The following is a 108,390-nucleotide window of genomic DNA, read 5'->3' on the forward strand; positions in this document are numbered from 1 at the left end:
CGTCATGTGTGCCCAGTGAACCACCTTGAATTATATCAGGCTGAGCTTGGCACATGATGAAGACGTTTGACTTTGCTCAGAGCATCTTCCCACAACCCGCCTCTACCTTCCCTCCCAGCTCATCTTCCCATTACGCTTTAGTTCACCTATCTGAGTTTCCTCCTCTTAACTTTCTGATCATCACTGTGTTAGTGCACTTGAATAATGTATTTTGTTTTATATCCTTTTTGATGTTATCATCATATCTCAAAAACAATTGCTTTAGATTGAGCAAGACCAACAGGGTGTGATATACGTTTGTACACTGATGGTAACTGTAATCCTTTCAGTACTTCAACTAAACTGCAGTTCTATTTAAATTTGTTGTTCTGTGTTTCCTCATTTTGAATTCTGCTCCTTCTGTTGGTATGCAGTTCATACCAATAATCATTCTCGCACTGCCTGACAATTGAAGAAAGAGGTGACAGTGGAAAAAACAACAAGAATAAATGTGAAGTGATGTGTTGGGTATGCTGGGTCTGCGAGCTCTGCGTTTACCATAGCAGTGAGAGAGACAGGCTTCACTTGGAGAAATGCAACTCTATTTATTAACTCTTATAATTAAACATGCTTTAACTGTGGGTTGACACTATGCTGAGTTGACTGGAGACCTGAGGCTAACCTGACCAGACTATCTTACTACCACATGGTGGATGTTCATGTTGTTGCTCACAGGCTCTGGCTGTCTCAGAGGCTGCATCCCAAGAGAGCGGGAAAACTAGTGCCCTCTGGCTTTATAGTGGCCTTGTCCTGTCTGGTGATTGGCTGCTGTGTTCTGTGTGTTCATTGGTCATCCTGTGTGTCAATCAATGTCTGTCTGTGTACCATCATATACTTGTGTATATATTATGACATGAAGAACTGAAAAGATCAGAATAAGAATTGCAGGGCGGTATTTACAGGCCGCATTGCACCCGGCGAGGATCCATGTGGGCGTGTTGGATCGTGGGAGAGGCCTAAATTGGGAACCATGCCGGGCGGCGAGCGGTTTGTGAGCCAACCTGCCCATTCACATTGATCCAGATCCCGCCCAAACGCAGCGAGAATCCAATAATAACCAATTAGGTCAATCTCCTCTCATTAACGAGCTGGTCACCCAATCTAATGTCTTCCTGCGATCTAACTGGCTCCCATATAGGTCATGCAGGCGCTGATTAATACTGGTCCAGACAAATCTGGACCAGACGTCATGGCAGCTGAGGGGATCTCCCATACCATTGGAGCCCCAGGGTGATTTGGAACTGGGCAGGGTGGCCCCTGTCATTTCCCCTGGTACCTAGATATCTTGGCACTGCCAGGCTGACATCTTGGCGCTTCCACTCTAGCATTGCCAGGTTGGCAGAAACACTGTCAGGGTGGCAGTGCAATGGTGCCTGGATGGCGCTGTCAAGGGTCAAAGCCTGAGGGGGGTCCAATGCCATGAAAAGAGGGATGAGAGGGATATGAAGGATGGTGGGTGCAAGGCGGGTATGAAGTGGTCTCCAGAGAAATGGGGATTCCTGGAAGGGGGGAATGGAAAGGCCCTCAGCGACGGGAGGGGGGGGGGGTGGTGGAATACCCATGTGTGTGTGGGGTGACATTGCCTGTCGTTGGGGGGTGTGGGAGCTCTCAACTTCACTTAATGATCGGGGCACCCTTTCAAAATGGTGGCCCAATCTCTGAGGAGCTGGTCTGGCCAGTGAGTTCAACTTGCTAGTGATGGAAAAAATTTGAAGTGTGGGCTTGCCCAGGGAGAAATTCCCCAAGGCCTGAAAAAGTGACAAAAAGTGTGGTTAGATAGCGGTGGGGAACCCACCGACAGAACTGGGGAGGAACTCCCAGCCAAACCCGTCTGAAATTACACTTTGTAACTTTTCGTTAGATCGCGCCCACAACCTGTTCTCAAAATATTAAAAATTAGTTTGTACAAGTTTATCCTGTTGGAATTTAATTATCCTTTTTTACCTCTGGGAAAGGTGAGTCAGGTGCATTCAAAATCTCTGGCTCCTCAAGGTTCAAAGGATATTACGTTGAAAAATCTCAAATTGCTGAGGAAGGGAGTTCGGAATCAACAGCACAGTATCAGTCAACTGTTGCAATATGGGATGTGACTGTGGTGCCAAATGTTGTTTCAGTTGAACTGTATGGGAGAAGTCTCTGTCCAAAGCATCAGCATTCCTCTCCTTCAGTGCAAATTCACAAAGTAGTGGTTAGAAATGTTGTACACCTCAGACCTGTACTACTTTAGAAGTTCAGCAACCCATCTATAAGGAAGTTATGATGAACTTTTATAAAATATGGGTTTGGCCTAACTAGTAGTGTTCGATTCCGGGCTCTGCATTTCAGGAAGGATGTGAAAGCTTCAGGGAGGATACAGAAAAGATTTACTCGAATGGTTCTGGAGGAAACAATCAGCTACGCAGATAGATTGGATGAGCTGGGACTGTTCTCCTTTTAGAAGATATTGAAAGGGTATTTGATAGATCCATTCAAAATCATGAGGGTCGATAGAAACTGTTTCCATTGGAGGAAGAGTCGAGAATCAGAGGACGTTGATTTAAGTGATTGGCAAACAAACCAACGACAACATGTGGAAATGCTTTCTTATGCAGAGTGGTTAGTCTGGAATGCACTGTGTAAAATGTCTGGAGGCAGATTAAATCATGGCTTTCAAAAGGGAAAGAAATATAGGGCTACAGGGAAAGGATGGGGCACGAGGACGGACATGGGTTTGATGGGCTGAATGGTCTGCCTCTGAATTGTAACCTATGAGTACTAATGACAGATTCTGGCTAATGCTGCTATAGCTGCCTGTTTTAAAGGATTGTTTTAATTGCAGGGAACTTGAAGGTGATTGGACTTATACTACCTTGATGAGCTACTTCCCACCTTTTTCTATGGGTAAGTACAAGTTGCCATACTTCTGGTTCGTTGCTAGAAAAATCATTTAGATTTATTCATGTTTCTGTCATTGCTTCTCCTTGAACAATTTTTTTAATCGGCCTGACCAAAAAACCTGCTTGATAAAAATGCTTTGGAATTGGTTGCTGGTTGATGCATAATTAGGGCAGGATGCCTCGCCACACGATTTTCTTCCTCACTTCCGACAAAGAAGCATTATGCCTTATCCAGATGGGATAGCTGAGATTGGAAACAGATACATGGGAGAATTGCCAGTGAGGACCGAATGTTACGTAGACCAAACAGAAAAGCCCAATAGTCCTAATAGTTTTATCATCTATTAATACAAGAGCACTCATACATATTAAACAAAAATCTGCAAAGTAAGCACATTTGAGAGAATATGTTAGATGTTGTTAGAACCCGGTGACAGACATCAAATCATTAAAGTTTGTGAGAACAGACACAGTGTACTAGGCATAGGGCCAGATGGTCAGGGTACCATGTGTGGGTTCTGTAAAACACCGACATCCAGGATTTCCAACAAAGGTAGTTTATTCCTAAGCTCAACAGCTACATATAGTACTGCCTGAGGTCCCGACTCAACCACTCCTGCCACAAGACCTCTTATGTAGCTGCAGCATCATGTTCTCACATGACCACTTGGTCTACATCTTTTTCATTTAGTTGGGACTCCCAATGGCATGGGATGTGACACCATAGGAAACTATGTACAGGCCGTTGTGTGACATGCATTAAAACAAACAGACAATGCGTAACTATTTAATATATATATTATATATTATATAGAGGTATATATTTAGACTGTAGTAACTGGTGCTTAGCCCATCCTGTCTCTCTCCTCCCCCCCCTTTCTATTGGAAAGAAAGCAGAACTTCAAAATCAGTTCTAGGCAAAGTGGTAACACAGTCCTAGAAACTTGTGTTCGGCCAGCTCAGGTGCCATCACAGGTTGGTGATGTTGTAATCTTTCTGTGAGCAACATGAGATGTTTCATCTGTGTGTTCATCAAGTGCAGGATTCACTGCGTTGGCCTCTGTACGGGTCTGCATGTCCGCTGATGCATGGGCTGATGCCATAGGCCCATGGCTGAAGTGGTGAGTTATCAGTTGGTGCTGGTTCTGCCACTTGGAGAAGGTGACAGCGATTGCATACATAATGGGAACTGTCAGGTTGCAGGACATTAGTGTGTATGACCGCCAACTGGTTATGGCCATGTGTGGTCTGAATCCTGACTGACATGGTGTTAGAGGGCTGAGTCTATGGGCATTTTGATCATAGTGTATTTTCGTATTCAATGTGCATTGCAGGAGAGCTTCATCCACGTTGGTTTCAAGTTTAGGCTGCATCAGAGCCTTGCCAGCAGGAATCATGATCCTGGTGCACCTGGAAAAACATTGTTGTGCTGAAAAGGGCAGGTCCTGGCATGGTAGATTTCGCAGGCTAAACTGCAGAATAGTAGTCTGTACAATCCTGTGCATTTTTCTCGAGAAGATGCTTGGCTGAACGAACCACCCGTTCAGCAAACCATTGGACTGTGAATATAGGGGGCTGCTCGTGATATTCTCAAAGTCCCATGTGCATGCAAAGTTGCAAAATTCAATGGAGACGAATTGGTGAGCTTTGTCCATCATGAGTTTTTGTGTAATGCTGTGTGTGGCAAAGTGCCTCTTAACCATGGTGTTTACGATTTTACGTGTCATGTTTGGCAGGTAGTCGCGTTTAAACCACCTGGAATATGTTTACCATTCACGCAAAGATGTTGGTAGCTGTGAATGATCAGGGGACGTGTAGAGGCAAACAGGTTTGCTTGATGCGGCTTGAATGCATTGCACGATGCGCATCTGGAGGTTTCTCTTTCCATGTACATGGAGGGCCAGCACAGCAATTCTTTGGCTCTGTATCTGGTTACTTCCACTCAGAGTGCCTTTGGTGCAGTTGTTGTGTGTAGTACCTCTGCAGGGATTGGTGATATGCCTATGGGCTTTTTTCATAGTTGGATGAGTGAACCTCCAACCAGCAAATGGCGGTGCAGACACACCATGCGGTTCTCCAGACCAAGGTCATGTGACCTGGGACGCAGATATAAAGAGAGGCACACCCGGCAGTCCAGAGAAGGAGAGAGTAATAAGACGTCCATATAATTGGTCAGGTGCTAGGTGTAAGTTCCAGAGGAGTAGCAAGGACTCGATGATAACGTGCTCTGTATCAGATTGCCCATCCTACCACGAGACACAATAAAATTATCCTGGTTTGTGGACATATCAAAGTGTTTGGTGAGTTACTTCATAAAGTACAAGGGACCAAACACACAACAGAGCGAGTAGGGATGATGAATGGCTGGCCATGCAGTGTTAGTCCATTTTGTACGGTGATAGAATCATAAAAATCCCTACAGTGCAGAGGAGGCCATTCGGCACATCGAGTCTGCAACGGCCCTTACTCCAATAGAGGCACCCTACCTAGGCCCATCCCCCACTTCCAACCCCATAACCCCACATAATTTATGGGCAATTTAGCATAGCCCAGTTCATCTAACCTGCACATCTTTGGATTGTGGGAGGAAACCGGAAGCACCCGGAGGAGGACCCACGCAGACACAGGGAGAACATGCAACTCCACACAGGACAGTCACCAAGGTCAGAATTGAACCTGGGACACCTGGCGCTGTTTGAGGCAGCATTGCTAACCATTGTGCCACCGTGCTGCCCCATGATCAGTTCATCTCTAATGACAAAAATCTGCGGAGCTCATAGGGAAACTCCCTTGAGGATTCTGGGCACTCCCTCAAGATGACATTGTACAACTGCCTGCATGTGATGTTTGCCTGTAAGTTACTTAAGTTACTGAATTCAACAAGAGGACAACACCTCTATTGCCATAATGTCTATGTCTCCTCATGATCCGTCTGATCTGTGGTGGATAAGAAGCTCTGGAGAAGGCATCAGCCAAGTACAACTCCTTGTTACGTTTATAGACAACGATGAAGGTTGTAGCATTGCTACTTTAGCATCTGCATTGCAGCCATGCAAATACAGTGTGGAGTGGCTTCTTTAAGATCCCTATGAGCTGGTGATCTGTTTCAGGAGTTGCAGTCTGACCATTAACTTAGTCATGAAATTTCTGATAAGCAAAGACTAAAGCAAGAAGTTCCTTTTTGATCTGTGCATAGCGAGTGTCAGTGAGGGCCCTTGAAGCAAAGATTATTTTTCTGCCATTCTGGTTGCAGACTACACCAAGTCCGTGCTGGAAGGTGTCTGCTGATATGAGAACGGGTGCTCAACGGTCAAACTATTGTAACCGGCACAATAGAGGTCGTGGGCAGCACAGTAGCACAGTGGTCCCTGGTTCGATTCCCTGCTTGGGTCACTGTGCGGAGTCTGCATGTTCTATCTGTTTCTCCGGGTGCTCCGGTTTCCTCCCACCAGTCCAAAAGATGTGCTGTTAGGTGAATTCGACATTCTGAATTCTCCCTCTGTGTACCCGAACAGGCGGCGGAATATGGCGACTCCGGGCTTTTCACAGTAACTTCATTGCAGTGTTAATGTAAGCCTACTTGCGACAATTAAAAAAAAATTTAAAACCCGCATGGGCTCCATCAATTCCTCCTCCCTCGGCACTGCACGACTGCACTGTAAATTCTATAATTCTACATTCCAAAGATGTGCAGGTTAGGTGGATTGGTCATGCTAAATTTCCCCTAAATTGGATTACGCAGATAGGGTGGGAGATTGGGCCTAGGTAGGATGCTCTTTCAGAGGGTCGGTGCAGACTCGATGGACCAATGGCCTCCTTCTGCACTAAAAGGGACTGACGATAAAGGGATAATGGCAGTTGTAGACAATTAAAGTGGTCTGAATTAAATATGCAGGCATAATCTGAGTAATAGGTGCAGATAGCAACCAACTCAAATCTGATGATAGAACAAAAGAAAGCATTGCCTTTGAAACCAAAAGACTTAGCTGCAGCCAATACCTGAAAAATGGAGTTGTGAGGAAGGATTAATGACCTTGAACATAATTTAAACCTTTGAAATGATGAAGCAGTGGTTCTTGTGAGAAAAATAATTACACAAACTCATTCTGAGTAGGAAGACAAAAAACATAAAGAATTTAAAACTATTCATGAAGCGATTGAAAAGAGTGTCAAGACCTTTTATCTGATCACCTGACAAAACCTTAACAAAGCTCTTCTAGTTGCTAAAGAGGATTTTACTTGGCAAAGAATGAATTGCTTGTACAAAAGTAGACAGTCTTCCCGGGAAAAAAAGTTTCAATCATGGAAAAAAACTTAAAGTAAAAGTAATCCTGCATTAAACGGGAGGAGGATGTGTGGCTGGTTGAGGACTTTCTTTACAGACTTGGACATTAAAAAAACCTGCAGACATGTAAAAAAAACGAAGATCAGGAGTTAAAATCTGCACAGGGTGTTTGTCAATATCCTGACAACAATGTACATCATTAATTGTCTGGGGTTCAAAGAGAACAAAGGGTATTACTGAATCAGAGGGTAAGAAGCCTTACAATGAAGGATTCCTTCTTGGTTTACAATTCACACTTGCCACTACCAGAATACCCAAAGGTTTATCAGAAATCAGCAATGTTGTTCTTGACAAAGTTTTTTTTAAAAAAATTTTTATTGAGTTTTCATATTTTATATTGAACAAATAACAAATTATTAGAGGGGAAAAAAAACACACAAAAATTAACATGTATATTTACAGGTAAGCATCTTCGTAATAATAACTGTGGCCTCCCCCCTTTAGCCGGCATACATATTTTACATTCCCCAATATGGCCGAGGCACATGATTATAGGCATTTATTTACAGTTTGATTTTGGGCCTTAGCTAGCCATCAAACCCATAACGAACCCGTAGCCCTCCCCCCCCCCCCCCCCCCCCCCCCCCCACCTCGGCTACCTTCCCCCGATTCCCGTCCATTTTCCCCTGATTCTTGGCCACCCGACTATTCTTCCTCTTGTACGTTGGCCACAAACAGGTCCCGGAACAATTGCATGAATGGCTCCCACGTTCTGTGGAAGCCGTCGTCTGACCCTCGGATGGCGAATTTGATTTTCTCCATTTGGAGAGATTCCGAGAGATCGGACAGCCAGTCTGCAGCTCTGGGCGGTGCTGCTCACCGCCAGCCAAACAGGATTCTACGGCGGGCAATCAGGGAAGCAAAGGCAAGGGCGTCTGCCCTCCTTCCCAAGAATAGATCTGGCTGGTCTGAAACCCCGAAGACCGCCACAATCGGGCATGGCTCCACCCTCACCCCCACCACTTTGGACATAGCCTCGAAGAAGGCTGTCCAGTACTCCACAAGTCTGGGGCAAGACCAGAACATGTGGGCGTGGTTGGCCGGGCCTCTTTGGCACCGTTCACATCTGTCCCCCACCTCCGGGAAGAACCTACTCATACGGTTTCTTGTTAAGTGGGCTCTATGTACCACTTTTAGTTGCGTCAGACTGAGCCTTGTGCATGTGGAGGTGGAGTTGACCCTATGCAGTGCTTCACTCCAGAGTCCCCACCCTATCTCAATCCCCAGGTCGTCCTCCCATTTCATTCTTGTTGCGTCCAGTACGGTGTCGTCCCTTTCTACCAGTCGGTCATACATGTCGCTACAGTTCCCTTTCTCTAGGATACTTGCGTCCAGTAGGTCTTCCAGTAGTGTCTGTCGTGGCGGTTGTGGGTACGTCCTTGTCTCCTTTCGTAGGAAGTTTTTGAGCTGCAGGTACCGTAGCTTGTTCCCCCCAGCTAGCCGAAATTTCCCTGTCAGTTCGTCCAGTGTTGTGATCCTGTCGTCCGTGTATAGGTCCCTGACTGTCAGTGTCCCCCCGTCCTGCCTCCACCTTTTGAAGGTGGCGTCAGTCAGTGCTGGTGTGAACCTATGGTTGTTGCAGATGGGAGCCTTGTCCGACATTTTGGTCAGGCCAAATTGCTGCCGCAGTTGGTTCCAGGATTGGAGGGTGGCTGTCACCACTGGGCTGCTGGAGTGTTTTTTGGGTGGGGATGGGAGTGCTGCTGTGCCGAGGGCCCGGAGGGAGGTCCCCATGCAGGAGGCCTCCTCCACACGCATCCACTCGGCTTCTGGCTCCTGGATCCATCCCCTTACTCGCTCGGCTGTTGCCGCCCAGTGGTAGAATTGTAGATTCGGGAGGGCTAGCCCCCCCAACTGGATTTTGTTTTTTGTAGGACCTTCTTTGGGATCCTAGCATTTTTGCCCCCCCATACGAACGCCATGATAAGTTTGTCCAGCACTTTGAAAAAGACCTTGGGGATGTAGATCGGAGTGGATCTAAACAGGAAGAGGAACCTGGGCAATACGTTCATTTTGATCGTCTGGACTCTCCCCGCGAGGGAGAGCGGGAGTGTATTCCATCTTTGCAGGTCCTTTTTTACTTCCTCCGTCAGGCTGGTGAGGTTCCATTTGTGGATCCCTTTCCAGTCATGGGCTATTTGGATCCCCAGGTAGCGGAATTTGTGTCGGGCTTGTTTGAACGGCAGCCCCTTTAGTGCTCTCCACCCCCCCCCCCCCCCCCCCCCCCCCCCCCCCCCCCCCCCCCCCTTGCGGGTGTATTGGGAAGATCTGCTCATGTTGAGTTTGTAGCCCAAGAAGGCTCCAAACTCTTTCAGGAGCGCGATGATTCCGTCCATGCTGCTTTGTGGGTCCAAGATGTAGAGGAGCAGATCATCTGCATAGAGTGAGACTCTGTGCTCTCTGCCTCCCCTTCGGATCCCCCTCCAATTTTTTGCTGCCCTGAGCGCGATTGCTAGCGGTTCGATTGCTAGTGCGAACAGCAGCGGGGACAGTGGGCATCCTTGTCTGGTGCCCCTGTGCAGCTGGAAGTATTGGGAGTTGGTATTGTTGGTCCGTACACTCGCCATGGGAGCGTTGTATAGGAGCTTTACCCAAGCGGTGAACCCTGTTCCAAGCCCCAACCGCTCCAGTACCTCTATGAGGTATTTCCATTCGACTCTGTCGAAGGCCTTTTCTGCGTCTAGGGAGATGATCACCTCTTGTGTTCTCTCCCCGGAGGGGGTCATTATCACGTTCAGCAGGCGCCTGATGTTCGAGGTAAGCTGTCTACCTTTGACGAAGCCCGTCTGGTCCTCTGTGACCACCTCAGGTACACAGTCTTCTAGCCTTTTGGCTAGGATTTTGGCCAGTATTTTGGCGTCTGCGTTCAGCAGAGATATGGGTCTGTATGACCCACATTCTGTTGGGTCTTTGTCTTTCTTAGGTATCAGCGAGATTGAGGCCTGTGCTAACGTGGGTGGCAGTGTGCCCCTGGCTAGCGAGTCTGTGAACATCTCCCACAGGTGCGGGGCCAGCGCTGTCGCGAATTTTTTGTAGAAGTCCGCCGGGAATCCGTCCGGTCCCGGCGCCTTCCCCGTCTGCATGGAGCTAATGCTGTCCATGATCTCTCCCAGTGCTAGTGGTGCTTCCAGGTCCCGTTTTCTGCCCTCCCCCACGACTGGAATGTCCAGTCCATCAAGGAACAAGTTCATCCCAGCCTTCCCCGTTGGGGGCTCTGAAGTGTACAGCTCTTGGTAGAAGGCCTTGAAGGTTTGTTAATCCTCTCTGGTTCTGTTTCCAACGTGCCTCTGGTACCCCTGATTTGCGCAATTTCTCTGGCGGCTGCCTGCTTTCTCAGCTGGTGTGCCAACAGGCGGCTGGCTTTGTCTCCGTGTTCGTACAGGGTCCCGCGCGCCTGGCGGAGTTGGTGCACTGCTTTCCTGGTGGAGAGCAGGTCAAAGTTCCTTTGTAGTTCTTTTCTCTCCACCAGGAGCTCTACGGTCGGGGCTTCGGAGTATTTACGGTCTACCTCCAGTATGGAGTCGACCAGCTTCTGCCAAGCCACCCTTTCCTCCCTATCTCTTTGCGCTTTGAAGGCAATGATTTCCCCTCTTAGTACGGCCTTAAGCGCTTCCCAGAACGTGGAGGATGAGACCTCCCCGTTTGGTTGTTGTTCTTGACAAAGTTAACCAGACACAACCACGGATACCATTTTCTAGCCAAGGACATAGAAAAGCTGATAAAACTACTCAAAATGAAAAAAGGGATTTCCCAAGAAGTGGAGCACTGAGGAAGAAGATGCTCCCTAGATTTTAGTGAAAGAGGAAGTAATTCAGACTCTTGAAGGGTTTAAAATTGATAATTGCTGATTTGCTGAACATTGCTGATTTATGGACGGCCCGGTGGCACAGTGGTTAATAATAATCTTTATTAGTGTCACAAGTAGGCTTGCATTAACATTGCAATTAAGTTACTGTGAAAATCCCCGAGTCACCATACTCTGGCGCATGTTCAGGTATACTGAGGGAGAAATTCAGCACCAGTTAGCACTGCCTCACAGCTCCAGGGACGCGAGTTCAATTCCGGCCTTGGGTGACTGTGTGGAGTTTGCACTTTGTCCCCGTGTCTGCGTGGGTTTTATCCGGATGGCTCCGGTTTCCTCCCACAGTCCAAAGATGTACAGGTTAGGTGGATTAGCCATGCTAAATTGCCCCTTAGTGTCCAAAGGGTTAGGTAGTATTACTGAGTTGCAGAAATATGTTGGAGGCATGGGCTTAAGTAGGGTGCTCTTTCCAAGGGCCGGTGCAGACTCTATGGGCCAAATGGCCTCCTTCTGTGCCGTAAATTCAATGATTCTCTAAGGAGGAGATATTAGGCTGCTGTACTTAAAGTTAGTAAGGTACCATGACCAAATGACATGGATCCAAGAATACTGACAACAGTGAGTGGAAATTGCGGAGGCACTAGCCATAATTTTCCAGTCTTCCGTTGACTCAGGGGTGTTGCCACAGGACTGGTGAATTGCAAATGTCACATCCTTGTTCAAAAAAGTCTGTAAAGATCTTGGCCGGGATTCTCCCCTACCCGGCGGGGCGGGGGGTCCCGGCATGTTGGAGTGGCGTGAACCACTCTGGCGTCGGGCCGCCCAAAGGTGCGGAATTCTCCCCACTTTTAGGGGCCAAGCCCTCACATTGAGGGGCTAGGCCGCGTGAACGGCCTTTGGCGCCATGCCAGCCGGGGCCGAAAGGACTTCGCGAGCCGGCGTAAGTCCGTGCATGCGCCGGAGCGTCAGCGGCTGCTGACGTCATACCGGCGCATGCACAGAGGAGAGGGGTCTCTTCCGCCTCCGCCATGGTGAAGACCATGGCGATGGCGGAAGAAAAAGAGTGCCCCCATAGCACAGGCCGCCCGCCGATCGGTGGGCCCCGATCGCGGGCCAGGCCACCGTGGGGGGCACCCCCGGGGTCAGACCCCCCCAGGAACCCGGAGCACGCCTACGCCGCCAATCCCACCGGTCAGGTAGGTGGTTTAATCCACGCCGGCGGGAGAGGCCTGTCAGCGGTGGAACTTCGGCCCATCGCAGGCCGGAGAATCACCGCGGGGGGCCTGCCGACCGGCACGTGGGGCCCGTCGACAGGCACAGCGCGATTCCCGCCCCCGCCGAATCTTGGGGGCGTAGAATTCGGGACACGGCAGGGCACAGGATTGACGCCAGTCCCGGACGATTCTCCGGCCCCCCCGGGGAAAGCACGGAGAGAAACATCCATTTATAGTTATTCCAAAATAACATTAAAAGACAAAAAAAACTTTGGATTAGATTTTGCAACACAGAAATAAGCATTTAAAAATGAAGTGGTAAACAATATAGAAGAATTTTTTCTTTCTTTTTTTTTAGGTTTTCCAATTAGGGGGCAATTTAGCGTGGCCAATCCACCTACTCTGCACATCTTTTGGGTTGTCGGCATGAGGCCCACTCATTCATGGGGAGAATGTGCAAACCACACGGACAGTGACCCGGGGCCAGGATCACATCTGGGTCCGCGGTGCTGTGAGGCAGCAGTGCTAACCACTGTGCCACCGTGCCATCCAAAATAGAAGAAAATATCTGCGAAAATGCAGAGGTTTTATTTAATACTGTTATCAGTTCTATTTGTATTAGGGGTTAATTTTACAACGTGAATCAGTTCCCATTTATCCATTCTTTATTTTCAGGAAACGATGTTTCTGATCCTGGCTTTAATGTAGACCAGAAACAGATTGAACTGCAGCTGGAACTCTGGTTAGTAATAAATGTTTATGTGAATCTGTATCTGTGGGTAAACCTTTACCTCCTCTTACCTTCTTTCACCTTCATAGATCATAGAATTTACAGTGCAGACGGAGGCCATTCGGCCCATTGAGTCTGCAGCGGCTCTTGGAAAGGACACCCTACCCAAGCCCACACCTCCACTCTAACCCCATAACCCAGTAACCTCACCCATACTAAGGGCAATTTTGGACACTAAGGACAATTTAGCATGGCCAATCCACCTAACCTGCACATCTTTGGACTGTGGGAGGAAACCGGAGCACCCGGAGGAAACCCACGCGCACATGGGGAGAACGTGCAGACTCCGCACAGACAGTGACCCAAGCCGGGAATCGAACCTGGGACCCTGGAGCTGTGTAGCAATTGTGCTAACCACTATGTTACCGTGCTGCCCAGTTATTTAGTTACTCCCAGTTATTTAGGATTTCTTTGTTATTTCCATCTGCTGCTGCTTCCCTAATGATTACTAGCATTTTTTTGATTCATCCATGAGCATTGGTGGCTGGACCAGCATTTATTGCCCATCCCTAATTGCCCTTGAACTGAGTGGCTTGCTAGGCTATTTCAGAGGACATCCACTTTGCTGTGGAGATGGAATCACATGTGTAGGAGCATTTCCAAGGACTGAGTATTGAGCTAGCTTTTACATGGGGTTTCTCCATCTTAGTTACAGCTCAGCTGAACACACAGACTGCAGACACATCAACTCCAGTTAAGACAGCTTTATTTTCCCAAGCTTGGTCCACCCCCGTGGGAGAGTGATCTGGATAGATGCCAAAATCACTCTACCTGGCAATGTACAGACACACCAATTATACAGTTTTCCAAAACTCAGTAGCCCACCCCAGGTGGACTTGATTCAATCCTTGGAGCTGTCAATTTTATATTGACCACTGAAATTTACTTTAAGCAACATGGTGACTGTGATCAGCTCATGAATTAACCCCATCCTGCTACCTGTTGTTTACTAGGATACTGTATCCATAATGAAGTTGTTTTTCTGCCATTCCCATCTTATTGCAGTCAGTTTCTGCCTACCTCATTGTTCATCAAGGGGCAGGATGCCAAAGTTGGTTTCTCTTTATACCATGGATTATCTAAAACAGGATTTTGGGGGCACTGATAAGAACTGTTTACTGAGCTGACTGTATTATTGCTGACCACACTACTTCTGTCTAATCCTGTTTGTCTCAAAAACAATGGCAAGTTAGCTAGCTTAAATCCCATCATGCATTGTGGCCACTGCTGGTAGCAAGAGTTTGAATGCGTATTACTGCTATGGCCTAAAAATACATGTTTAATGGTTAATAATGATTACTGGGTATACTTTATATGATTAATCTCAATCCTTAATAAACTAATTTATGTCAAACTATTCTAGTGTTATCCTAGCTATCTGGTTTTAAGGGGCCTCATCTCAGGACACCCCCCTTCACCAAGAAGTGCCAGACCAGTTAAGGATGGCAGATTTTCTTTCCCTAAAGGGCATGAGTAAACCAGATGGGTTTTGTTTCATGGTCATTATTAGACTTGTAATTCCAGATTTATGAACCCTTGCCCCAGACCATTACCCTGGGTCTCTGGATCTCTAGTCCACTACACCACTGCCCCGTCACGAGGGTGCTAGATTCCACAATGTTTAAGTGGAATGGGGAGGCGGGGGGTGTACAAAGACAATATGGAAGAGATTTTCTGTTCCCCTCCCCCTGCCGCAGTGTGATTCTTGGTGTGGTGAGAGGTGGCCCGCCATTGGCCGGCAGCGGGATTCCTCTGCTGTCAATGGAATTTACCATTTAATCCACCACCACCCTCCAATGCCAGGAAATCCTCAGCAGTAAACCCACTGGCAAGAAGGGCCAGAAAATTTAGCTTAAATAGGATAGTGTGAAAGCACAAGCTGCTTTGAGATTTGTAAACTAATCTGGTCAGCCGAACAATTCGCTATAATTGTACATTGGGGAAAGTAAAACTGTAATTCGGGTGTAAATTTCAAATTCTTTCAACGTTTTTTCTTTAGCCTCCAGGAATGTAGTACCGGGGTGTAACACTTCTCTCAAACATTACCCAGATTTTAAACCATATTCATTAGATGGCATTTTTGGAACAGATTGACATTTACTACTCAGTTCTTATGCCGATAGTTTAAAAAACATGATTTTAGCCTCACTGCTGCCTTGTGTTTCTACAGCTGAAGTGTTAAAATAATTAATACTCCTATTTTCACTTTAAGACTGGTCATATTTGCTCTGTTGTGACTGTGGCAATATTGTCTGTCACTTCCACCTTTCATGCCATGTTGTGTTTTTCCATAGGAGAGACAAATCACTGTATGCTTATCAGGCCCAAGCTGTTTGTATGACCAGACTGTTGCATGAGATTAAAACATTAAGAACTCAGGTATGATTCATTTATCAGCAGCCCAAATTATCCATAAAAAGAAACCTGCAGACAATGTCAATTTTATTTTCTAGATTTGTTCCCTTGCCTTATAATAGTGACTCACTCTGAGGAGCAGTTCCTTCAAAATGAAGTGCTCAAGCAACCATCATTTATATACGATTCCAGATGATTTGTAGCAACCATCAAATCACAGGCCAAGAGTCCTCCTTGATGTCCACACACCCAAACCTGCCAGTAAGGGGATTACTGGATAACTAGGAGGCCAATTCCAGCTGCTTTCTTTCTTATTCTTCCCTAAACACAAAACATTTTCGGCAGGAGAATTTATTGGGTGGGATTCTCCATCTCGCCACACCAGGGGCGGGATTCTCCCCTACCCTGCGGGGCGAACCAATCCGCACCTTCAAGGGCTAGGGTGGCGGGGTTGGCGCCCCGCTAGCCAGCGCCGAAGGGCCTCTGCCGGCCGGCGCGAGTTGGCGCATGCACAGGAGCGCCAGCGTGCGCTGGCGTATCCCAGTGCATGCGCAGGAGGGTTCTTCTCCGCGCCGGCCATGGTGGACCGTTACACCGGCCGGCGCAGAGGGAAAGAGTGCCCCCACGGCACAGGCCGATCACGGGCCAGGCCACTGTGGGGGCCCCCTCCGGGGCCAAATCCCCCCACGCCCCCTGCCCGAGGATTCCGCAGGCCGTCCACAGAGCCAGATCCCACCAGTACGGACCTGGTGTATTTTACATCAGCGGGACCCGCCAAAAACGAGTGGCCACTCGGCCCATCGTGGGCCGGAGATCGCCAGGGGGACCACTGCCAATGGCCCCCGACCGGCGCAATTCCTGCCCCCGCCAGAAAACCGGTGCCGGAGTATCCGGCAGCCGCCGTCAGGGCGGCGTGGCGGGATTCATGCGGCCCCCTGGTGATTCTCCGGCCCGGCGGGGGGAGGGGGTAGAATCCCTTCCCAGATTTCTGGTACAGCCCGCCCCTGGGATTCTACGTGTCGACAGCCGGCCAATGGGATTTCCCATTGTGGGCAGCCCCACGTCATCGGGAAATCGCCGGGCTGCCAGTGCAACGGAGAAACCCAACAGCGGAGAATCCATCGTGGACTTTCATGACAGCAAAACTGGCATCACACGAGGACCGATTCCACTACTGTTAAAAGGCTAGTACTGGCGCCACGCGGAACACAATAGAAACATAGAACAATACAGCACAGAACAGGCCCTTCGGCCCTCGATGTTGTGCCGAGCAATGATCACCCTACTCAAACCCATGTATCCACCCTATACCTGTAACCCAACAACCCCCCCCCCCCCCCCCTCCCTCCCTAACCTTACTTTTTAGGACACTACGGGCAATTTAGCATGGCCAATCCACCTAACCCGCACATCTTTGGACTGTGGGAGGAAACCGGAACACCCGGAGGAAACCCACGCACACACGGGGAGGACGTGCAGACTCCGCACAGACAATAGATTGTAATAAAAAGTGTGCATGTTGCACCGGGCCCATGATTGACGCTTGGGAGGCTGACAAGTAGCAGCCGCATATACACATTACAATCCTCATACACACTTATCCCAGCCAACAAGATGGCACTGGTTGTACTGGAGCACGCCCTTACAGCTGATGTGTCGGCTGGAGCCAGAGGACACCCAGGTGGGTGTCCTGGGGGGGACTCCCATACGACCCGTGGCCCTAAGTTCTGAGTGGCCTGTCAGCGGCCTGTGCAGCTGCATGGCTGCCTTGCCAGCTGCGACAATGGTGTTTCGAACCCACAGCACACAACCTGGCAACCCCAGTTACTCCCCTCGGTCCTGGCAGAAACCCCCGGCCAGCGGTACATCTATCAGAAAGCTATGGCGATGTTGGATACTCTCCGCACACCCTTTCCCTCAGCAGCTACATTGCGGATTTCACGATTTTTAAAAGCTCAAGTGAACTGCACCATCGGGAACTCAGCCCAACAGAGGAGGAGAATCACAGAGACCCCGGATAATACCGGCTCGGGCCCGCTAATGATATACAAATGGTGTCCACTGTACGTGCGTTCCGGTACGCACTGTACACCGTTGTTGAGGTGACAGAGAATCGTGATTTGCCGTCAAATTGGCATCCGCAGCAATTTTTGCGTCAGAACCTATTCTCTGCCCAATTGGCAGATTTTGGCATTGGCAAACGGAGAATCCTGCCCTTTATCTTTTGTCTGACTTGCACCTTCCAAATAATGTGACTCCCCTATTCTTCCTTTCAAAATGCACTACCTCGCAATTCCCTGTGTTGAACTTCATTTGCCAATTATTTGCCCATTGAACCTATTTATATATGTTTATTCTTTTCTACAGGTGACCTCACAAAAGGAACAGATTAGGGCATTGACCAGAGATTTGGAGAAAGCATGCAAGGCGAATTCGGAGATGGGTGCGTTTTGCTTTTTTCTTCCTATTGGAAGTGAGTTGTTACTTTGGAAAAGGAATTAGTGATTGAAAATCCTTTTGTCTGGGCAGCACAGTGGCGCCGTGGTTAGCATGGCATCGAGGTCCCAGGTTTGATCCCGGCTCTGGATCACTGTCCGTGTGGAGTTTGCACATTCTCCCCGTGCTTGTGTGGGTTTCGCCCCCACAACTCAAAGATATCCAGGGTAGGTGGATTGAAAAAATATTAATTGGGTACTCTAAATTTATTTTTAAAAAGTCCTTTTGCCTTATAATTATAATAATTCTTTAATGACTGAGGAAGCCAGCAATAGTGAAACATGGATATATTTTAACCTATGTACAATATTCTGTCCAAAAACTCTGGGCCCTGCTTAGGCCGGCTAAGTTTAATTCTAACGAGCCCCAGCTGGGTGTCCTCCACTCACTATCTTGGAAGCTTGTACTCCAAGTCCTATGGTTTTCCCCTGGTCCTCGTGGGCGTTATGACACTCCTTCCCCTCAAAGTCCGAAAGTTCCCCCTCTGCCTCCAACAGTGGGGCCTTCTGCGCCGCTTTGCCCAAGGCTGCGCTTCACCTTAGAATCATAGAATCCCTACAGTGTCGAAGGAGGCCATTTGGTCCATCGAGTCTACACTGACCCTTCGAAAAACTATCCAATCCCTCGCTCTATTCCTTCAATCCCACTCTAAGGGGTAATTTAACATGGCCAATCCACCTAAACTGCACACCTTTCGATTGTGGGAGTATCTCTCCACAATCGTAGTCTCCATTGGAACAACCAAAAACTCCGGGCCGTGCTTGGGCCGGCTTTTATGTTTAGTTCTAAGGAGCCCCAGCTAGATGGCCTCTGCCACCTACCTGGGAAGGTCATTCTCCATGAGTACCACAGGGAGATTGATAATGGTTTCTCGGTGGTCTTCGTGGATATCATTCTTTAATGCGTTTTACAATAATATTTGTTTATTGTATATGAATGTAAAATGCAAGACTCAAACCTGGAGGTGGTTTGAATTCAAACACTATTAAATTGGCAATATGTGTTGACTTCCTTCACTTGGTTTGGGATGGCCTAACTGCACAGCAGAACCAAGATTTATTTGGATTCAGATGCATCCACAATGTACATTGCAACCAGGATAATGATTTCCTTATTTAAAGTGGACACAAAATCTATGACTGGAATTTTACATCTGTGGGACTTTATGGTCCCACTGAAGTCAATGGACTTTTGAATGGCTTGCTGCATTTTAAGGCCCAGGCTCTGTCCCTGCCTCAATGGGGCTGTATAATTTCACCCTGTAGACCAGTCGAGTCCACCCCAAGACTGGAAATTCCTGCCCGAGATCAATGAATTCCAATGGCAGGCAAGGACCAGAAAATGCATCCTTTTACCTTGTACATCAGCCTCCAAACTGAACATATGTAAATGGGTGACAGAAAATGAACAAAAGTAATGGTGATAATAATAGACACAGGCGCGCTTTCAATAATTTCATACTAATGACTGTTAACTCTTCAGATTGCTGAAGATTGAAGCAATTGTTTTTTGCTCTTCTAGAAAAAATGTTCTTGGATTATAAACTGAAGAAAAACTTTGAACTTGTGGACATGAATTGCATAAACACAGGTTGGTAGGAGGTGGGTTTGAGAGGAAGGTGCACCAGGATGTGAGGTCAGAAGATCAGTACATAGATTGCATGCACATAGGAAGCAGATTTGACACATGAGTACATAGGAGACAGGTACAGATGAGGTAGGATAGAGACATGGGCTCATGAGGTTTATGTGTGTGACACATACACAGGAAACAAAGTTTAGCATAGGTATGCATGAGGTAGATAAATAAGACATACACACTGGGGGAAGTAAATGTAAAGAAAGTAGAGTCAATACATAGAGGGATCCACGAGGTAGATATTGATGCACTATCAATTACGACGAGACGAGAGTAGAGTGTAATCGAGGCTTTATTAAGCAGAGATGTGTAGCCTCCTGCAGCTGCTGCCAAAATGGCTGCAGCTCGGTGAGCACACACATTTATACTCCGCATACTGGGCGGAGCCAGCGGGCAGGGATCTACACCCGTACCTGTAGTACAGGAGCCTTACCGTATTACATCTCGTATGTGATATATACAACAGTGGTGACTACCACATTCACCCCCTGTTAAAAAAGAGTCCAGCGGGGGTGGTGGAAAACAATGTACATGCATTTTAAGGTAAACATTTTGGGGAACGTTCACAAATTCAGCCGATCGGGTGCCGTGATCCTCTGTTGTGAGCACCACAGTCCTGGTGGCGATGCAGCTGTCTGCTCGGTCACCGGTGACTCCGGGAGCGTGTAGACCTCATCTTCATCCCCGGGTGGGACCAAGGGGAGGACAGATCATCCTGTAGTGGGGGCTGTGGTGAGGTGCGCTGGGGGGAGGAAGGGTGGCGCAGGGCGAGGAGGGGGGGGGGGCGTTGGGGACCCAGCTGGTGCCAGGTCCCTGAGGGAGACTGTGACTTGGCAGCCGTAGTGGTTTGCACGGAGTAGCTGTACCCTCTCGACCAACAGGTCCGCCTTGTGGAGCCGCACGTGGTTGCGGAGGAGAACGGGTCCTGGAGCTGCCAGCCACATTGGGAGCAAAACCCCGGAGCTGGACTTCCTGGGGAAGGCAAGGAGACATTCATGCGTGGGTTGCATTAGTCACAGTGCAAAGTAGCGCTCGGATGGAGTGAAGGGCATCAGGGAGGACCTCCTGCCAGCGGGAGACCGAGAGATTTTTGGACTCTAGGGCCATCTGAATGGCCTTCCAGACCATTCCATTCTCCCGCTCCACCTGCCCGTTCCCCTGGGGGTTGTAGCTGGTCGTCCTGCTCGGGGCGATGCCCTTGCTGAGCAGGTACTGATGCAGCTCATCGCTCATAAATGAGGATCCCCGGTCACTGTGGATGTCGGCGAGGAAACCGAACAGGGCGAAGATGGTGTTGAGTGCTTTGATGATGGTGGCAGACGTCATATCGGGGCATGGCACGTCGAAGGAGAATCTGGAGTATTCGTCGACCACGTTAAGGAAGTACGTGTTTCGGTCGGTGGAGGGGAGGGGACCTTTGAAATCCACGCTGAGGCTTTCAAAGGGGCAGGAGGCCTTCACTAGATGCGCGTGGTCTGGCCGGCAGAAGTGCAGTTTGCACTCCGCGCAGACCTGGCAGTCTCTGGTGATAGCCCTGACCTCCTCAATGGAGTCGGGCAGATTGCGGGCCTTTATGAAGTGAAAGAACCGGGTGACCCCTGGGTGACAGAGAGCATCGTGTAGGGTCCGGAGTCGGTCCACTTGTGCGCTGGCACATGTACCCCGGGATAGGGCATCGGGGGGCTCGTTGAGCTTACCGGGGCGATACAAAATCTCGTAATTGTAGGTGAGCTCGATCCTCCACCTTAAGATTTCATCGTTTTTGATCTTGCCCCGCTGTGTGTTATTGAACATGAAGGCAACCGACCATTAGTCAGTGAGGAGAGTGAATCTCCTGCCGGCCAGGTAATGCCTCCAATGCCGCACAGCTTCTACGATGGCTTGGGCCTCTTTCTCGACGGAGGAGTGCTACATTTTGGAGGCATGGAGGGTTCGTGAAAAGAATGCCGTGGGCCTGACTGCCTGGTTGAGGGCGGCAGCCAGAGCGATGTCTGATCCATCGCTCTCGACTTGGAAGGGGAGCGTCTCGCCGACCGCGTGCATCGCGGCCTTGCCGATGTCGGCCTTGATACGGTTGAAGGCCTGGTGAGCCTAGGCCGTCAGGGGGAAAACAGCGGAGTGAATGAGTGGGCGGGCCTTGTCCGCATAGTTAGGGACCCACTGGGCGTAGTATGAGAAGAGCCCCAGGCATCGTTTCAGGGCCTTGGGGCAGTGGGGGAGGGGGAGTTCCATAAGGGGGTGCATGCGATCGGGGTCGAGCCCTATAACTCCATATTGCACCACATAGCCGAGGATGGCTAAGCGGTTGTTGCTGAACACACACTTCTCCTTGTTGCACGTTAGGTTGAGGAGTTTGGCGGTGTGGAGGAATTTGGAAAGGTTAGCGTCATGGTCCTGCTGGTCGTGGCCACAGATGGTGACGTTATCCAGGTACGGGAAGGTAGCCGCAGTCCGTACCAGTCAACCATTCGGTCTATCTTCTGTTGGAATGCACTATCAATTCCGACGAGACGAGAGTAGAGTGTAATCGAGGCTTTAGTAAGCAGAGATGTGTTGCCTCCTGTAGCTGCTGCTGAAATGGCTGCAGCTCGGTGAGCACACACAGTTATACTCCGCCTACTGGGTGGAGCCAGCAGGCAGGGATCTACCCCGTACCTGTAGTACAGGAGCCTTACCGTATTATGTCTCGTATGTGATATATACAATAGTGGTGACTACCACAGATATGTAGAAGGTAAAGTTAGGGCACATTTACAAGGAAGGTGGATACAGAATAAGCAGATATCTCCTCCCCCCCATCTTCTTTTCTTTGTCTCTTCTATCTGTGCTTTTCTTTTTCTTCCCTGACCTTCACCTGTTCTCCTGACTCCATTCAGCCTGTCTCCTACAATACTACCATTGTACCCATTCCTCCGTTCCAGTATAAAAGTTAGAATCTGTCATAACCGTTTTCCTAATTATTCTCAGTAATGCATAGCCCTTGATGGTGTCCACTGATGAACACCTACAAATTAAACCTAACTTTCCTGCATCTCTATTCTTTGTCCAGGTGGACATATGTGAATCACTCAATATATTCATTGTCAGGCCTGCTATTGCTTTTTCTCAAAGTTCCTGATATGAAAATAGAACATTAAAGAGAAATAATCAGCAAATCACTGAACAGCAAGCACATAAAGGCAGCAACTGCAGGGGAACAGAAGTGCAGAGGTCGGAAACAGTGGCCCAGATTTTAAAGCAAAAACAGAAAATACTGTATAATCTCAGAAAGTCTAACAGCATCTGTGGAGAGAGAACGGAGCCAACGTTTTGAGTCTGGATGACTCTTTGTCAAAGTATAGAAGCAGCACGGTGGCACAGTGGTTAGCACGTGCTCCCCGTGTCTGGAAGGGTTTCCTCCAAGCGTTCCAGTTTCCTCCCACAAGTCCCGAAAGGCATGCTTGTTAGATAATTTAGACATACTGAATTTTCCCTCCCTGTACCCGAACAGGTGCCAGAATGTGGCAACTAGGGGCTTTTCATAGTAACTTCATTGCAGTGTTAATGTAAACCTTCTTGTGACACAAAAGGGGCCTCACGGTAGCATGGTGGTTAGCATCAATGCTTCACAGCTCCAGGGTCCCAGGTTCGATTCCCGGCTGGGTCACTGTCTGTGTGGAGTCTGCACGTCCTCCCTGTATGTGCGTGGGTTTCCTCCGGGTGCTCCGGTTTCCTCCCACAGTCCAAAGATGTGCGGGTTAGGTGGATTGGCCATGCTAAATTGCCCATAGTGTAAGGTTAATGGGGGGATTGTTGGGTTACGGGTATACGGGTTACGTGGGTTTAAGTAGGGTGATCATTGCTCGGCACAACATCGAGGGCCGAAGGGCCTGTTCTGTGCTGTACTGTTCTATGTTCTATGTTCTATTATGGGGAGGCGAAAACCACAACATCGGCCTCCTTCCCCATCAAAACACTCGGAGCCTAAGACACTCCAAAAATAGCTACTCATGGAGACGGCGTGACCACCATAACCAACATTTGTGACAATACATCCGTAACACCCTCCCAGAACCCCACCAATTTTGGACAAGGCCAGAACATGTGGACATGATTCGCAGGTTCCCTGGCACATTGTGCACACTGATCAGCCACTTCTGGGAAGAATCGGCTCAGCCTTGCCAGAGTCGTACGTGCTCCATGCACAAGGTTAAGCTGAATAAGACAACGTCAAGCATACGATGAGGATGCATTAACCCCTCCCAAATCCAACCTCACACCATGCCTCCCAATTCCTCCTCCCATTTTTGCCGCATTGCCACCATCGAAACTTCCTCCTTCCTGGCCAACTCAGCGTACACATTGGAGATCTTGCCCTCCCCAATATCGGGCGCGATTCTCCGCTGCCCACGACGGGTCAGAGAATAGCGGGAGGGCCTTCCCGACATTTTTCCCGACCTCCCGCTAATCTTCCCCCCCCCCCCCCCCCCACGGCCGCCCCACGACACGAATCGCTGCTCGCCGTTTTTTACGGCGAACAGCGATTCTCCCCTGGCCGATGGGCCGAGTTCCCAGGCCTTTACGGCCGTTTTCACGAACGCAAACACACCTGCTCTCACCGTTCGTGAAAACGGCCGCAAAGTGCCGTTCCGGACAACCATGGCACCGATTGGCACGGCCGCACCACGGCCGTGCCAAGGGTGGCATGGGCCTGTGATCGGCGGGCACCGATCGCGGGCAGCGGGTCCGATACCCACGCACTCTTTGTTCCTCCGCCGCCCCGCAGGATCAGTCCACGGGGCGGCTGAGGGGCATGACGGCCCGCGCATGCGCGGGTTTGACGCATATGCGTGATGACGTCATCCGCGCATGCACGGGTTGGAGCCGTCCCATCCGCGCATGTGCGGCTGATGTCATCGTGCGCGTCAGCCGCCGTGATGCTTGGCGCACGGGCTTAGCGACGGTCGCTAAGCCCGCGATGCCGTGCTTCGCGGGGCCGCGCTGCTAGCCCCGCCCGGGGGGGAGAATCGGTTCCCGGGAGGGGGCGCGGAGGCTGCCGTGAAACACGGCCAGTTTCACGGCAGCCTTTACGACTCTCCGCATTTGCGGAGAATCGCGCCCATTTTCTTCCGAGAAGTGCCTGTCCTGTAGACCCAAGGGCGGCAACATTGGGAAAGAACCCACCTGTTTACTCATTTGAAGACAATTAAGTTCACCATCAGAGGCATGGATGAAAATGAAATGAAATGAAAATCGCTTATTGTCACGAGTAGGCTTCAATGAAGTTACTGTGAAAAGCCCCTAGTCGCCACATTCCTGTCCGGGGAGACTGGTACGGGAATTGAACCGTGCTGCTGATCTGCTTGGTCTGCTTTAAAAACCAGCGATTTAGCCCAGTGAGCTAAGTGAGATGAGGGGTTCTTTGTGAGGTGGAAGCTGTTCATCGACTTTTTCAAGAAGCATTAGAACATCGGCGGGGCCATGGGGGGGGGGGGGGGGGGGGAAATGGGGGAGGGTGACGGGGTAAAGTAACTATTGGTTGTTAAGGGGTAGGGGGTGCTCTATTTTGTTTTTAAAACATTCTTTGGGGGTGTGGTTGCTGGACTTGTATATATGGGCTGTTTCTGCGGTGTTTTATTGTGTTGTTATGCATTGTTAATATGTTATAGAGTGTTCAATATTGTTTTGTGTTATGAACAGAGCCAACGTTTTGAGTCTGGATGACTCTTTGTCAAAGTATAGAGGCAGCCCGGTGGCACAGTGGTTAGCACGGTCCCCCCGTTTCTGTAAGAGTTTCCTCCAAGCGCTCCAGTTTCCTCCCACAAGTCCAGAAAGGCGTGCTTGTTAGGTAATTTGGACATTCTGAATTCTCCCTCCGTGTACCCAATGTTTTTTGTATTTTTTGTATTTTCTGGATATACCTTCAATTATCTTTTTTTTAAAAAGGAAAATACATTGATTAAGCAGGCTTTATATGCACTGTAACCAATTCCACTGATGGCTGTAATCAGGAGATGGACTTCAGACAAAGGCGTATCAATGGCAAAATGGCATGTGAATACATCTGGCACCTTTAGTCTGAGCTTTCAAACCTTGTGTCATAAAGGAAATTTCACCCTTTTATATCTCTTTCATTGTCATCAAGAAGAGGGCCAAATGGTTATTTGAAAGGTAAATTGTTTTTTTAAATCATAAAATTTACATCTTTTGTACACATGTTTACAAAAAGAGAGGAGAATTTGTAATAAGGGCTGTAATTCTCCAGCTGTTGGGATTCTCTGTTCCCACCGACAGCGCACCCCCGTTGACGGGTTTCTCGGTGGCTTGGGGTGGCTTTAATGGCAAATCCCATTGACAACTGCCGGGATTAGAGAACAGTGCGTCGCCGAGAAACACACGGCTGGGGGAGCGGAGAATCCTGTCCAAGATGTCCACCCCTGAATTTGTCTTTCACAGCATTGCTACTTTATAGTAATGTGGGTTCCATAGGATTTACTTACTTCAGTTTCTATAGATATCCAATTAAAGATGCTTTGAAAGTTTGTTATCTAACGCCACTACCTCCAACTGAAGCATTCTTTGCATGAAAGTTCAGTGCCTATGCAGCAGAATCTTATCAAGACATGGTGACAGCAAATGTCTGGATATGCAGCTCCCTTGCTGAGAGTTAACTAAAACATAGTGTGATAGCTGAGCAAAAGGGCCATATTTTCAACCAAAGTGGGTTGTTCAAGTCAGGAAATACCCCAACTTGGCAGACCCACCTCAATTTAAAGGGCCCTGTTGGACCCAATTTGCCCCCATCCATCCCATTATACCCCATGACCCCTCCATGTCAACTCATGGCCCCAACCACACACCATACCTCCTCCATAGCCACTCACCCAATATTTACTGTGGGAAGACCTCTGGAGACATGTGGAGATGAAAATAATACATTTCTAACAATATAATACAGTTTTCACTCATACACGGTTGTTAAGTAAAAAAATTCCCATTCATGAAACCAGAAGTTTTAAAATCTCAAGTGTTCAATCTCTTATGAAAACAAACGTCTATTCAGACCCCACAATGACACCTAATCCGTTAATTTTAAACTGTCAAACTGTGAACTCACAACATCCACTGAGAACATTGTAGCTTTTGAAACTCAGCCAAGCATTCATAATGACAAAAATAATAATAACCCTTGGAAAATATAAACAAAGAACTCTACTGCAACTATACCAATAGATGCTAATGATTTTTTCTAACCTCCACCAGATAGCCCGTTAAAACAGTCCAGCAGATTTTTATAAAACTCTGACAACTTAAGTCTGCTCTTTCTTTCAAGTTTAAAGAGCAAGGAATTTTTAAAAAGCTTCAGATTATGACACTTAAACAGACCTTATCAACCCTTCAATGGAGTTTATGTCTACTCCATCAATTTGTGACACCCACGCTGTAGATGAAGGCCTGTGGAACTGCCAAAGTTCAGGTTTCTCACCTGTGTTGATCACACCCTGCCTCTTAACCCCTGCCAGAAAAAATTGTATCTGTCGGCGATGTAGGCAGGCCTTCTGCATCCAAGTCCCACTTCTAGTCTATAAAAGTCTATGGAGTCTTCCCTACTCCATGGATATCTGGTCCTAAGGATGCAGTATCTGAATAACTAGTCCCAAATTGCAGCACAGAACCCACAGTCTACATCATGTTGTTTGTGGATAGCTTGGACTTTCACAGTCTCTCTGGAATTGAAAGTTTAGAGTTAGTGAACTAAATCACTTAATACAAGACTCTAGACATCTAGGTTAGTTACTTACTGCATGTCTCTGCAGCAGGTGCAAGCCCAGTGCAGTGGGACTCAGCTGCTGAAGGGTTCAAGCAAATTGAGCAACAGTTTATGAAATCGATGGAGCAAGAATCAAGATTGAAAAACATCCAGTTTGTGGTAACATCTGTCCTTAAGGTACAGTGTAGGGGCTCCTCCCTCAATTTCTTCCATTCTCTTCTGAAACTGCTGGCATATTATTCCATGAAAGGAGACTATCTTACAGTACCTCAACCAAAGAAACAAAAAGACTTACATTGATAATGCAACTTTCATGATCACAGGGTATACCAAAGCACCTTACAGACAATTAATCATTTGAACTGTAGTTACTCCTGTAATCTCGGAAAGGAAGCAGCCAATTTACCACAGCAAACTCTCACAAACAACAATGTGACAATGACCATTTAATCTGTTTTTGTGATGTTAATTGAGAAATAAATATTGGCCAGGGCACCAGGGATAACGCTCTTGCTCTCCTTTGGAATTTTGCCACATCTACCTCAGGAAGCGAGCCAGGGATTCAGTGGGACATATCTGAATGGTCCATGTGTGAGCAGAGACAGAGTGTCCAGAGGTTATATATACATGTATATACTTTCCATAAAAGTCACTGGATAATGATCAGGAGCAGATATCTGGTAATTTTCTCCTTCCTAACCTAAGGACATACTTGTTCTTACCTGTTACCCACAAATGCATATAAAATCGTCCAGCAGAGAATTATTGAATACCAATCAGTACCAGTCAAGGAACATACTCCTGAGGCCATTGTCCCAATGCTACTGTGGCTGAGCTCAACTAACGCAGGACTAGCATGGATTGAATGTGGGATGATCTAGTTTGGTGTGTCTCATACCACATTGTATGTGTTACTAGACTCTGACCTATTAGAGGAAACAAAATGTTCTTTTTATCTTGAAGAATAATTTATGTGGACATCATTTATTCCTTGTTCTTCATTGTAGGCAAACCTGTCCGACGATACTCGTGAAATGGTTGAAGGTTGCATGAACAGTATGCAAGAGCCGATGTATAGAACTATCATGTATTACTGTGGGGGTCTGAACTGTGCAGAACGACTCCAGAACATAATAGAGAAAGGTTTCTCCAAGGAAGGTTGGTATAGGAGCATTTGAAATCGCACATTTGAGGGCTGAGGGCAGTATGTTACAGATAAAAGAACATTTCTATTCAGTGGTTCAACTAGCATTCTCCAGATTTCCGGTTAGGCTCGCGAGCGGAGCGGCCGCATCAAGTAGAGGCTCCCACCAGTATGCGCTATTTTTTAGCATTTTTGGGGGTTTCGCCGTTGTTTCCTATCCCGACTTTTTTCGGCCTTTGGGGCCTGAGGGATGGACGCCGGGTCGGGCCAGTTTGGAGCCCCGCGGGAGTGTCCGGCAGCCGGAGCGGAGGCATCGAGCCCAAAGTGCGCATCAGTTGCAGCACCGGGGGCGGGACCTAACACAAGGCGAGGCAGTCGAGGCAGCAGGCCCGAATCCAGAACATGGCATGTAGAGGGGGAGTCGCACATCGGGTGGCTTCCAATTAAAATTGATTTTTGAGAAGTTTGAAGTACGGTCCCACGGGAAGAATTGTTTTTTTTAGGATTGAAGAAAGAAAAATGACATGTCGTTAAAGGATGCAAAAAGCAGCTGTGAAGAAGGGAGGAAACAGGGATTCGCCATCCAATGAGAGGGCCAGTAAAAGCGCTGACAAGATGGCGGAGGCTGGACCGCATGGTGGGACTGCACTACTTACAGTGGAAAAGGCGACTGAGGTGATGGCTGTGGAGCTGGGGAAGCAGTTTGTGAGGCACATGGAGGTGATGAGGAAGGAGATGGCGGTCGCACTGAAATCATTGTTGGAGGAGGCAATCGCCCTGGTAAGGGTAGCTGTGGCAAAGACATCGGCCGAGGTAAGAGAACAAGGTGAAAAGATGAAGAAAGTGGAAGAAGCTGTGAAGCAGCACAGCGACCAGCTCACCTCGATGGGGGACAAGCTGCAGAAGGTGATGGAGGTCAACAGAGGGCTCCAAGCAAAGCTCGAAGATTTGGAGAACAGTTTGAGGCAGCACAATCTGAGAATTGTGGGCTTGCCCAAAGGGACAAAGGGCTCGAGGCCAACAGAGTACTTCGCTAAGATGCTGGCGGAGTTGATGGGGGAGGGGGAGGACCTCTCCTGGTATAAACTGGACCGAGCTCATCGGTCGTTAAGGCCGAAACCCAAAGTAAATGAACTGCCAAGAGCAGTAATTATCTGCTTCCAGAACTACCATGTGAAGGAGAAGGTGTTAAGCTGGACAAAGCAGAAGTGGGTGGTGCAGTGGGCTGGTGCTAGAGTTCGGATTTACCAGGACTTGACGGTAGAGTTGGCAAAAAGACTAACGGCCGAGTAAAGGGGGCACTGTGCAACAAGGGGGTGCGATTTGGTATGGTATACCTGGCAAAGCTGTGGGTGACGTACAACACCAAATATTTTTATTTTGAAAAGGTGGAGGTGGCTGAGGCGTGCATGAAGGCAGAAGGCTTGGGACAGAAGTGAGGAGTGGAACTGGAAGAGAGATCGTGAACTGTGATTGGGGAGCTGGAAAATGTATAAATGTTATATCTTTCTTTTCATTGACCTGTATTGTAACTTACTTGACTTCACATTGTAGAGTTTTAGTATTTGTTTGGTTTGATTGGCATTCTTTGTTGCGACGATTATTTGTTATTTTATTGAATTATATGGGTTGGATTCTTTTTCTTTTTCTTCTGGGACTGGGGAGAGGGTACTTTATGCCTTGGTGGGGGGTCCCCGCACTAGCTAACTAAAGTCGACTAATGAACGGAGGTGATGTGAGAGGAGGGCTGAGGACATTGGAGCCTAGTTTACAGATTTCGATGGGCCTATGAAGTGGGCAAGGGGGGAGGGGGATCGATACTGGGTGAGTTTTTTTCGAGGGTAAGTGCAGGGAGGGATTCTGGGAGGGAGGGGATTCGATGTTAATAAGGAATAGGGGCAGGTCAGGTTCATGGGGCAGGGCCCGGTGGTGTGATGATGGTGGATAAGAAGGAGGGGGGATGAAATTCCCCCCGTTAGGATAGTCACGTGGAAGGTGAAGTGGTTGGGAGTTCCAGTCAAGGGTGCTTGCAACCCTTAAAAGTTTGAAGGCCGATGTAGCAATGCTGCAGGAGACTCACTTGAGGGTGAAGGACCAGGTGAGACATAAAATGGGCTGGGTTAGCCAGGTGTTTCACTCTGGATTTGACAGAAGGGCTCGAGGGGTAGCGGTAATGGGCAGCCAAAGGGTACGCTTCCAGATGGAGAAGGTGGTTGCAGATCAGGGGGGTAGATATGTGATTGTGACATGGGCGCTAGGGGGGGGGGGGCTAGTGGCGCTGGTAAGTGTATACGGTCCCCTACGGGGCTAGTGGCGCTGGTAAGTGTATACTAGACTAGAAGGGCTTGAGGTTCATAAGGAGGAGGTGTTAGCAATTTTGGAAAGTGTGAAAATAGATAAGTCCCCTGGGCCGGATGGGATTTATCCTAGGATTCTCTGGGAAGCTAGGGAGGAGATTGCTGAGCCTTTGGCTTTTATCTTTAAGTCATCTTTGTCTACAGGAATAGTGCCAAAAGACTGGAGGATAGAAAATGTTGTCCCCTTGTTCAAGAAGGGGAGTAGAGACAACCCCGGTAACTATAGACCAGTGAGCCTTACTTCTGTTGTTGGCAAAGTCTTGAAAAGGTTTATAAGAGATAGGATGTATAATCATCTGGAAAGGAATAATTTGATTAGAGATAGTCAACACGGTTTTGTGAAGGGTAGGTTGTGCCTCACAAACCTTATTGAGTTCTTTGAGAAGGTGACCAAACAGGTGGATGAGGGTAAAGCAGTTGATGTGCTGTATATGGATTTCAGTAAAGCTTTTGATAAGGTTCCCCACGTAGGCTATTGCAGAAAATACGGAGGCATGGGATTCAGGGTGATTTAGCTGTTTTTATCAGAAATTGGCTAGTTGATAGAAGACAGAGTGGTGGTTGATGGGAAATGCTCTGACTGGTGTCCAGTTACTAGTGGTGTGCCACAAGGATCTGTTTTGGGGCCACTGCTGTTTGTCATTTTTATAAATGACCTGGAGGAGGGCGTAGAAGGATGGGTGAGTAAATTTGCAGATGACACTAAAGTCGGTGGAGTTGTGGACAGTGCGAAAGGATGTTACAAGTTACACAGGTACATAGATAAGTTGCAGAGCTGGGCTGAGAGGTGGAAAATGGAGTTTAATGCAGAAAAGTGTGAGGTGATTCATTTTGGAAGGAATAACAGGAAGACAGGTGTGGTGATCCACCACTGTATATATATGTGTGTGCCTCTATTAGGAGATGTACAATAGTACCTGCTATTACAGGTTTTCTGGTAAGCCCCTGCCGGCTAGCTCCGCCCACAGGGAGCAGTATAAATATTCATAAGCTCTCCTGAGCTGCCATTAGAACATAGGACATAGAACAGTACAGCACAGAACAGGCCCTTCGGCCCTCGATGTTGTGCCGAACAATGTTCACCCTACTTAAACCCACGTAACCCGTATACCCGTAACCCAACAATCCCCCCATTAACCTTACACTACGGGGCAATTTAGCATGGCCAATCCACCTAACCCGCACATCTTTGGACTGTGGGAGGAAACCGGAGCACCCGGAGGAAACCCACGCACACACGGGGAGGACGTGCAGACTCCACACAGACAGTGACCCAGCCGGGAATCGAACCTGGGACCCTGGAGCTGTGAAGCATTGATGCTAACCACCATGCTACCGTGAGGCCCTACAGCTGCAGTTGAGGGAATAACATCTCACGGTAATAAAGCCTCTTTTATACCGTTTTGTGTTTCTGTGTGCAATTATTAGCGCATCAATTTATTACCGTGAGATTTCCCACATCATGGACATCAGAATTAAACCCGACCGCCTGCAGCTGGATCCGCAATTGCCGAACGCCAGGAAAGACTTTAACCACTGGCTGGCTGTCTTCGAGACCTACATCACCTCAGCGGACCCTTCACCATCGGAAGCTCAGAAAGTGCAACTACTTTACTCAAGGTTGAGCTCCAGCGTGTTCCCGCTGATACAGGACGCGCTGACCTACGCCCGTGCTATGGAACTGCTCAAAGAAAATTATGTCCAGTCGACGAACACTCTGTTTGCGAGGCATGTACTCTCCACTCGCCTCCAGCAACCGGGTGAGTCGATTGAGGACTTCTGGCGGGCCCTTATCCCTCTAGTACGGGACTGTGAGTGCCAGGCCGTCTCGGCTACGGAACATTCGAATCTCCTCATGCGAGATGCCTTTGTGACGGGTATTGCATCGGACCCCATCCGGCAACGACTGCTGGAAGGGGCCGCGCTCCATCTAACGGTGACAAAGACTTTAGCGCTCTCTATGACGGCCGCTTCCCGTAACGTGCAATCCTATCCCGCCCACTCATTCTACCGCACGGCCCACCCATTCTACCCCTCGTGGACCCCGCAACCGACCTCCCCCCGACTGGGGCCGCTTCCGTGCAATATGCCTGCGCTGCTCGCCATACCATGCACTCTGGGGGTGCAGAAGCACCCCTGCCAGCGCTGCCCGGCCCGCGCCGCGACCTGCAAATCTTGTGGCAAGAAAGGCCACTTTGCAGCGGTGTGTCAGGCCCGCGCAGTTGCCTCTATTGCGCCCGACCTCACCCCCTCTCTGCAGCCGATCTCACAATGGGCCCCGCCGTCCGCAGCTCCCGGGGCCACGTGCGATCAGTGGACGCCGCCATCTTTCGCCGCCCCCGCAATGTGCGCACCATGGGCGCCGCCATCTTCCTCCCCCGACTCCACGTACGGTCAGTGGGCGCCGCCGTCTTGCCCCTCCCCCGCAACGTGCGCTCCGTGGTCGCCGCCATCTGGCCCCGCCCCCACAACGTGCACTGCATGGGCGCCGCCATCTTCTTCCCCGCAGGTACTTCGGATGCCGCCATTTTATCCTCCCCTCAGGACTGGACCACGGGGCCCGGGTCGCTGCCACTATTCATCGGAATCTTCAGACTCTTCGGGCGATCGCCCGCTACTCGCCTCCATGGCGCTCGACCAATCTCGTCCTCGCAACCTGGCTACCGCTTCAACGACGGTACTCATCAATGGCCACGCGACCTACTGCCTACTTGACTCCGGGAGCACCGACAGCTTCATTCATCCGGACACGGTAAGGCGCTGCTCCCTCGCGGTCCATCCCGCTAACCAGCGGATCTCTCTGGCCTCCAGATCCCACTCTGTCCCGATCCGGGGCTTCTGTCTGGTCAAACTCACCGTACAAGGCGTGGAATTCAGCCGTTTCCGCCTGTACGTTCTCCCCAACCTCTGTGCGACACTTTTACTGGGCCTGGACTTCCAATGTAACCTCCAGAGCCTCACCCTCAAATTCGGCGGACCCCTACCCCCACTCACCATTTGCGGCCTCACGACCCTCAAGGTTGACCCTCCCTCCCTCTTTGCCAATCTGACTGCAGATTGCAAATCTGTCTCCACCAGGAGCAGATGGTACAGCACCCAGGACAAGGCCTTCATCAGGTCCGAAGTCCAGCGGCTGCTTCGGGAGGGTATTATCGAGGCCAGCAACAGTCCCTGGAGAGCCCAAGTGGTGGTGGTTAAAACTGGGGAGAAACACAGGATGGTCTGACCACAGCCAGATCATCAACCGGTGCACGCAGCTCGACGCGTACCCCCTCCCTCGCATATCTGATATGGTGAATCAGATTGCACAGTACCGGGTCTTCTCAACAATTGACCTGAAATCCGCCTACCACCAGCTCCCCATCCGTAAATCGGACCGTCCCTACACTGCCTTCAAGGCGGACGGTCGACGGTATCAATTCCTTAGGGTTCCCTTCGGCATCACTAACGGGGTCTCGGTCTTTCAACAAGAAATGGCCCGAATGGTTGACCTGTACGGACTGCGGGCCACGTTTCCGTACTTAGATAATGTCACCATCTGCGGCCACGACCAGCAGGACCATGACGCCAACCTTGCCAAATTTCTCCACACCGCATCTCTCCTCAGTCTCACTTATAACAAGGAGAAGTGCGTATTCAGTACAGACCGCTTAGCCATCCTCGGCTACGTAGTCCAAAACGGACTACTGGGGCCCGATCCCGACCGCATGCGCCCCCTCATGGAGCTTCCCGTCCCCCACTGCCCTAATGCTCTCAAACGATGCCTAGGGTTCTTTTCTTACTACGCCCAGTGGGTCCCACAATACGCGGAAAAGGCCCGCCCACTGATCTAGTCCACGCAATTTCCCCTCGCGGCCAAGGCACAACAGGCCTTCACCCGTATTCGCTCAACAACACGCAGCGGGGCAAGATCAAAAACGACAAAATCTTGCGGTGGAGAATCGAGCTCGCCACCTATAATTACGAGATCTAGTATCGCCCCGGCAAACTCAACAAGCCCCCAGACGCCCTCTCCCGAGGTACATGTGCCAGCGCACAAGTGAACCAGCTCCGTGTCTTGCACGAGAGCCTTTGCCATCCGGGGGTCACTCGGTTGTACCACCTAGTCAAAGCCCACAATCTGCCCTACTCCGTCGAGGAAGTACAGACAGTCACCAGAGACTGCCAGGCCTGTGCTGAGTGCAAGCTGGACCTCTACCAGCCAGACCGTGCGCGCCTGGTGAAAGCCCCCCCTTTGAACGCCTCAGCGTGGATTTCAAAGGGCCCCTCCCTTCCACCGACCGCAACACGTACATCCTTAGTGTGGTCGATGAATTCTCTAGGTTCCCCTTCGCCATCCCATGCCCGGATATGACATCTGCCACCGTCATCAAGGCCCTCAATTCCATATTCGCTCTGTTCGGTTTCCCCGACTACATCCACAGTGACAGGGGATCCTCATTCATGAGCGATGAACTGCGTCAGTTCCTGCTCAGCAGGGGTGTCGCCTCCAGCAGGACGACCAGCTACAACCTCCGGGGAAACGGGCAGGTAGAAAGGGAGAACGGGACGGTATGGAGGGCCGTCCAGCTGGCCCTACGGTCCAGGAACCTCCCAGCCGCTCGCTGGCAGCAGGTCCTCCCTGATGCACTCCACTCCATTCGGTCACTGCTGTGCACCGCGACTAACAAAACACCCCATGAACGTGTTTTTACCTTCCCTAGGAAGTCTACATCCGGGGTGTCGCTCCCGACCTACTTCGTAGGCATATCAGACTCCACAAGGCGGACCCTCTGGTGGACAGGGTACGCCTGCTCCACGCGTACCCCCAGTATGCCTACGTGGAGTTCCCCGACGACCGCCAGGATACAATCTCGCTCAGGGACCTGGCTCCCTCGGGTGCTGATCCCACGCCCACACAACTCCTCACCCACGCGCCACCCTCCTTTTCCCCGGCGCCCCCAACGTCAGCCCCACCAGGTCCATCCCTCATTCCCTTGCCCACACTAGAGGACATGGAAGATTTCGGCACGCTCCCGGAGTCATCCAGCCACTGGCCAGCACCAACACCGCTACCACCGATGCTGTCGACGCCGACACCATCTGTGCAGACGTCGCCACCACTGCTGCGTCGCTCTCAACGCACCGTCAGACCGCCGGTCAGACTCAATCTGTGACGGGCACCGGGTTGCAAGATGGACACCTGATTTTTTTTTCCCCCCTCTGTAAATAAATCACTGCTTATGTGTTATAGTTTCACGTCACCCCCGCCGGACTCATTCTTAACAGGGGGTGAATGTGGTGATCCACCACTGTATATATATGTGTGTGCCTCTATTAGGGGATGTACAATAGTACCTGCTATTACAGGTTTGCTGGTATGCCCCTGCCGGCTAGCTCCGCCCACAGGGAGCAGTATAAATATTCATAAGCTCTCCTGAGCTGCCATTCTACAGCTGCAGTTGAGGGAATAACATCTCACGGTAATAAAGCCTCTTTTGTACCGTTTCGTGTTTCTGTGTGCAATTGTTAGCGCATCAACAGAGTACTGGGCTAATTGTAAGATTCTTGGTAGTGTGGATGAGCAGAGAGATCTCGGTGTCCATGTACATAGATTCCTGAAAGTTGCTACCCAGGTTGTTAAGAAGGCGTACGGTGTGTTAGCTTTTATTGGTAGAGGAATTGAGTTTCGGAGCCATGAGGTCATGTTGCAGTTGTACAAAACTCTGGTGCGGCCGCATTTGGAGTATTGCGTGCAGTTCTGGTCACCGCATTATAGGAAGGATGTGGAAGCATTGGAAAGGGTGCAGAGGAGATTTACCAGAATGTTTCCTGGTATGGAGGGAAGATCTTATGAGGGAAGGCTGAGGGACATGAGGCTGTTTTCGTTAGAGAGAAGAAGGTTAAGAGGTGATTTAATTGAGGCATGCAAGATGATCAGAGGATTAGATAGGGTGGACAGTGAGAGCCTTTTTCCTTGGATGGTGATGTCCAGCACGAGGAACATAGCTTTAAATTGAGGGGAGATAGATATAGGACAGATGTCAGAGGTAGGTTCTTTATTCAGAGTAGTAAGGGCGTGGAATGCCCTGCCTGCAACAGTGTGGACTCACCAACACTAAGGGCATTCAAATGGTCATTGGATAGGCATATGGACGATAAGGGAATTGTGTAGATGGGCTTTAGAGTGGTTTCACAGGTCGGTGCAACATCGAGGGCTGAAGGGCCTGGACTGCGCTGTAATGTTCTATGTCCCAAATGGGACGATGTGGGATTCGCGAAGAAGGTGTGTGGAGCCATCCCCGACTTGGACTCACACAAACTGATAGTTGGGGGGAGGGGGGAACTGGAACTTGGCGCAGGAGCCAAGGTTGGACAGGTCACGGCTATACTCGCTGGTCCCGTCAGGGGGGGCGATGGCATGGGCTGGAATAATGGTGGAAATGGGAGGGGTAGACCCTTGCAGGTTTCTGCACCCGAGGGAGTGGGACGACTCGTTTTTCTCGGCGGTCCATAAGGTATACCCGCGGATCGACTTTTTTGTGCTGGGGAAAGCGCTGCTGGCTGGGGGTAAGGGGTCAGAATAGTCGGCAATTGCAACATCAGATCATGCTTCGCATTGGGTGGATATGGTACTGGAGAAGGTGGTGGTACAGAGACCGGGTGGAAATTAGATGTGGAATTGTTGGGGGACTGATGGTTCCGTGACAAAATTTAAAAAAGTAATTGAGGAAGCCTAGTATCAGTAGCCATTGGTAATGAGCTAAACCTTGATCTAATTGAATGGTGGACAGACTAAGAGGATTAATGGCCTAACATTTCCTATGTGTATACTATGTGGACACCTGTTGGTACAGTAGATCTCATTGATTTTCTGTTGTAGATTTTAGTGATGGGATCTATGGCCAGGGACTGTACTTTTCTCCCAACGCAGCCACTGCCTGTATGCTCTCAGTGGTAAGTAACAATTTTATTACTGAAATGCCCTCTATTTCTATGTGTTTCTATTGGATCTGTGATATATCTGATAAGATGCATTGTAGTGAAATACAAATGAAATAAATGGCATATATGTTATCTGAGAGCTGGCAATCATCAAGATCAGGGGCACAATTCTCCGGAAACATTTCCAAGTGTTGTAGTGCGTGGGAATTGCCGCATGTTTCCTGGTGCTCGGCTCAGCGACGTTGGCAACACTATTCAACGTTAATTGTTCCATTTAATAAGACCTCACGGGCTTCCCGCCCCGAATGCCGGATCGCAGCTTATTCGCCAGGACCGTGCTCGCTAGCCCCCCCGCTCACAACGTCGAGCAGCATTTAAACCGCACTTGCTCACCCGTCCCATGGGGCAGCGACGGTGGCCACCAGCACTCCCGAGTTCCACCCCTCTGAAGAGGCCGCGTCCGCACACAGGACAGGGTGGCACAGCTGTGCATGTGCTGTTGACAAGTGAGCCTGAGCCCTCCGGCCCCAGAGGACGCCCACCAGGGGCATCGAAGGCCCGAGGACGAGGTAAGCAGCAGGCTGCTTCCACCTCAGATGTGCATCCTGGGGAAACACCAAGATGTAGTGGTAGAGCTAGGGAGGGCGAGGCACATTGAGCATCACTGAGGGCACTGGGGTTTGGGAGAGGGGTTAGGTAGGGGTGGGGAGGGGGCCAGGGCGATTGGGAGGGTTGCACTATCAGAAGTGGGGTATAGCGCAGCAAATTAAACAACTCTTTGCACAGCCATTATGATGCATCAGCTACTATATTCCACAATGCAGGCTGAACCCCTGACCCTTTTCCTGTCTCTCCAGCCAACCCCATCTCCCTGTGGCACCCATCCACCCTCTGGCCATGGTCGTGTCCCGGAGGCTGCGTCCCATCCCCTGGGTGTTCGGATGTTGGCTGCTGCATGTGTGGTGTTGACTCACACGCAGTGTCCAGGCATCAAGGTTTGACTGGAATGCTAGACAATGACCCCATATGCTACATGGTCCGCCTACCCACAGGAACCAACTTAGCATGTGTCAAGTGCTCACTTAACCACGATTGCCAATTCCCGATGAGCGAGGCTGGTGAATGTCAGAGAATCCTCCATTTCCTCCTCCATTCCACCTCTTACCTCTTTCCCTAGAGATACAGTAACTCCATACATCTTGCTGCCTAAAGCCATTTCGTTTCAGGAAAGTTGGCTGAAAGTGAGTTTTGCCTGGAGCAGTAACAGTATCACGTACAAGGGATAACAGGAATTGGAGAATTGTGCTGTGTAAACTATTGTGTTCATTCATTTTTTTCATTAAATAAATCAATTTATTAGGTTAAAATCACATCTGCCTTCTGTAAGAAAAAGGAGAATGTATGTGACAGCAATCCACTCTGGCACTAAGTTTCTACGTTGGATGAATCATGTTGCCACTCACTGCCCTGGCCAGCTCCCACTATTCCCCAACTGGGTGTACTGTCCCCTTGAAATTGGAGATCTTTAAATCATGTAGCACTACACAAGTTCCCACTTTCCAAAAGGTGATTTCCAAACCAGTGACATGCAGAACAGTGGGAACTTTTGACTCATAAAAGTGTGATGGGTCGGCTCAAATCATAAGGCAGGAACAAACCAGATTCTACCATATTTATATTCAGAATTTCATCCGATAAGAAAATCCAGAGCAGAGTTTAAAACATTTCACCCGGGGACAGTGTTTGGACGACTGTAATACTGTATATTTAGCCCTATTTGTCCATTTGATTTGTGCAGCATTATGGTCTGATCCAGAGGATTTTTTGATGATCGGTTTCCTCATGCCAATTCTGATTGTTTTAGTGGTCACTCTGTTTTAGGCAGTCCTATTTTTAGGAACCAAAGCCATTCAGCATTCCTATTTTTAGACACCAAAGCCATTCACATTTTCAAACCTCAGACCATCTGTGTCTGTGTTTTTAAACTAGGTTCCACATGGATTATACACACCTAAAACTCCATGTACAGATTGATGTATTCCGGTTTGGAGGCAGGAGGGAGGGTTGCAAAAATGACATATTTTTAATCAATTTCAAGCAAGAATCTGATCTCAAATGAAAGTAAGGAGGTCCCATAGAAATCATACAATATTTTACTGCATGAAGAGTAAAGCAATGTGGGAGGAATTCAATGCCTATTGCTCTGTAATTTTCCAGTATTAAATTTTCTGAGCTAGCAGAGCTCTGTGTCACTGCCTAAGAATCAAAAGAAGCCAATCTATAGTATGCCCTGTAGCTAATGTTAGCAATGCAGCTCCTCAGAAATAAAATGATGGTCCAGCATGTCATCAGAAAGTATGGCAGAAACTACAAATACCATCTAAACTGTGTGTGGTGAGATAACCACTGTAGTTATGTGTACTGCAGTAGGGGGATGTATGCCTGTACCTGTAATACAGGTTCCTCCGGTCAGCCCCTGCCGGCTAGCTCCGCCCACAGGGAGCTTGTGTATAAATATGTATGAGAGCTGCTCAGACCTTCAGTCTACAGTTGCGGATGGAGGGACAACATCGTACAGCAATAAAGCCTCTATTGTACTAGTCTCTCGGCTTTGAGTATAATTGTTAGCGCCACAATTTATTGCTGTACGATTTCCCAGTCACCATGGACATCAGAGTCAAGCCTGACCGTCTGCAGCTGGATCCACATTCGCCTCACGCCAGAAAAGACTTTGATCACTGGCTCGCAGTCTTCGAGGCCTACATCTCTTCAGCACACCCTCCCCCGACGGAGGCTCAGAAAAAGCAACTCCTGTACTCCAGACTTAGCTCCAGCGTCTTTCCGCTCATTCGAGATGCGACCGACTACACCGCAGCTATGGAACTGCTCAAGGAGAATTATGCACCATCGACGAACACCCTGTTTGCGAGGCATCAACTTTCTACTCGCGTCCAGCAGCCAGGTGAGTCGATTGAGGACTTCTGGAGGGCCCTTATACCTCTGGTACGAGACTGCGACTGCCGGGCCCTCACAGCCGCGGAACATTCGGATTTACTCATGCGCGATGCCTTCGTTACAGGCATTGCATCGGACCCCATCCGGCAACGACTGCTGGAAGGGGTCGCCCCCGACCTCGCGGCCGCAAAGGCCCTGGCGCTCTCCATGACGGCCGCCTCCCGTAGTGCGCACACTTACTCCGCTAGCCACTCGGCCCACCCGTCCTACCCCTCGTGGACCCCGCAAACGGCTCCCCAGGCCCATCCGTCCCACCCCTCGTGGACCCCGCAAACGGCCCCCCCCAGCAGCCGCCCCCGCGCACTATGCCTGCGCTGCCCGCCGCACCGCACCCCCTGGGGGTCCCCACTGTTACTTCTGCGGCCAACAGAAGCACCCTCGCCAACGTTGACCGGCCCGCACAGCGACCTGCAAAGCTTGTGGAAAGAAAGGCCACTTTGCAGCGGTGTGTCAGTCCCGGACGGTCGCCGCTATCGCGCCGCCGGTCCCCACGCCTCAGCCGCTCCCTCAATGGGCCCCGCCGCCCGCTTCCCCTGACCCCACGTGCGATCAGTGGGCGCCGCCATCTTTTACCGCCCCCGCCATGTGCGCCCCATGGGCGCCGCCATCTTCATCCACCACAGCCATGTGCGTTCCATGGGCGCCGCCATTTTGTTCCGACCCCATAACGTGCGCTCCATGGACGCCGCCATTTTACCCACAGGTACTGCGGATGCCGCCATCTCGTCTCCAGGGGCTGCCATCACGGGACACGGGTCGCTACCGCTCCTCGTCGGACTCATCTGACTCAACCGCCGACCAACCACTGCTCGCCTCCGTTACGCTCGACCAGTCCCGTCCTCGCAACCTGGCACCCTCTTCCACATCGGTGCTGGTCAACGGCCATGTGACCTCCTGCCTCATCGACTCCGGGAGCACCGAGAGCTTCGTCCACCCGGACACGGTAAGGCGCTATTCCCTTGCGATCCATCCCGCCGACCGGCAGATCTCCCTTGCCTCCGGTTCCCACTCTGTCCCGATCCGGGGTTTCTGCCTGGTTAAACTCACTGTACAGGGTGTGGAATTCGACCGTTTCCGTCTGTACATTCTCCCCGACCTCTGCACTTCACTCCTACTAGGCCTGGATTTCCAGTGCAATCTCCAGAGCCTCACCCTCAAATTCGGTGGACCCCTACCTCCCCTCACCATTTGCGGCCTCGCGACCCTCAAGGTCGAGCCCCCCTCCCTCTTTGCCAATCTGACTGTGGATTGCAAGCCCGTCGCCACCAGGAGCAGACGGTACAGCACCCAGGACAAGGCCTTCATCAGGTCCGAAGTCCAGCGGCTGCTTCGGGAGGGTATCATCGAGGCCAGCAACAGCCCTTGGAGAGCCCAGGTGGTAGTGGTTAAGACCGGGGAGAAGCACAGGATGGTCGTGGACTACAGCCAGACCATCAACCGGTACACGCAGCTCGACGCGTACCCCCTCCCCCACATTTCTGATATGGTCAATCAGATTGCACAGTACCGGGTCTTCTCTACTATTGACCTGAAATCCGCCTACCACCAGCTCCCCATCCGTAAATCGGACCGTCCCTACACTGCCTTTGAGGCGGACGGTCGTCTGTACCAATTTCTGAGGGTTCCCTTCGGCGTCACGAATGGGGTCTCGGTCTTTCAGCGAGAAATGGACCGAATGGTTGACCGGTACGGATTGCAGGCCACCTTCCCGTACCTCGACAATGTCACCATCTGCGGCCATGACCAGAAGGACCATGATGCCAACCTTTATAAATTCCTCCACACCGCATCTCTCCTTAATCTCACGTACAACAAGGAGAAATGCGTGTTCCGCACAGACCGCTTAGCCATCCTTGGCTACGTAGTCCAAAACGGACTACTGGGGCCCGATCCCGACCGCATGCGCCCCCTCATGGAGCTCCCAATTCCCCACTGCCCCAAGGCCCTCAAACACTGCCTTGGGTTTTTCTCTTATTACGCCCAGTGGGTCCCGCAATACGCAGACAAGGCCCGGCCACTTATCCAGTCCACACATTTTCCCCTCTCGGCCGAGGCACAACAGGCCTTCGCCTGCATTCGATCTGACATAGCCAGGGCGGGGATGCACGCCGTAGACGAGACTCTGCCTTTCCAAGTAGAGAGCGACGCTTCAGATGTCGCCCTTGCCGCCACGCTGAATCAGGCCGGAAGACCCGTGGCATTCTTTTCACGCACCCTCCACGCCTCCGAAATTCGGCATTCCTCTGTCGAAAAGGAAGCCCAGGCAATCGTTGAAGCGGTGCGGCACTGGAGGCATTACCTGGCCGGCAGGAGATTCACTCTCCTCACTGACCAACGGTCGGTAGCCTTCATGTTCAACAACACGCAGCGGGGCAAGATCAAGAATGACAAAATCTTGCGGTGGAGAATCGAGCTCTCCACCTTTAACTACGAGATCTTGTATCGCCCCGGCAAGCTCAACGAGCCCCCAGACGCCCTCTCCCGAGGTACATGTGCCAGTGCACAAGTGAACCAGCTCCGTGCCTTGCACGACAGCCTTTGCCATCCGGGGGTCACCCGCTTGTACCATCTGATCAAAGCCCGCAATCTGCCCTACTCCGTCGAGGAAGTACGGACAGTCACCAGAGACTGCCAGATCTGTGCGGAGTGCAAGCCGCACTTCTACCGGCCAGATCACGCGCGCCTGGTGAAAGCATCCCGCCCCTTTGAACACCTCAGCGTGGACTTCAAAGGGCCCCTTCCCTCTACCGACCGCAACACCTACATCCTTAGTGTGGTCGATGAATTTTCTAGGTTCCCCTTTGCCATCCCATGCCCAGATATGACGTCTGCCACCGTCATCAAGGCCCTGGATTCCATTTTCGCCCTGTTCGGTTTCCCCGACTATATCCACAGTGACAGGGGATCCTCATTCATGAGCGATGAGCTGCGTCAGTTCCTGCTCAGCAGGGGTATCGCCTCCAGCAGGACGACCAGCTACAACCCCCGGGGAAACGGGCAGGTAGAGAGGGAGAACGGGACAGTATGGAGGGCCGTCCAGCTGGCCCTACGGTCCAGGAACCTCCCAGCCGCTCGCTGGCAGCAGGTCCTCCCTGACGCGCTCCATTCCATTCGGTCGCTACTGTGCACCGCAACTAACAGTACACCCCATGAACGTGTTTTTGCCTTCCCTAGGAAGTCCACATCCGGAGTGTCGCTCCCGACTTGGCTCACGACTCCGGGCCCAGTCCTTCTCCGTAGGCATGTACGGCACCACAAGGCGGAACCCCTGGTGGACAAAGTACGCCTTCTCCACGCCAACCCTCAGTATGCCTACGTGGAGTTCCCCGACGGCCGCCAGGACACAGTCTCGCTCCGGGACCTGGCTCCCTCAGGTGCCGATCCCATGCCCACACCCCTTCCTGCGCCAACCCCAGCGCCCCCCTATTCGTCCCCATCAGGTCCATCCCTCATCCCCCTGCCCACCCTGGAGGACATGGAAGATTTTGGCTTGCTCTCGGAGTCATCCCGCCAGCAGCCAGCACCAACACCGCCAGCACCTGCACCATCGGGGCCATCACCGCCTGTGCCGACGTCACCACCACAGCTACGCCGATCACAGCGGAACGTCCGACCACCGATTCGGCTCAACCTGTAACCTGCTAACCGGATGGACTCTTGATTTTCCTTGTTGGACCCTCTTGTAAATAGCATCCTTTGTATTAGAGTTACATGTCACCCCCGCCGGACCCATTTTTTACAGGGGGTGAATGTGGTGAGATAACCACTGTAGTTATGTGTACTGCAGTAGGGGGATGTATGCCTGTACCTGTAATACAGGTTCCTCCGGTCAGCCCCTGCCGGCTAGCTCCGCCCACAGGGAGCTTGTGTATAAATATGTATGAGAACTGCTCAGACCCTCAGTCTACAGTTGCGGATGGAGGGACAACATCGTACAGCAATAAAGCCTCTATTGTACTAGTCTCTCGGCTTTGAGTATAATTGTTAGCGCCACACTGTGTTATGGTTCAGGCTTCTCCAGATGTTTTTCCTTGCACCCAATATAAAAAGTAGCCTCTGAAGGCAAGCACGCACCTCTTAATAACTGCATTAACACCTAGGGCTGGGTTTTCAGAGCCGGGTAGATCCCACAGACCTTTAAAAATGGTGGAATAGACCTAGATGCGGTAAGGCCTGCCCCCATTTCTGACAGGTCCAAATTTTCTTTCAAGTTGAGGTTTATAGGGGTGGATGGTGGTGGTGTGTTTCATACAGGCAGGGAACCCAAACCCAGCAGCAGCATTTGATCCTAATGCAGAGTTCAAGACCTCATTTTGACTGTTTGTAGGCCTGAACTCTCAGTGTGGAAATCATGAATTGAAGAAGATGTAAAAACTCTTGAAGGATGGATAAGGTCTATATAACTATCATCATCTGAAATTATTTTTTTCAAAATGCCACAGTCTTTTAAACTTGAAATAAAACAGCAGCTGCCATTTTGTATTGACAAAATCTCTGTGGGAAGGCAATCTATACTTGTCAGAAAAAAAATGAGCATCTTCTCTTGCAGTTGCACTGAAGTTTTTTTTTACATTTCCGAAGCAATATTATTTAATTTCGAATTTTTGGTTGATTTTCTTGGTATTGGGCGAGATTCTCCGTTAGCTGACGCCGAAATCAGGAAGCACGATTGGGCAGAGAATAGGTTCCGTGTCAAAATTGTGGCTGTCGCCATTTGATGCCAAATTGCATTTCTCTGTCACCTCGACACCGGCGTCAATGCGATCCAGAAACACACGTAAACATAATTTACATATCATTAGCGAACCTGACCCGGTATTCTCCGGGGCCTCCACGATTCTCCGCCTGCCGAGTTCCCAATGCCACGGTTCACTTGTGCTTTTCAAAATCGTGTAACCGCCGTCATGTGTGCTGAAGGAGAGAGAGAAAGTAGGACACAGAGAGGCGTGACTGTGGACTGCCGGGTCAGTCGCTGGCCGAGCTGGCTAGGGTGTGGGGGCCCTGCCAGGGCCGATGTGGGGGGGGCAACAGGCCGAGTGGCCGGTGTGACCCCCATGGGACTGGCGCGGCATCCAATCACAGTCCGTCATTGCAGTAGCCTGCAAGGCAGCCATCTTGCTGCACACCTGACTGATCACCCACCTTGGACCCTGGTTCTGCAGAGTGACACCGGCCATATAGGTCCCCCACCTCACTTTCAGCCATACCCGTCGCACCCGCCGGCGGGGCATCTGGCAGCCCACCAAGGGCAACATCCACTGTAGCCTCCATAGGCGGCACCAGGTGCATACCGCTGGCAAGGGCAGTGCCAGCCAGCGGTACCCATGGCATTAGGGGCAAGCGTCAGGGCCAGAGGCCCACACGGCGCTAGCCATCAACTGGGCCAGGAGTGGGGAGATGGAGGTGGAGGAAACATGCAGGGGCAGAGTCCGCAGTGCCAACTGGGGCCATCATGTAGCCTGTTGGACCTGGTTGGGCACGGGTATACACACCATGCTAACATGCCAGCCTTTCAACCTCTGCAGACAATGGATATTGGAATTCAACCAACAATGCTGGCCTTCTGGTTAATCGCCGCAGCCCTGGGGATGCCTTGTGGCTCTAGTGGCTGCAGCTGTCGAGGAGGAGGAAGCTGCAGCAGCACAGCGTGCAGCAGAGGAACGTGCAGCAGTGGAGTGTGCCCTAGAGGAATAGGAAGCAGTCACCCAGAATGGAGAGCCAGCCACCCAACAGGCTGAGAAGAAAGAGGTGTCAAGAAGGTGCCACATGACCCTCCCGTGTACCGGCACTGCTTGTCATTCGAGGACCTGCCGGACCAGGTATGCCGTCGAAGACTCCGGCTCAGCAGGGAGACAATGCAACATATCTGCCAGATCATGGCACACCTGGCACTGCAGGGGTATAGAGGAGGACACTCGCTTCCAGTGCCCATCAAAGCGCCAGGGGAGACCTGTCCGGGATCTCACAGACCTCGGTGGACAGATGCATCCGTGCCATCACGGAGGGCCTATATCCCCAGACGCCTCAATACATCCATTTCAATGTGGACTGAGCCCACCAGGATGCCCGTGCAGTGGCCGCTCTACACTAACCAAAAGGGATTCCACTCAATGAATGTGTAGCTGATATGTGACCATCAGCTGCACATCATGCATGTCTGCACGACACCTTCATCCTGGCACATTCGACGATTCCTGACATGTTCAATACGCAACCCCCCCACCCCTGGGGGGTTGGCTCCTAGGCAACAAGGGTTATCCACTACGGTCAGGTGGGAGGGGCAGTTTGGGGGGGGGGGGGGGGGGGGGGGAGCCCAAGCCATGCACAATGTCAGCCCATTTCCGCCCCCCGCTCACCCTCTCTGGCAAGCCCAGACAAGCCCACCCCTCACACCCATCAGTCAGAGGACCGAGGCAGGTTGTCACAGTGTTAACAGATGTGATGTGACCATCAACGAGACACCTGATTGGAAGTAAACTGTGGTTTTAATAGTCTTACAACTAAGCCAGCCTGCGACCAGAGGAACTGAGAGCAGGCTTACGGCTGCAGAGCTTTATACTTCTGGTTAATGGGAGAAGCCATGGGCGGAACCATGGGCAGAGCCAAGGTGGAGCCCAGTACAAACTCCTCATCTCCCCCTATGGGCAGAGCCGCGCAACGGCTCGTATACAGAGCCCACAAGGACACGATACATGCAAGGCAATACAGTGTGAATTACAATGGCATATAATTCACCACAAGGTGTTTAATGTGACAACGTATGTATAGATTTGTGCCCTTGCCCTTATAACTAAACTGTGTCCTACACCCGTGCCAACTTAACTGATGTCTAACTTTCTGGCCTTGCAGGCCCTAACACTACGTCTTGGTGAATCTCCAGAGGGTACATCAGAAATGGAGGCTGCCAGCTGTGATTCCCACACTGTGACCTGGGTCCCCATTGGTGGCAGTTTTCTGGGGCGATGGGCCAGGCTGCTGCTCAGGTGTCCCAGGTGGCATGGTGCGGCACTGTTCTGCTCGCTATCCACGAGATGCGCCAGAGCAAGGGGGGGGGAGTTCCGACATGCAGTGGCGTTCCGGCACCTCCACTGTGGGAGTCACCAGCATGGACCCCATCACCTCCTCCTCCCTCAGGGTGCCCCAGGCTACTCCATGGAAGGGAGGTGCGAGGGGAGCCATCCCCTGAGGCTCTCCTGCCGCTGCCAGTCCTGGAGGCCGGCTCTGGACTCGGCCAGGGTCTGCATGCACACGGCCCTGGAGCATAGGGAGTAGACCACCTCTGTCTGAGACTGTGCCACATCACCCATTGACTGTGCCACCACCTTCTGGGTTTGCCACAGCAACCAGTGACTGCGCAATCTTCCTCTGGGACTGGGCCACTTCCCTGTATGTCTAGACTACTTCAGCCAGCGCCTGAGCATTGCCGCCGGCTTTCCCAGCCGTGGTCTGCTGTAACTGGGCCGTGCTCAGGAGCACCACTGCAATTTCCAGGTGGTTCTGTCAAATGGCTGCCTGTGAGTCGGAAACTCTGTTCTGGGCCTCAGCCAGCACCTGCACAGAATGCCCCAGGCCTTGGAAATGCTGATCCATAGCCAACACCATCGCCCCAATGCCTCCACCGCTGACACCGCTCATGGCACCCATTATCAGCAGCACCTCCCACTCCTGCACGTTGGACTCCTCCTACTGCAGGTGCTGGATGCTCGCCGACAACCCCTCATGTAGTCCCTGACTCTGTAACTACAGCTCCACAATCGATGGGACTGTTCTTTCCAGAAGCCTGAAATCCGGCTGGACAACAGCTTGACGATGAGGTTGGCCCGCCACCCGACCATCTGCCTCCTCGGGTGTTCCTACCTCCACCTGCTGTACCAGATCAGCTGTGTGGTGCACACCAGAGAGTGTCTCAGTAGCCACTTCACTAAAGTGCCCAACCAAGGTGAGTGTCTCTGGGATGGTGGACGGTATTGGAGACAGCTGTGATGGGAAATCAGTGTCATCCTCAAACTCGAGCTCCGGGAGTCTCGGGTTGAGGGCTGCCGTCCGAGCTACAGCTCGCGAGGGCTCCAGCTGTGGCACTGGCTGGGGGCGGGGGACACCGGATGGAGCCCCTCATCTCCAGCAGGTCCTGTAAGACGCAAGATCTGCTGGGGAGTGGGAGTGACGGGGGTGCGGGTGATTTGGGGGTGAGAGTGATGGGGTGCTGAGGGTATGGGTGGGGTGATGGGGTGGTGAGGGTAAGGGTAGTGTAGGGGTGAGGGTGGTGTGGGGGTGAGGGGGTGCTGAGGGTACGGGTGGTGTGGGGGTGGGGGTGAGGGTTTAGGTGAGTGTGGGGGTGATGGGGTGGGGTGGGGGTGAGGGTCAGGGTGGGGTGGGGGTGGTGTTGGGGTGACAGTGAGAGAGTGCTGAGGGTACGGGTGGTGGAGGTGGGGTGGGGGTGAGGGTCCGGTTGGTGTGGGAGTGAGGGTGCTGTAGGGGCGGTGAGGGTGGTGTGGGGGTGAGGGTGGTTTGGGAGTGAGGGTGGTGTGGGGTGAGGGTGAGAGTGGTGTGGGGGTGGTGTTGAGGGTGGGGTGTTGACCCACATGTCACGGGGACCGCAACACTCAGCACGGTCTCACTTCCTCGCCTGGAGCCGAACTCCACCCCGGCAACCTCCCTTTCCTCTGGGCCGACGACCACGTCCAGGGCCCTCTGCCCTGCCAAGTCAGGTGCCGCAGTCTGACGGCCCCCCTCCAGTTTTCACCCACTCCCGGTGGTTATGGGCAGCCTTCCCTGGCCGGATGGGAGGGGCAAATGGAAAACGACAGTGTTAGACAGTCTGATGGATGCAGCCCAGGGGGTGGGTAGCTGGTGGCCTCAGTGGCCAGGGCACCCGGCCATGGCAGCTGGTATGGGTACCGGCATGTGATACAGGGTGGGGTTAGGCCGCCCTCCGGGTTGTGGGGGGTGATAAGGTCATGGGTATGTGGGACGGGGTTGGTGCCAGGGGCACAGTGCTGCCTACTCACCCTAGCCGCCCTGAGGCGGTAGTGCAGTTTTTCCTGGCACTGCTGGCCAGTCCGGACAGTGTTGTTCACAGCGCTGACCACCTATGCCACCTGCGCCCAGGCACGGCGAATGACGGCGACTGGCAGCCTCCTTCCCGGGCCGGGGTAAAGGGTCAACCGCCTCTCTTCCATCCCATCCAGGAGGTTCACCAGCTTGATGTCTGTGAAATGGGGTGACGCTCTCCTCACTGCCATCATGTTGGTTGGGATGGTCTGTGTGAGCAGTGAAATGTGTATATCCGGCTGCGGCTTGTCAGCCTACTGAGTGTCAATCGCGAAACCGGCAAATCCTGCACCGTTTCTCATTGGAATCAATTGTGTTCCACGTGGCACCGGTGCTAGCCCCTTCACAGTAGCTGAATCGGTCCAGGTGCGTTGCCAGTTTTGCTGTCATGGAACTCCACAATTCCTGCGTCCGATTCTCCCCCAAAATTTCAAAGTTAGTTTTTGGTTTTTCAGGAAGTTTCGCGCCCACTCTACCGGCGAGGTCCCCACCGCTATTCAACGATACTTAAGCAATTTTTTGGGCACTGGGGAATTTCTCACCGGTTTTGCCCACACTTCTGGCCTCATTATACTCACGCTCAAGCGTAACGATTCCAGTGAATAGCTAGAGAGGCCAAAATAAGATCCGTGTCAGATGCCAAACAGTTTGCGATGCAACTGGCCGGCTCCTGTAGGCGAAATCGGGATCTCACTGTAGCGCGATGCGAAACCAATTATCATCACTTCAGCCTCATTTCCATACAATCACAAGAGCCACCCCATATCCAATGGCTTTCCATCATTTACCGGCTGGTGGGGATTAGTACTCCTTTTGAAAAACGTGAACCTGGTGAGACGGTGAGTCGCAATCTTTGCTCACAAGCAAAGAACCCGAGTATGCTGGGCTTGCCACCTCAGTGCTCAGCTAGGATGTGGACCCTCCGCAGTGGTGGGCTGCCCTGGGAGGGTGAGGGAGGAGGCGCTGGGGGGGCAACTGGGTGGCAATCGTGTGCGGCACCACTATGCCAACCCCTAGATCACAACCGCATTCCGGGGGCAACTCTTGTCCCTGCCCATCTGCCCCACCGATCACCCATAGCCCCCACTGACTGTTGAGACCTCTGGCCGTGCAGCCGCAGGCTATTGATTATAGGAATTTGGCAATCGTGGTTAAGTGAGCGCTCCACACAACCCGAGTGGATTCCCATCGGTGAGCAGGCCATGTAGCATGTGGGAGTCGTTGCCTAGCATTCCATTCTCACCTTGATGGCTGGACCCTGTGCCTGAATACTGCGGGAGGCAACACCACACACGCAGCAGTCAACATCCGAACACCCAGGGGATGGGATACAGCTCCGGGGACATGTCCACGGCTGGAGGCTGGGTGAGCGCCACAGTGGGGAGTTGGGGGGGCGGGGGGTAGCTTGGGGGGTTACTTATCTGACACCCTTCTCTTCCCAACATCCAAACCTCGCATCCATCCTTCCTGGCCCGAGCACATGGTTCCCCCTAACCGGCCATCACTGCCCCAGCCCTCAATTTAAAATGTAGCCTAAACTCTCTCCAAATCCTCAATGTGGCCACCACCACCTGACTCCTCCCCGAATACATTCCTGGGGCCATCGAGAGTGATGCCGTTGCCAACGCCCACAACCCTGACCCCCTACAAGGGCCTGGCTCCAACCTTACTACATAGCCTTTCCCTCCTTATCAGCATCCTCTCACCTTCTCAGCATTTGCTGCACAATAATAGTAAAGCAATTTGGGAGGCCTAGTCCCCCCTTTCGCCTTCCCCTCTGTAATATCACCTTTCTCATTCTGGAGGCCTTGCCCCCCCCCCACAAATGAATGTGGAGATCAACTTATCTCCCCTTTGAAGAACAGTTTAGGAAGAAAGACCGGCAAACACTGGAACAGAAACAGGAACCACTGCAAAACATTCATTTTGACAACCTGTACCCAGCCTGCCAATGATTAAGGGAGATTGTCACCTTGCCAAATCAGCCTATCCAGTCCCGAGCAATCTGCACCCCCAGATACGTAAAGGGAGATGTCGCCAAGCGGAATGGCAATCCTCCCACCCCCGTTCCCACTCCCAGTGGGGAGATCATAAAAACCTCACTCTTCTCTAGGTTCAACCTGTACCCGGAGAACTTCTCAAACCTCTGGAGCAGCTCCATTATACCCCCCATCGATACCTTCAGCTCTGAAACATATGGGAGCAGATCATCTGCATACAGGGAGACCCTATGTTCTACCCCATCTCTCACTATCCCGTTCCACAACCCCAAGCTCCTTAAAGCAATGGCCAAGGGTTCTATAGCCAATGCAAACAAAAGGGGGGACATGGGGCACACCTGCTTTGTACGCTGAAGCAATGCAAAATACCCCAAGTTCGAATTCTTCGTACTCACATTAGCCTTTGGGTCCTTATATAGCAGATGCACCTATGCAAACTTTGGCCCGATCCCAAACCTCCCCAGATAACCCCATTCTACCCAGTCGAATGCCTTCTCCGCATCCAGAGTCACTGCCACTTCCGTCTCCCTTCCCTTTGCTGGGGAGAGGACCACATTCAGCAACCTCCTCACATTTGAAAACAACTGCCTTCCCTTAACAAACCCTGTCTGATCCTCTCGAATCACCTTCGGGAGATACACCACCAGCCTTCACGCTAACACCTTTGCCAAAGTTTTGACATCTACATTCAGCAGTGAAATGCATTTGTCACTACTACATACCTGCCCCCCCCCCCCCACGATCCGCCACCACCTTTTCCATCTGGAACTGTCCCCTCTTGCCTACTAGTACCGACACACCTCAAACGCTACTCAAACCCCGGATGAAACACCTGACTCACCAGCCCTTCCTAAGCCTCACCTGATCTTTCACCCTAAGATGTGCCTCTTGTAGCATCACTACATTAGCATTTAAGCTCTTCAAATGTATGAAAACCTTTGATCTCTTCACATGTTCCCCTAACCCCCTCACGTTCCACATTACTATTCTGACTGGGGGTCTCTCACACCCACCACCCCTTCCACCCTTCTTATCTACCATCATCATATCTCCAAATGCTGCCTCTCAGACCTAACCCGCCCCATCCTTTTGTTACCATCAAACAACCACACCCAACCCCCCAAACACCCCCCAACAACTCCCACATATTAATCCCTCATCTAGTATCACTTCTCTCCCTCTCCCTTTCAACACCCCCCCAGCACATCAAAACCTGCTCAACCAGATTTTGACAACCCCGGCCCCTCCCCCCACTACATGCCCGTCCACTCACTAGACTCTGCTTGCTAGTGCGGGGACCTCTATCCGGACCCCCCTCCTCCCAATCCCCTCTTCCAAATCCAATCCCAGGGAACCAAAACAGTCCGCCACCAACAACCCCCCTCCCTAGCTGCTCCCACCGAACTTAGTACACATATCCCCTGTGGTGGTATGAATGGGAGCACTGCCATTGGTGCAGAGCATTGGTTTCCCATTGGCTCTGGCTGGTCATGTGCCTCTCGTCTGATTGGCTGGGACTAGTCATGTGACTGCTCACCAATTGGTCGAGAGGCAAGTAGACCCCGCCTCCGAGGCGGGGTATAAGTACCCAGAGTTCCCGGCAGTCGGCCTTTCTCTGTAGTCGACCACCGGGCTAACAACTAGCTGATTAAAGTCACAGTTTGGATCTTCATCGTGTCTCACGTCCAATTGATGGTACATCATCCCCCAAATCCAAAATAATTATAACAAACTCTAAACACAGCCAGACTATCCTCCCACACTTTACCAACCCCATGACTCCTACTTTTCACCACCCAGTACACAAATGTAAAACCCCATAAACGAAAAAAAGCAAAGACTAAGCCCAGACCCCTTCCCCTCAATCCAGATCACATTTCCAGTCACATCCCTAATTTCAGTCACAATCCTTCGGCCTTCACGAACGTCACTTCCTCCTCCGCCACTCTGAAATAGAGATCCTACGATTTGTACATCGCCATCTACCTTGTGGGATAGACCATTCCAATCCACATGCCTTTGTTGGAGAGTGGAGCCTTCACCTGTCCGAAAGCCGCCCGCCTTTTCGCCAGTGCCGTTCAGGGGCCGTTGGTAACGCCCCCGCCCCGGCGATTCTCCAGCCTGTGATGGGCCGAGTGGCCGCTCGTTTTCAGCGGGTCCCGCCGGCGTAAAATACAGCAGCTCTGTGGGCGGCCTGCGGAATCCTCAGGAGGCGGGGCGAGGGGATCTGGCCCCGGGGAGGGGGGGCCCACTGTGGCCTGGGTCCACCGATCCATGGGCGGGCCTGTGCCATGGGGGCACTCTTTCCCTCCGTGTCAGCCGATGTAACAGTCCGCCATGGCCGGCGTGGAGAAGAACCCCCCTGCGCATGCGCTGGGATGACGGCAGCACATGCTGGCGCTCCCGCACATGCGCCAACTCGCGCCGGCCGGACAGAGACCCTTCGGCGCCGGTTGACGCGGCACCATGTCCTTTGGCGCCAACCCCGCTGGTGCCGGCCTAGCCCCTGAAGGTTCACGCCACTCCTTGGCACTGGTATGGCCCGCCCCGCCAGGTAGGGGAGATTCCCACCCTATGGGTGGGATTCTCTCACCCTGGGGCCAGGCCGGACAAACCCCGGACAGGCGCGAATCGTGCCCTGGCACCGGTCCGCCGATTCTCCAGACAGCTGAGAATCGGCACCATCAGCGGTGGCGCGGTCGGCGCGGCGCCGGTCAGGGGCCGCTCTATGGGGCTCCCCCACTGATTCTCCTCCCGGGTTGGTTCGAGCGGCCACGTAAAAATAGCTGAGTCCCACTGGTGCCGTTCACTACTGCTCTTACCCGGCGGGACCTCGGCGTGGATGCATCCGGGACGGCCTGGTGGTGGTGGGAGAAGGGGGGGGGGGGCGTCCGACCCCGGCGGGGGGGGGGGGGGGGGGGGGGCTCCGCTGTGGCCTAGCCCACGATCGGGGTCTACCGATCGGCGGGCCAGCCTCTCGGGCTGGGGGCCTCTTTTGTTGCGTGGCCGGCGCGGAGCAGGGAGCCTCTGCGCATGCGCGCATTGGTGCTGGTCCCACTGCCCATGCGCAGACGGCAGCTTCTATCTGACGCCGGGGATCAGCAGCAGGAGTGGTGTGAATCGCTCCAGTGCCATGCTGGCCCCCTGTAGGGGTCAGAATCAGTGCTCCTGAGGCCACGTTGACACCATCGAGAAATGCGACGGCGTTTATGATGGCATCAACACTTAGCCTCAGGATCAGAGAATCCCACCCTATACCAGTCATTTTCAAAGTCGGGGTCACGACCTGCAGGTGGGTTGCAGGCGGATGTTGGGAGGGTCACGGAGCTATTCATCGCGGCATTCCCGATCGTGGGATTAATGCGCAACGGTCGCAGCAGCCAGCTTTGAAAACTGCCGGCTGCGACCGGCTTTAAAAATGCTGCCCGCGACTGGCTTTCAGAATGTGGGCACACTGTGCATGCGTACCCGCTCACCAGTGCACATGCCCAGAGTCCAGCAAGAAACACTGTCTCCTCCTGACATCAGCGCACTGACCCAGCAGAAGATTTTTTAAAAATTCAATGCAGTCTTCCTGCCTGATGCGACTGCAGAGAACAGATCATGACCCCGAACATTGATGTTACGTGCTCGGAGCGCGATTCTTCCATTTTGTGAGCAACAAACAAGCAACAGGACTGTAAAATTGAAAATGGATCATTTTGTAATAAGGAAGAAAGGTCCAGAGACACAAACAGGGCAGGATCTCACAACTAAACCTGCTGGAAAGTGTGGCTCAGGAGAACCCACAGCAGGACAAAGCAGTGGTGGTGTGAGCTGTTCAGGAGAGTCCACAATAGGACAAAGCAGTGCTGGTGTGACCTCCAGGGCCTCTGGTGAACAGCCCATACAGAAATGTAACATTGAATGACCAAGCAAGTGAGATAGTGAGGACCAAGCAGGCTCACCTGTCGCATTAAAGATAAGCAAAAATGGTGGGTCGCAACAGTCGGCCAGCATGGGCTCCAAAGGTTGGCCAGTTGGTAAAAATGGGCCCCCGGAAAAAAAGTTTGATAAACACTGGACTAGAGAATACAATACATCAGTGGGTCTAGCCAATTATAGTTTTCTTATCTTGCCTGCATATGTGTTACAGCCATGTCCTCCCATGAGATGCCCAGAATGCGCCCCAACCAGTGAAAGTGAAAATTATTGAGCTTCTTTTCCTGATAGCTGGAAATTGTCCTAGTTTTACAACCATACAGCAAGGTGCTGAGAACACAGGCCTCAAAAAACTAACATCTCGGTCCAAAGAGTCAGTATCATATTATTCCATGCATGTTTCTTGAATTGGGCAAAGGTGGTAGCTGCTTCCCCAAGTTGTGTATTGAGTTCTGCACCAAGAGACAGACTGTCTATCACCATGGAGCCAAAATAGCAGAATGTACAAAATCACTTCCAGTGAGATGTTACTTAGTGCAGTTTTTTTCAAAGTGGGAGTTGTGACCTGTGGATGGGTCGTGGGATATTGAAAAATGGGTCGCCAAAAATGATCCCAAAGATCGCCTGACCTTTTTTTCCATTTCATCTCTTGGTAAATTCTCACTGCCATAAACTGATCCTGTTTTTAAAAAAGTGCACATCCATAAGGTTTGATGAGTATCGTCAATATCTCAGAATCTAACTCATTATTTTGCCCCTGTATGAATAAAAATATTTTGCTGTTGGAAAGGAGTTTGCAAAATACTGACACCAATTTCCTTTGTGCCGGAGTATGGCCTGAATAAATTGGATCTTAACCCAGACCAGCAGATGTGTCCAGGTAGGTGGGATGGTGCATGGAATGTCAGATCCTCAGATTAGTTAAGCAGCCTTTTGGTTCTTTAGAGCCCAGAGTTAAATTTTGGGTTTGAATTGGAAACGCCCGATTGGACAAAACCAGCCATTTCAGTGTCAGGGATGTAAAACTGTTTGTAAGTGAAATATGCAATGTACAAGTTGGAATGATTTTGTTGCCATGCAACATTTTGGCTTTAAGTATGCAGAACTGAATTCAATTTACTGTCATAAGTGAGGAAGATCAATTATATTCATTTTAAAAGTGAGGACAAAGCAGTATCACCTGTCACATTAAATTGTAAGTGAACATGGCGCGGATTGTGAGGGACGGCCATCTGGTAAAAGTGGGGCGCCGGAAAAGGAGCTTAATTTAGTTTGATCAAGGGCAGAGATGTGATAGCCAGTCCCATAGGCACAGTTTTATTGATGCCTATAGTCAGGGGGAATTAGTTACAGGAGTGGGAGATAACCAATGAGCTGCTGTAGCTGAGTTTCTGTGTGAGCAACTAAAGCGCGGGGTCATCAGCCAAAGAGGAGTTCTCTGAATAAGGCATGCTGTATTTGTCATCGCTTTCAGTCTGGACAGACTGGAGTGTTTGCTCTCTGACCTAGTAGGCAGGCAAGCTCCATCCATATCTTCAGGGAAGGAAAAGGTCAGCAGCATGGAGAGGAAGAAGAAAATACCAAAGTGGGGACTAGGACACAGATCTATTTCATTTCACCTTGAAACTGTCAGAAGTGGTCAAATTATAAAGTACGTGCTGTCACAAGTCTGAGGAAGCTTGGTGGCCAACAACATTTATTTAGTATCTTTAATGCAATAAATGTCTGAAAGTATCTCAAAGGAACATTTTAAGAGAAAGTACGATACTGAGTCGTACAAAGATATAATCAAGACGGATTATCAAAGAGATAAGTTTTAAGGAGTGTTTTGGAGGAAAGCAAGATATAGATGTGTAGAGAACCTAGACAGCTGAAGGAACAACTACCAATGGTGGAGCAATTATAATTGGGAATGCACAAGACACCAGAATTAGAGGAGCATAGATGTGAGAGGGTTGTGGGGTTGGAGGTTACTGTAGGTAGGGAGGGGCAAGCCCATGGAGGGATTTGAAAACAAGGATGAGAATTTAAAAAATGAAGACATGGCTTGACCTGGGACCAATGTTAAGTCAGTGAGCACAGGAGCGATGAGGAACGAGACTTGCGAGTTAAGACATTGGGTAGCAGAGTTTTGGAGCACCTCAAATTTAAAATATGGGAGACCAACCAGAAGTGCATCGGAACAGTCAAATCCAGAATTAACAATGGTATAACTGAAGGTTTCACTGAATGCGCTGAGGTGGTGGTGGTGGTGGTGGTGGTGGGGGGGGGGGGGGGGGGGGGGGGGGGGGGATGAGCGATGCTGCAGATGTAGAAATAGGTGATCTTAATGATGGCATGAATCCAAAGTCAGAAACTCAACTCAGGATCAAATGTGATGGCAAGGTGACAAACAGACTCATTTAATCTCAGACTTTTGCCAGGGAGCCAGTAGCTGGGGAGCTTGGAAGGGAGACAGCCCCACAGCAGAGGAATCAGGAGAATAGCAGAGCTCACCCCAAACAAAGGACACATGGACTGTGCCTGCTAGAACCCTCCCCAGCAGACAGCCCCTCTGAGTACAAGCCTCACCAGTGACAATATCAGCCAACCTACCCATCAGGATCATGCGATGTCTCCAAGCGCTGCATATCCACCACGCCCCTCCCCCCATTCATCCTGACCCCAGCCAGGAAACATAACCAGCTCTTAGTCACAACCTGTGTGTTACACCCAGATTCCACACTGCAGCTAAATTCCCAACAAACACATCCCTCGCTCATCCCCATCTGTAGGCAATGCCTGCACTCCAGCCTCTTAGCATAGTGGTGATTGGCAGCACACGTTGACCGTCTCCACTGCACATCCAGTTGCCACCCTGCTGGCAGGATAACAGATGGCCCACCCAGTGAGGTGATCCACAGTCGACCACACTGGGGGAAAAGGACAGGGGCCACAGAGCCTGACACTGACACCGATTGCAGCAGCCACTGGTATCCCTGTTGACAGGGACTGGTGGTGAGGATTGGTGGCCCCCTGCGTCCTGCACAACATCGTGCAGCAGAGAAATGACGTGCTGCACAAGGAGAAGAACAGCAGGCCTCCTCTGATATGGAGGATGAGGATGGTGTCCAGGAGGATCCGGGCGTGGACCCTGAGCTAGCAGGACAGGCCACCCAAAGTGTGATCCAGGGCCTCCACACACTGAACAACCTGATCCCCTCCCAATTTACCTACTAGGAGATCTGGTCCCTGGCAGCTTCACCACCTTGCCCCAACTTCCCACCTCCGCAACTTTATTCCATACGGAACAACCTCATCATCTCTTGATTTACCTACTAGGAGGCCTGGCCACCGACAGCTTCGCCACCCTGTCCCAACTTACTACCCCTGCAACTTTATTCCCCCCCCCCCCCCCCATACAGAATCCCTCTTCCCTGGAACCTCTCACCCCTTCCCTGTCTCCCAATCCTTCACTCGACCTTCCCCCTAGCTTTCCACTCCTTCCCACTACCGCAGCTCCCGCTCTTTCTTCCGAGGGTCATATCAGCATCACCACAGGGTGTTGGCCCTGGGTTGACCGAATCTGCAGGTCTTATCTACAGGAGGGAGGATGATGATGTGAGAAGAGCTCTGGTGTTTGACAGAGATGGACTCCTGGTTTTTGGATGACATTCCACTGTTCACCGGGGTGACCCTGCATGGGTGCTGGAAATTCTTTTTCACCAGCCCATATATCTTGGGGTGGGAGGGTGTTGCGGGAGATGATTAGAGCCCACTCACTGAGGTTGCTGTTATACAACGCGGGCTCACACTGCTGCCCCCATGCCCTGCCGCTTCTCGCTGAGGGTCATCAAGTGGAACGTTCATGTGTCATGGGGGCCCTGCCCTGCCCCAGCATCCACATCCCTCCCCCACTTCCCACCCAGCAGACACACTACACCCAGCCCATCCTTCATTTAAGAAGCGTCTAGACAGGTATATGAATGGGCAGGAACAGAGGGAAGTAGACCTTGGAAAATAGGAGACAGGTTTAGATAAAGGATCTGGATCGGCGCAGGCTGGGAGGGCCGAAGGGCCTGTTCCTGTGCTGTAATTTTCTTTGTTCTTTGTTCTTTGTTCACACGGTCAGACAGAGGTTAGGGGCAAGTCAAACTGGTGGTGCAAAAGTGTTTAATGGTGGCCATGTACATTGAATTGCCGTAACCCCTAATTATCTTCTATCTACTCCACCCATGCCACCTTAAGCATCATATACCTCCCTTATCTTACTGGCCTACCACCTCTCTGCGTGTTTCCCCAGACAGCTCCCCATGTGAACACCAAATTTGGGCTGAGAGCGCACCCAAACTATGTAAATTAAGTTGAAGCCACAAAATCAGATGGGATCAATAAGTGAACGATTCGGTGGGTGCTACTAATGCCTTCCCGCTAATGTCTTCAGAAATTCAATTGAAAAATCAACTCCAATGGAAATCTAATTTATATGCTGTACTTTCACTGGAATGGTCTTGTTTTACCTACTGTGCATTATAGTTTTACCTACTATGCATTATAATTTTATACATTATAAAAATCGTCGTAATGAAACAAAGCAATATTCCCTTGTTAGAAAATATGATCAATAAATATTTAAGAAGTGTTTGGAAACCAGTAAATTCTACACTGGGAGGAAAGTAGGCTAGATACTGAGGTAGTGTGATAGGTTGCATTGCAAACTCTGATTTAAATTCCAGTGACGTTGGTCACCATATAGACAGTCGTACTCACTAATCCTGTAATGTTATTACATACTTATCTGCTCAGCATGCATGTATTTATACATGGGTCATCCAGTTACTTGACTGACGTAAAGCTACCTTCTTAATCGGTCAGTGATGTGACCAAGGCACTAAGAGCTTTCTCACTGAAAATGCTTTGTTCAGAGGTCCTTGCCATTAGATTGAAAATATACTGCCCCAGGAAATCAAAGCTGTTAGGCAGCAGACTTAACTTGCATAAGAGTACATTATCATTAGATTAATTATATGATATCACAGCACCATTTTGTTTTTGTCCACAGCCTGGCTTGATACTAGTGGCAAACGTATGCATTGGAAATGCAGAAACTGTGATGACTAAAAACAGAGAAAGGTACCAATTGCATATTAGCATCTTTAAGACATTCAGCTGTACTGAGATATTAAGAAGTACAGGGATATACCACGTGCACGTTCTGCTGGAGTAATCAAAAGTATTAAGATAGACAAATTATAAATACTTTAATAAAATGTTGTACAAAAAAAAGTATAAAGATACACAATGTGCAGAGTATTATTCTATTGAGATACTTAAAATACGGAGAGCATGTGTACAATGGTTTAGATTAACATTATTGGAACAAAATCCAGAATACCATATTGGAGTAATTCAATTAAGCATTGTGAGCCTTTGTTATAGAGATAATCAATTCAAAAGTATTAAAAGTGGCTGATGGCAACTTGAAAACATTAAGATAATAAAGTTCTTCCACAGGCTGAAATAGCTGGCTAACACCTTTGTTATTGTTCTCAATGATTATAGCAGAGGATTTGTGAAATTTGCCCAACATAAATGAATCCCATGATAAATATGAATGGTATAATTGCAGGAGATTGTACACCAGCTGAACACCCTGGAATACTATAGTGACAATTATTTAAGGAACAATTTCTTAATTATCTGAAAGTCAAATTGTCAGTACTAACGTAAACCTTCTTTAATGATTTGTGAATTTCAGACACAGATCAGTAGGTGTGAATGGCCAGGTTTAATGGGGGTCATTTGTACCTGACCTTCAGTCAGTGTAAAGGGGAAAATAAGAATACCTTCCATGATGGTGATCCTGCCATTGAAATCATGACAAGAAGCTGCTCAATCTGAGACAACTCCAGCCAATGACCAAAGTGTCTAAGGACATGCTTTGTGATTTAGTGTTTGCCAATGACTGAGCTGGACATGCATAGACTTGTTCTCTAATACATGCAACAGCTTTGGCCTTACAATCAGTAGAAAGAAAACTGAAGTAATGTACCAGCCTGCTCCAGGAAAGCCCTATATCAAGTCCAAGACCATGACCAGAACTACTCAACAGTGGCTAAGTTAATTTAGCTCAGCAGCACACTCTCTCGAGCTTTCTATGTTGATGACAAGACACATAGAAGAATTGCCAAACTAAGTGTAACCTTCAGCAGCCTATGTATATCATCAGTGTGAAAATGAAGGGTTGTATGTCTGTCAACCAAATAAATCTGTAGAGCAATATCACTTTGCCCTATTCATGGGAGATTGGATTGTGCACAGGTGTAATGAAAAGAAGCTCAACAACTTTCACTTAAGGTGCCCTTAGAAGCTTCTATAGATCAGACAGCGAGATAAAATACCAGATTCTGAGGTGTTCACCCCAGCTGATTTACCAAAGATCCACACCATGAGCGAAATTCTCCGACCCCACGCAGGGTCGGAGAATCGGCCGGCAGCGGCGTTAATCCCGCTCCCGCAGGGTTTTTTATTCTCTGACCGGCCAAAAACCGGCGTTGTGCAAATCCCGCCGTTGTGCAAATCCCGCCGGCAGCCTCTGAAAACAGCTGGCGCCGGCGGGATTTCATTATATTTTTGTTTCAACAAATCTCCGGCCCGGATGGGCCGAAGTCCCGCCGACGTGGCCACAGGTCACGTCGGCGAAAAACAGAGTAGCTTTAAAACGGCGTCAACCATTGATGATGGTTGACGCCGTTCAGTGTCGGGGGGGGAGGGGGGGTTGCGGCATTGGGGGGGGGGGGGGGGGGTTGCGGCATTGGGGGGGGAGGGGGGGTTGCGGCATTGGGGGGGAGGGGGTGTTGCGCATTGGGGGGGAGGGGGAGGGGGGGTTGCGGCATTGGGGGGGGGTGGGGGGGAGGGGGGGTTGCGGCATTGGGAGCGGGGGCGTTGCGGCATTGGGACGGGGGGGTTGATGCCTTGGGGGGGATTGGGGTTGCGGCATTTGGGGGGGGCATAGGGGGGGGTTGCGGCTTGGGGGGGTTGCGGCATTGGGGGGGTTTGCGGCATTGGGGTGGTTGCGGCATTGGGGGGGTTGCGGCTTTGGGGGGGTAGGATGGTGGGGAGGGGGGTAGGAGTGGTGGGGGGGGGGGGGGGGGGGGGGGGGGGGGTTGGGGGTAGGGGCAGCTGCGTGCAGAGGGGGGGCGACGGTGCGTTGGCCCCGGGCATCCGTCGCCCCCCTCCTCTGCACGCCGCTGCCCCCCTACCCAACCCCCCCCCTCACCACCCCTACCCCCCTTCACCAATCCCTACCCCCCTCCAACGCCGCCCCCTCACAACGCTGCCCCCCCTCTCTCAACTCAACATCGCAACCCCCCCCCTCTCACTCAACAACCGCAAAACCCCCCAAATGCCGGCCTGTCTCTCTCTCCTCCTCCCCCCCCCCCCCCCCCCCAAATGCCGGTCCTGTCTCTCTCCTACCTCCCCCCCCCCCCCCCCCCCCCCTAATGCCGGGTTCTGTCTCTCTCCTCCTCCACCCCACCCCCCCAATGCCGGGTACTCTCTCTCGTCTCCTCTCCCCCCCCCCCCAACATGCGGTCTGTCCTACTCCTCCTCCCCCCCCAGCCCCCAAATGCCGTGTCTGTCTCTCCTCCTTTTCCCCCCCCCCCCCCCCCCCACCCCCCCCCCCCCCCCCACCCCCCCCCCCCCCCCCCCCCCCCCCAAATGCCGGTCTGTCTCTCTCCTCCTCCTCCCCCCCCCCCCCCCCCCAAATGCCGGTCTGTCTCTCTCCTCCTCTCTCCCCCCCCCCCCCAAACGCCGGGTCAGTCTCTCTCCTCCCCCCCCCCCCCCAAACGCCGGGTCTCACCACTTCCGCAGCGGGTGAAACTGACGCGTATCACGTCAGTCCGCTGCTGGCCCCCTCCGGAACGGAGAATAGCCACCTTAAAAGAAGGCCCCCCCACGCCGGAAGTCATCCACACCAATTAGCTCGCCGGAAATCGGCGTTTACGACGGGTTCTGCGGAGAATTTCGCCCAATGAGACAGCCACAACTAAATTGGGCTGATCTTATAGCCAGAATAGCTGACACTTGCTTAACAAAGCAAATCTTCCATGCACAGCTCGAGTGGGGTGTGCTCTCATGACAATTAAAGAAAGCACCCGAAGGACACTCTGAAGCTTCAATTAGGAGTTTTGGTATCGACTTAAAGTCCTGAGAGAAGCATGATCACTGCAACTGGGCAACCAAATAAAAACAGTGCAGTCTCCTTCAAAGCAAGCACATATAAGAGGCAAAGAGAAACCGCAAGGAGAGGAAATCCTGAGCCAGAAACTCATCCAAACTGCAATTGTCTGCAGTATCCTGTCCTATTTGCAGCAGAAGCTCCTAGGTGCAAATCAGATTATTGGCCAGCTACAAACCCACCGGAACTCTACCAAACTCTCCAGCTGATGAATGTGGTCACCTTCGCTCAAAAGACAAACAAGAAGGTCTCAGCAGTATCCTTCAGCCCTGCTTCTCCCAAACCTGTCCATTCTTCTGATTCCAAACTCTGAGCAATCCTTCTTTTCTTTGTCTCACCATTAGTAGCATACACTTCAGAATTCCCTCCCTAAATCCCTCCACCTCCCAGCCTCCATTTTTTCTTTAAAAGCCCCCTTGAACCCGAATTCTTTTGTGGAATTTTCAGTCACCCTTCCTAACAACTTGTATGACTTGGTGTCTACTTCAAAGCACTTAGGAATACATTACAGGTGCTCAATAATTCAAGTTATCGTTTGTTGTGTGATTACCTCTTGGATGGAATCTTCCAGGGCCCATTTCTTAATTGACTGCCACCTGTAAGATCATAATGCCGTGAGCCCAACTGATGCTATTATGGATAGAGCTCTTGTTAGTTTCGGACTGCATAGAATTTTCAAAGATGGTAACATTCTGCACCTTGCGAACATGCTCTCAAAACACATTTGTTTCATGGTGCTGTAAGTGGACTGTCTGGCTCAGCCTGCTTTTTGGCAGAGGTTACAGAAGATGGCTATGTGATGATTTTCAAATGCAGTCATGTGTATAGTGAAAGCGAAGACCTACAACCAGCAGGTGGCAGTAGAGAACAACCATGTGACACTTACCTCGGGGAGTTTGAGGGTAGCCATCATCGTGGACAGTCACAATTTGTAGTAGCTGGTAGTTAATTTATAATAGTAGTTTTCGCTAATATTCTTAAGGTTATCTTACCCACGCTATTATTGAACAATAAAACTTTAACTAGGCTACAGCGGCACGGTAGCACAGTGGTTCGCGCTGTTGTTTCACAGCTCCAGGGTCCCAGGTTCGATTCCCGGCTTGGGTCACTGTCTATGTGGAGTCTGCACGTTCTCCCGCTGTCCACGTGGGTTTCCTCCGGGTGCTCCGGTTTCCTCCCACAGTCCAAAGACATGCAGGTTAGGTGGATTGGCCATGATAAATTGCCCTTAGTAACCAAAAAGGTTAGGAGGGGTTATTGGGTTACAGGATAGGGTGGAAGTAAGGGCATAAGTGGGTCGTGCAGATTCAATGGGCCGAATGGCCTCCTTCTGCACTGTATGTTCTATGTTTTATGTTCTATGAAATTGGGGGCGGCGCCACATTTGCTATGCCCCGTCCTCTCCAAAGTGGCGTACTCTGCAAGTACTCCGTGCCACGTATCGACATCCTCAGGCCATTTCCTGAGGCCCGCCCTCTGATGCTCCGCTCCCGACTGCCCGAGTTTCCAACGGTGCGGGACATGTGTGGTCTCATCCGTCGGGAACTCGGTGTGGTGGCTGCGGACTCAGTCCAGTGCCTCCACAGTTGGGGGAGGGCAGATCCGTGGGCAAGGGTGGACATATTCGGGGCTGGGGGCACTTTGGCAGTCTGGGGCACGCGGTCCAGCTGAAGGGGGGAGCTATTTTGTGGGCCGGGTCAACAAGCGGCCTCCACCATGAAGCACGGCGCGGCCGCTGCAAGCCGCCGCCATGCGCATGCACGGCCATGGACCCGGCAATTCTCCAGGCCGTATCGGCAGCGAGAGCCAGGTGGTCTACCTTGTCTCCCTGCTAGCCACCAGCAAAACGGGGAATCGGTGTCCGTTTTGCGCCAGTTTTCCACGCTGGCGTGGGGACATAGCCCCAGAATTGGAGAATCCTGCCCATGATCTCTAGTGAAGATACGCATTGTGACTGCATGGAAGTTAAACAGGCGTCAAAGCAAATTTGCAGTAACGGCAATGCAGATGTAAGTGTTCAAAGAGATAACTGGACAATTCCTCTGATGATTAATAGAATATTAATGAATGTCGAACTCGACACGGGAGCAAGAGCCAATTTTTAAAAAAAATATTTTTTATTCTCCTCCTTTTTCACATTTTCTCCCAAATGTACACTCTACAATCAACAATAATCAATAACGAATGTAATGTCAATTCCCATATCAATAACAACGATCCCATCATCCCACCAAACCCCAAACATTGGCCCGCATGTTAACATAAATAAATGAAAGAAGGAATCACCCATAATCACCATTAATACATAGTCCCCCTCTCCCTACCCTCCCAGCCCCCAACCCCCCTAATGTTCCATGTGATTCAATTCTTGTAAGTGCATAATGAATAACGCCCATGAATTGTAGAACCCCTCCATCCTTCCCCTCAGTTCAAATTTGACCTTTTCAAGTGTTAAGAATTCCAGCAGGTCCCCCGCCACGCCAGGGCACAGGGTGGAGAGGTTGATCTCAACCCCAACAGGATCCACTTTAGGGCGATCAACGAGGCGAAGGCTATAACATCTGCCTCCGTGCCCGTTTCCATCCCCGGCTTGTCCGATTACCCAAATATGGCCTCCCGAGGGCCCGGGTCCAGTTTCACGTGCACCACTTTAGAGATTACCCTAAACACCTCCTTCCAGTAAACCTCCAGCTTTGGACAGGACCAAAATATATGAATATGGTTTGCGGGGCCCCACCCGCAACGTTCACACACATCTTCTACCCCCTCAAAGAGCCGGCTCATCCTCGCCCTTGTAAGGTGCGTTCGATATACCACCTTCAGCTGTATCAGCCCCAACTTCGCACATGAGGTGGAGGCGTTCAACCTCTGGAGCACCTCACGCCAGAACCCCTCCTCCATATCCTCTCCCAACTCTTCCTCCCAGTTTGCCTTGATCCCTTTGAGCAGCGCCTTCTCCTCCTCCAAAATAGTCCCGTAAACCGCTGATACTACCCCCTTCTCCAGTCCCCCTGTAGTCAGCATCTCCTCCAGCAATGTGGAAGCCAGCTCTACTGGGAAGCTCTGTATCTCCTTTCTGGCAAAGTCTCCAACCTGCATGTATCTAATTATTTCCCCCCCGCTCCAGCCCATACCTCGTTCCCAGCTCCTTCAATCATGCAAAACAACCCCCAAGAAATAAATCTTTTAGTGTCCTAACTCCTTTCTCCTCCCATCTCCAAAAATTTCCATCCCACTTCCCTGGTCAAATGTTTCCCCTGAATCGGCATTTCCCTTGACCCTGCCTCCAACCCGAAGTGCTGTTGAACATGCCTCCAAATTCTCAACGAAGCTATTACTACCGGACTCCCTGAGTATCTCCCCGGGGCCATCAGGAGCGGCGCTGTCGCCAGCACCTTCAATCCTGACCCCCTTCCCAAACTCTCCTCCATTCTGACCCATTGGGTGTCAACCCCTCTGACCCAGCTCCGTACCTTCTACAAATTCGCTGCCCAGTAATAATAATCAGGTTTGGAATACCCAAACCCCCTGCCTGCCTTCCTGTCTGTAGTAGCACCTTTTTAATTCTGGCCACCTTCCCTCCCCATGTGAACGAGGTAATCATCCCTTCAATCTCTCTAAAAATGCCTTTGACAGGAAAATCGGCACGCATTGAAAAATAAACAGGAATCGCGGCAGCACATTCATTTAAACCGCCAGTACCCGACCCGCCAATGACAGAGGGACCCAATCCCACCTTGCCAGATCAGCTTTCACCCGCCCCACCAAACTAGAGAGCAAGAGCTAATTTAATCAGTTTATCTGATTTACAAGAAATGACGATTCAACCACATGTTTTAAATACCACAACACTATTAAAAGATTATAATGGGGCAGCACGGTGGCGCAGTGGATAGCATTGCTGCCACATGGCGCCGAGGTCCCAGGTTTGATCCCGGATCTGAGTCACTGTCCATGTGGAGTTTGCACATTCTCCTCGTGTTTGCGTTGGTTTCGTCCCCACAACCCAAAGATGTGCAGGGTAGGTGGATTGGCCACGCTAAATTGTTCCTTAATTGGAAAATATTAATTGGGTACTCTAAATTTTAAAAAAAGAGATATAATGGCAAAAAGATGAATAGACTGGGAGCCTGTGAACTACAGGTCCATGTAAAGAACAAAGTGCACTCAGTAAAGTTCTCAAATCGTAGATGCTGAGCATGAATCTTTATTGGAAGTGGAAGCATGTGAAACACTCAAGCTAGTGAAAATAGTCTACACTGTAGATTACACTATTACTATGCAACAAGCATCAATGAATGCAATTCTGAAAGAATTTCCAGAAATGTTTCAAGGATTCGGAGTGTTACCAATACCATTCACCTATCGCATACCGTTAAAAGACAATGCACGACCAGTCATGCCCGCACCAAGATGTGTACCAGCTCCACTGAAGGAACAACTTAAGAGTGAACTGGAGAGAAAGATGAAACTGGGGGTGATAAACCGCATCGAAGAATCAACGGATTGGGTGAACTGCATGGTTTGCATGAAGGAACATAATAATGACCTACGTATCTGTTTTGATCCGCAGGATCTCAATTTAAACATTAAAAGAGAGCACTATCCTTTTCTGAAGAGAGAAGAAATCACATGTGAAATGTCAGGAGCGACATGCTTTAGCAAACTAGATACATCACAGGGTTTTTGGCAACTCAAGTTAGATAAGGAGAGCACAAAGTTGTGCAGCTTCAATACTCCATTCAGGCAATACTGTTTTCTCAGAATGCCATTTGGTATTATTTCAGCATCTAAAATTTTCCATCGGGCAATGGAACACACCGTAGAAGGCATTCCAGGCATCAGAGTATACGTTAACAACATTATTGTATGGGGCTCAACAAGAGAAGAGCACAACAAAAGGCTTGTCAAAGTGCTGTGAAGCATGAAAAAGTATGGATTGAAACTGAATAAAGCCAGATGCCAGTTTGGTGTTGAAAAATCACATTCTTAGGAGTCAAACTTTCTGCTAAAGATATACAACCTGATGTTGCTCGTTCTGGGTGAGTGTGCTTAACACACAATTTGGCTCTGTTTCATTACTTAGCTCTGGAGTCGCCAGGTATCGTTAAGATATCGCCACAAGTTTCAAGGTTAAGTTCAAAGCAATAAAACCACACACCAATTAGTAAGTTCAAACAACTGAGTTTATTATAATACAATTATAATCCTACACGCTAAGAGGATTAAACTATTCCTACCGCTAAATAAACAAATACTTATCTCAAAGGAACTGCCGGACCAGGGACAAGGCCTCTTGCTCTGCTCTGGTCTGCAGACTTCAGGTTGGTACGGCTTAAAAAGGGGTCAGGAGTGTCTATCTCTGGTAGCGATCGTTGTGAGACTTACTTGCTGGCGGCTGCTGTCCCAAACCTCTCCTCTCTCTCGTTCAAGGTCTTCTTGGCAAAGCTGGTCGAAATGCTGGTCCAGAGAGGAAGGCTGGTCAAGGAGAGCGAACTAAGTGTGGGACCTGTCTTTTATAGGTCCCAGGGATCCACGCCCCTTTGGGCGGACCCCTTTACCTGCTCGGAATCGATTGGGTCTCTTCCCAATCGATATGTTTGAATCCCCCCAATACTGAGGCTCTTCCTTGGCTACTGGGCGGACTTTCAGGTGCTTTGTTTTCGGACCCCGCTGGTGCCGGGGTGTCTGGTTTCCCATACACTGTTGCAGTTACTTCCCCATTTGTGTCCATTGTCCCTGGGATCATTCCATTACTATGTTAGCTATCCCGGAGATTGCCTCATTAGTATGCGGAATGTTCGTTTTGGTGCTGTCTGCTCTCTTAGCAGACAGAATACACATTTGCTTGGTGCAGCCTGCTGGTGCTGTAAACATTGTCCATTTTAACCTGTAAGCTTTGCGTTCCTCCAGCTTGTATTTAGGGAATGGCCAACTTCGGTGGCTACACTCCCTCCTTGTGATCCTCATGAGAAATCATGAAGGATCACCTAAGTATGGTGTCTTTGGGTCCCCTGACCTCAGCGAGTTCCATTTCTTCTATCCTTTCCTCAACTATGGCAAAAAACTTTTAACTAACAATTTCTGATTGGCGCTATGTCAAAGGGGACATGCATTACCAATTGGAATCGGGAACCTCTAACTATCTCAATAAACTACTCTCATCCCATATTTAAACATTCTACAACATTCTAAACCCTTACTCATTCATACAACAGCATCTTTACATTTCATTTTCTGACTCGGCAGTCGAGTGCAGAACATTATAATACATCCGCAAAAGTCTTTATTTACAGATCGTATCAAAATTAAATCCTTTATTACACATCAAGGGGTTGGGGGGATTGGTGGAATCTGAAAATGGGGGATTGTACTCTGTACACTGTTGAGGAACGAGAGCGGTGGGCTCTCCTTCTCCATTTCCTCATCCTGAGGGTCTGGACTATAATACATAGAACTGCAATCACCAAAAGTGATCCTATGACATACGACAAGGAGTACCATGTCAGAAATCTGGTGCACCAGGTCGGGGTACTGTTACCATTGACTGGGCTGGGGGTGGTCTGGGTTTGGGAGAAGTTAGCAAACGTTGTACTGTGGGAAAGGGGGTCCGCGTCCACGCGCAACCACACAGATGCCACAATAGCTAAAAACATAGCAATCGGAGTGCTCTTCATCTTCTCTGTCTCTTCTCTTCCTTCGTGGGATCTTGCTATGCTGTTGCTTCGGTTCCTTTCCGAACGTCCGAAAGCTAAGGGATCGAGCATATTATCTGTTAGTGTTCAGCTTAATATCTTGACTTTAAGTATACCTGTCCTCTTGTTCCAATTTTCCCTTTATGATGGTCACCTCCATGTGACTCCCTCATTTTTTTTTCAAAAACGGATTTAGGACCAGACATATACTTATCTATTAAACCAGTGCAAGCCGTCTCACAGAGTGTTGCAATTTACCATCCCAAAATGTTCCTGGATGTAAATAGCATATGGAGTGGCAGCCGAAGGGCTACCTTAAACAAAATTAAACCAAGCTTTAGAAATGAAAGGTCGAATGAGTTGCGTATGGGCCACAATGGGTAAGAGTTGAATGGGATCCCTGGGTAGGGCGTGCTGTGCTGTACCCGAGCTTAGCTGACCAAAGGGGTGGTCCTCAGACAGGGCGGGTCCTCAATGCCGTTTCTCCACTGCCTGAGCAACCTGAAATAAACGGGCAAGAATTAGGGGCAGCAGGGTAGCATGGTGGTTAGCATAAATGCTTCACAGCTCCAGGGTCCCAGGTTCGATTCCCGGCTGGGTCACTGTCTGTGTGGAGTTTGCACGTCCTCCCCCTGTGTGCATGGGTTTCCTCCCACAGTCCAAAGATGTGCGGGTTAGGTGGATTGGCCATGCTAAAGTGCCCGTAGTGTCCTAATAAAAAAGTAAGGTTAAGGGGGGGTTGTTGGGTTACGGGTATAGGGTGGATACGTGGGTTTGAGTAGGGTGATCATGGCTCGGCACAACATTGAGGGCCGAAGGGCCTGTTCTGTGCTGTACTGTTCTATGTTCTATGTTAATGTAGTCATTGTTGAATTTGCAGCCTCTATTCCCAGAATAGAGGGGCACCTAAAAAAAAGGGGAGGAGCCAAGATGCTCCTAGTGAAACGTTGAGCTGGGCTCCAGACATTTCAGCTGAGTCAAGTTCTCAGAAATATCGGCGGACAAGCTAACGTGCATGTGAGGTGGTCACAAGCTTTTCGGCTGAAAAGCAAGTGGCCAATCTCCGAATCAAACATGTAACATACAAACATACAAACAAACATACGTGCAGGTTCCATCAGAAAGGACAGCACTTCTCTCAAGCGGTTCCTCTTTTTACATCATCTGGACACCTCACTTCTCTTCATTCTCTGCGAACAGGGTCGCAAAGGGGTTGCCGTGTCGGGAGTCAGACATCAAGTTATCCTCTTCTCCCGGATCCCATACCCTTGTATGGATCAGGCATGCAATTTTTGCATTGTGTGACCGGGGGTCACTCTCATCATTTCGGACAAGTCTCCAAGAGTTGTCCCTGTGCCAAATCGTGGGGTCTAAAATTGAAGGAGCGTTGTCGGGGTCGTCAGTGTCGGGTGGTGGGTTTGGGTGTGGGTCTGGATTTTTAATGTAAGTGATCTCCATGGGGTCACTGGAGTCGGGGTCGAAGTCGCTGAAATGGGGGCTATAGGGTGGAGTGCTGTGGCTGTCCTCAGTCTCACAGTCACTGTCTCTGCTGTGGCAGCTTGTGGGCATTCCGGGTCGTGGTCTGGAGTCAGTGGGCGGAGTCGAGGTCGAGTCCGATGAGGAACTGGTCTGTGAGGGGGATGGTGGAAATGTGTCTCTTGTGGGTGGGGCGAGGTGTTCTGCTGCGTCTAGCAGGACATAGTGCGAGTGGTTTGACTGTGTTCCATAAGCCTTTAGCTGGTTAATGTGGAACCACGCAGTCTTACCGTTTAGGTACTTTATCCTATAAACCGAGGGGCTGATTTTGTCCGAAACTGAGTACGGGCCGGAAAATGTTGGTGCCAAAAACGTGCTGGGGTTATAAACAGATATGTTGCCCAACCTGAAATTCTGTGGGGTGTACATTTTTGTTGAAATAGGCCTTGCTCTGTTTCCTCCTCTTACCCAATTTTACTACGGCTGCTAACTGTGCAGACCTTACAGTCTCAACTAGTTGTTTAACTGCTTTCTCATGTGTGAGGGTCGTCACTTCTGGGCTGGTCATGTCGAGTCCTAAAAGGAATTCTGATCCTTTCATAGGGCGTCTGGTCATGTGTGTGTGTTGGGTGAAACCTGTAGATGATGAAACTGTGTTTCTTATAAACATAAGAGCGAATGGGAGCGATGAATCCCAAGTCGAATTGTTCTCCTGTACCATCTTTCTAAGGGTCGATTTTAGAGTCCGATTCATGCGTTCCACTATCCCGCTTGACTGGGGGTGATACGCAATGTGAAAGTTCTGTTTGATTCCGAATATGGTCAGGACGTTCTTCATGACCCGTCCTGTAAAATGAGATCCCTGATCTGATTCTATACTTCTGGGGAGTCCCCATCTCGTAAAGATGTGGTGGGTCAGGATCTTTGCAGCTGTCTTTGCTGTGTTGGTGCGTGAAGGGAATGCCTCTACCCATTTGGTAAAGGTATCTATGACCACCAGAACATATTTATAGCCATTCCTGCAAGGGGGCAATGGACCTATAAAATCGATCTGGAGGTTTGTCCAGGGGCCATTAATGGGGCGAGTGTGGCTGAGTTGTGCCTTCTTTGAATACCTCTCTGGGTTATTCTGTGCACTAATTAAACAATTCTCTATATAGTGGGTAACATCTTGTCTTAAGTTGGGCCACCAACAGAGTTGTCTAAGGTGTATTGTGGTAGGGTCGATCCCTTGGTGTCCATGACGGTCATGGAATAAGGCAATCATTTGATTCCTGTCCTGTTCAGGAACCACATACAATTTATCTTTTATGATCACACCCTCATGTGTGGTCAAAGCGTGTTTGAATCTATCGTACTGGGCCACAAAGTTTCCTTTTAAAATCTCCCGGAGATTTTCGTCCTGCTTCTGCGCATGTACTAAATCTTCTATCTCTGTCTGTGAGACCTGAACTGCACTCACAGGGGTGCTAGCTGGTGCGCTAGCTGGGGGTGTCCAAAAGTGACCTCGCCTGGAACCTGCTTTGGCCAGTGCGTCGGCTTTTACATTTCCAGGGGGGGATGACCTATGGTGACTTCTAACTTTGATAATGCCATACGTCCTAGCCTTTGCCTTCTCTAGGATATGGCGGAGTAATGGGGCTGATGGAAGGGGCTTCCCGTCCGCGGAGACAAAACCTCTTGTCCTCCACAGGGGTAGAAAATCTGTTAAACTGAGCTCACTGAGCTAAATCGCTGTCTTTTAAAGCAGCCCAAGCAGGCCAGTAGCACAGTTCGATTCCCGTACCAGCCTCCCCGGACAGGCGCCGGAATGTGGCGACTAGGGGCTTTTCACAGTAACTTCATTGAAGCCTACTCGTGACAATAAGCGATTTTCATTTTCATTTCATATAAACTGTCTGAATATATGTCTGCTGGGCTGGGGAACGAATCTGGGTGGTCCACTAGATATGCAATGGCCGCGAGCTCTGCTGCCTGCGTACCTAAGTGACCTGGTAACTTTAACGCTATCTCCTCTAGTGCGCGTCCCTGCGCATCTTCCACATAAATTCCGCATCCAGTGATGCGTTCGCCATCTAAAACTGTGGATGAACCGTCCACATATATGTTCAGTGGGGCACACGTGTCTGTGTGCTGGGGGCTCTGGCTTGAATTCTCTATCTTCCTGGGGGGCGTCTTGGCAATGAATGGTTCTGTGTTGTGTAGGGGTGCTACTATCTCGCAATCATGGGGTTGTCCTGGATATTGGAGGTTGTCCGCTAAAAATGTCTGTGTTTTGGTCCGTTTAACTGTTATGTCCCGTCCTTGTAATAGTAGTGTCCACCTAGCTGCTCTTATCTGGCTCACTGAACCGTCCTTCAGTCGACCGTCTAAAAGTAACTGTGTGGGGGTGTGTTTGGTCAAAATGGTGATGGGATTGAGTCAGGTAATGTACGAGAAGTACTGAACTGCCCAAAATACTGCTAGTAGGTGCCTCTCGCAGGCTGAAAATCCTTGTTCTACGGGGTCTAAAAGTCTGGAGGCATAAGCCACTGATCGTAGCTGCTCGTGCCGTTCCTGAAGGAGCACGGCCGAGAGGGTCAGATCAGTGCTAGCTACCTCTATTGCATAGGGGGAGAGCGGGTCTGGAACTTGTAGAGCGGGTGCTGCGCTAAGGGCTTTCTTTAACTCTTCCACAGCCTCTGTATGCTGCGGAAGCCATTCCCAAGGGGCTCCTTTCTTAAGGAGGTCTGAGAGTGGGGCTGCCTTGGTCGCAAAACCATCGATATGGTTCCAACAGTACCCAACCAGTCCTAAAAATGACCGGAGGGCTGAAACATTCTGGGCAAGGGGCAATTTGACGATCGAGTCAATTCTTTTGAACTCAATCTCGCGTTTGCCGTGCGTGATGACTGTACCCAAATACATCACTTGATTCTCCAATATCTGGGCCTTTCTGGGGTTAACTTTACATCCAATCCCTTGTAAAATTTCCAGGAGCTCGGACAGAAGCGTGATGTGCTCTGCCTTGGTGTCTGTCTGCAGTAATAGGTCGTCCATATACTGTACCAGACATTCGGGTTGTGACAATTTTGCTAATCCATTTGCCAGCTGTCGGTGGAAAATGGAGGGTGAATTGTGGAATCCTTGTGGGAGGCATGTCCACGTATACTGCTGTCCTTTAAATGTGAAGGCAAATTTGTACTGGCACGCTTTTGCCAATGGGATTGACCAGAAGCCGTTGCTAATGTCCAATACCTTGAAATATTTGGAGTGGAGTTCCTGCTTGAGCATGGTCTTGGGACATGTTGCTACCATGGGGGCTACTGCTGGGGTTACTTTGTTGAGTTCCCGATAATCAATGGTCAGAAGCCATGATCCGTCGGGCTTCCTCACTGGCCAAATAGGTGCATTATTAGTTGAGGCTACTGTCCTAAGTACACCCTGCTCTAATAAGCTCTCTATAACTTTTCCAATTTCTCCCTCTGCTTCTAGGGGAAATCGGTACTGGCGCTGTGGTCTCGGGTCAGGTCCAGTAACTTGAACTTGTCCAGTCATTCTGGCGCAGTCGTGCCGGTGACTGGCAAATGCTGTCCTGTGTCTGTTCAAAACTGCCCTAACCTGATTGTCCGTGCTAAGTGTGGTCGGGTCAAAACAATAGTCGCCTACTGCGCTAATCCTATTTGCGTACTCTCCTACTGTGAGAATTGCGGGTGCTCTGTCAGATTTTGCCATTCTCCAGACACACTGATTTACTGGATCGAACGACAGACTGTGGACATTCATGAAGTCAATGCCCAGTATGTGTTCTGCTGTGCGGGGCAGATTAACTAACACAACGGGGTGTCTGGTGGAGATGTTCCCTAGCTGAATTGATACAGGGGCTGTAATGTGTCCCTGCTGTGAGTGACCTGTAAATCCGCTGAGTGTAATTGAAGCTGTCGTGGGCCACGTGTCTGCTTGTGCTGTAGTGGAGGAATTAATGGTAGTGCGGGACCCTCCTGTGTCCCAAAGTAATTCTATGGGCTTCCCTCTAATTTTTGCTGTGACCACCGGTCTTCCGGATCTGTCCCAGAGGGTGTCACAGACCCAAGTGGGGGAGCCCGAACACCGTCAGTCCGTTCCGTCCACATTGGTCTGTCCTGACTGTGTCTCTATACTGTGGATTGGCTTTGCTTTGTTCCTGGTCAGAGTGCCTGTCTGCTGGCCTCTCTGAGATTTCTGCGGGCCGTTGCATTCCCTAGCAAAATGCCTTAACTGTCCGCAGTTGTAACATTCCTGCGACTACTGCGGGGGGCTGTTCTTTCCTTCATTTACCCATGCGGGGTTTTGGTGCGCTCTTACTGCCTGTATATCTGCTGCAGCCTGAGCTTCTTCTGGGGTCTTAACTTTAACCTTGCCTTGGATGGATTGTTCCCAAGCGCGGGACCATCTTTTCAATACCCATTTTTCATTATGGGCCTCTTTTGAGGGGTCATAACTGCTGCAGACATTCTGTCCTGCATCTGTGGCGTGGGAGATTATGGTGCGGGTCCATTTAACCATATTATCGCGGGTTAAATGAGCGCGGTCTAAATCACCAAAAACGGCAGTGAAATGAATCCACAGCCTTCCTGCGAATGCTGTGGGATGCTCTGTCCTTTCTGCCTACACTTATTTAGGCCTTCGACTGGGTCTCCTCTGTTGTACCCTATCGCGTTTAAAATAGATGTATGCATCTCTTCTAGTGTGCCTCCTCCAACGTTCTGTGGGGCAGGGAGGGCTGCTACAACCGATGAGTCTAAACTCAAAACTGTGAGCTTCACTTGCTCTCGCTCAGCCAGGCCGTACATGGTTGCCTGTTGTTTAACTCTTGCGAAAAATTGGTGGGGGTCAGCAGTGGGGAGGAACGGGGTGATTTTCTCACATGGGTCTCTTGGAACCCATTCTGTACAGAAAGCAGAGATTGCAGCTGCGCAATCTGCTTCCTACACTTCGCACGATCCACTGTGCTTTGCCTTTGCTCAGTGGTGGCAGCATGGTGTGCTCTTAAAGCTGCCTTTAGGTCAGAGCATTGCCTTTGCAGTGCCTCTACCTGCTTCTCTGAATTTTCCCTGATCAGAACTGCGCGCTGCACATCCTGATAGGCTTTCTCATACTGGGCTTGGGAACTGCTCAGATGGGCTAGACAAGACTGACATGCCCTCTTGGCATCATCGACCTCTCTATCCTTCTCTGCCAGTTGTTGTCTCAAACCTAGGTTTTCCTTTTCAATGTCCCTGACATCCACTTTACTCATCCTATTCCTCTCTTCTAATTCTTCGCGGAGCGTCCGAACGACCTCCTCTGTGCCTCGCAATTATGCCAAGCAGGACACAATTGCCATCGGCTTGCGTGCTTTTCCTAAACTCTTTTTATGAATTTGAGAGAGGTTCTCCCACCAAGTATGTCCTATATTCCCGGGACCTGTCTCCTCATTCAAACAAAACTCACTCCAAAGGGGCCATCCTTTCCCTTTGAGGTATTTCCTGAGTTCCAGCTCCCATACGGGTCACTGGCCTACTCTGCTACTGTTGGTCGCTGCGACCATGAACTGCTCTGGGTTCATGAGGCGTTCCATTGCCTGCATGGCCATTTTCTCTTTCTCTATGCTCTTTTTAATTTGGAACGGGGATAATAAGGCAATGCTTAAAATACGGGTACGGCTTTCACTATGTTCCGATTATAAAACTGCCGACAGTTTGTCACAACAAAAATCTCTCGGTTTAACCTTACAACCCTGTTAGTTACGCATGCAAAAACACACTTCCAAATTATGACTATTGATTTGAACTCCTTGAACACTTGTGGTTTTTCCTTTTCCCAATTGGATTTCAATTCAAATTTCTGGGTTCTCTTGGAGTGGGGGGCCACTTCTAATCGAGTCCCGGCGGAGTCGCCACTAAATGTTGCTCATTCTGGGTGAGTGTGCTTAACACTCAATTTGGCTCTGTTTCGTTACTTAGCTCTGGAGTCGCCAGGTATCGTTAAGATACCACCACAAGTTTCAAGGTTAAGTTCAAAGCAATAAAACCATACACCAATTAGTAAGTTCAAACAACTGAGTTTATTATAATACAATTATAATCCTACCCATGCACACGCTAAGAGAATTAAACTATTCCTACCGCTAAATAAACTAATACTTATCTCGAAGGAACTGCCGGATCAGGGGACAAGGCCTCTTGCTCTGCTCTGGTCTGCAGACTTCAGGTTGGTACAGGTTAAAAAGGGGTCAGGAGTGTCTATCTCTGGTAGCGATCATTGTGAGACTTACTGTCCCAAACCTCTCCTCTCTCTCGTTCAAGGTCTTCTTGGCAAAGCTGGTCGAAATGCTGGTCCAGAGAGGAGGGCTGGTCAAGGAGAGCAAACTAAGTGTGGGACCTGTCTTTTATAGGTCCCAGGGATCCATGCCCCTTTGGGCAGACCCCTTTACCTGCTCGGAATCAATTGGGTCTCTTCCCAATCGATATGTTTGAATCCCCCCAATACTGAGGCTGTTCCTTGGCTACTGGGCGGGCTTTCAGGTGCTTTGTTTTCGGACCCCGCTGGTGCCGGGGCATCTGGTTTCCCATACACTGTTGCAGTTACTTCCCCATTTGTGTCCATTGTCCCTGGGATCGTTCCATTACTATGTTAACTATCCCGGAGATTGCCTCATTAGTATGCGGGATGTTCGTTTTGGTGCTGTCTGCTCTCTTAGCAGACAGAATACACATTTGCTTGGTGCAGCCTGCTGGTGCTGTAAACATTGTCCATTTTAACCTGTAAGCTTTGCGTTCCTCCATTCCATAGGGAATGGCCAACTTTGGTGGCTACACTGACCAAGAATAAAGTCAAGGCGATTTTAAACATGCAGCGTTCGACAGACAAAAAAGGAGTCCTCAGTATGCTTGGCATGATAAATTCTGTCTGAAAGTTTATTCCTAATCTTTCAGTGAAAACAACGTGCGTGAGAGAAACAATAAAGAAAGACACTGTTTTCCAGTGGTTGGTCAGACATGAACATGAGTGGCAAATATTACAGGAAACATTGACTACAGTACCTGCGTTAATGTTTTTTGATCCTACGAAGAAGACAAAGATATCGACTGATTCGTCGAAAGATGGGTTGGGAGCAGTATTATTGCAGCAAGACAGTGATCAAAATTGGCTTCCAATTGCCTGTGCTTCAAGGACAATGACTGACCCAGAGCAGTGATATGCTCAAATAGAAAAATAATGCTTGGGCTTGATAAATAGATTAAACAAATTCCATGACTACATGTATGGCCTAATGACATTCTTAGTGAAAACTGACAATAGACCACTTGTGGCAATAGTAAAAAAAAGAATCTAAGTGAGATGTCACACCAGGTAAACATCTCATTGTAGCGGATGCACTATCCTCTGCTACGAACATGAAAGAAGACCAACATTTGGATGAAGACGTACAAGCACATGTGAATTTTGTGACGCAATCCCTTCCAGTCTCAGATGAGAAGTCAAAACTAATAAGAGATTAAACCACTAAAGATGAAATCTTACAGAACATAATAAAATATCTCACAGAGGGATGGCCAAAAGGATCCTGCTCTAACTCTATAATATCAGAGCTGAGCTAAGTGCAACCAAGGGTTTTGCTAAGGCAAAATAGAATAGTAATTCCAAAATCTTTGCGATCAATGATTCTGAAGATTCATGACGGGCACTTCGGCATATAAAAATGTAAAAGACGAGCCAGGGAGACAGTATACTGGCCAGGTATCAATCAAGATATTCAAGTCATGATCAAAAATTGTGCAACTAGTCACAAATTTCAATGCGAACAGCGAAAAGAGCCAATGCATATGGGCAAAATCATCACGAGTCCATGACAGAAATTAGGGATGGATTTGTTTTATTTGGCAGGAAAGGAATACCTGTTGATAATTGACTATTTCTCCAACTTTCTAGAAGTGATTAAACCAGCAAATTCATCAGCTAGTGTGTTATCACGTATACCAAAGACATTTTTGCTCGCCATGGAATACCTCAAATTGTCTGGAATGACAATGGCCCATGTTTTAGCAGTCATGAATGGACAGAATTCGCTCCGGCATGATTTCCAGCATATGACTTCTAGTACTCTGTATCTACAATCAAAGGGGAAGGTGAAAAAAGGTGTGCACATTGTGAAGCAGCTGCTCATAAAAGCTATGGACAGCCAGGGCAATCCATATCTCATGCTGTTGAGCAGCACCATCGAGAAACAGATTTATCTCCTTTGCAGTTATTGATGAACAGACAGCATAGAACAACCTTGCCATACATTCCATTGGAACAGACAAATCAAAAACTTGTGAGGAAGCTCACATCTCAAAAGGAAGCAGAAGAAATATTATGACAAAACAAGAAGAAGGTGACAACCACTAGAAAAATATGACACAGTCAGGGTGGAAGATCCTGGTGGAAATGGATGGTTGAAGTGTGTTAAGGTAGTACAATCATCAGGTCCTCAATCATATATCATCATTACTGAAGATGGGCAAGTTCTAAGACGAAACAGAAGAGCCTTGCTGAAGGTTCAGCAACCCTTTGTCATGGAACCACAAGATGATATTGTAAGCAATTCAAGGACAACAAAAAGAGAAATACCTTAGCATACAGAGCGAGAACAAGGTGAAAATGCACAAAACCGAGAAAGACAGCAAGAATTTTCTTTAACAATAAATGAACATCAAGCAAATTCACAGGTTCAACAAATGCTCAGAAGGAACACAGAGGAAAACCAGATAAATTGAACTTGTGATGTACTGTAGATATGAAAATAGTGATCACATTATGCATATCATGTATATTGTATCTCAAACTGAAATAAAGTATGTAAAACTATATATTTCCACAGGAAAGGGGATGTGATGATATGCATCAGCAGTCATGTGTGTAATGATAGCGAAGACTTCCAACCAGCAGGTGGCAGTAGAGAACAACCACATGACACTGTTACCTTGGGGAGTTTGAGGGTAGTCTTCGTAGTGGACAATTTGCAGTAGCTCTAGATAATTTATAATAGTTAATAGTTTTGATAATATTCTTAAGGTTATCATACCCATGCCATTGTTGAACAATAAAATTTTAACTAGTCTACAACTAGACATTCTTTAGTGCATTTATTCCAACCGGACAAGCACCAGAATGTAACAGGATAGAAGACTCATGTGAATATGTTATCATAGAGGAACATAGCAACATCTTTTGTAGCATTTGCTGCCCTACTCCCAGTTTCTGTGTCACTATGCCTTTTGATTTGTGGGTGAACAGATCCCAATGTGACATTGCTGAATTCCCTTTCACTGACCATCTCAATCAGTGTTAATGGTGACCCATGGGTGAGTCACGGGCGGGTGTTGGGAGGGTCGTGGAGCGATCGGTTGTGGCACCCCCCCTCCCCCTCCCCCCCCCCCCCCCCCCCCAGGTGGTCCCGATCATGGGAGATGCGCCCAACGGCCACTACCAGCATTTTTATTAAGAATGGCGGCCGCTGCTGCCTTTTAAATGAGAAGGAAATTAGGCTGTGTGAAATCATCCAGTCATAAGCGACAGCAGTGTGCAGGTCACATGTCCTGTACGTACACTTGACGTCAAACGACTTGTATGTAGATGCATTTCGCACCATATCACAGAGGAAAGCTTCTTCCATTTTCTAGCTGCTTGCAAGCAAGGCAAGAGGACTGTTAAGAAGAATTGTTTTGTTACAAGAAAGAGATGGCCAGAGACACAAATAGACAGAGTACCTACTGGCCAGGATCTCACATCTGAATATGATAGAGAGAGCTGCTCCTCCCAGGACAGTGCTAGTGTTAGCTCTGCACAGAGCTCCAGCGCCTCTGGTTAACAATCTACAAAGAAGACACTTAACTCAGGAACAAAGCAGTATAAAGATGATTTCAAGAGGTGTGGTTTTATCAATTGTGCCAATGCAAATAAGGATGCAAAACCCATGTGTGTTACATGCTGGGAAGTACATGCAGACAAATGAGAGGAGAAGTTTCAGATTTTGAAAAAGAAGTGGTGGGTGAAAAATTCCTTTAGAGGTTGAAACCCCATAGTCAGTTATTAACTTACAACTGACTCCAAATGTAAAGACTATACTGCTGTACTTAACCTGTAACAACACATTAAAAACACATCAAGAGACCATGAGGTTGTCAGCATTCTGGAGTAGCATCTCCCAGGAGTATCCGATTCTGAGTAAAACAAGCATTTTGTTGCAATTGCCCTTCAGGATGACCTACTTGTGCACGGTTGAATTTTGTTCTCACAAAGATAAAGAAGGGAACTAGCTGACGTCTGCAACTGATATGTGCATTGCCCACTCCTCCTGTGAATCTGATTGGAGTGAGATTGTGAGGACCAAGCAGGCTCCCCTTTAACATTAAATGTAAGAAAATATGGTGTGTGTTGCGAAGGTCGGCCAGCATGAAGATTGGCTAATGTGGGTCCTGAAGGTCGGCCAGTTGGCAAAAGTGGACCCCAGGAAGAAAAGTTTGAAAAACGCTGATCTAGACAAGCTGATTAGCTAACCTTAATAATAATTGACATTACAGTCAAACATTGGCATTTCCTCCATTTCCAAAGTATCTTGATTTATTTTTTGGGTCAATTATTTATGTTCCCCTCTGCAAACTGGATATCTTAAAAAGTTTCAATCTGATAAAGATTTTGAATACTACTGCATTGGGGGATGATCATCTAGCATCACTAATGGTCCTGGCCAGGTATGAAAAAATGTCATTTTGTGATGGGAATCTTTTCCTCTCTCTTCATCACAACCTTACTTGTCTTTCTCTAATTTATCAGTACTACTTTGGTTAGCTCATCTCTGGTGAGCATATCATTGCCCCCAATTTGCATCAGTATTCATCTCATTAGGGAGATTGAAGTTGAATGTAATGGCCTCCCAAGAATAAACAGGCTCCTCAGCAAGAAATCACGTGGATGTTGTTTTGTACTCCTTTTTAAAAACGTGAAGCTGGTGGAATGGCTGCTGAGAGGAACTGAGTGTAGCCATTTCCATTTTCAGGCATGCAGTGGTAGGGCATTGGAGCTACTGCCCCAGTGGTGGTTGTGTGTGTGTGGTGGGGGGGGTGTGGGGCAGGCTGGGAAAGGGGGGGTGGGAGATTATCATCTCTGAGGCCTTCAAGCCATCTTTAAATATTGCCCCATACCAGGGGCAACTACAGCTGCTGCCTGTCTGTCCCTGACTTCAAGGACAGACCCCTGCTCTTGGTTCTATGCTGAAGGTCACTTTAACTCCCCTTGGCCGTGAGCAGCCTCTAACTGCACAGCTGAAGACTATTGCTAATGAGGAATGGCCTTGTTAGTTTTGCAAGCCCTTCACAGCTGCAGGTTGTTTGCTGCTGCCTGCTGCTTGTGGTTGCAAATAGCAGGAGGCTATTGTTTCAGTTTCCTTCCTTTTCTGTAGCCAGGAAAAATATCTGGGTCCTGGAACATGGGACTCAGGGGGACGTATGAGTCCAGAAGGCAGTCTGGTTTGAACCAAGAAGACATGCGGGACATTAATCCACATGAGAAACCTGATGGCATCATTGAAGAAAAGCTTTTGTGGATTGTTGATGTCTTTGTTGCTGGAGTGGTGAGTGCTGCATATAACTGGCATGTCCGGCCCCAGGGGGGCCCCCCCACGGTGGCCTGGCCTATGCCGTGGGGGCACTCCTTCCTTCCACGCCAGTCCCTGTAGGGCTTGGCCATGGCTGGCGCGGAGATAACACCCCCCTGCGCATGCGCCAGAATACACCGGTCGGTCTGCGCATGCGCTAAACCATGCCGGCGGTTCTGCACATGCGCTAACTTGCGCATTCCCTTCGCCGCCGGTTGGCACAACGCCAACCCCTCCAGTGCTGGCTTAGCCCCTGGAAGTGCGGAGAATTCCACAACTTCCGATTGGCCCAATGCCGGAATGGTTCGCGCCATTCTTGGCGCCGGCATCGGGCCAATTCGCCGATTGCGGTGAATCCCACCCTATGTCTTTCATCCCTCACCCTTCCAATCTCCCTCTCCGCTGCCTGCCTCCTTAACTGATGCACCAACATCCTGCTCGCTTTTTCCCCATGCTCATAAACCACCTACGTGGCTCAGTGGGTGACACTCTTCACTGGAAGACTGCAGGAGTTTGAGGACAAAAGATCAAAAGATCATGGTACAGAATTAAAACAGAAGCTCAGAGTCATAACTGTGAACTTAACAGCAAAATGGTCATTTAATTTGCACTTGTTCATCCCATTGTACACTAGAATAGTAAGAAATACAAGTAGAAGTTCTGGAAGATGTGTTTGCGACCCTGAATGGTGAGAACAGAAGATGGAAAAGGCCACGTGTTATATTTTCTGTGCTTTTGTGTTAAGAGGACGGGGTATTGGGAGTGACTGAGGAATGCACCTTGGAGTCACTGAGGGAATGATTTCTTCAGAATGCTGAAAGAGAGGGTAAGGTGTGTTTGATGGTGGTATCATGCTGGATGTGGTGGAAAGGAGAGGATTATCGATTGAATACGAATGGGATTGAAGGTGAGGACTAGGGGAACCCAATCGATGTTCTGGAGGTGGGGAGGCAAGGAGAAGAGGCAAGAGCAGAAGTATGGGAAATGGAATGGATACTATCAAGGGTTCTCCCAACTACAGTGCAAGGGAATTCTTGGTTGAGGAAAAAGGAAGATACACGAGAAGGGTTTCTATGGATAGCTGCAACAGTGGAACAGATGTGACGGAGATAATGAAACTGGGTGAATGGAATAAAGGCTTTATGTGAGGCAATATGCGAGGAAGTGTCGTCAGGTAGCTGCGGAAATCATTGGGCTTGTAGTGAATACTGGTTAATAACCTACCCCAAAAAATGGAGACAGGGAAGTCGAGGAATGGAAGCAAAGTATCACAGATGGACCACGTAAAGCTAAGAATAGAAATTGTAAACAAAGTTGTTTAAATGTTTTCAATTCAGAGTGAGAGCAGGAAATGGCACCAATTCAATCATCAATGTAGCAGAAAAAAGAGATGAAGGAGGGGACCTGAGTAGGACTGGAATAGTGAATGTTCCAGATATCCCACAAAAGGTGGGCAGAGCAAGGACACTGCAGGTATCCAAAACAACATATGTTATTTGGAGGAGGTAAGTAGAGTCGAAGTAGAAGTTGTTCAACACGAGAACAAGTTCAACAAGGAGAGGAGGGTAGTGGTGGATGGGAACTGGTTGGACTTCCATTCAATGACTGCTGCTGTTCTGTAATTTTGATGTAAAATATAACTGATTAGATATTCAAATTGCAGCGAAAATAAGAATGTCTCTGAGACTGTCAATTTTTTGTAATGCTCACTTTCCTTTGTGTAGGGATTCACCATCTAAAGGATTTGACTCCATTTTGGTAAGTATTACACGCAATGATTCAGTTGTGATATGTAAATGAGTCTGAAGTTTGAAATAGAATTAAGTTTGAAAGGAGAGTACTTAAATTTGTCACAGAAACCTGTACAGGATCGGCATGTTGGCACACCTGCCTCAAGGCACCGAGGATCTGAGTCCCATCCCGGCCCCGTGTCACTGTCTGTGTGGAGTTTGCACACTCTCCCATGTCTGCGTGTGTCTCACCCCCAGAACCCAAAAATGTGTGGGGTAGGTGGATTGGCCTTGCTAATTTCCCCCTTAATTGAAAAAAAAAATTGTGTGCTCTAAATTAGAAAAAAGAAACATATACAGTGACATAAAGGGTCAACTATAACCCCTTTCTGTTGTTGATATAGTCCCCAGTCCCCACTGATGGCCAGTACAAGGCAGTAATGTTAATAACATTAAAATGTATTCCAGTTGCATTGCTCCATATTTTTTGGAAACTTCCCTTTGACCTATTAGGTTTTGTGCACTATTATAACTAAAAACAGAAATTCTGGAAATACTCAGCAGGTGAGACATAAGTGAATATAGGTTACCATTTCAGGTTGATGACCTTTCATCAGAACTGGGAAAAGTAAGAAATGCAATAGGTTTTAAGCAAGTGAAAGGGAGGGATGGAAAAAGAATATAAGGGAAAGTCTGTATAGGATGGAATACAGTAGAAATTAAATGACAGAAGAGTTGGTGGTGCAGAGCCAAAAGGGGTGGTAATTGGACAAGAAACAAAACATCTGTCTAGGGCATATGTGAATGGCAAAGTACTACACTTCCAGAGGGCTGTCAGACACGGAGCTGAGATACAGTGTCATAGCAAGGAAGCCTTTGCATTCACTTGTGTATGCAAGAAGTTTTCAGACTATATCACTGCCTCAAGGTCAAATCGAAACACACCTGGATGAAAAGGAGCTGGCAAAGATGCCTTCTAGAATCTAAAATTTCCATCTCTGCCTCATGAGATTTGTCTATGAGACAGTATACATTCAAGGTAAAAAACAAACATTGGCAGACACACTTTCCAAGTCGCAGTAAGCCTCCCAGGACATTAATCTCATTGAAGCTGGAAGCGTATTTCCAACTGACAAGGAGACACCTGCAATCAACCACTCCAACAGATTTGCCAAAGATAAATATGTGATACAGAGTGAACCCACATCCACCATTACTGTCAACAAGCCTGGTGGCAACAAAGAGCAAACAGTTGTGTCATGAAAGTCAGGTTTTTGACCCAGAAACAAACCCGGCCCCTGTTTTTCCCACCTCTACAGTGAAAATTCAGCCATAGGTCTCTGTATAACACAGTGGAATTCAGTAGGTAAATGATCTTCTCAAAGAGTAGTCCAAGATATGATAATATTGCCACAAAAATAACCTAATAAATGCTGCTCATTGGGAAACAAATTCATTATTCAATTCAATGTAATATAAAAAATGAGTCAGCACAGCTGCTGCGATAAATGAAACACTTAAGATGATAGAACCAGCAACTTTGAAATTAGTATTATTGCAAAAGGCTAATTGTTATATCTTTTTGACCAATGTAAGCAATAGGTATGTTTTATGTTGGGGTGGGAAGTTTGACAAACCTTTGAAGTTGATTTTCCTGACTCTCACTCCCAGGGAAATCCCAGGCCAAGTAAAAGGGGCTCTGACTTGGGGCATGATTTGCTAAATACCTGTCCAATATAAGCACAGGAGCTTGACCTGTGCTGGTAATACTTACTCAGAAGCATTTAAATGTGGTAAGAGGCAGGCTCTTGGCCTCCTCATTTTCTGGGACCAGCGTTTGCTGAAGGCCCTCTCGAAATAATGGCACCATGACATTCGCATTTGTTCTGAGGCCTACGGCTGTGCTTCATATTCCTGTCACCCCCACTGTCAGGAGAAGAGAGGCCTCTGTCAGAAGTCCTAATCCTGAGCCTGTCCAGGAGCAGTGCACATTCTGTCCAATGCCAGGATGGAGGAAGGTGGTGAAAAGTCAGACCTTTCAATATTTATTTCAGTAGCTGACTGGACAGCAGTTGGGCCCAGTAATTATTGTACATTATACTTCTCAAAATGCAGCATTCCATCAATGGACAGTCATGATGCTGCATGTGGTTTACTTCAGCTATTCCCATTTGTGTTGGCTAACAGGATTATTATTAGCTAGTTCAACTGGATTTTCAGTATTTATCAAATAATCCTGCTACGTTTATAATACTCTGAATTAGCACATGACCTGCTCGACTAAACTCGTACATGTGTAATACCTTGATTAAGGATACAATTTGCCATGTAACTTAGATACCTCAAGTTAGAGCATAATTTATATTACAGCCCAGCTCTTGTCATATCAGTTAAGTATAATACTCCAGGTAAATACATAATCTGTTATATATGATCAATTGAATAAAATACCCCAATTTTGGGAATGAACTACTACATAACAACAGTCCAATAAAATATTCCATCTTAACCTTCTGGTGAGTTCTATTATTGGGTACAATTGACCCTAAAAGTTTTTATGTCCGGTTTTGGGCGCATTTAGCAGGGTGTTTATCGGTGGCTTCAGCACCATAAATATCTCGCTATTCAATGCCACTTTGCTGGGATTTTTTTTTGCCTCGAGCGTTTCTCTCCACCGAGGCCGCACTCAGAGGGATTTCTTGCTGCCGAGCTTGAAATGCTCCTCGCAGATTGGGATGCTATATTGTCTGGCTGCCCCTTCCTTTGACCTCCACACCCCCCTCCTTTCAGGCCCCCAACCGCCACATCCCCGTCCATTTTCAACCCCTCCCTCCAACCTTGGGGAGGCCCCCGGACCCCCACCCACCCGATCTCCGTCGTTGCCAAACTAGCACCTGGACACCCTGCCACTGCCAACCTAGCACCCTGGCAGTGCCCATGCCAGCCTGGAAGTGCCAGCCCAGTACCCTGGCAGGTTGCCCGGGTGACACTGACTGCCAGGGTGTCCAGGCATCACTGCCTGGGTGCTAGGGAGAGTGCCATGGTGCAACCCAGCCCTGTCCCGACCACCCAGGGGTCTCTAACGGCCTGGGAGACCCCCTTAGGTGCCGTTATGGCTGGTCCACTTTGGGGTGGACCGTACTAAATGGCGCCCTGGCGAGGTCTCACAGGAGCGCCCATTGAGTCGCGAGTGCAGGGAGAATCCGCCCAACATGTATTCAAATGAGCCAAATATGCTGACCTAGATCACGCCCACAGAGGGCGAAAACCAGTTTGTAACATCTCTCAAGATTCCATTGCACCTCGTGAGATATTTTGAGCATCGCTATTCCCGCTAGTGACCTGTCGTGAGATTCAACGGCCTCGTCCCAATAAGTCGGGTGAGCCAAAGCCGCTGAATCACGCCCATTATCTTCTAACTATGTCAATGGCGCTGCACTTGTCTACAAATCAATCATTGCACTCCAGGAAGTAATTTGTTCTGCATGACATAATTTGAAATTTTTGAAACATGGTGAGGGGCAAAAACACATGTTTTTCTTTTCTTTCACTTAGTTTTAGTAATATTGCTGTTCATCCTGAATTAATTGCTTGTTATCCGAATCTATGAGGATCTTGGAGCAGACATAACTAAGAGACGGGCTGAGTTCAACAGAGCGAAAGCAGCTCTCTACAGGAGCAAAGTGCGTTTTGGTATGCTGTACCCAGCGAAACTCTGGGTCACATACCAAAACAAGGAATATTTCTTTACAGCCCCTGCTGAGGCGAATAGGTTCGTCGAGGAGCACGGGCTGGAAAAACACCAGGGGGGTGTAGGGACGAGGGGCCCCTGGCAAGGGGCAACGACACGCCGACGGGGGGGTGGGGAGGGGCGAGGCAAAGCCAGCCCCCCCCCCCCCCCCCCCCGCAGGAATACCCAGAACAAAAAACAACCCACTGCCCAAGGGACCGCTCCAGGAGGCCAAGCCCCAGCACAAGGGAACGAGAGTATTGGAGAAGGGAGAGCAGGCGAGAGGGGTGCAGGGTAGGATGGGGGAAGAGCGGGCAGAAAACCGTAGAGGCCAGGCAGAGGAGAAGCGAGACAACAACTTCCGAGAGGGGAGCCACCGTACGAGCAGGAAAGCTAGCGCCGGGGGCACGCAACAAAGCAGGGGGGAAGGCGCCGGGCAGGGGAGGGGGGGGATCACCCATCAAAGTCGGGAGAGCAAACGGGGACAGGAATAGGGGATAGAGGGGCAAAGGAGAAGGAGGTGTATACAGGGGAGGAGGGAAAAGGGAGAGACTGGGGGGGGGGGGGGGGGGGGGGGGGGGGTGCACAGAGGGAGCGAGAGACCAGGGAGGGGAAATGCAGGGACAAAGGGACAAAAGAGGCCAGAAAAGGAACAGGGCTACAAAGTGCCACAACCAAGGGCTCGAAACAAGGAACCGCTGCAAGCACCCACCCAGTACGGTCTGTGGGCGAAGGGGGCCCCCTGAGTGCAGGGGACTACCCGCGTGGCGGACACACAGTGGACGGCCATGGCGGGTGCCCCCGGGACAAGGGGAAACCCCGGAGCGCAGAGACCCGACCGCATGGGGAGAGCAGTGATAGCGGCCATCCTGGACGGCCCCCTAACAAAGGGAAACCCCGGAGGGCAGGGGCGCGTCCGCCAGATAAATATGGTTAATCCCACAGGAACGAGGGGGCAGAAGCCCCCCACCAGGATAATCACCTGGAACGTAAGGGGACTTAACGGCCCAGTGGATCTAGAGTCCTCACCCACCTCAGAAACATGAGGGCCGACATAGTCTTCCTCCAAGAGACGCACCTGAGGGAGCAGGACCAACTGCGGGTAAGAAAGGGCTGGGTGGGACAAACCTACCATTCCTGCTATGGGACAAGGGCCAGGGGGTGGCGATCCTGATCGGCAAGAGGACAATGTTTAGGGCGACAAACACGGTTACAGACCCAGGGGGGCGGTATGTCATGGTCAGCGGGGCCCTGGATGGGGCGCCGGTAGTTCTGGTCAACGTGTACGCGCCCAACTGGGACGACACGAGTTTCATCAAAAAGACCATGGCAGAAATCCCGGACATAGCGACGCATCGACTAATCATGGGGGGGGACTTCAACTGTGTACAGGATCCAAAAACGGACAGATCAAACCCCAAAACGGGGAAAACCTCAAGCATGGCAAGGGAACTCAGTCACTTTATGGAGCAGATGGGAGCAGTGGACCCCTGGAGGTTCGCCCACCCGGGGGAGAAAGAATTCTCCTTCTTCTCCCCAGTACACAACGTGTACACCAGAATTGACTTCTTTGTGGTGGGGAAAACGGTGCTTCCAGGGATAGACAAAGTGGAATACTCCGCAATTGTGATATCAGACCATGCTCCTCACTACATGGACGTGTGGCTGGAGACGGGAAGGGCCCAGCGCCCCACATGGAGGTTGGACGGTGCCTTACTAGCTGACAAGGCCTTCAGCGAAAGGATAGCGCAGGCCATAGCGGAGTACACTGAGATCAACCAAAACGGGGAGGTCTCATCCTCCACGTTCTGGGAAGCGCTTAAGGCCGTACTAAGAGGGGAAATCATTGCCTTCAAAGCGCAAAGAGATAGGGAGGAAAGGGTGGCTAGGCAGAAGCTGGTCGACTCCATACTGGAGGTAGACCGTAAATACTCCGAGGCCCCGACCGTAGAGCTCCTGGCGGAGAGAAAAGAACTACAAAGGAACTTTGTCCTGCTCTCCACCAGGAAAGCAGTGCACCAACTCCGCCAGGCACGCGGGACCCTGTACGAACACGGAGACAAAACCAGCCGCCTGTTGGCACACCAGCTGAGAAAGCAGGCAGCCACCAGAGAAATTGCGCAAATCAGGGGTACCAGAGGCATGTTGGAAACAGAACCAGAGAGGATTAACAAAACCTTCAAGGCCTTCTACCAAGAGCTGTAGACCTCAGAGCCCCCAACGGGGAAGGCTGGGATGAACCGGTTCCTTGATGGACTGGACATTCCAGTCGTGGGAGAGGGCAGGAAACGGGACCTGGAAGCACCACTAGCACTGGGAGAGATCATGGAGAGCATTAGCTCCATGCAGACGGGGAAGGCGCCGGGACCGGACGGATTCCCGGCGGACTTCTACAAAAAATTCGCGACAGCGCTGGCCCCGCACCTGCGGGAGATGTTCACAGACTCGCTAGCTAGGGGCACACTGCCACCCACGTTAGCACAGGCCTCAATCTCGCTGATACCTAAGAAAGACAAAGACTCAACGGAATGTGGGTCATACAGACCCATATCGCTGCTGAACGCAGACTCCAAAATACTGGCCAAAATCCTAGCCAAAAGGCTAGAAGACTGTGTACCTGAGGTGGTCACAGAGGACCAGACGGGCTTCGTCAAAGGTAGACAGCTTACCGCGAACATCAGGCACCTGCTGAACGTGATAATGACCCCCTCCGGGGAGAGAACACAAGAGGTGATCGTCTCCCTGGACGCAGAAAAGGCCTTCGACAGAGTCGAATGGAAATACCTCATAGAGGTACTGGAGCGGTTCGGGCTTGGAACAGGGTTCACCGCTTGGGTAAAGCTCCTATACAACGCTTGCATGGCGAGTGTATGGACCAACAATACCAACTCCCAATACTTCCAGCTGCACAGGGGCACCAGACAAGGATGCCCACTGTCCCCGCTGCTCTTCGCACTAGCAATCGAACCGCTAGCAACCGCGCTCAGGGCAGCAAAAAATTGGAGGGGGATCCGAAGGGGAGGCAGAGAGCACAGAGTCTCACTCTATGCAGATGATCTGCTCCTCTACATCTCGGACCCACAAAGCAGCATGGACGGAATCATCGCGCTCCTGAAAGAGTTTGGAGCCTTCTCGGGCTACAAACTCAACATGAGCAAAAGCGAGATCTTCCCAGTACACAGCACTAAAGGGGCTGCTGTTCAAACAAGCCCGACACAAATTCCGCTACCTGGGGATCCAAATAGCCCATGACTGGAAAGGGATCCACAATGGAACCTCACCAGCCTGACGGAGGAAGTAAAAAAGGACCTGCAAAGATGGAACACACTCCCACTCGCCCTCGCGGGGAGAGTCCAGACGATCAAAATAAACGTACTGCCCAGGTTCCACTTCCTGTTTAGATCCATTCTGATCTACATCCCCAAGGCCTTTTTCAAAGTGCTGGACAAACTTATCATGGCGTTCGTATGGGGGGTAAAAATGCTAGGATCCCAAAGAAGGTCCTACAAAAAACAAAATCCAGGGGGGGGCTAGCCCTCCCGAATCTACAATTCTACCACTGGGCGGCAACAGCCGAGCGAGAAAGGGGATGGATCCAGGAGCCAGAAGCCGAGTGGGTGCGTGTGGAGGAGGCCTCCTGCATGGGGACCTCCCTCCGGGCCCTCGCCACAGCAGCACTCCCATCCCCACCCAAAAAACACTCCAGCAGCCCAGTGGTGACAGCCACCCTCCAATCCTGGAACCAACTGCGGCAGCAATTTGGCCTGACCAAAATGTCGGACAAGGCTCCCATCTGCAACAACCATAGATTCACACCAGCACTGACTGACGCCACCTTCAAAAGGTGGAGGCAGGACGGGGGGACACTGACAGTCAGAGACCTATACACGGACGACAGGATCGCAATACTGGACGAACTGACAGAGCAATTTCGGCTAGCTGGGGGGAACGAGCTACGGTACCTGCAGCTCAAAAACTTCCTACGAAAGGAGACAAGGACGTACCCACAACTGCCACGACAGACACTACTGGAAGACCTACTGGACGCAAGTATCCTAGAGAAAGGGAACTGTAGCGACATGTATGACCGACTGGTAGAAAGGGACGACACCGTACTGGACGCAACAAGAATGAAATGGGAGGACGGCCCTGGGGATTGAGATAGGGTGGGGACTCTGGAGCGAAGCACTGCATAGGGTCAACTCCACCTCCACGTGCGCAAGGCTCAGCCTGACGCAACTAAAAGTGGTACATAGAGCCCACTTAACAAGAAACCGTATGAGTAGGTTCTTCCCGGAGGTGGAGGACAGAAGTGAACGGTGCCAAAGAGGCTCGGCCAACCACGCCCACATGTTCTGGTCTTGCCCCAGACTTGTGGAGTACTGGACAACCTTCTTCGAGGCTATGTCCAAAGTGGTGGGGGTGAGGGTGGAGCCATGCCTGATTGTGGCGGTCTTCGGGGTTTCAGACCAGCCAGATCTATTCCTGGGGAGGAGGGCGGACGCCCTTGCCTCCCTGATTGCCCGCCGTAGAATCCTGTTTGGCTGGCGGTCAGCAGAACCGCCCAGAGCTGCAGACTGGCTGTCCGACCTCTTGGAATCTCTCCAAATGGAGAAAATCAAATTCGCCACCCGAGGGTCAGACGACGACTTCCACAGAACGTGGGAGCCATTCATGCAATTGTTCCGGGACCTGTTTGTGGCCAACGTACAAGAGGAAGAATAGTCGGGTGGCCAAGAATCAGGGGAAAATGGACGGGAATCGAGGGAAGGAACGGGGGGGGGGGGGGGGGGGGGGGGGCTACGGGTTCGTTATGGGGGTTTGATGGCTAGCTAAGGCCCAAAACCAAACTGTAAATAAATGATAAATGCCTATAAACATGTGCCTCGGCCATATTGGGGAATGTAAAATATGTATGCCGGCTAAAGGGGGCGGCCACAGTTGTTACTATGAAGATGCTTACCTGTAAATATACACGTTAATTTTTGCGTGTTTTTTTTTTCCTTTTTTCCCTCTAATAATTTGTAATTTGTTGGATATAAAATATGAAAACTCAATGAAAAACATTTTATAAAAAAAATTAATTGCTTGTTTCTTTGGTTATCAGGTACCTGGACGCCTGTGTGATGAAGCATTATTTCCTAACTCCAGAATAGCACAGGAGTATGTTATCTTCAGCCCTCTGCAGGTTAGCTTTCTGGCTGTAATCAAATGTTTTCTAGTACCTTGATTCAGAACCTTAACCATGCTGCATTATTTTAAACCATGGTTTCTCTGTTTTATATTGAGATGTACATTATATAAAGTGTAGCTATAACAAAAGGTACAGTTTGATATAACTTTGTGGTGCTATGCTACAAACCATAATAGCACAAACTGCATTGTCCTCAAACACTGAAAGAATAAGTGTTCATCTCAGTAAGAGAGGGAAAGATTTGCCTTATAATTCCACTATGCATGTGGGCTGGGGTATGGCTGTGTGTCAGAGGTAGTCCCTTCTGCAGGAGTCAGCCGCATCTTACTTCATAGCTGGATGGATAACTGCATCTACAGTCCCCCGACAGCTCTCACTCATTACTGCACATAGCTGATTGTGCACAGCAGCCATACTTCAATAACTGTGTCAGGTTGCAGGTGAAAGTAACAAACAGGCATGTGAGAGAGAACACCCATCTCCAACCCACATGTGCAGCAAAGGAAATTATATTCCCTTATTGGTACTGAAAGCACCACATCACAGCTGTGTGGACTGCTGTAACATTCATCAGCATGAATGCAGAAGGTGCTCAGCTCACAGCAGTAAACCACATCTCCAGTCATCTTGACTTGCCAAGCCACTGGCAATAGATGTGCAAGACCAAGAGAATGGGCTGGCCAAGTGATTGATTTGATTGATTGATTGGCCGGTCACCTTGACATTCATCATTATGAAGTACTTTGAGGCAGCACGGTGGTGCAGTGGTTAGCATTGCTGCCTCACGACGCTGAGGTCCTAGGTTTGATTCTGGCTCTGGGCCACTGTCCGTGTGGGGTTTGTGCATTCTCCCCGTGTTTGCGTGGGTTTCGTCCCCACGACCCAAAAGATGCATACGTCAGGTGGATTGGCCATGCTAAATTGCCCCTTAATTGGAGAAATTAATTGGGTGCTCTCAATTTATTTTTTAAAATGAAGTGCTTCAAGAGGTTGGTCATGAGACACATCAACTCCATACTCCCAAAATGCGTTAATCCACTGCACTTTGCATACTGCCACAACTGGTCCACAGAAGATGCCATCTCCCTGGCCCTACACTATTCCCTGGAGCATTTCGACAACAAGGACTCTTACGTCAGACTCCTATTTATTGATTACAGCTCCGCCTTTAACACCATAATCCCAGCCAAACTCACACCAAAACTCCAAAACCTAGGACTTGGCTCCTGCTTCTGCAACTGGATCTTCAACTTCCTGACCCATAAACGACAATTAGTGAGGATAAACAACAACACATCTTTCACAATAGTCCTCAATACCGGGGCCTGCGGGTCTGTGTACTTAGCCCCCTACTATACTCCCTGTAGACTATGACTGTGTGGCAAATTTTGGCTCCAACTCCATCTGCATGTTTGCTGATGACACGACCGTAGTAGGTCAGATCTCGAACAACGATAAGTCAGAGTACAGGAGGAAGATAGAGAACCTAGTGGTGTGGTGTAACAACAATAATCTCTCCTTCAACATCAGCAAAACTAAAGAACTGGTATTTACTTCAGGAAGAGAAGTATCGTAAACCCACTGCCTGCATCAATGGTGCCATGGTGGAGATGACTGACAGCTCCAAATTCCTAGGTGTACACATCACTAATAAGCTGTCCTGGTCCACCGACGTCAACGCTACAACCAAGAAAGCACCACAGCGTCTATACTTCCTCAGGAAACTAAAGAAATTTGGCATGTCAACATTGACTCTTACCAATTTTTACAGCTGCACAATAGAAAGCATCCTAAATGGCTGCATCACAGCCTGGTATGGCAACTGCTCGATCCAAGACCATAAGAAACTACAGATAGTCGTGTACACCGCCCAGTCAGTAAGGTGAACCTGCCTCCCATCCATTGACTCTGTCTACGCCTCCTGCTGCCTTGAGAAAGCGGGCAGCACAATCAAAGACCCCTCTCACCCGGGTTATTCTCTCTTCCAACTTCTTCCATCGGGTAGGAGATACAAAAGTCTGAAATCACGCACTAACAGGTTCAAAAACAGCTTCTTCCCCGCTGTTACCAGATTCCTGAATGACCCTCTTATGGACTAAACTGATTTTTTCACACATCTTCTCTACTGAGTAGTGCTACACTCCGTATGCTCACCTCATACCTGTGCCTATGTATTTACATTGTGTATTTATGCATGTTCTATGTTTGTTCATGTATGGAACGATCTGTCTGGACTGTATGCAGAATAATACTTTTCACTGTACCTCGGTACACGTGACAATAAATTAAATTCAATCGATTCAATTCAATCAATTGCCAACTTCATTGCAAGGATATGTGCTTTCTATCAAGCCTGAAATGGTGTATTTTGGAATCTAAGTGTTGGAAAATACAACTACTTCTGAGTCTTTGCAACCTACTGGAATATGTCAATCATCAACACCATCTTTAGACAGAAGGCAAATTACAAAAGCACTTGGATACACGCAAGATCTAAATGCTGGCAGCAAACCAACTTTATCATCTCCTGGTAGAGCAACATAAAAGATGGAATGATCACCAGGGTTATGAGAGGAGTGCAGTGCTTTACACACCACATGATGCTATGCTCCAAGACGGAATTTGCTGTCACACCAAAAAGAAGACAAACGTGCATTACACCCCCAAGAAAGCTAGATGTGCAGAAATTGGCATTCACAGTGTTGCAAACAATTCAGGCTCAGATGAGAAACAGCTGCCCTCCAGAGAAAATCTGAATGATCATGGGCAACCTTCAAATCAAAAGTCCTGGAAGCTCCCCAGGGAACACACAAACCACCAAGATTGATTTAATGAAAACAATGATCAAATTAAAGAATTTCTAAAGGAGAAAAATACAGCAAATGCAGCATTGGCTGGGAAACAAAGCTGATATGGAATCACTCCAGGAGGGCAAAAGGAACCTGAAACAAAAATTGCATAGGATGTTGATTGGCAAAGCATGAGGCTTCTATAAAGCCCTGAAGACATGCACGGTACTCCCTTTGGAATTCAAGGATCCCACAATTGTTCACTTGTACAAAGGAAAAGGACAGCATTCTGTGCAGAGGACAACTACAGAGGAATCTCACTGCTTGTGATAGCTGATACGATTCTGACAAAAGTTCACCTCAACATACTGGTAAGCCACAGCAGAAGTTTGCAGCACTGTGCATGCCAGTTTCTGCATATCTAGCTGAGAAATAATAAATTTCATCTTGGAAAGGCAAAGTGAGTTCATGAAAGAGAGGGGCACTCATGACATGATCATCATCCTTCAGCAAATACAAGTTGGGATAATACTTGTACTTGTTGACCTTACAAAGGTATTTGACACAATAGAAAGGTCTTGTGTTCAGTCTCAATCAAACTTGGCCCTGATATAGTTGAAAATCTGATAGACAGCTTCACGATGAAATGACGGCCAATCACTGATTGTGGTGCATATATTGACTATTTTGACATAACGAGTGGTGTGAAGCCTGTATTCATTGCTACCATGCTTACTGGATATTTGATGCAAATACTGATGGAATATATATCCAATTCAAACAGATAGAAATCTCTTAAACCTGAGATGACTGAAATCCTCAATTAAAGTGGCGGCGATGTGCTGAGCGGACGCGGTAGCTCTCCTCCCAATCGGATCCAATCCAGTAAATTTACCGGAGATTTTGGCCTACAAAGCCTCCTAAAACCCACCGGAATGACAAAGAAGAAGATGCCTGCAAACAATAGATCGAGGGGACGGTGAGAAATTAGAAGCAGCAGCGAAGGAAAGGGGCAGGAACAACGGGCGAACGGGCAGACAGCCCCACGAGGCGAGGCGGAGACCCAGGCGAACTAAGAGGGGGAAAGATCGGCGACCCGAATGGCGGAACAGGAACAGGATACGACAACCCCCCCCCCCCCCCCCCCCCCCCCCCCCCCACCTCCCCTCCCCTCCCCTCACACACACACACACACACACACACACACACAGGGGGACAGATGGAGGAACGTGTTAAAAAAGGAATTGAATGCCATGAAGGAAGCGATCAGGATGGAGCTCCATAGGGCAGCACGGTGGCCTAGTGGTTAGCACAACTGCCTCACGGCGCTGAGGTCCCAGGTTCGATCCCGGCTCTGGGTCACTGTCCGTGTGGAGTTTGCACATTCTCCCCGTGTCTGCGTGGGTTTCGCCCCCACAACCCAAAAATGTGCAGAGTAGGTGGATTGGCCATGCTAAATTGCCCCTTAATTGGAAAAAATAATGGGGTAATCTAAATTTTTTTTAAAAAAGGATGGAGCTCCATGTGTTGATGAAGGAGGTGGTGGTGTAGGAAGTGATAGCCACCCTGCAGCGCACGATAGAAGCCTGGGACAGAAGGTGGAGACCCAGGAGTGGACGATCCTGAACCTGGAGAAAGCATCCATGGACCAGAGCGACAGGATTGTGGCTCTGGAAACTGAGGTGAAGAGGTTGGTGGTGGCTAAGGGGAGCCTAAAAGGGAAGGTTGAGAATCAGGAAAATAGGTCTAGATGACAAAACGTCCGAATCGTGGGTCTGCCAGAGGGCGTTGAAGGAAGGGACCCAACGGACTACATCGCCCAAATGCTGGGCAAGCTAGTGGGGAGGGAGGACTTTCCAAGCCCCCCAAGAGATGGACAGGTCACACAGGTCGCTTTGGCCTAGACCCAAAACCGGGGAGCAGCCGAGGGTGATAATTGCGAACCTGCACCGGTTCCAGGACTGGGGAAAAATCCTGAGATGGGCTCATCAGATGAAGTCATGCTCGTGGGAAGGGCATAGAATCAGGGTGTAGCAGGACATTGGGGCGGACCTGGCAAAAAAGAGTTCCGAATTCAATAGAGCGAAATTGACGCTCTACAAAAAAGGGATCCGATTCGGCATGCTATTCCCGGCCAGACTCTGGGTGGCATACTTCAGCACCCCGGCGGAGGCCGACGAGTTTGTTAAAACAAACAACCTAGAGGGAGAGCAGACGTGGCAGCGATGAAAGTGGCAGGGACAGAAGACGAACGGGATTGAGAGTGGAGGACAGGGAGGGAAAGGGGGAGGACAAAAGGGGAGGGAGGGGGGAAGGGAGGGGTGGGCTGGGGGGGGGGGGGGGCAATGGTGGGAGGGATCTCAAGCTGAGCCAGAGGCCGCAGAATGTAAATAGGGTAAACTAAGGGAAGGACAGGACAAACCTTTCTGTACAATAAAGTAAATCAGCGTGGCTAACAATGTATCTAACTGTTTATAAATTTTGAAATCCCAATAAAAAGATTTTTTTTAAATTAAAGTATCAGAAATGATAGTTAGGGAATTGCTGTTTGCTGATGGCTGTGCATTTGTGTCACACTTGGGTATGGCCTTCAATGGGTCATGTACTATTTTCAAAGGCATCTGATAACAGTGGGCCCATCAGCTTAAAGAAGACAGAGATCCTCCACCGACCACCACCAAATTCTCACCATGGCCCGCCTATTTATAAATCAATGACACAACTCGGAAGACTGTAGATAACTTTACCTATCTGGAAGCACAATCTTTAGAAATGTCTGCATTGACAGCAGTGTGACAAATAGAACTGCTAGAATAAGCTCAGCATTTGCTTGTTTCGCAAGAGACTGTGGAAGAACCAAGGTATCACACATGCTGCAAAACCTTAAGAACAAAATACTGTGGATGCTGGAAATGTGAAATAAAAAGCAGAAAGTGAAAAATCAGCAAGTCTGGTGGCATCTATGGAGAGAGAAACAGATGCTGCCAGAACTGCTGAGTTTTTCCAGCGCTTCCTGATTTTCTTACAACATTTTTGTTCTTATTGCAACAAAACATTCTGCGTTAATAACTGCGGTAAAACCTACTCTCCTAGCCCAAACATGTGTGGAACCTACCTAGCCCAAATATGTGTGGAGCCTGTCCAACTGCTTATTGAGATGTATTTGGAACACCATAGACATCAAATGGCCGGAGAGTGTTCAATGTTTAGGTATTTCAAAGAACAGAAATAACTGGAATTGAAACAGTCATCATCAGAGCTGAACTCAGATGGAGTGCACATGTGGTCCATATGGCTAACAATAAAATCCCTGAGGTGCTCATGTATTTACAACTTAAGCTTGGACACCGCATGCGAGGTTAAAGTTCAAGTATTCCTTGAAGATGAACCTCAGAAAATGCAACATATCCACTACGGACTGGGAAGCAATGCGCAAAAGAACTACCTGGGGTAGCAAAGAATGCAAGCAGCTAAGGACAAAAAGGAAGGTCGAAAGATTGGGCAGTCCCAACAACAGCAGCCAGTTCATCCCTGACCGCATTCTGGAAAGCCTGCAGGTCTCCAATCAGGCTATGTGTTAGAACACATGATGACTCTATGCGTGCAAGAAACGGTCATTTTCAATAGTGAAGGGAAACCGTCGACAATGCATATAGGCCGAGTAACCAAGATAGCTAATAAAATGCTGGAAATCTGAAATAAAAACAGAAAATGCTGGAAACATTCAGCAGATCAGGCAATATTTATGGAGAGAAAAACAGTTAATTTTTCAGTAATCCTTTATCACAATTGGAAGATGAACAGCTTTTAAGCAAGTACAGAACCAGAGAAATAGGGATGGGAGTGGGAGATAGTGAAAAAACAAGAGGGAAAGTCTATAATAATCTGACAGACAGGAGCAATTCAATGACAAAAGGGATAATGGCAATAGAAAAAGAGGTAATAGGAAATTATCATGAGACAAATATAGAAATAAAAGCTGGGTCCAGAGTAGGTAACAACCACACTGCCATCTTCATGGATGAAATTGGCTACATGATAATTTAGCATAAAGACAAGTGTGTGAAACCTCTGCTAGCCTCTGCTCTCAGGAACATTAAAGAAAAGGGAAGAGTCCTTCAATTCTGGTGCCTTGTGCAGCCCCCTATTTTCTTCACCCCACCTCTGGCCTTCATCAATCCTGACTGTAAAGTCTGAAATTTTTAACCTAAACTTTTCAACGTCTCTCTCTCCTCCTTTTAAAAAGCACTTTAAAACCTATGTCTGACCAAGCTTTAGTCACTTGCCTTAATATTTTCTCCTGTGGCTTGGTGTAAATTTTCATTTCTGTGAAGCATCTTGGAATTTCTCACTATCTTAAAAGCACGATATAAATGCAAATTGTTGTTAAATGACACTAATCGTAAACACAAAGCAAGTAACACATATACGGAAGGATTAAAGCATCTGTGCTGCAAATGTTATGCTTGACATAGATGGTTATTTTGTGATGTCTCGGCCGGGGGAAGGGGTGGGGGGGCTGGCATTCCGTAGGGCAGGGACTCACTTTAGGTACCTGGGGGTGCAGGTTACCCGGGTGTGGGGTGTGCTCCGCAGGTACAACATTTCTAGTTTGGTGGGGAGAGTGAAAGCTGATCTGGCAAGGTGGGATGGTCTCCCTCTGTCACTGGCGGGTCGGATACAGGCAGTTAACATGAACGTGTTGCCACGATTTCTGTTTATTTTTCAATGACTGCCGGTTTTCCTACAAAGGCTTTTTTCACAGATTGAGGGAAGGATTATTTTGTTCATATGGGGAGGGAATGTGGCCAGAGTTAGAAGGGTGCTGCTACAGAGGTAAAGGCAGGCAGGGGGTTTGGGTCTTCCGAACCTGATGTATTACTACTGGGCGACGAATGTGGGGAAGGTGCGGAGCTGGGTCAGAGGGGTTGATTCCCAGTGGGCGAGAATGGAGGAGAGTTTGTGCAGGGGGTCGGGATTGAAAGCACTAGCAACAGCGCCGCTCCCGATAGCCCCGGGGAAATACTCAGGCAGTCTGGTAATAATGGCTTCATTGAGAATTTGGAGGCAGTTTCCAACATTTCGGGTTGGGGGCAGGGTCAAGAGAAATGCCGATTCGGGGGAACCACAGATTTGAGCCAGGGAGGTGGGATGGAAATTTTCGAAAATGGGAGGAGAAGGGGATTAAGACACTAAAAGATTTGTTTCTTATGGGTCGGTTTGCAGGATTGAAGGCGCTGGAAGCGAAGTATGGGCTGGAGCAGGGGGAAATGTTTAGTAACAAGCAGGTTCGAGATTTTGCCAGAAAGGAGATATAGAGCTTCCCGGTGGAGCCGGCCTCCACATTGCTGGAGGAGGTGCTGACGCCAGGGGGACTGGAGAAGGGGGTAGTGTCACGTTCATATGTTTAGGTCCTATCCAAAGCTAGAGGATTACTGGAAGGAGGTGTTTAGGGTAATTTCCAAGGTGGTGCATGTGAAACTGGACTTGGGAGGCCATATTCGGGTGTCGGACCAGCCAGGGTTGGAAATGGGTGCGGAGGCAGATGTTTTAGCCTTCGCCTCGTTGATCGCCCGAAGGTGGATCCTGATAGGTTGGAGAGCAGCCTCTCCACCCTGTGCCCTGATGTGGCGGGGGGGCTTGTTGGAATTCTTGACTCTTGAGAAGGTTAAGTTTGAACTGAGGGGAAGGGTGGAGGGGTTCTACAATTCATGGGCATTATTCATTATGCACTTTCAAGAACTGGATAACATTGAACATTAGTTGGGGCGTTTGGGTGGGAGGGTTGGGGGGAGGGGGGCTGTGTGTGTTAATGGTGACTATGGGTAATCCCTGATCCCTTTTTGTCATTTGTTTGTATGAACATGCGGGCTAATGTTTGGGGTTTGGTGGGAGGATGGGATCGTTGTTATTGATATGGAGATTGACATATTTGTCACTGATTATTGTTTATTGGTGGGTGTAAATTTGGGAGAAAATGTGAAAAAGAAGAATAAAAAAACTTAGATGATAAGGATCCTGAGGGGGGAGACTCGGGAAGTGAGAGTAGGGCGGTGGGGCATTTTAAAATTCTGCATTGGAGGGGGTATGGGCGACACTCTCTTTATGGAAGTAACTCTGTGATTAATACCGTAAAGCTGGTGCGGATGAAGCTGCATGTATGGAACTCTAAACATCAATTTCCTCTGTTTTATTTGTAGGCCCTTCCTGTGGGTTTGCTGATGTACAGAAGCACCACATCCTCTGACCACAGCCGTGAAGGAACCCATCATGCTTCTCACTGATCAAACTCAATTATTGTTGGCAATTTGAAATATGTAGATATAAATGTATTTACAAATTAGTTACCCAATTTTATATTTAATTTTTTAATGGAATCATTTTGTATGTGTGGTAAACCACTGTTACACCTGTATTAGGTGATGTAAGGTAGGACCTGTACTACAGGTTCACCGGTAGCCCCTGCCTGCTGGCTCCGCCCAGTAGGAGGAGTATAAATATGCGTGTCCTCTATTCAGCAGCCATTTCGCCAGCTGCTGTGGGAGGCCACACATCTTACTGCAATAAAGCCACAGTTGTATCCAACCTTAGTCTTTGTACAATTGATTGTGCATCAATATGCAACATAAAATAGCTCAATAATAATAATAATAGGAATGATTTCTAGATGGTTCTGTGGGGCCACCAATATTGGACAATGTTGGAAGTTAGATAATGGGTGGAATTTTCTGTTCTCAGCAGGTGTCTCGCTCGCTGCCTGAAAAAGCGGCGAGGCTCCCGCACTGACTCTGAGGAAGAAGGCTTCTGCCCATCAGGCAATTAACGGGACAGTGACAGGGCTTCCTCCAGACTGAGGACCCAGGAAGACATCTTCTCACCCACCAAGTGCTGCCAGTCAATCAGAGAATGGCAACTCTTGCACTTGGTTGCTCCACGGAGGAGGCCATGGCTGCTGCAAGAACAACACCACCCAGGGTCCCAGGATAGTGGAGCAACCCAAGAGAAAGGTAAGTGCCGTTGGGAGGGGTGGGATTCTGGCAGGGATCACAGACAGAGATGGGCCATAGGGCAACAAAGCCAGTGGGTGGCTGTCAGCAGGCACCCTCTGCCCCTTGCCCATGCCTTTGATCATGCACATATTAGTGCAGATCATGTCACCCCTTGCCCACCGCTCTCCCAGCCGTGCAGGCCATCTGTTGGCAGACCTACCTGAAGCCAGAACGATTACAGCAGAGGCAGAAAGAGGCCCTTAAGTAGTCATTAATTGGCCATTTAAGGGAATCAAATGGAGGTGGGAAGGTCGACTAAGGGCCTTTCCGTCCAGAATTTATTTCCAGTGGAGGTGAGAAGGTGTCGGGTATCAGTCCTGATCCCAACCCACCAACTCAGGCCTGCCCGCCTCTTGTTGGGCAGAAGATTCTGGCCAATATGGTTATAGTTAGGGTGCTCAGTTACAGTGCACATCCAATTGATAAAGCACCTGAGCAACCAGGGAAGTCTAAGTAATGTTGGTCACTTTAAGAGACTTCTCATCCTCTTCTTACTCCATTGATAGCTGTTTTCAGTGTTGGATGGAATCTGTTCCAGACACATATTAAGCCACCACTGCAACACGATGCTACGATTTTCAACCAGTTAGCACTATTCAATTTTTATCACCATAACTGGGAGGTTTCTATGACTTTGGTGTGTGCAAGTTCTGAAATGATCTAATATAGGGGTTTTTCACAGTAACTTCATTGAAGCCTACTTGTGACAATAGCGAGTATTATTATTATTATTATAATCCAGTGACAGATTCCACCAGAGATAAAGCTCCTCCAGCGTGTCCAGTGAAGAGTGGGAGTTGTGTCAAAATGGCATGATCAGGTGGGGAGGAGTCAAATGGCTCAGGTGGGGAGGGGGTCAAACGGCTCTCCTCTTTTCCCACTCCTAATTAACAGGATTTTCTGTGCAAAGGATATGCTTGCCAAGTCAAGGAGTGGTTAACTGTTCACATGCTGTGATCATTAAAGAACCAATTGTACACGTTTTCTTGAGTTTAATAAAGAAAGAGGCAATATTTAAATAGCCTGGTGTTTGTTATTAAAGCCAACTCACTTCTCATCGACAACACAGGTTAGGAAATCCAAGTCCCGAGAGCTCTTGGAGTTTCCATGCATGGGCAATTCAACATTTTAAGTTCTTTGGGCCAGGGCAACTGCGTAAAAAGCAAAAATGGCACGAAAACCTGGGTCATGCAACCAGGAGCGGAGTGCCATTGTAGAAACATGTCCCAGGAAGAGGACACAGATAAGATAGGGAACAAAGAGAGGAGCAGAGAAGGAGGCTCCAATCAGAGAAAGGGCTTTAGCTGGCAGACCTTAAGACCAGAATTTTACACCCAAACGGGTGCGCGGTCGACAAGAACTCACCAGAAAACATTGGGTGCGTGTCCCGACTGTTATTATCTAGGACAGAGACAATGATGAGTCCGCATACCAAAGAACATCTAGTTCTAGACTAATCAAATTAATGATTGTATAACAAACTGTGGGTTGGAAACTAACACTAACAAATTGGAACAATCATAAACACAACTAACCACGTCAAATTCTCCGACAGACCCCCCCCCCCCCCCCCCCCCCCCCCCAAGGTTACAGTGTCACATGGTATTACTTGCCTGCCACTTAGTGGTCAGAGGTCAAACATATTTACATGTACAACTGCTTATGCATATCACTACAATCGCGCCATATTGCAGTAAGCAAGTACGCGTGGCAGTCGGAAGCTCACCCGTCGACGACTAAAAGGGCTATTATCCCATTTAAAAGGCAATTGTTCTGAATTTTACATTCTATGCGATTTTCTGGGCAGCGCATGGGCCACATGGGTAGGCAGCCATCCCGTTTTTAACGTGAACTCAATCCAGGGTGGGATAAAAGTTGACCAGAGCCATGGCTCAGTGAGTAGGGAGGCATTTAGGTGAGAGTTGGTTGTTGGTGATTTTCTGACAGTTCATTGCATTTCCTGTGTTTTTTAGTGGACTATTTGACTTACAAACTTTCTTACGAGGCTTTCTGTTGAGGGCGCCCTTCAGTGCACTATCCTGCGCCATCTGTAGTCCAGCAAATGAGGATTGTCTACTGAGCTGGACGGGCCTTCTCTGAGGAGGAGAGGGCCAGAAAAGAGAGGAGGGCTGGTATCTACAGGTAGTGTCCCAGAGAATGATCGGTGGAAAGAGACATGCAGCCACATAGGGTGTAGGGCCAACAGGTAGTGCAAGGGTTAGGGGACCTCAGAAGATGCTTTTAACCTGCAGGAAGAATCTAAAGGCAGCACACCAGCTACCTGCGGATGTCAGAGGTCCAGTGCTGAAGGAGACTCCACCTCTAAGGAGACTGACCTCCAACTGCTGCATGATTGGCCCCAAACTATGTCGGTGGCCACCCAATGCCAGTGGCTCTGAAAGTGACAGGGGCCTGAACATTTTTGCCTCTGGTTCCTTTCAAGGATCGGTGAGTGGTCCATGTGGTGTCTCCCAATCTGCTGCCCACAGCTGTGTCACTAAAGCTCTGTCGGACTAGTGATAAACTTCATTAATTTCTGAACCAACAAAGCCAGCCAGGCTGAGCAAGCCAGAGGCTTCACTGCAATTGCTGGGCTCCCCCACATCTAGGGTTCCATAGATTGCACTCATGTAGTCAAAGAGGCAACAATGGGTGAACTAGGTGCCTTCATTAATAGAAAGGACTTCCACTCATCAGTGTCCAGATTGTTTGCGACCATTGATTTGCAGATCTGTGCCAGGTACCCGGGCAGCTCCCATGATGCGTACATCCTGCAGCACTCCCAGGTGCCAAGGCTTTTCGTCACTCCAGCTCAGTTGGATGGTTGGCTCTTGGATCCCTTGAAAAGGTGGCTCATGCGCCACTCTGACACGCAGGGACAGAGGTGGAGGAGAGGTACAATAGAAGTCCTGCTTCTACAAGGGCACTGACTGAGATAAAATTAGCCTGCTCAAAGTGAGGTTCTGCTGTCTATACCAATTGGGGAGCACTCTGATATCCATTAGAACACGACCCTCTTATTGTTCTGTGCTGCACGCCTCACAATCTGGTTCTTAAGGGGGTCCTAATGGAGGATGAAGACAGCAAGTCTGCTCCCCAGGCAGCAGGGGATGACTCAATTGATGGGACTGATGAGCCAAAAGAGGCCCAGGGTAAGGATGTGGCTGCAAAACCTAACTTTATGAGAGGCAAGGAGACCAGGGAGGCCTCAATTCTCTGTTCATTCAGCTTGGCATCCAAGGCATGACAGGTAAGTGAAGCCAAGGGTGGTGATTCCTCCTTACTGAACATTCCTGATGAGGCCATCATATGACTCTTATGTCAACTACCTCTGAAAGAAAGTTTGTAGCCCTTCCCATCTGTCACAAGCCACTTCCATGCCCAACACCTATGAGAAACATAAAACACAATCATACCATGAAACAATCATTTTTTTTTAAATTTTGTGTACCCAATTCATTTTTTCCAATTAAGGGGCAATTTAGTGTGTTCAATCCACCTAGCTTGCACATCTTTGGGTTGTGGGGGCGAAACCCACGCAAACACGGGGAGGGTGTGCAAATTCCACACAGACAGTGACCCAGAGCCGGGATCGAACCTGGGACCTCGGCGCCATGAGGCAGCAGGGCTAACCCACTGCGCCACCGTGCTACCCACCATGAAACAATCATACCACGGTGGTCATGTTTACACAATTTGCAAACAAATTATTTTGAAAAATTATTTATCACCCAAAATTTGTTTATGATTGTCTTCAGAAATCAGAGAGGAATTTCCGAGATTTCTCATGCCCCCCCAATCAGCTAATGTTTTCCTTTTGCCTCCCCTCAGCGAGGCTGCATGGCTGCTGGGGAGAATTGCTCACTCAGTCGCAGCAAAGCCTGAATGGACCAGCCTGAACCTCTCGTCCCATATTTTTTCATTAATTTATTGTTTCATGGGATGTGGGTGTGAATTGCCTGGCTTGCAAAACACTTTCGGAGGGTCGTGAGAAGCCACCTCCATTACTGTGGGTCTGGAGTCACAGGTTGGGTGAGGATGACCGATTTCCTTCCCCATTAGTGAACCAGTTGGATTTTTATAACAATCATTGATAGCAGTTTCATGGCCACCATTACTGAAACTAGCTTTACGTTCCAGATTTAATTAATTAA

The 108,390-nt window shown here is 49.4% G+C and overlaps 1 protein-coding gene across 8 annotated transcripts; it reads left to right on the top strand.

Moving 5' to 3' along the window:
• Nucleotides 1-2,830: 2,830 nt before the first annotated feature.
• si:dkeyp-50b9.1 lies at nt 2,831-103,691 on the top strand. Of its 8 annotated transcripts, none has more exons than XM_038806954.1 (12): nt 2,831-2,919; nt 12,952-13,018; nt 15,361-15,445; nt 17,789-17,894; nt 19,439-19,507; nt 27,352-27,482; nt 28,313-28,463; nt 37,669-37,742; nt 60,759-60,829; nt 85,469-85,502; nt 94,312-94,392; nt 103,388-103,691. In XM_038806954.1, the coding sequence occupies exons 1-12, from the start codon at nt 2,892-2,894 to the stop codon at nt 103,469-103,471; spliced, it is 981 nt and encodes a 326-aa protein (XP_038662882.1). In that variant the 5' UTR covers nt 2,831-2,891; the 3' UTR covers nt 103,472-103,691. The 8 variants fall into 8 exon arrangements, with proteins under 8 accessions (XP_038662882.1, XP_038662883.1, XP_038662885.1 ...); XM_038806955.1 differs by having other exon boundaries at nt 27,355-27,482; XM_038806957.1 differs by having other exon boundaries at nt 17,789-17,864.
• The last annotated feature ends 4,699 nt before the right edge of the window (nt 103,692-108,390 follow it).

Source organism: Scyliorhinus canicula, chromosome 9, assembly GCF_902713615.1.
Source record: "Scyliorhinus canicula chromosome 9, sScyCan1.1, whole genome shotgun sequence".
NCBI classification, from domain to species: domain Eukaryota; kingdom Metazoa; phylum Chordata; class Chondrichthyes; order Carcharhiniformes; family Scyliorhinidae; genus Scyliorhinus; species Scyliorhinus canicula.

Excerpts from the sequence above, each read along its gene's own strand:
- si:dkeyp-50b9.1 (XM_038806954.1), top strand. The coding sequence starts at position 2,892 with ATGAGCTACTTCCCACCTTTTTCTATGG. Across the intron at positions 2,920-12,951 it reads CTTCCCACCTTTTTCTATGG|GAAACGATGTTTCTGATCCT; the intron begins GTAAGTACAAGT and ends CTTTATTTTCAG. Across the intron at positions 27,483-28,312 it reads TGGTAACATCTGTCCTTAAG|GCAAACCTGTCCGACGATAC; the intron begins GTACAGTGTAGG and ends TCTTCATTGTAG.